The sequence below is a fragment of the Falco biarmicus genome, chromosome 10, assembly GCF_023638135.1.
Source record: "Falco biarmicus isolate bFalBia1 chromosome 10, bFalBia1.pri, whole genome shotgun sequence".
Classification (NCBI taxonomy): Eukaryota; Metazoa; Chordata; class Aves; order Falconiformes; family Falconidae; genus Falco; species Falco biarmicus.
This window is the reverse complement of record NC_079297.1, coordinates 14,290,384-14,419,341: the sequence shown is the minus strand read 5'-3', so window position 1 is coordinate 14,419,341 and position 128,958 is coordinate 14,290,384. Positions and strand designations below refer to the sequence as shown.

The 128,958-nt window shown below is 45.7% G+C and overlaps 2 protein-coding genes across 3 annotated transcripts; one reads left to right on the top strand and one right to left on the bottom strand.

Annotated features, from left to right (window-relative positions):
• Positions 1-43,457: 43,457 nt before the first annotated feature.
• On the top strand, positions 43,458-68,190 carry CHRNA4 (cholinergic receptor nicotinic alpha 4 subunit). 2 transcript variants are annotated; one of them, XM_056355103.1, is made up of 6 exons: positions 43,458-43,992; positions 45,252-45,403; positions 48,811-48,855; positions 48,947-49,056; positions 58,827-60,207; positions 66,023-68,190. In XM_056355103.1, exons 1-6 carry the CDS (start codon positions 43,932-43,934, stop codon positions 66,146-66,148), a joined length of 1,875 nt encoding a protein of 624 aa, XP_056211078.1. In that variant the 5' UTR covers positions 43,458-43,931; the 3' UTR covers positions 66,149-68,190. The 2 variants fall into 2 exon arrangements, with proteins under 2 accessions (XP_056211078.1, XP_056211080.1); XM_056355105.1 differs by lacking the exon at positions 66,023-68,190 and adding an exon at positions 61,794-63,376.
• Positions 68,191-74,145: 5,955 nt separating this feature from the next.
• On the bottom strand, positions 74,146-126,998 carry COL20A1 (collagen type XX alpha 1 chain). Its single transcript, XM_056355043.1, is given in 41 exon segments — positions 74,146-74,504; positions 75,003-75,158; positions 75,966-76,043; positions 77,390-77,578; positions 78,144-78,210; positions 79,530-79,565; positions 80,272-80,343; positions 81,814-81,867; positions 82,212-82,265; positions 82,612-82,665; positions 83,185-83,280; positions 84,260-84,313; positions 86,701-86,787; positions 87,499-87,576; positions 89,578-89,736; positions 90,502-90,611; positions 90,993-91,135; positions 92,855-92,993; positions 94,924-94,962; positions 97,787-97,843; positions 98,142-98,271; positions 98,903-98,977; positions 98,979-99,046; positions 105,291-105,423; positions 106,522-106,664; positions 107,189-107,318; positions 107,924-108,063; positions 108,542-108,665; positions 109,998-110,143; positions 110,645-110,774; positions 111,436-111,608; positions 112,959-113,123; positions 114,653-114,817; positions 114,977-115,096; positions 115,806-115,961; positions 117,199-117,396; positions 118,342-118,500; positions 118,731-118,874; positions 120,618-120,728; positions 123,231-123,315; positions 126,784-126,998. Coding segments are annotated over 40 exon segments (4,419 nt in total). The 5' UTR covers positions 123,304-123,315; positions 126,784-126,998; the 3' UTR covers positions 74,146-74,490.
• Between the last annotated feature and the right edge of the window lie 1,960 nt (positions 126,999-128,958).

Genomic DNA, 128,958 nt, shown 5'->3' with positions numbered 1-128,958 from the left:
GGCAGAATAAACAGTTTGCTTCAGGCACAGCAGCCAGCCCCCTGGTTGTACCAGATGACTTGGCTTGAAGCCTTCAGCAGCTCCTGCCCTCCCCAAAGCTGTTAGAGAAAGCCAGGTGTGAGCATTTCCCAATGGATACAGCACATTAAAGTGTACTTAAATAACATCGTTATATTTTATCTCATTATGTTTCACACCAGTGAGATAAGCAGATAAGCAGGAAAATTCTCCGCTTGCTAAATCACATCCCACTGTCATCCGAACAGGCTGGTGCGCTGGCGTGAGCTGCATCCAGACGCTGCCCTGCAGCTGCCCCCACCACCCAGGCAGGGATGCTGGTGGAGCCAGACGTGGTACCTGCCGGGCCAGGGCAGAGCCGAGCTGCCCAGCAGCCCTGCAGCCCTGGCTCCCACCCTCACCAAACCCGGGGGGGACACCAGGCGGGAGGAGGCATCGTTTGCCATGGCAGGTGGCCCCCAGTGTCCTGAGGGTCTGGCCCAGAGGACTCACCAGGAGGTGCCTTTTCCCGGCAGCGGTAATTGTGCCTTTTTGTGGAGCAGGAGTAAATGCTGGAGCCTTAGAAGAATTTCACATGAATACAAACCAAATTCCTTAGGATTGCAATTGCCCTGGCTATCGTAGGAACATAGCTACCAGGTCTTCTCACAGCTAAAGCTCCACAAGGGAAAAGGATTTTTATTCAAGTGCTTTGGGCAGGGATATTTTACCCTCGGTGCTTTTTACCACACGGGGTATCAGGATGCCAGCACCGGGTCCTGAGGCGGTGCAGTAACACCACGTCGTGGTAACCCAGGGATGCTTCCGTGCAAGTCTGCCGCCCGCTGACTCTGACTAGACAAAAGCAGCTGATTTAAGAATTTAAGTAAAAGTTGTTTTCCCAAACGAGCACGGTTATCTGGGATTATATGTGCGGTTACAGGCTATGAACTTCTGCAGGATGAACTCGCTGCCAGAAAGTCTGCCAAGTTCTGTTCCTAAGCAGCATCCCAGTCTGGGTATTTCTCTTCGCTAACTAATTAAACCATATACTATCCTTGAAAATTAAAGAAACATTTCTTCCTTATTCACTGGAGGGGTAAGCAGGAGTTGTTACATGAGGAAGACTCAGATTGTAAAATCTCAGTCCTGCTTTTGGACACCTACTCTTTAAGACACCCAGAGCTTCTCAGTCCAAGGTGAAAAAAAGCCACCTCCAGCGTTTGATCCCAATAACACCTGATTCCAGCATTTAGGTTTCCAGCCCTGGGTGGGCAGAAACCTTTTTCCTTTCCAAAACTCAGTGGCAGGACTGTGAATTAAATCTCTCTGATCTGTTTAACGCTACTCCAGCGCTGCTCTGGGGTGTAATTTACCCTTATTACATTCTTGGCAGGTCTCTCCTGTTTTCATCAGTAGTAATCTAATGGTGGGTTTGGACATCAAGCATCTTTCTGGAAAGAGAAACCTTTTTCAGCAAGGTGGTCACTCTCTTTTTATGTAAGGAAGTTAATAATACATAGCTAAACAGAAAGATGTGAAATGAAATGGAAGGAAGAGAAAAAGAGCATGGAACACACTTGAAAAGATTCTGTAATTTAGCATGGATAGGGAAATCGGTGAGTAACGGAACATGAGATTTTTCACACAAAATTCATGAGCAAATTTATTATCTCCTTGCCCTTGAAGGACTATTAACAGGAGGCAAATCAGTGATGGAGAGAGGAGATTTTGGTGTACAACTGAAAAGCCAGCAAGACGCCTCCTTAAACCGTTGAACTTGGTTGCTAAATAAAACAGACGTATGTCCCGAGCTCCTCTTTCCCCCTTGGCCTTCGGAGATTTCTCAGCTCCAGTTGCTCCAGGTGCTCCCCCACAACCGGACCCATCAATTACACATTTCTTGTGGATTCATTGAACAGATGTTTTAAATGCACCGACACAGTTCATCACTCTGACTTCCTAGTACCAAAAATGAGTCAAATCCTTGCTGTGTCTTTTTCTCCCTCTGCCACTGGTCAGCGCTGATGTGAGGGTTTTGTTGATCAGGCATTTCTTTAATTTTTGCAGCTTTCTGCTCAATTCGTGTTTAATCACACAGGCAGTGTGCAGGTTTGGGGCTGGTTCTCTGCACAAGGATACAAGTGTGAACTTGGTGTGTTTTCAGGTCCTGATCTCTTCTTTAGAAGGCAAATGCTAAAATGCAGTTTTCTTCTTTGCTTTCCCCTGACTCAGCTGAAGCTTTTGCTGAAATCAGAGCATGAGGGAGCCAGTGAATATAAATCAATTAAGACAGTTTTAATTAAGTGGTTAAACCGAATGGCAGAACACACTGAGACATGACAGATCAACTGGGAGAGCTGCGCAAACATTCGCTGGAGAAAACTCATAGAGGCATGGTGGAAAACACTTGAAAAAGTAAATAAAAAATTAATCACAGACACAATAGCTCCTGCTCAGTAGTGACATGACTGAAGGAGGTGGTGATACCTCCAGGTCTCCCTTTCCCAGCAATCCAGGCAGTGGCACTGCTTCAACACCACCTGCATTAACTCATCCCCAAGCAGCACGTCGGTGCACATCTGTATTGCATGCATTGCATGAACTCCCTCCAGAGGGGCTCAAAGCTGAAATTGCCTCTCCAGTCCACCCTGCAGAAAAGCCAGAGCTCCTCTTCGCTGGAGAGGAGGAGCCTGCCGCGGAGCCTGGACCCTAGATGGCAGAACGAACACGCTGCCCAGCACCACGCTGCAAACCAGAGCATCAATTAAATGGGAGCAGACTGACTTGCTCCCTTTTCCAGCTAAACTTCTGCATCCCTCTGAGTCTAGAAAGCCACCTACCTGCTTGGTAATTATAGTTAAGCACCAATAGGACAAACACAGTGGAGTTTCTGGGGACTCACAGGGAAGCAGCCCCTATGACCAGCTGGTTTTTCTGGGGAGAAGCAGGAGATTGCTCCCAGAACTGGGCACACGTACAGGCTGTACCCACATCCCCAGCAGCGTAAAGCATCTGGGTTTCATTCCTCCTAAAAAAGGGAAGAGCACAGGCAAATTGGGGGTCTTCCCCAGTTTTTGGAGGTCTTCCTTAGGATGTCTCATCCTTGCTGTTTGTAGAGTGGAAACAGCATTGTTGGTGAAAACAAAGGGGAGACAGGGTTCCTAAATGGGGCAAAACACGTGTTCTGGTAAGGAATGGGGTATTCTGTGAAGTGTGCAGAGGGGACAGGTGGGCAACAACCACAGACTCAAGTATTAATGTCCCCCGGCCTCTTGCCCTTCAAGCTGAGGGTGGTAGGAAAAGAAAAACATTTTGATTTTTTTCCATGATTTATTGATAGCATTGACTATATTATTCAAAGCTTCCTTCTCATCTGAGGTCTGCAGGCTTTCTAGTTTGGTGTGGGAGGAAAGGCTGGAGTGTGGGAGATCCTGCCTCATCACCCCAGCTGAGTCCCACACCTGGTTTTGCTGTGGGTGCCTTGATGCCCCTGGCTGTGCTGCGATTCCTGCAGGTCCATGGTGACCTGAGGGTGCACCAGCCCCAGGCAGGGGGACCAGGGCAGGGACTCAGCTCTGGGGTGTGCGACCCTGCAAGGACAGCTCAGCCACAACCCTGCGGGTATTTCCCTGGTAAAACAAGCACTTTTCGACTAATCTCCTACAAAAGGGCGTGCTGGGCCGTGCAGCCGTGACCCTCTCCCCAGCAGAGGGTGCAGGAGTTTTATTTCCAGAGTCAACAGTGCATCGCTTGCTTAATTTGGGATATTTATTAGTGCAGTGGCGGTAGCCTGGTCCTGCCTTCTCTCGCTTGCATTGTGTCTTCCAGATTACAGAGGTCATGTTTGTCTCATCTGTACCCAAAGACTTGGGACACTGTCCTGTGAAAAAGAAATGAAGCTCCCACATAGATTTAGTCGTATTTCAGATGGAGGAAAATGTGTGCTATTGTTCCCCATCTTGCATTATGGCTTGCTTTCCTGTTTTGAGCAGTGCTATTTAGCTAATGGACATACAGCTCTTTGAAGATGTATGGCACTTTGTTAAGTCTTGGTATGATTACTCAGCATTAGTCATAAAAAGCAATGGTGCAATTCATCTTCCACTACTGCGTGCAAGCCTTTGGGTGGAGGGGTGATTTACTTGGTCACTCCCTAATGGAGAGAGGGCTGGGAGGCTGAAGCTGGTCTTTGAAGGAGATGCTATGTGATGGATATCAATAAGGTGTTTGAGATAGAAATGGGATGTGGCTGGGAAAGGAATAAAGGTAGTTTTTTTGCAAATCCAATGTCTGCAGGTTTCTAGAGTACAAAGTGGGCAAGGTGGTTTTATCCAAAATGCAAGAGAAGCTGTTTTAATGGGGAGGAGATTTGCAAAGGTGGGAGTAAATACCACTGGTTCTGCAGAACTATGTGCTCTTCAGCAATCCCATTTCCCCACTGCATCTCAAACTGCCTCCTCCAATGGCAGAGCAACCTGTGTGCTCACACTGGGACACAGGGACACACAGGGACATGGGGAAGGCTCCTGCTGCTACCCAGCAGCTGAGGCTTATCTTGGAGAAGGGAGGGAAAAAACCCAAACACTGGATTGCTAACACAAAGTTCAGTAGCGACTGGGAATTTTATCTGCTGCATTATGTTTTTTCTTAAATAGGTTCTTCACCACATTGGGAATTTTGATCAAACTTGGCTGAATCTCAAAACTGCACCTTAATCATACCAGGTAGTGGGTGTGGAGGAGGGCAAGGAGGAAAAAAAACCCAAGAGCCTTCTTCATTCTTTTCATTTCCAAGATTTCCAGTAGCCAAAAACTGCCTGTTCCATCTGATGGGATGAAAGCTCAGTCTTGTGCTGTGGAAGCAGAAAATTCTTTTGAAATGTAGGGGAATGGATGTGCCAGGAATGCTAGGCTTTATTCACCACTCACCCTCTTGCTGTACTGGGAAGAAATGAGAGACACTGAAAGGAAGGAGCCAGCTGAAGAATGAAAGAGAAGCCAGCCTTGGTCTGCAATGATAAATCCTGCTCCTTAATAAAACACTGCTGGGGAGCATTACGTTCTTTCCCTGCTTCCAAGCAGATAAGGTTTGCTTCCCAAAGTCTCTTTGCTCCTTCTATCTTCACAGATATTGATCTGTATAAAAATGGATTTCAGAAAAAGGAGGGCAGAAAACAGCCCCATGACCTTCACATTTATTTAATGGTTAGAGTAGCTTGGAAAATATCTTGACTGTAGCCTGGCAATTTTCTCCAGCTGCTCCAGAGCAGAAAGGCAGGACAGCCGACGTAGGCAGGAGGGCAGCACAAGCAGCAGAACTTGCCTCTGTAATCTGAAGAAAGACTTAGTCCAGAGGGCATGCAGTGATCTCTTTGTCCCAGTCAGCACTTTGGACAAAGAGTTCATATCACTGATTTTGTCTGCATGTGGTTCTCCGCTGTCTGCTGGCCAATGGATGCACCTCTGTTGGAGCTGCTTACACTTTTAAGAAGGGATGAGGTCCCCCATTACCCTTGCCCAGCTGCATTCCTCTAATCCACATGACGTGGGATGCCCAGCATCCTTCTCAGGAGACACACACAGCTGGGCTTTGCCCAGGGACACTGTCTCCAGAGCCATTTGTGGAACAGCAACAGAGATGCTCCCCAGCATCACCCAACATCCCACTAAGTAAACCAGGTACATCCTTTGTAGGTAGCAGTACATGAAGGGCACCACAAAGCACATGCATGGACTGGTGATCTAGGGGCCATGACTGTAGAGAAATGAAGCTGGGTTAATTATCATTGGTAATATACAGCTGTGGGCTGGCTTCAGGGGTGGCGGGTTGGCTGATGTAGATAAGGTGCAGCTGTGGCTGTTCTGTTAAGTGGTTGGGCAGCCAAGGGGGAGAGAGAGGAGGAAGAAGCAGAGAGAGAACACATGCCCTGGATGAGGAGGGACCAGGAGAAGGCAGCAGAGGGACTGGCATGAAGAGTATGTTGGTATGAGGTGGTAAAAGACCTTGTTGCAGCTGGCTAGTTTGGGGAGTGCTGTCATACATGACTGAGCACAGACACCACTGTGGGTTCCTACAGTGAAGGCATCTGATACAGCCAGAGTCTACTGAAGGCGATGCAGGCTTTTGCTCAAGTGGTTTTGGAAAAAGTCTTGACAACTTTCTGGTTATGGAAGTATTAACGTGTAGTCAGAGAAATTTCCAGGCATCTCATAGAAGTGGTGGCTGATGAGATTGGTCCCTGATTTCTGGAAATTCTTGTTCCTGTGAGTCCTTGCACTCTAGTTTTCATGTTTGTGCAAGGCATTATTGGTGCTAAGAAAAAAAAGAAGAAAAAAAAAAAGTGCAGTCTCTACAAAGGAAAAAAAGAGGTTCTTTTCTCTTGTTTTTGGCTAAAGTATCTTTAGTGATGCTGGCAAAATAGAAGAAAAAAGTCCAAGCTTTGTTTTTCATGGACAGGTGGGCAGACAGCCGGAGGGTTTGTGAAGAAAGTGCCAAACTGACCCATGACCTCTCCCTGCTAGGCACAGAGATTTTCCCCTTGGCTGGGATCGTTACAAGAATCTGATTTCTTTGTAAGGGTGTTTAAAAGCATATAATGAGTTCCCTGTTCAGAAATCAGAAGCCAACAGAACAGCATTACAGCCTCATCTTCACCTCTGAAGGATACCATCTCCGGTGTAGCTCCCTGTCTAGAGCAGTAGAGGTGGGCATAGAAAGTAAATAAATATCCTAAACATCTGTTAGCCCCAGTACCCCCAGCCCCAGCTGCACACACAGCGCAGCAGGCATTCCTTGGGGTCTACACGGGGATGACCGCTGAAAGAAATGCTTTGCTGGAGATGCTCTCATTAATTCCCCGTGTAGACAAGACATACAGACATGATGTTTCTGAAAATGTGCTGCTTCAGATGTTGAGAGCTGCTGGTTTTTGCCCTCTGTAGAGCTGCAGATGCAGAGCCCTAGCCCATCTCTGTCGTGCTCCTAGTTGAATTAGAAGTCTGCGCTTATCATGGACACATAAAACAAGTGTTATCTCTGTAATTAGACTGTTAAACCACAGCACAAGCTACAATTCCTCATGATAATAAAATAGTGCATTAGCATAAGTCCATCAAGAGCAGATTTTTAAAATAATTGGTTTAGATTTTGAGCTAACATCTGCTTTGGTTATTAGCTCTCGGACACTTTGTTTTTAATTGGACAATTTAAAGAAAATGTAATCCAGTGCCTCCGGTCTTTCTTCAATAGAAAATTTCTTTTTAAAGGAGAGTTCTGTGAAAGTTTGCCTTTCTCTAAAGAAATGTGTGTGGGTAAAAATGTGTGCAATAACAACAGTTTGAGCTGTTATTAACTGTGACGGTGGCCAAGGTACAAAACTAAAAGAAACAGAAGTCAGGCAGCATTTTTCAAAGGTTTAAATCCCATCCTCCAGATCTGAGCACGGTACCTTGGAGGAACTGAGCATCTTGCATCTCATAGTTCCCTCGTGTGCTGGAGATGCTGTTCCACTTGGGGCTGTGTTTTCTAAAGGGGCACCCAGGGACCTCCTGCGGGGTCCCAGCCCACGTGCTCAGTGCAGCCGCTATGCAGCAGCCTACGCCACTGGCCTGTGCTGGCAGAAAACTGATTATCTCTGGCACAGCCAGGAAAAGGAGGGACAGAGCAATCGAGGAAGCTGCTAGAAATGGCCCGTGAAGTTTTCTGTTACAGAAAATGGATCACATGGACAGAACTTCAATTTAGAGAGCTGGAAATACACACCAGATGGAAGGGACCTGTTTGTGCCAGAGCAGAACTTGGCAAGTGATGGCTGAAATTGCTGAGGTAACATCAACTTCTGTTTCATTTGAAAGCTGTGTTTACTTTTTTTTTTTTTAACCTGAAATCCTGCTGCAAAAAAATGTGAGAGCAGACAAGATTTGACAGCACATGAGGGAGAAGTATCAGGTCACAAGCTGAGACAAGATCCTTGAATCTTCCTCTTCTGAAGCAAGGTGAATCCTGGCCCATCCCTGGTGCTTGTCCTGTTTTTCAAACCGCAGCCTTCCAGCATTGCCAGACATCTCTTCTGCTGCAGCTTTTCAGCAAGTCTGTAGCCAGCTCTCAAATCATCCTCTTACTGTCTCCATAATCTTGGACCATCTTCTGTCCCCTTCTGCTGTTGCAGTCCTTCTCTGTCCCCCCAGTCCTCCCAGGATCCCCACAGAAGTCTCCCGTGGGAGGCCAGCGCTCCCCAGGGCACTGCTCCCACGGAAATGATGACAGACCCTTCCCAGACAACTTTTCCCTTTCCAGCCCAGATTTCTGGAAATAGCAGCCTGCCCACATTTGGACACCTTGCCTGGAACGAGGCAGATGTAGCCTGTAAAACTCTTTCCCTGACATTCAGAGCTGCTAATTTTTAATGCAAACTGTTGCCTTGGTATTTGCATTTGAAATGAGTTTTCATTTCCTTAACTCCCTTGCCACCCCCTCTGCTGCTATATAGACTCTAATTTTACAGGAGCATTCCAGACACCAGGCTGTCCCTGGGAGCTTTACCCGTGTCCCCAAGATGTGCAGTTCTTGAAAAATCTCAGTAAAAGGATGATGCTGCCCTCCTGGGTGCTGCCAAGATTCATCCCAACAAGAAAAGCCCAGTCCTCATAAACCAGTGCCTGGGGAAAAGGACCATTTCTGGCACGCTCCGTATTCCGATATTTTTTTTTCTTCCTGGTTCTGTGGCTTGAGAGCTGTAACCAAAACATCGTGTTTTCTCAAAGGTTTGTGAAAATAACTGGTCATTCAGCATGAATTGGCTTCTACCAAGCATTATAACCTGCAGTAAGAATAAGATATAGTGCAGATGATCAAAAAGACACAGCCTCCTTTGCTTGAAAACAGAACACCATGAGAGTGAAGCAGAAATGAAAGATGATACACTGGGTCTTCTTCATACCAGGGTCTTGCAAGAGTTTCCAAAAAATTGGAATTCTAATCAAATTAATGATGTGTTAGGGAGGGTGGGTGCTACTACCGGCTAATATAAATGTATTTATGCCAACAACTCCGATCAGTTTTGGAAGGTAAAGTTAAATCTAGCCAAAAAAAATAGGGAGTCACACATAGTTCAGTGTGGGAGTATCCTGGAGTGTGAAGTTTTCAAAGGGACAGCATATCTCCAGATTTATATACACCAGCATTAGCTTAAAGCAGAACCCAGTTTATATGTGAAAATAAGGATTTGATCGCACTTATCCTACCATGTTTACTCATACCATGATGACAGATTTGCAAGATGCAAAGTTAAAGGGTATTTCGTCACACTTGTTTGTAAGGGTGTTTACTGCAGTAAGTCATTGTAGCTACCAGGTCCCTCTGTTACTACAAACCTGCACACAAACTCATGACAAAAAAAAAAAAAAAAGTTGGAAAAAGCCCCAACTTTTGCATGTGGGTGTTCAGTGCAGATTGAAAGAGAAGTGAGAGGGTTTAGTGCCAAGCCTGAGCACATTTCTTGTGAAAATGAATCAATTCCAATATACTCAGGGTGAGGAAGGAATTTCATGCTTTGTTAACTTTTCCTGGCATTGTAATTTATATGGGTCCTGTCTGGGTAACCACTGAAGTGCTGACATGAGTGTTTTTCCCGAGGAAAATGCCGCTCATTTTCCCCGTGTGACAACACGGAGGGTTGCTGAAGCTGCAGGAAACCTCTGGGTGCCTCCTGCTCCAACGTCCCTCCCCGAGCAGGGAGGACTAGGACGTTAGACCCAGCTTTGAAGTCAGACCAGGTTGATCAGGCCCTTTTGCAATCAGTTTTTGAATGTCTCCAGGGGTGGAGACCTCAGAGCCTCCCTGGGCAGCTGGAGGGCTCTGCAGGGGAACCCTGCAGCTGAACAGCAAACACAAAGGTGACTCTGCTGATGACCCATTGGTGGCTGTTCTTATCAAAATGGAGACAGCACTTGGTTGTCTAAACTGCATAGACCCATAGCAAGTGCTATGCTCTTCCTTTTCCATTTTTCTGCCAAATCACTTAAGCATCAAATGAAATCAAGTTATGGCTTGACAAGTTTAAGCTTGCCAGATGAGCAGAGTAGAAAACCTTACACGTGCTTTTATCCCTTTGGATGGTGAAATGTATTTGCTTAAGCTTATCCCATGAAGTCAATATAACATGATAAAATGAGCCGTCACCCTGGACCAGTCCACGCTGATGTGGAGGCTGGATTATGGAAACAAATCAGGGCTTTTCCCGAGGTCCATCGCTTTTCCTCCCTACACAACGTAGGATAAAGCAAATAATGCAAAAAATGAATGCAGTTTTGTCAGGTGTCAGGTCATGGGAAAAGCCAGTGCTATTCCCTTTGACAGGGTGATAAGCACGGGGTATGGCAGCAGGAGGTTGGCTGTGGGAAGTAAGTGGTGGTTTGGGAACTTTAAATTGGTGCTTTTTGCAACAGCATGGTCTGATCCAGTATGATAGCATCTGGACACAAATAATTCAGCCAGACAGCAAGGGAAGGAGATACTTTACTGTCCTGAGAACCACAATATGGTGTGATTTCAGACTATGATAATGAGCATACAGCTATTTTGTTACACCAAGAGCGATTGTGTTCAAGCCCTTTTGCAGCATCACAACTGACAGATCAGCTCGCAGTGGGAATCCCAAGGAACTGCGTCAAAAGCCAAAATTCATCCCCTGTGGGTAGAAGAGAAAAACTTTTGACAGACAAAAAAAAAATTACCTTGATAGTATCTAGCCCTAAAATATGCCAAAGTCATCAACGCACTGAAATTTCTGTTCTGCGTGTACTGGCTGCTAGGATTGACACAGCATGACGAGGCCGACCAAGAGTCTGAAAAGGTCTCCGGTGTCTTAATTCCTGGTTTCTCAGCCTAAAGTGCCATGTTGTGCCCTTTTCTGTTAACTCAGAATACTAGACTTAATTTTTAAATTTATAGAGGGGGCTGCCACATCTGGCTCCACCTGTGAGTGTGTCCCAGCGAGCTTTCTGGGGCACGCATCCCTTCCTCTGGGCTTCTCAGACAGGTGGCAGGCTGCAGGGTTGCCTTACAACAGATTAAACACCAAGGATTTTTCTTTTAATGCAATTCAGACATGAATCTCAGGAAACATGGCTTTATTCATCTAAATGCTGTTTAAAAACGAGGGAAATTTAGAGTGTGCTAACTTCATTAGTAATCACCAAATTACAGCAGTATTGGCTAGAAAGGGCTTCTGGAAGTCTCTAATCCAATCTCCAGCTTGAAGCAGGACTACGGCCAACACTTGATCAAGCCAGCCATGGCCTGAAATCCCTGCCCTTGTGGATTTTATCCCTGCCCTTCACATTGTCCTGTTTTCCCATATTTTTCTCACTTGGTCAGTGTTTGTACCATTCCACATGCCAGAACCCCTAACTGACATCATGCATCACTGTGCAAAAAGATGCACAGATACATAATAGATGTGATTTGTGTGAAAACTGTCTAAGTAGGCACGAAGCAGCACTATCTTTATTTTGCAGTTGGAGACACATGGAGGTACAGATCCATACATTATGTGCCTTAGGGCAGATGAAGGGCAGAAGGGACACAAGAAGGAAGACTGTGCCAAATGAGGGACTGAGCTTGCGTCTCAGGATACAGACACGGACACACTGGTGGGTGTGATGGATGGGGAGTGCACACAGCAAAGTGTCAAGACCTCGGTATCCTGATGGCTGGAACAAATTGTCTCATCAGAGTTTAGAATGATTGGTGCTGCCCAAGACTCACCTCTTGCTATCTTTTGTCTTCTAGACTCCGACTTTAATTCAAAGCAAGAAAATCCTCCTGGTTTCCTACCCATTTCCCACCAGAAGAACATCCTCAGCAGGGGCAGTTCTTCCTCATCTTCAAACTTCTGTCGTCCTGCAGTGGTTCATGAATTTCTGTAATGATTTACTCACCAAGAACACCTCAGAGACAGTGGTTGCAGGACCTGGCCTTGTAATCTATTCTGGGAAAGGAATCCATCTTCATTAACTCTATAAGCAGCCATGTGCATCCAAAGTCCTATGTTAATAATAACCGGTCCCACACTTGATTAAAATGGAGGCACAAGTCCAACACACATTAAATGCAAGGGCCCAAATCTGTAAATATTCCTGGTGCCTTAATTACTATAGAACAGAGAGTAGATAGCAGTTAGTTATGTACTCTTTGACAGACAGTTGCTCTGTATTACAGGGGCATAGGGAATACAGACCTTATTTGAATGCATCAAGAAACAGCAGCCCTCAGAAAAGCCTGAAGAAAATGTCTACCATATTTTAATGATTTTTTCCAGCTAATTTTCCACTTAAACAAGGGAGCAGTATCAGTTTACAATCAGCTGAGACTCCGACACAAGCTCCCAGTGGTTCCTTATCACATTTACAATAGTTCTTTCACACTGCTTGGTTGGAATTAGCATTCAGGACCAGCAGCGATGCAGGCTCCCAAGCCAAGCACCTGTATTTGATAGGAAATTAAAATCAGGAGCCAGAACTGAAAGCCACATCTTGCATACAAGCAACCCAAATCTCCAGAGATGTAGTATAGACTGGAGGATTTCATGCTGCATTGAGCATGAATGAAGCTTGATTTCTAGGTCCAAATCTGTTCTTATTAAAGGCATACAGAGCAAGAATAATCCCACAAGGTAGGATTTGGGTTTGGGGGCTCTGCTTTGCCACAGATCAATCTTGATCTATTGCTTTGCTGCTTTGTCCGTGAGTTCCCTGTAAAATGAAAACGTCGGGTTTTCTCCATCCACCCTTCAGGCTGCGGGATGCTGAGATCTTCTGGGTAGGAGAGGGCAGAGGAAATAGGCAGCAGAGTTGCTTGGATAAGCTGTCCAAATACAAAATGCTTATTTGAGTGGAAAATACAAAAATGCCACCAAAAAAATTGAAAAAAATAAGAAAGTAAAGAAAAAAAGCGCACCGATTCCGTCCTTCACCCATTAAAATGCAAGTTTATGGAAGAGAAAACCTGCCTGCATTAAGAGCTTGGAGAAAGTCACTAGCTGAGATTACTGCTTTCTCTGTTTCTGAATGTGCATTAAGTTACCTGAATACAAAGCCTCTATGCTTATCCTTTAAGCCTCGTCTGGTCACGCAGAGCAATCTCGCAGAACAGTTATCTGTTGCAGGCAGGCAGCTCACAACGGCTCCCAGGTCTTTGTGCCTGTTCCTCCCTTGATATGGAGGAACGACACTGATCTCCCTGATCAAGACTGTGCTCACCGAAGGCTCCCGTCAACAGCAGCCCCCCAAACGGGGCTCCACTGTCACTGAGCTCCAGCTGCAGTTGGTGCCTCTCCATCCCTCCCACCCCCAGTGCCTCACCTCAGACACCTGGCTGCTGCCACCACCTTGTGTGTCTTTCCTTAAGCACATGCTGAAAAAAAACCCCAAAGGCAGATGATTTTAGTTAACAGCCATTTTTACAGTGTCATAGACCATGAAAATGTAAAGATCATCTCCACCTCATAAACAGGTCCAAGGGAAGTGTACCTGCCTTGTTGCACTCTTGTCCTGACCCAGAGCAGCTTTCTCTCCCCTTAGAGGTAGGGACCACCTGGTCCCAGTGTTTCAGCTGGGGACATCCTTCTGGGAGAGGGGGAAGCTGCAGCTTTTCTCCCAAGAGGGCCAGATCACAGAGCTGTGGTTTGCTCTGTGCCCTGAGAGAGGAGATCACAGGACTTTGTACAGACAATGTAGAGGTTTGCTGTGGAATCCCAGGTCCTAGCCAGCAGAGCCTTGTTGAAGAGAGGTTACTTTGTGGATTTGGGCTGTACATCTGAGATGCCTGCTTCCACCACAGTCACTGCAAGTGACAGGGAAGAGGATGAGTTGTGCTTAGTGCATTCAAGTCATGGCACTTGGGTCCTGTCCATTCCTGTTGGCCCTAAGGAAACGTGTGATGAGATGGTGGAGGTCAGACTTTCAGATGCTCACAGGTTACAGTCACTCACTGAGTCAAGAAGTGTGTTGTAGCCCAAAGACCCAAACCCTGTCTTGGAAACCCATCTTAGAGCTGAAAGACAGATGTATTAATCTTCTTCTCACACCTTCCCAAGCAGAGTTGAAATGTTTGCCAATCCTTAGTTTATACGAGGTAGTTAAGAGTCTGGAAAAACAAGATTATGTTCACTGAACACTTCAAAGAGATGTGGCAGCAGTTTCATGCAGCAAAACCAGCTCTGCCTTCCCTGTGTGTGCAGCAGGAGCCCATCAGGAGAGGAAGTGAGATCTGCCTCACCCCAAAGCAGCCAAGGGACTGTCCCTGTCCTTGTCCCCATCCCTACCCCCCGGGACAGCCCGCCTGGCGTCCCTGCCATCGCACACCTAGCCACCTCCACCAGGCACACTGCAACCACGGCAGCAGCTCTCTCCTTCAGAAATACTAAATCCACATTTCATTTCTCCCTAGCATTTTCTTTTCATTCCAGATGGCATGTGATTAGAGTCCTAATCAGCTGTTAGCTTATCAACACCACCCTTAAGTGCTGACCAACCCATAATAAGGCAAAGCGGAAGGGAAGACAAAACCAGCCAGTGGATCGGCTCCTTTGGCTTGTAAAGGTTTGCATGAAACAATTAACTGGGATCCTCTCAACTGGTATTTTGTAGTGAGGGATGCCCCTGTTGAGACCTTGGAGGAGAAATCATTATGGGAAGGAGAGTTATAATGTGAGGGGAAAAAATGTTGAAAAGAATTTGGGTTCATTCTTTCATCTTAAGCAAAGAAAACAAAGAAAAAAAATAACGTTTATTGGTGCCCAACCACTATTCCCACCTCCACAGGCTCTGAGTCACGCTGACACACACAATCTAAGGTGTATCAAAACCTCATTTGGCTCCAGCAAGATCTTTCAGTCCTATCCACAGGTTGTCAAAAAGCAGCTAAATTTCATTGTTTTCACTGGAACGATGCTGACTTATATCCCTCGGATGATCTGGCCCTACCTAGGCCAGGTGTGACACAGAGAGGGGCTGGAGCAGTTGGGATGATCAAAATGGTGCTTCAAAACAATTAGAAGCCAGTTAAGACAGCAAAATACAATGAGAAGCTCATGAGGCATTTAGGGATGTGGAGAGGAGGGAGAGCATCCTATCCCGAAGGGGTGTGACAGAAGGACCTGAATGACACAGGCAGATATAAACCTGGTTTGGATGTGCCTCATTCAGCAAGAGGAAAAATCATCCCATTAAAATAAAATACAGAAACTTGCTCAATGTTTGGAGCAAGGAGAACCGCTGGATGCACAGCATCTGTCGCCATTAGGATAAGCAGGGCTCTTTCCCCCAAATGTTTCATTGAAGTTAAATTCAGGAGTTGTAGTGGAATGAAGCTGGGTTAATTAGCATTGATAATACACAACTGTGGGCTGGCTTCAGGGGCGGTGGGTTGGCTGATGTAGATAAGGTGCAGCTGTGGCTGTTCTGTTAAGTGGTTGAGAGCAAATGAAGAGAGAGCAGCCAAGGAAGAAGCAAGAGGAGAGAGAACATGTGCCCTGGATGAGGTGAGACAAGGAGAAGGCAGCAGAGGGACTGGTATGAAGAGTGTACGGGTATGAGGTGGTGAAAGACCTTGTTGCAGTTGATAGTTTGGAGAGTGCTATGACAATGAGTGAGCTCTAGAATCCTTCCAGAAATGGGAGCAACCTGCCTTGAGCTATATTTAGGTTGGGAAGTGAAATGAAGAAAGTATTCCTCTTTTTTTCATCATGGGTTTGCATCTTCTCCTCAACCCCACTGTAAAACTGGGTCAGTCTGCGTTTCCCAGATGTGCTGTGGACTTTTCCCAGGCACTGCTGCTCCACTGATGTGCACCAGCACAGCAGTGCTGTGTGTGGGAACACAAGGTTCTCCTTTCTGGAGGCAACTCTGCAAGGATAAACACTTCCCCTCGCCAATTATTTCCTCCTCATTATGGTTTAGAATTCTATTTATTGCCAAATTGTCCATCTTCAGCCAGGCTATATTTAGAATCACTCATTGCTGCCCTTTTCTAAATATAAAATCACTTCTGCTATAGTCAGAAATATATTTAATTTTCCTGTATTACAGGAAGTAATCTAAAATTCAGTACAATCTGAGGATTCTCCCTATCTCTCCTCTTGTTGGGTCTTGTTAAAATAAAAGAAGAAAGTCAGTCAAATCGCAGGCTACTTTTGAAAGAGCTGATTGATTCATGTATCCTAGGTCCTTTGAAGCACCAGTGGAAGCTCTTTATTATCCAGAGCTGACTGGTTTCTTGGTATGTCAGACAAATCAGATCAAGCTCTACAGGTAGAATGAATGTATTCATGTGATATTTTATTCATACACGGCTGCATGGATGCAGCACTGATAATATGGCATCGCTCAGCAGGCGCTGAAGGAGTGGGAGATGACACCACTCAGTTTAGGTCTCTCTGACAACATCCCAAGGGGGCTCAGACATTTGCACAGCCCCTTCGGGGCAGGCTCTGCCCTGACTTGGCAGATTTCACGTTTTATTTGCTACCAGAAAAGGCCTATGAATAGTACCATCGGCTAATCCTTCAGGTGGTCTCTTTTCCAGCCTCTGTAACAGCCTGAGCATCTCTAGATCAGGAATCGGTACTCGCCTGCCCCGGAGGATGTGGTTGGGCTGTCTTTGCCAGGATGGAAAACTTAAAGTTGGAGTTATGAGATCTTGCCCATTTTGGACAGCCTGGGAAACTAGTTTCCTCACTCTAATCTGCATATTACACGTGATTATATTTATAAGGCTGAATTACTTATAATTAAGAAGGGCAGTGAGATGGCAAAGTGGCTTCCCTGCCCCATTTTCCATGGCCTGTCCAAGGGACAACCTGACCAGGCTGCAGACCGAGCTTGCTGCCTCTATGGCTAGGCTATGGACCAAAAAACAGCTCTTTGGCATTTGAAGGGAAGAGATGCTCACGTCCTGTGAAAAGGGGGAGTCAGCTGAGGGACTGAGGAAGTTTAGCCAACTGAAAAACTTTTTTCTTTCCTGGAGACAGTGTTAAGACTTTGACACATGCTTAGAGTCACCCCTGGTCTTCCTCTGTTGAAATCAAGAGGAATTGTTAGCACTGAATGGGAACGTTTGCTGGGGAGGATCGCCTGCCTTCAAAAAAACCCATGCACTTTCTTTTTTTTTAAATTATTATTTTAAATAAAGGTAGTAAGAGATCCCAGTGAGAAGTATCTGGGCTGCTCAACAAGAACAACAGGACAAAGGAGAGCGTGTTCTGCACATGGGGTGGCTGTTTGTTTGTTTTTATTATTAAAACTCAGAGGAAGGTCCATGTTTCATGTTACCAAAACCTGGATTTTCCATCTTGCAGTAAACGCGTACCTAGTTTTGACTAAGTGGATGAAAACTTCACCCAGCCTCCCCCTTCTCTGACAGTAACTTCATGGTGAAATCCCACACTGAGCCAATTCCCAACTCAGCCTGCTCTTGGTATTTACAATACCCGTTAGCAAAAAAAGGAGGAGGAAAGGAGTAACCTGAACCGAAACACTTTTTATGAGTCTATTAATGTTTGATTTCTGGTGCCCAGAAAGGGGAATGTTAATAATGTATTATTGCTGAAGGCTCTACACAGCCTGGAGAGGAGGACATCAGTATGACAACTACAGCAGCGAGGCACAAGCGTGAGCACTGAAACCAGAGACATATGCCAGTACATTTCCATCCCACTGTTTACTTTTAAAACCAAAACAATGACAGAGACTGTGAGGATATGTAGTATAACTTAACTCAATGTAGATGTGATGACTTCTGTTATGTGCATTTTCTTTACGGAAGGTGATATCTCCAGGGGTATCAAGCAGTGCACTGCAATCCACCATGACTACATTTATGTGTCTAAGGCAAACATCACCTGCCAGAGAAGATGGCAAAAACCCCCACAAACTCTCCGAAAAAACCCTCACAAGCTGGTTGTGTTTGTGATACTTGTTAAACAAATATTAATGAGCAGGATGAGACAACCTAGCTCAGCCCACCTTGTAAATAAATCCACTCAACATGCTGATGTGACACCAGAAGGAAGTTTGGATGTAGTGTCCCTGCTCCTTTTTGAGGATGAAGTGCCTGATGTTTCTTAAAAATATTCAGTGTATTTAAGTGTGTTCAACAACTTGCCTGTGAAACCTAAAGTAAGAGATCACAAATCTTTCTCTTCCACTGCCTAGAAAGCTAACCAAAATATAAGATGAGATGCGTTATAGACTCTTAAATGAGAACCACCCGAGGAAAAGCACATGACCTTAAATTTAAAAGTATGTCTAATCAGTACTAGCTGCTAAGAAGGGCATTATCACACTCTGTGAGAAACTGCCAATATTGGTGCATTTTTCTCTTCTCCAGCCAGACTGACAGTGCCTCTGATCAATGCCATTAGGCTAAGGCTCCTGGAAGTCTTTGAAATGTTTTTCTTCCAGAATGAAAAGGAATGAGTCAGATCAAAGTTGAATAATGCAGGCTAAAAAGCCCCTCTTTTCCTCTTCCACTTCCTAATTAAGATTAGTGTGTAATCTCCATGAAGACAGAGGTTCAGCAAGACCAGGAAATGGGAGTGCTGCAAATACAGGGCCAGAACCTTTCTTCACTAATTGAAGCTTTTCATGTAGCCTCCACAAGCCATGAAGAGACAAATTACCCTCCGGGAACGGGTGAGTAGGAAGAGGAGGATTGCTAGAGACAAAAACAGGAGGAGGAGAAAGGGAAAAGAAAGTATTCTGATTCATATTTTTGATGGGATTTCCAATTCCCTTTATCAGCCTGCGCATACTTTCCAGATCTATGTGGCCCAAGCTTGGTGATATTCACCCTAATCATCATCTTGAACACCAAACCCAGCCATTTCCAGCAGCCTTTGAAGGAAATAACACTGACAGTTTGGGACAGTTTAGGGCTTTTGAGTACATCCCTCCAGAACAAACTCAGTGCTGTTAAAATTGAGCAGCTGAAGAAATAGAAGGTGGTGGTAGCTGCTGCTGTTTTTTGCACATGGAATTTAGGGAGCGGAGGCAATGGTGGGTGCTGTGGACCTGCCTGGATCTGGCCGAAGGTTTGCCTGCGGGTTTGCTCTCTGCTTGCTCAGCAGAACAACTTGTTGCAGCAAACCAGAGCATCCCAGCGGTGCTCCACGCTGTGCCAGGGTCAGCGTGGCCTCTGCCTGGCCCAGGGCACAGGCAAGCAAGAAAACTGTGTTTCGCAATAGCTCACCTAAGCAGGGATTTAGTCCTTTTGTCCTTCTGTCTCCAACGGTTTCTGCCATGCTATATTGCATCCCTCACACAAAAACTGACCCCGACTCCTCTGCTCCTAGCATCTGGCAGGTATTAAACGGTGGCCTTGTGGAAGAGAGGTGAGCCAAGCGGATAAATAATTCTCCTTTGGTGTGGTGAGATGGGCTGGGGGAAGGGAGGAAGAGATTAAAATAATCTTTTTGGAAAATGGATCAAAAAGCTCTAAGCGGAGATTATCCACAACCCAAGCCAGGCCCAACGCTATACCTTAAATAAATAAAAGAAGACACTACTAAAATGAAAAGTCAGAAGATTGACATAAACCTTGCTGAAAATCGTGGCTAGCTCACTCCCTGGCTGTTTAGACCTAACAGGAGCAGCAGAATGACAACAGGCAGATTAGACTCAGCAGGGTGCCTTTTGAATCTGTTCCACTAATCGCCTCCTCCCACGGGCTTGTTATTATCTTGTGTGGGTAAAATCAGCTTGTTCCCAGTATATCCCCATACAGGGCTACCAAGAAACTCTAATAAGGCTTTTCGCCTTCTCCCACTAGTGACAGATTAGGGTAATTCATCTTTAAAGGATGCCAAGAGCACAGAAGTTGCACAAAAGATAATGAGAAGATGGGTTTGTGATTTTTTCAAATTCACGACAACAGGGGGTTCTGCTACTACTTTTAGCATAAAAGAAGAATTCCACGGAGAAAGCGTGTGATTACCTGTCCTCAGAACGGGTGCTGGGGAATGCCAACAAGGCACGTGGGGACTCAGAGGTGGGCAGGGTGGATTTTTGGGGACCGGCAGAAGGTTGGAGGGCTTTTGTGTCACCAGGGGCATCATCAGGGGAGACTCCCAAGCCCTTGTCCCACAAAGAAATCCCAGTACCTGTAAAGTGAGGCTATACCTACCACTGCTGGTCATCAAGCAGCTCTCCCATCCCAATGAGAGTGAAGGGGGCAGTTCAAAGACTTGGGGGTGGAAGAGAGAGGCAAAAATGTTACATTTTGCCCTCAACGTCTAGTTTAAAAAAAAAAAAGGATAAATATTTCTGCCTCCTTTTGCTTAAAATAAAATGCTGTGAGTCAGAGAGAAATTGGCAGCCAGTTCAAGTGGGCCACATTGAAAGATGCAGCTGGTTGTCTTCCAGGTAAAATGCCATGGCATAAAGGGACCGATCAAGGATGCTGGAGTCAAGGTGCCAAGTGACCATTCAAGAACACTTGGCTGAAAGCTCAAAATGCCCCAATTTCTTTTTATAATGGGATTATGCTTCAAGTTACACAAAGGAAATGGGCCAACCCCTAGGAATTTCTTTGCATGGGTTTGGCGGGCAAGAGCAATAGAGGGACTGCTTGTTGTCTGGCCTCTGGTCCATCCAGGCAGAGGGAAACAAAGCTAAAAGTTACTTTTATGTTGTTAGGTCATTTCTGCTCCTTCTCATCTCCCTGCCTTGCTGTTGGTTTTGTTTGCTAGCATCAAATCATCTTCTAGAGACGGAGTCAGTCCAAAGCCTGGGCGGCTCATCTGCATCCCTCTTTCACTTCAGGAGTAAATACAGCAATTCTCCCCGGCAGTGCTGAGTCATTATTTTGGCATAAAGGACAGTCTGTTCTGCAAAAGGAAAACGGGTCTCAGAGGGGCATTTTTCTATGCTTTGTCAGACACAGAATTTGAATAGACATGCGTGTAAACAGAAAGTCAGAGTAGGTCCCAGCAGGGGTGAGGAGGGAGCAGAACAAAAGCTCAGACGTCAGAAAGGATTTAGAGTGATGGGGAAATGAAAGGAAGGACAATTTGAGATGGGGAGAGGGGAGGTGGGCGAGGGGGGCAAATGTCGGGAAAGACGGAAAAAAAGAAAGGGAAAGGAGGGGGGGGGGGGGGGCACAGCCAGGAGAAAGAAAATGAGATTGCAAAGTGATTAAGAGCAAACAGGCTAAAGGCTGTGTTGTGGGGGGTGACAGGACGCAGCATTTCAGCAGAGAGCCCAACAAGCACGGCCGGACGGGTCCAACCTCCCTTTGAGGCTCAGCCCAGCCTGGTCTGTAGGTAGGACCACAGTACCAACGTATTTTTAATGATCTGATGTTTCAGGGCCCTGCATTGGGATGCAGAGGCTAGGGTTTAATTCTCACCTTCTTCCAGAGCAGGGGTACAGCAGGGTGCCCCTCCTTCCTGGGGCTCACAGCAGGGCTGGAAGCGAGCCCTTTGGGGCAGCTGAGACCCCTTTGCCCTCACAGCTGACAGGAGGCTTATTTTACACAGAGGACATTTTCCCTACATTGCATTGCCTAGGACAGCAAAGCCCTGTCTTTCAGCTCCCGAGACATAAATAAATGAATAAAGGTGCTTCTCCCTCACCTGCAGGTTCCCAAGTACCCTGCAATCAACTTACCACTTGCCTCGGCCCCTGTTACATTATGCAGTAGCAGAAAACTGTTATTTTGTACTGAATTAAAATGAGGTTCCTGGATTATGTATGAAAAGATACCTTAAAGGTAAGAGCCTGGACGAAGGCTGGGGCAGCAGGGAAGGCTGTGTGCTGCTCACACGGCGAGGTGTTAGACTCAAGGTCAGTAAATCAATCACCGTCCAGGAGACAGGAAAGAAATTGGACAATGCAGAGTCTCTCTGACATGCAGATCCTAAACACAGTCTCTTGGCACAGCTCCAGCGACACAAATAAAGGGTTTCATTCCCTGCGGCACCCTGGATGTTTCTCCTTTCAGCACCTGGGCAATTCTTCTTCCCACAGCCAAGACAGCTTTCATAATCCATCATTACACTTACTTGAACTTCTTGCCCATCCATCACACACGGCAGCACTCGTGGTAACATGGACCTCACACTTCACATCCCTCAGATGTGCCCTTCCCCTCGCAGGGCTTCCTTGCCCTCAGGTTTCTGTCCAAGGCATGTCAGCACCATGCACTTTTATTGCTGAGGAAAAACTGGGGGCTGATGAGATAGCCCAGTAGCTCTCTCTTCCACTCTTTGCCTTCAGCACTGTACAACTCTAACTTTCATCTGACAACTAAAAAAAAAAATCATAATCTGCTCCCACCTTTTGTTTTTTGCCAAGACTAGAGTTGAAATATTTGATTGACATGAATTCTGACTAACATGTATTTATTTAAAATCCCAGCCTGCCTGCCCTTTGCTAAGAATAGCTCCCATTGACATCAGCCCCGCTAACTGTATGTGCAAATGAATCCAAATATCCCCCAAAAATATACAAAAATGAGCAGGTACAGTGTTTTCAGGGATCTGTAGAGCCAGCCAGGTAAAGTACATGGGGGATTTATTGTCCAAATCTATGTTATTACATAAAACTGGTGCAACTCCTTCACATCCCGTGGGAACATGATTCATAAGACCATATCACTGCACCAAGTCTCAAATGTGTCATACAATTAAATGTGATTAACCATCTTCCCCAAAACTGTTCAGTCATTTCAACTCATTTTAGCCATTTTTCAGTGTGGCTGTTGAAAAAAAGTTATTTTAAGGAATGGCTAACCATGGGGGAAGAAGAGGAAACATCTTAATTTGTTGTCAGAACAAATTTGCTGCCCGGTAGATGGCAAAGGCTCAACTGGGCATTGATGCTGTCTGACAGCCGCCATGAGGACACAGCCAACTCTCTGGCTGCTGTGACCAGGTGGATTTTTGCTGGTCACACAGCAGTGTTAGAGAAGGCGATGCTGACCCATGGCTTCAGACAAAGCCAAGGGGATCCTGCTCAGGCTGCTTCAGGGTTTGGTTACGTTTTACCCTCTCCACTTTTCCCGTTATATTGGTTTCTCTCTGTCCAAAAGAAGAGCAAACCTTGTTGTCCTACTGACAAGATGACAAGCGCAAAGCTTGTGCTGGTCCAGATGATATGAAAAGGCTGTCGTTCCAGCAAACCCCATGCTGCTACGCTGCCTCAGGGTGAGAGCCAGAGACTGGACCCCAAAAAAATGAAAACTGAAACTGCATTTCCAGCAAGAACAGCAGCTTGCTCTGCTTCCCTATTTTGCTTGCCCTTGATCAAAGTCAAGCTTTAGTTAAGAAAATATCTTGCCAACTGCTAAGACATGAGTATCTGAGAACTACCACAACCTTCATTTTCCAAGGTGAATAACAATAAGTGATGAATATTTGTCCAGGGGACAACTTACTTCAGAATAGCAATTTTTCTTAAGCTGTTAGTCAAAAAGTATATTTGCAATAGGCTTAACAGTGCCCTTGTCTGCAAATCCAGGAGGGAAACCCTAGACAAATTTTACTGTTGGGTCTAAAAAAATAACACAAGGGTGATATGAAAATAGGGATCCAGAAGCCCTCTGGGTGTGTGAGAAATCATAAGCATTGCTGTGCAGAAAAAGAGCTCTCTTCCCACTAAGAGGAGCTGCCTGTTCAGTGACATGTTCAGGAACATGAGGGAGATCAGGGACCTGCACATTGTAATGAAGAACAGATCTGGGGTTCCTTCCTCACTCCTCATGCACCTGCTTCACTTCTCCGTGCATCCCCAAGTGAATCCTTAAGACTGCAGTAACTTGCCGCTGCCCAAACACCATTAGAAAGGTGTTTTCTTTAATTTCTTTAAACCCACTGCACTCCCTCCTCCTCTTGTCCACTCCTGCACAACTTGAAAGACAACATGGCATAAATTGGCAGCAAAAGTGGCTTGGAGAGCATGCAAGCCACAGCTAATGACACCACTCAGCCCCTAAATGGCTGTCACTCCCGTTACAGAATTACTCCTGACAAGGAGTCATTCTCCCCGCAGTAAACACACAGGGAGCGTGCAGCAGGCTGTCGAAGCTGAGGGATGCTCCCAACTTTATTCCCTTGATGGTGCTGCTGAAAAGCAGGCTGGTGTTTGCCACCTTGGCGAGATGTAGCAAAAGCGATGGTAATTTTCCATTTGCGTTAGCAACCCCCCAATTCTAACTTCGTGCTGAGCCACAAGCACAGGGGTTCAGTCTGTTCTTTCCCGCTGTAAATTCACCCATTGCTCTGAAGTGTGACCTATCTTTTTTCATGCAGCCCATCCCCAGAAATTTAAGTGCTTTCACCTTGGTGTCTGTCCCTCCTCTGGGGCTTCAGGTGATACTGGCCCCACCAGAAAAGAGGCACCTGCAGCTCTGTGAATCAGCATCCTCCTTGTTTCATTTGTAACAAATAGAAAATATTTGGGAAGATGGGTTTTACGGAGAAAAGCTTGCAGAAAAGAAAAGGCAGAATCCTGCAACTACATACTATCAATGGAGGACTTAGAAGATCCACAGTGTTAGACATCATCTTTTCAGCTTTTTCCTGTCTTTACTTCATGCCCTCAAAGCTGTTGCTCCCCATTAAATTTCCATTCTCAAGTCTTATCCTTTCTCCTTTCTTTTTTTTTCCTTTTTTTTTTTTAACTGAAAAGTTAATAGAAAGGGAATAGAACTAGGTCTAATAGGAAGCTTGGCTTGATCTTCTGCCTGACTCCTAATATATTGAGTAAAAGAAAATGAATATATGCTAAGAAAAGACATTTTTCAGCCAACATTTGCCCTTGCTTATAAAGACAGCTTCATCCCAACAGCAGCTGTTCCCTTCCACAGTTACCTGGTTTATATTAACTTGTTAGGTGCCTTCCTGGAGGGGCTCAGCACCCAGAGTGCCTCTGCTCTTTTGCATGATGCAGGACAAGTTCACCTGGTCCTGGAGAGGTAACTGTTCTTTCCCTGGCTTTTCCTACTTGGTGAGTGACCAACACTTCAACTGTATTTTTTCTTCCTGATGAATAACAGAAATAATGAAGTAATTGCATTGCTTCTTTGTTCTGTCAGCTATTGAGGAATTAGCAGCCTGGATATTTCATGGATGTTCTCTGAAGCTGTATGGGTGCTGGGGAAACCTCTCGCTGCTGTAGGCGAGGCTTTCTCCTAGCCTGCAGGCTGTGTGTCATTGCAATTTGTCTGCCTCTCCTCTCCCTTTGTGCCCTATGCTCAGCATTGCTGAACGAAGCAGCAGTAAAACCCCACTGCAATGCCCTGGCAGGGCTGGAGGAGCACCCTCAGGATCTCAGCATGGCTACTGCTGACTGCTGTGTCTGTGACTAGATGTACATGTGTATGTACAGAGGGCTTACATCAAGCAAACCAAAATTCTAGTTAAATTTCAAGTGGCCTGCCAAACACACATGAAAAGACCAGTAAAGGCTTCAGTGCTTGCTTAGCATTGCTTTATACTGACGGTCATCCTGCAAGATTTCAGCTAACAGCATAGTCATGTGGATGGTAAGTAGTAGGTGCTGCAGCTGAACAGTCAATTTAAAGAATATATGGTCCACTTCCTGGGGCGATAGTTCCCAGTACTTTCTGGGAGGATGCTTCATCTCACAGCCTGAGCTGAAACTTCTTTTATGTGGTTAGAAGTGAGGCAATCCCTGGAATAAAAATACAGTATTTTAAAGTAGAGGAAAGGGTGGAAGCAACTCATTGCCATGCTCATGTTCCCTGTGAGAGAATGGCTGATGAACTATATAAAATGGCCCATTTCTGCAGGGGAAGGTCACCTCCCTGCTGCTCTGGCCCTCTGGCCTTGGCAAGGTCCTCTGCTGAAGACTGGGCCAAGACACCACTTAACTGGGACATCAGGGAATCCTCTTCCACTCAGCCTGAACAAACAGCTCAACTCTGAGTGTGGTCCTCCCTCTGAAATGCTCCAGGCTTTCCAAACAAATACTCACAATGTACAGAAATCACAGTTCTCTGCTGCAGGATAATCTCAACCAGCCAGGTGCTGGGTTTCATAACCCCGAAAATCTCATTCTCTCCATGCACATCTCTCTATAAGAGTATGAAGCTTTGTTAACCCTATTAACACAGACCTCAGAGTTTGCACAGATTCAATGAATTTGTTCTTGCTAAAGCCTTTCCAGTCTCCTCTTTCTTCTTCGAAGAGGGGGAGAGCTACACTCAAACTCCGCTCTGCAGCAGATCCTGTGCAGAGATGATCCTGTTACAAAGAAGGTCCCACATGTCTCAGGACTTGAAATCCACTTCAGACAAAGTGTGGAGAGGGGTTTGTTCAGGCAGAGGCTCTCAAGTATTTCTGCTCATTATTTTTATTCTTATTTGTTTAAGTGTTACATTTGAAATTTGCATTGCACTGCAAAAGTCGAGTAGGTTGGTCATATGGCTGTCAAGTGAGAAACCACCCCGTGCTGGACTCCATGTGCACATCCCACCGTCCCTGTCCTCTCTGAGTACTTCTAGCTCACAGCATGTTGTATTTAAAAATATCTAGATAAAAGATTTTTCTCTTCTGTATGGAGAGAGCAGATGACCTCAGTTGAAAGCTGAAAAACATTCTTTTTGGAGTCCGTTCTTGGTCACTTGCACTTTTAAATTTCATGAGGAAGGGAGCAGGTGAACCAGCTTCCATCAGTCACCTGCTGAGTTTCATGCTGAGCCTGTGGAATAGATCAACAGTCCACCAGAGCCAGCTGGAATCTTCTGCTGGTAACTGGTTGGAATTTAAGACTTGGGCTCCAACAAAGTGTGGGTTAAACTGTTAGATGTCCTGCAAATACCGTTTGTGCTGGAATGTCAAAGCAGATTAGCCACAAGTGTGGTTAGCCAGGACCTAGTTCTAGCTACTGCTGCCCAAGTCCTCTTACATATTCGGGCTGAGCTTTGAAGTTTTTTCCTTGCTAAATCACAGCAAACAGATAATGGAAGCATGATTTAAAGCCAAGACTTGAGCAAAAATAAAACCTAATGCTTCCTAGCAGGCATGAGGCTGATGAATGACACCTTGCGCTTCTATCGGTTTGTTCAATAACCTTTCCTAAGTGAGGGCTGTCACGGGTTACCTTATACAACTCTATCTAAAGAAATTGTTGATACTTCTGTTAGGGGAAAAAAAGAACAAAGCAGTGAGCTTATCTCTATTTTGCACCCATGCCAAATAAGCTGGGTGGATAAGCTGGGCTGCCAATGCCAATGCAAAAAGCAACCCTGAGAGGTCTTAGACAGATTTAACAATTTTCAAGAAATTAAGTGCCCTTAAAGCTATCAAAGCATCCCAGGCTTCTGAAAATAACTGAAACATTAACAGAACATGGCATAGGTCACTTTTCCTTGTCTTTCTTCCTCCAAAACTTGTGTTACATTGGGGTGCTTACCAAAGCATGTCTCAATACGGCCAGAAGTCAACCTGGGCTTTTATCATGACTTTGCCCTTTTGGTCTGCACAGTTTTGGGGCAAAGGGATCCGCTGGGGCAGTGGCTCATAGCTGGCTTAATCACCAAGGGGAGTAAGCATTTCTCCACCAAGATGCCATGATTTGCTAGCAAACGTTTATGCTTTTTTGTTGTTGTTGTTGAGTGTTAAGCTTGTATTTTCTCTCTGAGGTTCAATTAGTGTGCAATGATGTGTATTCACCACAGAGAAAGGCTAGGGATGATAGCAGGGGGTGTTCTCTCTTTTCCCTGTGATCAGGCTGAAATGGTGCTGCCTTGTATCTATCTAGTGGGATGTGAGATGGCTGGAAGGGATGGAGGAGCCTCCCCGTGGGGGAGAGGAGGTTGTGAGGACAGACGGAGTGGCTGGGTGGGAAGATGCTCAGGGAGGAGGGGCCTTATGTTGTCTGCATTGGAAAGAAAACATCTGGAAAACACCTGCTGTGTGGGCTGCAGTCCTGGAACAGAGAGAAGGACAGGAACTTCCAGACCCTGGAAGATTGCTTAGTCCACTCACCTGCCTTAAGTCCAGATCAGCTCTGCTGAAACCATCTGCTTATTGTCCTGCTCGTGCAGAGCTGGTAGGAGCCAGAGCTCCAGAGCAGATACATAAAAATACCCCAGTGTCCTGCTGAAAGCTAACTTGCTTCATTTTTCTTTTCATGCAGTAGTGGAGCCTGTGAGGGTCTTTATGGACAGAACCAGAAAAATCCCATATTTTCAGAACAGGCAAAATTAGTAAAATGCCTCTTCAAGCTCCTGGAGAATGGAGCAGAAGGGAAATGGCAAACCCCAACGTTCCCCATGGGATCCAGTAAATAATGCAACAAACTCTGGAAAGGGGAAAGGGGTGAGGTGAGGAGAGCTGGAGTTTGTGCAGCAAGGAGCATCTCCTGCTGGCACAGTTAGAGAGGGAACTTTGTCCGTGATAGTTATGGCTGTGGAAAAGACGGAGCGGCTAGGAGATGAACCAAAGTGGGGTGACAGATGTGATAAGACTCTTCTGATACAACCTGAGGCAGGTAGTAGCAGTAGTTTTGTTAGTTTTATCTGTATAGGACTTCTCACTTTGTAAAACTGAGAGGAGCAGGCTCTGCTCTCAGCTGTACCAGGAGGAATCAGCCAGGGAATCCCTGCCTGGCCAGATGGATGGTGCACAGCTGCAAACAGCGTTTGGTTTGGGAGGCTCCATCTCCGCTGGGTGCGGGCAGGCTGCAAGAAGAGAGAGGTTCTCACTGTGGGAAGAGTCACCAGGTGGTGCCCTCACCTGTGCTCATGGCAGGTCGTTGCCTGCAAATGCTGGGTGCCTAGTTCCAGCCGTCCTTGGAGCAAACTGCTGGGTGCTGCGGAAGACTCATCCCTAAGATGGGCAGACCGTCTGTAAGAAGGCTGCAAAGCAAATGGTGGTGCTGGATTAAAGGGAGAAGCTGTTTTATCTGACCAGATGCATGCTCACAGTCCACAGACAAGCTAATTATATGGAATAACGTATTTCACTGTGGGCTGTAGGCACACATAGCTATTTGCTGGCTTTCATTTGACTGGTGGCTTTTCAAACTGTAACAAACCATCACTTCTAATTGCCTGTTCATGTTTTTTATCTCCTAAGACAGTCTCTGGACACCAAATGTTCTCTTAGTACTGGCCAGCTCAGCTTCGCCATGGCTATTGTAGGAACACATAACCGGCACTAAATAGGACTCATTCATCTAGTGTACAAGAAACAAAGTTTTCACGCCTCTGGAAGAGCTCATGTCATTGACTTCTAACAGAAACCCTGTCTGGGATGGTCCAGCTCTGTCCCTGTCAGACTGGGCTTTGCAAGTACTTGCAAAGCTGATTCACACAGAGGAAAGCAGGAGTTGGGTTGTGTCCTTGAGCTCCTGAGAAACCTCTGGAAGAGGTGGGATGGACTTTGGAGCTTGGTTCCCCTTCGTTCGTCCCCTATCCCATTTGGTATCTTTTGAAGTTTCAGCTTGCTGATCCTCATTGCTCAGGCTCTGGTGTCCCTCTCAGTGAGTAACAAAACAAAACAAAAAAATATAAAAGTAGATGTGTGGAGTTTATATATAAAATATATTTTGTGTATATGTATCTATACACACACATACATATATATATATGGGGGTGTGTATATATAAAAATATATGAGGTTTTCAAGTGAGGCTTTAAAGAATTTCTATTGCCTGTTAAAAAAAATATTAGGGAAAATGCAAACCTATAATTTCTTATGACAGTAAAGTTATGTTTATTTAACCTCTTTCCTGTGCTGACTTTCAAGTCTTACCTTGGAAAAGATGTTATGCCAATGCATTATCATTTTTTCACAACTTGGACTTTAAAGAAAATGATCATCCATGAGCTATTTTTTTTTCCCAGATCTTCAGAAACTTTAAATAGCATTTTTCAGCCTTCATCACAAAACCAGTTAAGCACTAGCTGACTAAACGCATGAGCAGGAATATCTCATTTTGTTCAAGCTTTTAAACTCTCCTTGTCAACAAATGATTTGAGCATCTTTGCAAAGTGTACTGTCACTTTTCTGCCATCTGTCATATGTCACTCTTTCTCTCCTATTCCCCAAGGAGAAATGTCAATCGCTGATTTATATTTCATGTTTTCCTTAACAGGATTTTCTTTTGTAAGGATACAAATGAATCTTGTGGTTCTTACTCAGTTTCACAGAGGACATTAATTGTTCTCTTCCAGGCACTATGTAATTCCTTCCTACTAGCATATTCTGTTTCTCTCTTTTTCTTCCTTTTTTCTTTTTTTTTTTTTTCTTTTTAAAGAAGCCCTACCTTCTGTTCATTTTAAAGAAAAGCAAGTGTAAAGAAGTTTCAGCAAAAATACTAATTGCTTGTTGATACTGATGGGAAGATGCCACTGTGGAATCAAAGGACTCTGGATAAGATTAAATTAGAGGGGAGAAACATTATTATAATTATTCAAGTCTAGGACAGCCTCAGACTCACAAGGTTTGCTTTTAGAAAAAAAATATTAAAATCATCCATGGCAAACGCTTTCCAATTAGGTCTCACTTACTGGGGGGTAAGAGCTTGCATATGGGCAGACCAGAGCAGCTGACGTGTTCAGATGTTAGATCTAAGGAAAAAGGAAGGGAAGAGGTCTTTTTACTGCTGTGTATTTAAATTGGTCCATTTATGAAGCCACTGTTTATCCAGCTAAGAAGTTTGTCTGGCATAGAAGAATAACTAGTAAAATGCTCTTTTTCTAGCCATGGAAAATTATTGTTAATGTTGAACTAGAGGAGCTCCTGTTCAGCAGCTTTTGGCTCAAGAAGTGTGATGATGGTCTCTGACCTTCCCTTCTCCTTGGATGTTCCTGCTGAGCTTCCCATCATCTGGCTCAGAGCCTTGTGGGATGAGTAGTGACAGAGAAAGAGGCACCATGGTGCGCAAAGGGAAGCATCACAGTGGGCTGTATCGGAGACGCAGAAAGAGGCCAAATTTAGAGAAATGGTTAGAAACCTGTTTGAAACTTTCCGTGCTCTTATTGCCTTGTAAATGTGTGGGCAGTGGAGGAGCCTCCGATGGTGGCGATGCTTTTGCAGCCAGGGTAGCTGACTGCTTTAACCATGGAGGAGGAAAGCAGGGCTGGTGGTGGCCAGCAGTGCACCTTCCCTCTTTAAGGGTGGGGGGAAAAAGCTTGGGAACTTCCAGAAATTTTGGTCACAGTCAATACTTCACTCTGAAAGGAGGATTTATGCTTTTAAGAGAAGGCTTTGACACAGCAAGTAGAGAACCCAATTTGCAAATTTTAATAGTCACCATGTGTTTACTTCTTTTCCATGTGCATTTGATCGCTTCTGCTCTCAAGCTCTGGAGAGCCTTCAGCTGATGTCTAGTATTTTCACTTTAGCTTCGAAAAGATGATGGTTTCAAGGTTTAATTAAAAGTAATGCTCATGTTGATGTATGAAGTTTCCCTACAGCACACAGAAGGACCTGCAGCAAAGTGCCCACACAGAGCAAGCAGCACTGCTCCCTGGGCAAGAGCCTGGGCTGGGGCCAGCAGCTGTGGCTACCGGGTGAAATGTGCAGTCAGGTGAAATGTGAATTCCTTACAGCCCTTTTCCCTTGCCTCAGGTTTCTACCTTTTGTGGAAAACTCCAATGCATCTTCTGTTTAAAATGTCGTTTAAGAGAAGCTTGGTCTGTGGGGAAGCAAACCAGGAGCTCTGGTACCCTTCAGCTGGGTCCCCTGCTATGGCATTCCCTAGGAGGGGCACCCAGCGCCCTGGGCCCCTCTGATGCTCCTCCATAAGTATTTTGCTGCTAAATTGGGACTGATACTTGAAGTGAGTCGAGCAATAGCATTTTGGAGCTAAGCAGCTTCAGTAAAACCGGGTGCAACGTTAGGCTAAATAACAGATGAATAATTTTAACAGGAAAATGTACCACGATGTCTAGAGGAGCCCCGATGATGTCGTTACCTTATTTCCCCTATTCTTGTGATGATGTGCTGTTTCCAACAAGAGGTGAAAGACTACTCACCCCTCTGGATTCCTGTACATTACAAATTAGATCCAGATGAAGCTGACTTTGATTTAAACACCCTTGCGGTAGGAACATTGGCAAGCTAATTAAACTTACAGCAGTTCACCTTTGTGAGAGCTTAATTAGCTGAGAGACTGACTTCTCTATATTTATCTTGTGTGTCTTCCAGAGATGCATGTCGAAAGGAGGTTTGATTTGCAAGTTGTGTAACCACAAGTGTGCATAAGCTATTCTGCTCATCTCCCTGGAAGGACAGGTGCTGTGTAGGGGACAATGGCTAAGGTTTTTTTTACATGAGTTTGAATATTCAAGGTACCTGTATGTTTTCAGAGGCACAGGTCCTATACTTTTAACCAGAGTTGCATGGTGAGATGTGTCAAATGCTTTCACTGCTGAAATTGCGGAAGCAAAGCTATTGTGCGTGCAGCGCCTTGTATATCACCTCTGCTGGTATTTGGATCAGGATCATATTTGGTAAATGAGTTTGACTTCCAAAGCACATCCACCGTGTTTAAAATAAAGTGCAAAGCCCACTGAAATCCCACCTTGTCCCTCTGCACAGTACATGCCCTGCAGCAACATTCATTCTTGCCTGGATTTCTTGAGGTGTTAAACTTTTCCTTCCCAGCCTCTCCTCCCTGCCTGTGCTGGTTGTTCAGTCTTTCCAACGTGGGAATGTGGGTGCTGGTTCCCGATGCAGATGGGGCAGGTACTGCCTTTGCTGGTGGCAACGTGCAATGCTGGGTGGGTGGGAGAGGGATGAAATTCTTTTGTATAGCACCTTTTCACCAAACCCATGTGTCAGTTCCTCAAAACTCCTGAGAAAAGCTTAACACTGTTGGACTTGATGATCTTCAAGGTCTTTTCCAACCTAAACAAATCTAAGATGCTGTGAAAGTCGTGATGCTTTAAAGGTGATGCTGAGTTTTGTTTTCATGTTTGATTTGCGTGCAATTTCTTAACCTCTTTTTTTTTTTACTGCAAATGTTAGATTTACAAATTTGCATTAACAATATTTTTTAAAAATAATAATATAAAACATACAATGTTTTATGGCTCCACAACCTGTAATTTTAAAGGAAAGCATTTCACAACATGGCTCAAGTCTCCACCAAAGACAGCAATGGCATCTGAGGGGCAAGGAGAGCCTTGCAAGGGCTCTACAACTTGATGTGCTGTCCTGGTTTTGGCTGGGATAGCGTTAACTTTCTTCTCAGTAGCTGGTACTGTGCTGTGGGTTCAGTTTTGGAGTGAGAATAAGGCTGGTAACACACTGATGGTTTAGTTGTTGCTAAGTAGTGTCTAAGTCAAGGACTTTTCAGTTCCCAGGCTCTGCCAGCGAGGGGGTGCACAAGAAGCCAGGAGGGAGCAGAGCCAGGACGGCTGACCCAGATTAGCCACAGGGATATTCCATCCCCCAGAACATTGTGCGATGAACTGGTGGGGGCTGGCTGGGAGGGGCTGATCAGTGCTCGGGGACTGGCTGGGCATCGGTCAGCGGGGGGTGAGCATCACTTGTCTGCCTTGGGTTTTATTTCTTTCTCTCTCTTTTTGTCGTCTCCGTTTTCATTACAATTATATTATTAGTATTGCTTTGGTTTGTTATATTTTGGTTTTTTTATTTTATTTTATTTTATTTTATTTTATTTCAATTATTAAACTGTTTTGATCTCAACCCACAGGTTTTACTGTTTTTTCAATTCTCCTCCCCATCCCACCAGGGAGGTGGGGCTGAGAGCGGCTGCTTGGTCCTTGGCTGCTGGCTGGGGTTAAACCACAACGTGCATAAAGGAAAAGGATCTTCTGGCTCTGAGCTCCCATGTAGGGACCAACACTGCTGAGCCCCTCGTCTCTTCCCTAAACAGAGATCCTTGCAGGGAGCATTTCTGTAGGCATCTGCTTTCCCATTTAATCAATTTTCATGGGTGCCAGCTAGAATATTTGGGTAAAGAAATGTCTATCGTGGATAAACACCAAGAAGTTGAGGTGCTGATCTGGGGTGAACCATCCCCTCGAACGTCTGGGGAATTGCTTGGAATAAGTTGTTGCTATGGCTCTGGACAGATTTTCTTGTATCCTAGCAATGATTGTCTTTGACTGAAGCTTTGGTTGCTACAATTGGGATCCTAATGGAAATATTCAGACCATGAGCCCCTTGCCTGCTCTTGTGCCCATCTCCTGCCCCCCTCCACAAAGCTGATAGCTTGCCTCAGGCAACGTCATTCCTTGCAACCTAGCAATTTACACCTTGCCAAAATGATTGCGATATTAAAATAACATCACTTCTGCATGGGACCTGACTTGATTTTTAATAAACTACAGGGCTGGTGTGATCGGTACTTATGAGTCACTAGCTGTAGCAGAGCTGAGCTGCTCTCTGCCTTCAAAACCAGTTTCAGTGAATTCCCCCCTCAAAAGCCTCATTGATTTTTTGCCTGCGTAATTTATACATTTGTGTTTGCCTTCTATGAATAAAGGAGCAAACAATGGCTGGGTTTGCTCACAGAGGCAGTCCTTTAAAGCATATATCCCTCAACAAAACACTTTCATGAATTCCAAAGCTCCTTCACTCACGGGAGAAGAAAATAAAAAAAAATATTGCAAACCGCAGCAACAAAAAAAAGTTACTGTTATGTGGGGTTTTCAAATCTAGAAAGTTTTCCACAGTTCCAGCAAGCAATATTTTTGAGGGTAGAATGAGCCATGCTGAAATGTGGCCAGAATTTTGGCTTTTTGAGCTTACTTGTCCCCTGAAACAGTGCAGCAGCGGCGCTGGCAGAGGGGCTGAGAGCTGGGACTGCTGGGTGCCAGGGCTGCACTGCACATCTTGTGGTGCCTCATCAACAGCCTCAGCGCTGAAGTTAAATAAGCATCTAAGAACCTCTCTGTTTTCTCTTTCTTCTAGCTGTGAAAAGCCTTAGTCACGAGGTGAAGTGTATGGCCTCTGTTGGATGGGGCAAATAAGGATTCAAAAGAACCTCATAAACATTTTTAAATCTTATTTTTAAGAAAAACTGCTTCTTGGACTATGACTCATGTTAGTGGGCTCTGTTGTTTCTGTGTTAAGTGGTCAGCATTTTTTTCCTTGCACAAAGCAAAGCTCAGCTCAATGAGTTGAGTCTTCATTAAGGACAAAGATGAGAAATCTCTCACCGGCAGAAAGGATGCGCCACAGGAAACTCTTCTGCTGGAGATGTTTGAATACAGAGAGGAAAATGGCTTTTAGGTCCTGGCAGCGCATCCTTTTATATTTGCTATTATAGCTGATGATTGATTTTTTTTTACTCTGTGCTGTGTGGAGCCATCTGCCTGATTTCCATTTAAAAACTGTTGCTCGAGGAGTTTATTATGTGCATTATCTGTACCTAAGCCATAGGATCAAAGCCCATTGCTCCCACATGGGAACAGCTCTGCAGCCACCAAGATTTTTGCCCCACAAAATGGACGTAATGTGTGATTTCCATGTTACCCTCTTCCAAGAGGTTCCCCTGCCAGTAACAAGATCATGACTGAGAATATTTAAGGACTGCAAATATTCTATTATGAGCCCTTTCTGGACAGGCAACGGGGATAATTTGCCATGCCCGTCTTCTTCCTTTACACAAATTCTACTTCTTGCTGCAGCCCACAAATGAGTCAGCTCGTCTCTGACTGCACTAAAATGCTTTTATCAGGATTACAAGAAAAAATAATATTAGAACAAGCTTTGCTACGGGTTTGTTATTTGTTGCTCATTTATCTGTACCTATTTTTGTGTGAAATAGTCTAGGGAGTCCTTTTCCATTTCGTTCCTGCTCCATAATGCCAAAATTTGAAAGAATGGATGAACTTTTTCTCCAGATGATCTGGGTACTCTTGAGGACTTCAAGGAAGGTAAGTAGAGACATATCATTTGGTTTTGGAGATGGTATACAAAAAGAAATATGGCAGTGTCCACTCCTACAGATTTCTACACCCCCCCTCATTCTGAAGAGTTCTGTTGGATTTCCATCATCACAGATGAGAGGAAGTGCTAGGTCTTGTGTTCCTTGGGTGTGGGTATCCCATGTGAGCGTTTCAAACCTATGGAGCAGGAGATTATTCAGACCAAGAGTTTTGTCCTGTGAAGGAAGGAGCCATTTGATTTTTTAAGACTGGAGGCCAGAACTGGGAATGGATTTCTATTCCCCCAAGTTCCATTCAGAGCTGAATGACTGATCTGAAACCTGTTTCCAGTTGGAAATATGCTGCAGGAAATCAAAAGAGGAATGTTTTATCCCCTTAGAGACTAAACTTTTATGTATACTGCTCAGTGCAGAAAATCTCTTCTTCCCATTGAACAATGAAATGAAAAAGACATGACTATTTTCATTTGCCAAGAGCATTTCCAGCTTGAGCCAGCCCAAAGGCACAACTTGGTATTTTCAAGTGTCAATCAAAGATGCTTTCCCTTCAGCTGGTGCAGGGTCCAACAATGGGCCATATGGGACATTCGTCTATGCCAAATGAAGAAGAATTGAATCAGGAATAAAAGATGTCAAAGTGTCTTAATACTAATTCCAAGCTCTACAGTCATCATGATGGGAGGGGACTTGTAGTCATGCCAGCCTAATCATCTTCATTGGCAAAATAAGAGGCAGCACAGGTATAAATATCCCTGCACTTTTGGATATTTAGAGTGACAGGATGAGGCCTAAAGACATCACAATGAAGTATTTTTACAGAAAAGTGCAAAAAATAACCAAGTTCTTAAATAGCATGAGACTGCTGTGGTCTTCTGACGATGCAATGATGGGCATGGTCCAGATCTCCAAAGATTTTAAGGCACTTGAAATCAAGTGTTTGTCTTCCTCTACACAGACTGAGCAGTATGTAGTGCTGCAAATAACTGTTGTGCAAATACATGTGCTGTACATGAATCTGCACCCAAGTAAATGTCGGTGTGTTATTAATACTCAGGACTTCGGCTTTGCAGGCAGGCAAGCTGTAATTTTAAAGGAAGATAGTATAGGTTTTGGAAATCAGTGGGAAATGGGTGCCTTTTTGAAAAACTTCCTCCTTAATCAACGAAACCCTTGTGAACCAGAAAACTGTGGGAGTAACAGATGGCTGATGTTTCTTTTCATGTAGGCCAGTCAGCAAGAAAATAATAGAAGCATGTGTCTTAATGAGCAGAAAGAAGATGTGAGCCTGAAGGTACTAGTAATGTGGGAGACGGACGCAAACAAACCAGGTGCTACCTTCTTGTTATCAAAAGATTTTCTTAGCTGTTGCTCAAAAAGAGATTTGAAAGCAGAAAGGATCTTTGGCCCTAATTCAGACTGGCATCTTTTTCTGGAGCTTTCGGACTGCCCCCTCTCCAACTCCCTAGGTGCACATTGGAGAGATGGAGCACTCAGATCAGGTACCAGTATAATGAGTGTGGCCACAGCTTGTCTGGCAGCCATAAAAAGATGATGCTCTGAACCCTCCCTTTTTTTTTTTATTTTTTAACTTTGAACACAGACTTTATAGTAGGTACCAAAGGTCATCTCAACTGGCTTGATTATAGCCAGTCTACCAGACAGGATGGTAGCATCTCAACAGCTCCCAATTCCATAGATTTCCTAAAAAAATTTTTCCTCCTCTGTTTGCACAGTACTTCTGAAGGTTCACATCCTAAGACTGTCTGTCAGCTATGTAGGAATGAATCTAGCCATAATGAAGAGACTGATGGAAAAATAAGAAGCTGGAACAGAACTGTCACTACATCTACTGCAGGAAGCTTTTGAACAGAGCTTAAGGAAATGTATATATATATTTTGGGGGTGTTTGTTTGTTTCATCCGAGCTCTTCCAAACTTAAGGGCAAAATGCTGTTGAATTCTGGAAATCATCAGAATTTGGCATTTCAGGGTTGCTTCAGAAGCTGTGGGAAAGCTGCCCTTACCTCCCACACAAGCAAGGCAGGACCCCAGTGCCAATGAGTGTGAGCCAGTTACTACTCAAGTGCAATTGAGATTTAAGAGCTATCATTTCCTATTGGTTAACCAAGGAAATATTTATGGCCAAAGCTTGGTGCCAAGCACAATATTTATGACCAAGACTTAAGCACTGACTGCATTTTTTAATGCTGATTCTTGCACAGAGGACACAGATCACATTCATACTGATGTGAGCAGGAAACCGAAGCCTGAAGTCACCAAGACAGAGCTAGAAGCAGGGTCTCTGGCCCATCTCACCCTTGCCTTCACAGTAGCCTTGCTGAGAGCACCTGAAGTAGTCATCAGAGGGCCTGGACTGCTTTGCTCTGCTCTCCATGCCAGGCTAAAATGACCTCTGCTCAGGGTGCTAGTGCCTGGCATGGGTGCTGCTCTAGATCATGTTTATGCTCTGGGGTCAAGAGCTTCAAATCAGGGTGACACCTCCTGAGCTCCACCAATTCAGCCAGGGGGTGGCTCCTGCTGGATGGGAGCTCCCAGCTCCTGCTCTCCAGCTGGATGGATAGTGCATGCACCGCTGAGCCCCTGACCTTCATAGCCCAGGGTGTTCAACAGATGTATTACACTTCAAATTAATACATCAGGCCAGGAGCTCGGGGGAGGTTGTAACTGCTTCAGCCACATCATCTGGCTAATTACACTGTGGCTCTTATCAAGCCCTGCTTTGCTTGTAGCATGCAGTGCCCTCAGACAGGTTTGGGCTGGTTAGGAAGATGTGATCTGTAGCTGGCGCTGATTATGGAGAGAAAAGGGAAAGGATTTGATGATCAGTCAACTCCAGATCTCTTTAGCGAATAAATTGGGCAGCATTTGCCCTCTGGTGAGGAAGGACAAGAGCCTAATTTAGATCTACAAAGCTGCTCAGTGAAACCAAAGCTATCCTTGGAGAACAAACTTGTCTGGAGAGACATGCTTCTCTTCTCTAATTTAAAAATCCATCTCCTTGGATCCTGAGAGAAGCCAAAGCTGCCTCCTTGCTCTTTATGGGCTCTTTACAGTGAAGCCTGGCATTTACAAATAAGGTGTAGGGGTTCATCTGATTTATAACATGAGGTCCTTAATAGTTGTAGAGCTGGAAGCCTTAATGAGGCCATGACCTGCTGCATTGCTTCCCTTCTGTTTTCAATGGTTGGCTCACTTTGTTTGTTGCTTTGTTCTAGCATAGCAGGAGCCACAAATCCTCTTGTTGCTTTATTAATAATGAATCTTATTCAGAAATTCCCAGGATATGTCTGAGTGAGGAAGAGGAGAAATCCAAAGAAGAAGAAATGTCTAGATGAGGGCATTTTGTTGACACCATGAGTCAATGGTTGGAGTAAAAGATGGTCACCGTGTTACACAGCAGCGGAGGAGATGTGGGAACCAGACAGGAGACAAAGGTGGTGAGAGAATTCCCCCTGCTCTCCATCAGCACAGACTGTCCATAGGTAAATACAACTGGATGCTCCCCAAAGCTTCGTTGTGGAGCTAATCCTGTAAAGTGCTGAACTCTCTTAAATCCCAGCTCAGTAATGCATGAGAATTTCAAAGCATCACAATAGGTTAATGCATTAGGGCTCTTGTGCTTGGATTCAGATCTTAATCATCTCAGAGAAAGGAGGCAGAGATGTTGCATTAGCCATACTGTCCTGCTGTGAAGTGTATATATTATCTGCTTCATGCCCCATTGAGCATCTGTGCATGGCTGGAACCGTGGGAGCTGCCCCGAGTCAGGGCTGTATTGCCCTGGCTGGAGGACATGTGCCCACGGTGGCCCTGAGGACCTGGAGCCAGGCTGCCAGGCAAGAGGCTGCCAGTTTTGTCTGCTCACTGTGTGCGCTTTGTGATGGAAACTAGTCTAGAAAGGAACCACGTGGGTGATGCAGCTTTGGACCATCTCACAGCAGATGCATTGCTCATTGCCAATGGGAAGCTGTTTTCTCACTATGGATGCTGTAGCTGTGTAAAGCCATGGTGGTTCCTTTGTTCCTGGAGTCTGACCATTGCCATGAGGATGCTCCAGGAAATAATCAGAGGCTACAGAAGTGCTGCAGGGTTGGAAACCCACCCACTCCACAGCCAGCTTCCTAGAAGGGAAGAAGCCTTGGAGAAGCCTGAGCTTCATAACCATATCTACTGCTTTGGAAATAATTTCAACACTTGCTTTTTCTCTGTTGTTTTACTCCCATGCAAGCGTCTCATCTTCCCTGCATGGCCAGAAGTCTCTTCCATGGTAAAAATATTTGATGTAGTTAAAAATGTCTTTCAAAGTCTTCTGGCACTTCACTGACAATCTGAAATAAATATGAATAAATCAAAGTCATTCTTGTGAGGCCAGCAGTACCTTGCAGATTTCCCCAGAGGCAGATCGAGCTGCTCTTCTGAGAAACAGCTTTGCACGTCCCTCTGCTCTGCTCATTTCAGTGCACATCTCACTGAAAGGAGATCTCTTCCCCTTCAGTGTTGGTTTTCTTCCTCTGCTTTTGCTCCACCTGAAGTGTCTGTTGATGACAAAACAGGAATAGGAGAGAGAAATCTTCTTGATCGCAAGAATGGAGAAAAAACATCAGATCAGATTTGAATGTACAGTTGGTGTGTCTCAAGCATTCCATTAACTGACTTTGTCCCATGTCAAGCCCAAACAGGGAACGAGTAAGGAGATATTACCATTATTATGTCCCACTTCAAACATGCAGATGACATTTTACAAAGTAAACAGAGGCCAAGGGCTTGCCCTGGAGAGCTGACAGTGACATCCAGGACAAGATCGTGGAGAGAAAGGGCAAATTCAAAGGAAATGTGCAGTCCTGGGATTCCATGTCACTGCAGCGTGCCTCTGCCTCCTGGAGCAGCTGAATTTTTTCCATATTGAACTAGTTACAGCAAGAGAGAGGGCTCAGCCACAGCCTACATGCAAGGACCCAACTCTCAGGGACCTTCAAACCCCTTTTGTCAGTGACTTCTATAAGACAAAAGTTATTTGAGAAATGGATAAAATAAGAGAGATATGCAGGAGTGCAGAATGTGAGGCAGTGGATTCAAGAGTTACCAGATCCTTGTAAAAGTATGGAACTCTACAAAATGACCCAAACAAATTTAACTCAAGCTTATTACTGGCTTGCCCTTATTCCAAGGACAAGTCTGAGATCTCATGGAAAACCTTGTGGGAAACACTGCCTTAGTTCTGCTTAGTTCAGTCTGCAATCTTCAATAGCTTGGATGCTTGCATTCAGTTTTTGTGAACATCTGGATTACCCAAATTATCCACATCTTTTCCAGACAAAGGAAGATAATAATAATGAGGAGGCTCAGAGCTGGGTGTGAGAATCAAGCCAGAGTTGCAGCTTTCTCCCCCAGTAAAAAAATCGTCAAAACCTTTAAATGGCATCTTTTGTCCCTGTCAGAGTGAGTCCCTTGCACATGTACCAGTGGCAGGCATTGCCTTCCAAATACACACAGGAGCTGATGGAAATTTTGTTATGGCCCAATGATGCAGAAAGAAACTGGTAGTGAGATTTAACAAGGTCACTTTAAGGCACAGAAACCTCTGTAAAATATGCTCATTCCCCACATCGTATAAAAATAGGGCCAGGGAGGTGAGGGATAAACCTTTCACTTATAGGAACTGATGATTTACGATTAATTTCCAAAAGACAGAAATCCTTTTTTAATCAAAATTATTTATAGGGTTAATCCAAAGGCAGTATTTGCTCGCCAGCTCCCCTGCTTGCCAGCACAGAAACCAAGGCAAGGTAAAGATGGATGGGGTTTGTCCATGGGATTTGAATCAGCTCTGTGCAGGAGGGTCTGTAGTCAAGGATACCTGTGTTATTTATGGCCAAGGTTTTCAAAACGGAATAGCTGATCTTTGGTCCCTTGGGTCTGGTCGCCCAATGCGTGACCTGTGCAAAGCACCAGCCTCCTTGAAAAATGGCCTTTAGAAATCCTATTTCCCACCATGAGCCTTTGGGAATTTGTAGGATCTGCTGTATCTGATGCTCGTTGCTGGAACTGGGCAGGCTGTAACCCAGGACGCCCCTGTTTAATGCTGCTGGGTGCAAGCGGAGCGGTGCTGAACCTGGCGAGGAGCAGAGGGGTGCATGAACTGCGATGTCCCCCCTCCCTCCAGATTTCATAAAGCAAAGGAGTTTAAAGAAATGGGGGTTTCTGGTTGCTGCATGGATTTTGGCTGCTGTGTGTGACTGAGCGATGCCGGTTTTACCCTGATGAGGAATGATTGCCCTTCTGCTGCCCTATTGCTGGCTGTGTGATGGAGAGGTGCTCAGTGCTGCACAGGACCTGGCCCTCAGGTTGTAACCTGCACTTCAGCGTTAAGTTAATTTCATCTCACATCTGCTGTTTATTAAATTATTGCTGGATGGTTCCCTGGAATGAGCAGTACAGATTTATATAGCATGTCACAGGTGCTGCAATGAGGGTCAGGACACTGAAAGCAAGGCAGGCAAACCATACAGGAGTCCATACACCCAGTGGCAAATGTGGTGGGGTTTGTCATTCGAAAGGCTGACAACTGTTGAGGAAGAGATGAGACAAGAAAAGACAAGACGTCTTTGGTACTACACTGATGTTATTTATAATCTCACTACAGACCTAATTTTTCTTGTAGTTTTAATCCTCCCCATTTTCAGCCTGCAACCTATTATATCGGAAGATATTTGAGATGCTTTGGGAGTAGGGAAATTATTATCCATAAAATATGTAGCTAGTATTATTAGAATAGACTTTGATTAATTTTGTAGCTGGCAACATTACCCCTGCCTGAAAATGAGATCCATTTACTATCCATATGGAAGTAATTGTGTTAATATCAAAGCTAGTTTCAAAATGAAACAGAGAGGGCTCTACTCCATGTCTCCCGTGTGAAGATTCAGGGATGCAAGCTGATGCTAACACAGGGAATCATCCTGTCCTGTACAAAAACTCTTCGTGACTTCAACAGAGTTCTTGGTGGTGTATTTAAGGTACATTCAAGTATATAGATACATTCAAGTAACCTCTTGTTTCAGTCTCACCTCTGATTTGCGTATTGCCTGTGGACAGAGACTAATATTTGTATTTGTACTATGGGTTTGTGCAGCACCAAGCACAGCAGAGCCCTGTTCTCATGGGCAGGTTCATCAATCCAGTAACTATTGACAGCAAAGATACAAGCCCAGCCAGAAATCCCTTTCAGGCTAATTACCCTGTTTGTCTACAGGAGTGATTTTGAAAAGCACTTGGACAAGATTAAACAGACAGCTTTCGTTAATTGAGAACTGTTTGGGCTTCAGGTGCTATAAAGATCCCAGATGCCCCCACATCCACCATCTCTGGCTGCAGCTGGGATCTGCATCTCCCTCTTTATTCCTCATACTAAAAGTTTTCCTCCCTGCAGCCTGTTTGCTGGAGCGCATAGATTCTCTCCTCCTCCTAAGCAGGAGGTGGGCAGGTCTAACTACATTAAATATACAAACATTCAGTGCTCCCTCTCTGCTCCACCAAGGGCTGGCGTGGGCATCGGTGGCCCATCAGCAGCAAAAGCTGAGCAAAGGCTGCCCAAAGGGCTGGGGGAAGGGTGAAAACAGCAGCAGCAGCAGCAGCAGCAGCAGCAACAAATAAACCCAGCAGCCAAACCGCCCCGTAGGAAAGGGGAGAGGAGCAAGCAGGAGAGCCCAGGGAGCCTGTGCATTTTGTGTCTTTACAGGAGCTTTCTGCAGCCCTTACGCATCTCTTGCCAGTGTATGTGCATCAGTGTCCCGGGGAAGAGCATCCTTTTAGGAGGAAGAGCTGGAAATCAGTCAGAAGAGAAAAGAAAAAACAAACAAACAAACTCCCCACCAGCTATTACCCCTTCCCAGAGGAAGGTGAGAGGGAGAGAGAGAAAGGAATTTAAGGGAATGAAGCTGGAGGATCCAGAGGCTCAGAGAGGAAAAGTTGCCCTGACGGGAGACTCTGCGTACTAGAGCCTGAGCTCTGCTCCACAATGGGAATTCTCGTGTCTAAAGGAAACCTCCTCCTCCTGCTGTGTGCCAGCATCTTCCCCGGTAAGTTTGAGAAAGCTCTTCTACCCCTGCTCTGCTTTTTAGCTCTTTTCTCCCTTAACCACCTCAAAGGCATGCTGCAAAGACTGGTCCCTGTGAATAAGGAATTTCCCCCATTCCTGCATCTTCCTGCCCCATCATTGCAGGTCCCCTAAATACCAGCCTCTGCTGAGCAATGCTTTGCTTTTATTTTCTGCTCCTTGCCTGATTTGATGGGGAAAGGGTTAAAGCTGCGGTGGGGAAGGGGACAGGAGGGAGAATACAGGAGGGGTTCAGCATCCTGCTTCTTGCCTGGGTTTTTCTTCCCTGGGTAAAGTGTGTTAATGTGTCTCCGGGCTACAGCTCCGGCTGGGGAGAGCACAGCCAGCGCTCGGCTAATGCTTCCCTTTGTATAATCCAGGGCAGCTAAAGACTAAGTAGGAGCCATATTCCATGAGGGATGCGGGGAGAGCCCCCGGCTCCCTCTCCCCGCCATCCATGGTGAATGATGCATCTGTGTGCAGCTAGCACAGGAGTGCAGCCCTCCCCCCGGCAGCCCCCTGGAAGAAGGGTGGCCTTCATTTTTAATAACCAACAGGCACGCACAACAGTTCCTGTAGTATACGTGGAGGGTCAGGGCTGCTCCTTAGGGCTTCCAACTTTTAAAGTTATTGAGGAAAACCGTGGTCTTGTTATCTAATTTCTGCTCTCCCCCATCCTCTTCCTTCACCCATCATTTTTGTGAAAGACCAGCTATGAAGGTTAGTTTGAAGAGCTGAATTTCAGTCTGCCTTTTTTCCCTAATGCATTTGATGCCAGTTTTTGTGTGTAAATCTGATCCACCATCCCTAACTCCCAGCAGAAGTTTGCTTTTTCCTTTTTGGTTTGCTCTTCTAGCATCCCTCTTCCCTGCTTGCCGACTTCAGTGCTAGAAACTTGCCACAACGTGACCATAAAATTTAGACCAGATTCAAGGGAGAACAGCCCATGCAGTGTTTTTCAAATGGTATTACTGATGCCCCCACTTTCTTCAGATCAATCCTGCTTTGCAATAGAAACCCTACACTGGGAATTGGCCACTGTGGTTGGATAGGGTGAGAAATACGTGGCAATGCCTGGGGTAGAGGGGAGGCAAGTCACCAAGGGTGCATCGCCCTCCCATGTGTCCCTACTTGCCCACTGCTGGGGTTGGCCTGGGGCTGCTCCTCGGGGCAGGCTTCAGCTATGCCACCGCTTGGAGCTGCATGTGTTTCATGCCATTGTGCCTCGTGCCTTCCCCACAGCCTTCGGTCATGTGGAAACACGAGCCCACGCGGAAGAGCGTCTCCTGAAGAAACTCTTCTCTGGTTATAACAAGTGGTCCCGTCCCGTCGCCAACATTTCAGATGTCGTACTCGTCCGCTTCGGCTTGTCCATTGCCCAGCTCATCGATGTTGTAAGTGCAACAAGTGGCCAAGATTAACCGTGTTGGGGTGTGAGGAGAGGCTCCTGGTGCATGTGGGTTTTACTGGCTGATCCAGGGTTGGGGTGGGAAGACTTTGCTCTCAGCAGGGAAGAGTTGTCACGCAGAGAGCTCTGCTGGAATGAGGGATGAGTCATGTGTGTCGCTGGTCATCGAAGTGTATCATTTTTTCTTCATTTACTATAGGCAAAATCCCAAATGCCTTATCAAAACCTGTGGGGCTGATCAGAGTAGCGCAGTGGAGCAGCTGGTATAAATGCCAGAGAGTCCTGGCTAAGGGAAAAACCAAATAGCTGATTTGGAATTCAAGCTGTAATTATTAACACTAATTTACACAAGCTAAAAGGAAGAGTGGTTTAAGCATCTCTGGAAGATAGCTTGTCTGGAGAGCTTTCTGCAAATTAAAGTTTTGAGGGTTTTTAGCTAATCTGGCAGATGTTAACAAGAAAATTGTTTCAGAACGTTTGCTCAAATAGAAGTTACATGTGTACAAACTGCATAAGCTGTTTACAAAACGGAGTGGTTTACACTCCGGACTGATGAGCACTGAAATGTTATTTAAAGGATTACTGTATCACAGTGAGCTGGGGTCAAGTGTTGAATCCAAAGGAGATCCCTGCGGGGCTTGCAGATGTTAAGCATACACACAGGCTTTCCAGCTGGTGCAGATCTTGCTCCCGCATGCTCCTCTCTCCTGTCCCCGTCTGCACACAACTCTTCCCGGGACAGTGTGTTTGTGTCGGTACAAGTACCAGCATCACTCTCGGAGGCTCTGTGCTGCTTTTTACTGTCTTTGTGTGGCCCAGAAAAAAGTGTGATAATGGGAAGTGGAATGGAACTTAAAGACATTGCTGATGTGGAACAATCATAACAGATGACTGTCCACAATATTTTAGATTTTGAGATAAGAGTTTGGAGATGCAGAGGAAACAGAGCCAAGGTGGTGCAGGAGGTGGGAAATCAAAGAAACTAGTTGCTGGACAGTTGCATCTCCTTGTGCTCAGGCCATCGGCTTCCACCTCTGCAGCACAGACATGGTCTCCTGTTCCCCTCCTCTCTCTTACGTCAGCCTGAGGGATCCAGGGCTGTTTGCAGTTGCTAATGTTGAAGTTGTACGGTTCTCATCTGAATAATTGATAAGACTAAAGATGAGACATTAGTGACTGTGGAGGCATGAGAGAGACTTTCCATTATGCAGCTGCTGAATTGTGGAAGAGGGAGGATCGATACACCTGCTTCATAGTGCTTTTCTCAGTTTACTTAAGGAGAATTAATCTTCTTAAAATCATGTCAGTGGTTAGAAGTGCAACTAGCAGGCAGTTCCATGCTGGAGCCGGTGGGTACGGCTGGAGGAGAGCTCTCACGCCCTCCTGCCCCATTCCGTGTGGCTGGGGACTGATGACACCCCCTGCCAGCACTGCAGCACTTCAGCTGTCTCTCCTCCTTCCTGACAGTGACACTGTTTTGGTGCAAGCCCTGCTGCAATTGCTAGACCTGACATTCAGCTTCCAACGACAAGAAGTCTGAAAGAGAAATCAGAGCCGTATTCAACTCCCATCTCCTGCTGACAAAAGCTGGGGGTGGGGTAGGGGCGTGGGGATGGGACGACACACAAAAATCAATGTGGAACTTGACATCCCTGCATGTCCTTACCTCACCGTGGTGTGCTGAGGGTTTTCTGAGCCCAGAAAAAAGTGCTAAGGGATCAAGGATATGTCTAGGAGCAGCCACTGAGAAACACATCTGGCTTTCTCAGCCCGTGTCTCTGCAGGACCTCATGTGCTGCGTTCACCTTGAGAAGAGAGGCCAGGCAGGGCAACACCACCGTCTGCTGCAGCCTCTGGGCTGGCTCCGTGCGGGAGAACTCAGCCGTGCAGGCGCAGGAGACTCATCAGCACATCGCAAACCCCCTGTGAGATAAAGCCATGGACCAGAGTCCTGCTTCGCTCAAGTCGGGAGGGTGGTAGAGCCCTCGGCTGTACTGATGGGCAGGAGTTTCCACCAGGGGTATGCACCCAGCCAGGGAGGGAAATGCCAGTAAAGGGTAGCACCTGCAGGACTGGGATCCCCAGTGCAGGGACTGTGGTGGTGACCCTGAGATGCTTGAATTGCAAAGCTGTAAGAGAAGCAGATGCTCGAGGGTTGGTTCAGTCCAGGGCATGGCAGCCTCCTCCTGTGGCATTCCTCATCTCCCATCAGCACCCAAGAAGACAGCTGCATGATTTCCCTTTCTTTCTTTGTTTAACAACAAACAAAATTTGAATGTTTTTTTAATTTCTCCTTCCTCCGTGTGCTTCTGGTCCCTAACCCCGGACAAGGGTATCTCTGATCACGTTTTACACTTGGTGCCACAACAGCAGTGCAGATGCTCGGCGAGGGGAAGGCACAGCACCCACCCACCCCAGCCTGAATGTCCTGGGTTTAATGTTCAGAATTAATCCTGAACTGCCACAAGAGCAAGGTTAACAACAAACAGTTTGCTTTCAAATTGAGCCCTGTCAGTTCTGTAGCTGACCAGAGAGAGAGAGAAAAGAAACAACCACATGAAAAAGCTCCAGGCTCTGATGTGACACTTGAATCAGATGAGCACTAGGCTCTGCCCCGCATAATTGGTCTGAGTTATTTACACAGGGGTTGTAACAAGCATGCAAGGCAAGCAGCAAGCAGTAATTAGTCCTACTACAGTGCTGCCAGCATTATGCCTGCATTATATTATTTAAAAGTATTTATATAGTATAGTTTTACCTTTCCATACTTTCTGTACTTCAAGCTGGGAGAAAGTCTACCAACAGACAGCATGGGTATACCTATGAGTAAAACCATAAATAAGCCCCAGAGCAGCTTGGGTTTATTCAGAAAACCCAACCCATAGCGCTCTAAGTTCATGTAGTTGGTAGAAGGATGAACACTGCTGAGCTTCATGTTCCCAGAGCTGTATTCACGGATGATGTTTCACATCTAAACTAAACACTACTTGCAGATGATGCTGAGCACTCACAGGTGTGAGTAAGGAGATCTGTATCCCTCGTTCCCCTTCCCTCAGTGCTCAGGTCAAAGCCAAGCTGTGGAGCTCTTTCTTCTGCCTGGTCCCATCATTTTAGGCTGAATCCATCAGCAGTGAGAAAAATCCCAATAAATTCAAGTCTGTCTGCTCACAAGACCGCTTAGGTGCAGGCTCAGCTGTTCAGCGGTATCAGGCAGCTGTGCCCTGTCCCATGTTAAATGACAGAAACATCTGTTTTTTAATTCCAAGATGGAATTTACATTTATTGCAGAGGTGGTTTATAATTACAGAAATGAAGTGCAATTAAGATAAATTTAATGAGTTCCTTGGGCCGCTTCATCTGCTTCTGTAACCATTGTCTGACCTTGCATTTCAGGATGAGAAAAATCAAATGATGACCACGAACGTGTGGGTGAAACAGGTGGGTGCATTGAAATACATACTTTTCCAAGTTCCTTTTCAGTTTTACAATCTGAACTCTCCCAGCTTTGTAACTGCCTTGTTTTTGGCAGGAGTGGCATGACTACAAACTACGCTGGGACCCCCAAGAGTATGAAAATGTCACATCCATCCGCATCCCCTCGGAGCTCATCTGGAGGCCAGATATTGTCCTCTACAACAAGTGAGTGTGAGCACTGTGGCCAGAGGGCAAACCCATCCTTGCAAATGTTCTCTGCCCATGGTGTTAAGGTGTTTATTGCAATTATTCCTCCTTATTTTGTTCTCTGTGGTTGAATTCCATGTAGACTGTCATAATATCGGTCCCAGATGTGCCTTAAATGACATGACTAACATTCATCACAAGGGCTTTGTTCTCCTAATGATCCTTTCCCTGGGCAGCGAGCTTTGTTGGGGGATGCCAGGTATTTTTTCTTTTCACATGTCAGATACACAATTAAGCTGGATTTGAGCTTTCAGTCCTCTTCAATTTCATTTCACCAAGGAGCTCTCCCCTAATTCATCACCATCAACTGGAAAAGCCAGTTACTGAGGATAGGCTTAAATAAGGCAAATATGCTGAAACGTCAGACTTGTGTGTCTACAAATACAGGTTTCAGGTCAACCCAATACCATTCTAGAATTATTCTTAAATACGTATTTGTTCCTTACCCCGAATGCTCGAAATCCATCTCTTGCATGGGCACTTCCTAGGGAGCAGGTGGCTATTTTCTTTCTTTCCTTTGGAGGCTGTTGATATTCTTAGAAAGATTGTCCAAGTGCCAAGACTGTTTTCTCCTTGGCTTATCATACCAGAGCTCTCCAGTCTCCTAGGATGTAGGATATCCCAGTCTCTCTCCACAGCACAGGCTCTAGAGAAAAACACTTGCTGCAAGCATCAAACAAAAACATCTTTGCATGTGATATTTTCTGAGAGAAAACACTCAGAACAGAAGCCGGGCTCATTTTTAATAAAGAGTTGCCTGGTTCTAGTTTGATATGATTTTGCTTTTGTGTTTTGGTGTTTTCTTTTTAAAAAAAAAAAAAAATATATTTTTGCTGAAGGAGAAATCTGTCCAGGGAATTGTGAGCTTTGGAGACTGTGGACATTGTTATCTTTCCTATTAGCTTGTCTCTGATCCTCAGTGGTGTGGAGTGATTGCAAACCTCTTGAAAATCACTGCATCCTCACATAGCACCTTTCAGAGATTAGACCAATGGAAATAACTAATTCATGGGCACTTGGACCTTCCTATCCTACAGGGACACACTCCGAGCATTAACATTGTATTACAAGTGCCTCACATTGCAGCCAAGAAAGGTGTTCACAGCTTCCACTGGAAAAAATACATGTCCTCATCCTTCTCATTGCTTAATTAATGGAAATGGTAAGGATTATTATTTTTGGAGCTTCTGGTAGTTGTTGTGGTGGACCATATTGCCAAAGGAAATAGTGCTACATGAATCTCCATCACCTATGGGACATCTGTGCTTTAAACCATCTGTTTGCTGGAGCTACCGGTACACAAGAGCCAGCTGTGTCACCTCTGCACCTTGGCTCACCGTGCTCACCGTGGCTGATGGCACCATCCATGCAAGGAGGGCCCTAGCAGTGACAAGGAAGCCCTCAGTACCCTTTTGTGCCCTAGTTATTTTGGGACTTCATGCTAAAAGCAGCCCCCAGAGGTCAGTGGGCACCCAGACCTCTGAGCTGGGTAGCCTTTGGCTTCTGACCCTCTGCCCTGCTGTCCTAGTTTGCTGCTGCTCTCACTCCGGGGAGCAGCTGCCAATCTGCTGGCCGCAGCAGCTATTCCGGAATGTCTTTCTTCTCCTCATCTGGGGTGCGAGTCTTCCAGCATTGCCCACCTTATTGCTTGGCTTGGACTGACTTGCAGGGAGGTCTGGCAGACAGCATGTCTGGCTGTGCTGGTCACCTGCTGCCGCGCACGGAGATCTAGTGCCCCAGCTACCTAAATCTGAGCTACTTCTCTCCTTTTATCCATACTTACCATTAATAATCATGCATTCCTCTGTTGGTTGTCATGAGTCTATCATGCATTTTTAATTGGTTACTTTTCTCCATGAATTAAACATGGATGTAGGCGCCAAGCATTAACCAGTCTGTAATGGTTTTCCATTAATTCTATACCTCTTTGCAGATATATTTGCCCATGCTTTTTCACCCAATCTTATGTAAACTCTTTTCTGCCCTGGGATATACTTCTCTCTGCTACCTAACTTCCTATCGAACACATCTGAAGCTGCAGTCAATATCTTAGCTGCACTGCTCTAACAACCAGGTTTCATGGGGTTTAGGGGTTGCAGGGCAATGTGGTGCAAATGCGATGCCTGCAAGGCAAAACTGGTATCATGATGGGACACCAAGATGAGGCTCTTCTGCATGGCAGCTCACCGGCTGCATGACCAGTGTTTGTCCTTGTGGGCATCTCAGCTAGGAATGTTTCAGAAAGCAAGGTTTTGCAAAGACAGCGACTAGTTATGGGTGATGGTGACAAGGATTTCATCTCATATTTTACATATATATATTATATATATATAGTTCAGAGGGAATTTAAAGTAGATGCACAAAATTCTGGGTCCCTAAGAGCAAAAGAATGTGCACAGAGACTTCAGTAGAAGCCAGAGAATGGCCACACTGGCCTTTTACACCCTTCAGGCTTTTTCATGTGAGCTATTTATTGCTCATCACATGCTCTGGCAGAAGCATGGCATTTCTGTTTGGGATGGTATCCTTTGGAAAGGAGACTTTCTGGACAGGAGATTATACAAATGCCCTTCTGTTTTCACCTTGGGGTATATATAGAAATGGCGAAATTTAAATTGATGTGAGATTTACATCTTTAAGGAAACCTAACCCCTTGTTGTGAGGTTATTCCCATATCTAAGCTCATTATTGTCAAAAACTTCCATTTATCCACTCTAGAGGCCCAAATTAAATCAGTAAACTCAGCTGGTTTGGCCTAGAGAGTATCTGTAGTTGTCAACATTCATAAGGAATCTAAAACCAAATTAATATCCGACAGGGAAATTAATATGCTGTTGAATTTTCAGGCTTGATGAGATAAGTTCCAAGGCTATGTAAACAGTTTCTACTAAATGTGACAAAACTTATGTATAACAGAGGAATATGAGTTAATAGTGAAGCAACAAAGCCTCTTCTTTGCCAAGGGCAGCTGTCCCTCAGATGAGGCTGTAAATGCTCTGCAAACACTTCCAAATAATTTATAAATGAATTATCTAATCTGCGTTGACTTATTTTCCCATTCATGAATGGATTCAAAGCACATTTTAGTTTTCCTTTGTATATTTAAAGTATATTAAAAAAAATCAACAAAAAACCACACCCAAACCCCACATTGTTGTCTAATCAGGGAATAAGCTATTGGGGCTGCATTTTGATTTTCTTTTCACTTCTCCACTGCTCTGTTGAACTGTTTGGACCCCATGCAACACAGAAATGCCAGAGGAGAAAACTCTGTAACTGCGGGCAGGTGCTCCAGCTGCTCAGAGTTGCCTGGCAGAATACAGGACCATGTTCTTGAGCAAATTGGATGGGCAGGGAACTTGACATGTGATCTTCACTGCCTAGTTTTCAACGTGGATATCCATGATAGCATCATGACATTTGCCTTCTCTAGCCTGATGATTGTAAAACCTGGGAGGAAGCTACTGGGAACATTCAGACTTTGAAATTGTCTTCTTTTTCAATATTTTCTGGTGTTAGCTGTTCCAAAAATTAATCCCTGCCTTAGACTCCATAGTCATAAAATAAACTAAAAAACCCAAACAAACCACAAAAAAAAAAAACCAACCCAAAACCCCAAGATCATACATGAAGGGTGTTCAAATACAACTTTCTGTAATTAGGAGTAGGAACTATCTTGAGGAACTCACCCAGTGATAATATGGTCACAAAGGACTACGGGACTGGGTTAGGAGATGATCTGGCAGGCAGCATTTGAAAACGATGAAAAGGCAGAGTTCTTTTGAACTACACTATAGCAGCTTGTTCTTTTGAACTATACTATGATATCTGCAACCAGCGAGACTTCTGGAGTAACACTGGTTTCCTGACTCATCCCAAAGCTGTTTGGAGGAGAAATACCAGAAAATGCCCTGGACTAACCTTTGAAATATTGGAAACATTCTTGACATTTTTATTTGTGCGTATGTGTGCACTTGCATGGATCTTGTCATTTTGCACCAGTTTGTTCCTATAACAGGCCCATAATCACTACTTCACACTTAAGTTTTCCTGATTCTTCTGGGAGGAATTTAAATGATTTCTGGAGAGGCATTGTATCTCTAGATGCTTTTGAAGTTTGCTGCCAAGCTCTGCCCAGTGCTACAGGAACTGATAGAAAGAAATCTGTGAGAGGGATCTCTCTGGTGGGCTGTTGCTGTGTTAGCATTCAAGGACTTCTCCTACCCTTATGCTAAGGACAGAGCTAGAGTTCTGCCTCCAAACTGCTGACAAGGGTTCTTGGCAAAGGGAAGAATTGAAGCAAAACACATGAATTCAGCGGTGTTAGAGCCTTCTGAGAAACTTGTGCTCATTTCTTTGGTGTAGCACAGCCATTTCTGAGGCAGGTGCCTATTTTAATGAGGAACAACCAAAACATCACTGATTTCTAAACATCTGAAGGAAGGAAAACCTGGGAAGCGACCTGAAGAAATCCCATCAGTGCACAGACACCTCCATCTACATACCCAAGATGTTTTGTACCCCAGTTGCCAAGACCTTGGAGATATTTAAAACCCAACTGGGCAAGGTCCTGATCCTCTTGTAGCTGACCCTGCTTTGAGCAGGGTCTAGCTTTGGACTAGGCAATCTCCAGAGGTTCCTTCCAACCTGTGCATTTGTAGTTATCAAGGTTCCTTCCAGCCTGTGCGTTTGTAGTTATCATTTTGGAAGCACAAAACAATCGTTAAGCAAAATATTCTCTGGTTTGCCTTTAGAGAGTATTTTAATCTGAACATTACAGAAGCACATCTTTAATGTATACCAAAGGGTGCAGGGCATGGTCTTTAAAGGGGTCTTGAAACTGCAGTTTTTCTCATTTACTGCTGTTTCATGAAAAATGCTTTAAATGAGGTCATTCTAGCTTTATCCATATGTGTATGTAGCTAATTTTCAGGGTTTTAAAGCTCCGTTTGGATTTAAATTGTATCATCAGAAATTAAAATAAATGTGTGCCTCATTTACATGCATTCTGAAAACATTTAATTTTGTGAGGTGATGTATCTCCCAACTGCAGGGAAAATAGAAATGGGGAAAAAAAAGAAAAAAGATTCTCCATCAGCAGAGCTTTTTAATGAAATATGGTTGATGACTGCCAGTAAAACAATGTCATTCTTGAACCCTCATAAACTTAGAAGGTTTTAGAGGAACAGCCTTTATTCTCGAAATGAGAAATCAGCGGCTGCAGAACACAGCATCGCTATTTCCTTGGCAAAAAAATAAGCAACTGTCTTCTCTCTTTAAAGATTGCTGTGCACTGTTGTATTTGACATGAAAATATAAGAGCTCCAGTACTTTATTACTGACAGATTTTTAGAGCTGTCAGGTCAGAGTAATCAGGAGAGCCTGACTATCTTAATTCCCATGTTCTTGTGATGTTTACCTTGCACTTGCTTGTTCTTCCAAACGGTTTCTCATGACAACTGTCGCAACGCAGTGGTGTGGACTGAATGAGCCGAAAATGCACTACCACTGTAAAGGAACACCTGCAGATTTTCTCTGTCCCACTGTATCACATCTCCCACCTTCCTGTGTAAGGGAATATTCATGTTATGCAGTCAGGGTTGTTGGTACAACTTGGCCAGGATTGGGTTTTCACGCAGCAAAGCTTTCCACGAGAAAACAGGAATTCCCCAGTCTCCTAACTGCAGGCTTCATTTGCAGTTGGCTGTCTCACTGTCATCCCTCAGAGGAGGCTGGGGAAAGGCTTTGGAAGACCGTCAAGAGCCAGGTGATCTTTTTGCTCCCTCTCTCATGTCAAAAGGACCAGGATGAAAGCCTCACCCAGGATCAAAGCATCCCTCTAGGTGCACCCCACATCGGCAGGGCACCAGCAAGCATAGCTTCCAATCCAGTAAGCATATGCTTGAAGGTCCGGTGTGGGTGGTAAGCTTTGGGAAGGCAAAAATACATGTATGCATGAAGGCTTAGGAAAACTGCGAACACCTGTGCACGTTAATAGCTGGCTTGGGTACAGCCTGTGTACAGCAGCTTGGCTAATGTGCCCTGCTTACAAACTGCTGAAGTATCTCTACGTTGAACTGCAACGAGAAGTTCAAACATGCCCAGTAAAGTCAGGAATTACTTCACAGCCCTGTTAGGCTGGTGAGGGAGAAGCAGGAGCATCCCAGGGTATTTTATGGCTCCTCAGAGTCATTATTTGACTCTCAAATGCATGGAGCCGTTCTGTTGCTGGTTTCACACCTGCCATGGCACTGTAGTCAAAATCCACCTTGGAAGGCAGTACCAGTGTTATTTGTAATAATGTGTGAGCCAAAGAGGACCCACAACAATGCTGTTTAGGCAATAAATTAAAAAATAATTTCCTCATCAAAGAAGCAGGTCAATCATGGAAATAATTGACACGAGATCTGCAGCATCCCACTTGGTTACATCAGTGCTTGCAAAAGAGAGGCGTGTGGCTAGTCACGCAAGGACTGCAAAACTGCCAGACGTTTCTGGAGATGAAACACAATTACATGAATTATTATTGTTCCTGGATGAATTTTTAGCAAGAGTTTCATGCCCTTTCCCAACACCTTCCAAAAGGAGAAACACACGTCTGTGTTGTTTACCCAGCCACTTACACATTGCTCTACCTAAGAAGGAAAACACTAGTGGATGCTCGTTATCCCTTTTCTGTAATGTATAATCACATTGTTTCATTAATGAATGATTTAATCATGCCTCTGAGATCTCATTAAATGCAGAATTAGATTCCAAATTCCTATTGAGATTTAGAAAGAAAACCACCGAGAACAGCAAACACTGGACTGTCACTTGCTGTGCATGTTTCATGTCTCAATCTGGCTTTATAGTGCAGGCAAAACCCAGGAGGAAAAAATAAATATGGTTTTCATTCAAAGCAAGTGGTCCTGGAGTATAAATTAGACTTAAGAAAGAACAGGTAAGAAAGAAGTTGCATGGATGGTACAATGGCATTGCTCAGTTTTACTTGCATTGGAGTAAAACACAGGGGTGGTTTTGCCTTGATCCTTTTGAGACAGCAATCTGGGTTTGTACATATTTTTAGCTTTCTTGTCTTAAAATTAAAAAAAAAAAAACAACAAACCAACACCACATTTTAAAGCTTTAGAAAAAGTTCACTTCAGAGGTCAAAAAGCACTGGGTCCTTCTGTGTTCTTTTTATTTTCAAAAATCTGCCACCAAGAGCAAAGGCTTTCCATTATAGAAACAAAGAAGAGTTTAGTAAAAACATGATGCCCCACCACACAGTAATTCTGATTTATTTTTCCATTAATTCATCTAACCTGGAAAACAGTCCTAAAAGACAAAGATCTGGGCTGTGACCCTGGGGGCTGGGGACATGTGCCATGTCTGCCCAGGTATTGTGTTAGTCAGAACAGCTCACTGAGGGCCGGATCCTGCCACTGTTCCCCAAAATAAGCAATACTTACACCAGCCTCACTGCAAGCCAGTGTGGTCATGGGCTGACAAAGATGCTTCACAGGGCAAGAAGAGATATCAGAAAGTCTGTTTTTTTCCCTTTTTGCATATGAATTAATGGGTGGTCTCCTAAAGAAATAAATTTAGGGAAGTTCCTCTGCCTTCTGCAGCTTGAGGGACCCACCACAACATCCCTGTGTTGTTTATCTTACTGCTGGTGAGGAAGAGGAGAGCTGTGACCCCCGCGCACCCCGTCACCGTGCGGCTGCTGTCAGGGCACATCTGAGCGCTGAAGCAGCAGAGCGGGGCCAAGGGGGGTTGCCAATTGCTGGGAACGCGGCTGCAGGCTGGATGGGCTCCAGCCGGGAGGGCTGGGCAGGAGCAGAGAGCTTTCTATCTATATCAGCCTGAATAATTCATCTCAAGTTTTTAGCAGAAGCTCTCCCTCCCCTGCTCAGCTTCCCCTTTGTTTAGCAGCGTTGCTCTTTGCAACTCAGCATCACACAACATGCTTCTTCCTCTGTATCCCCTAGCTCTGCAGCGGCGCAAGCTGGGTATATAAGACGGTCCCCAATTCCCTCCCTGCTTTTTGGATGCTCTTTTCTTTTGGATTCTCTTTTCTCTGTTCCTGTGGCTAGATATGAGGGCATTGCTCTACAAATAGATCCCACCTGCTTTTTTCAGTTGCGATTTCAAACTTTCAGACATTTGCTCATGATAAAAACCACTTCAGCTCTATCCAAAGCTCACTCATATTTTAAAACCTCTTTAACCAGGGTGTTTTATCCAGGTTGTGACTGTCTATGGATCCCCAAATCCTCTGTCTGCAAGTAGAAATCAAGGGAGAGCGAGCAGGTTTGAAGTTTCAGCCAGTCACTGCACAAAGGGGCTGCAGATGTCGGGGCTTGGCTCGTTTTCAGGTGAAGGTGTAATTTTGTGGTTTAAACATCCCGTCTCCAACCACAATGACTATTTGAACATGAACATATGTCACTTGTGCAGCTCTGAGCACTTCAGTCCTGGCTCTTTGTGTAAGCTTAAGCAGGCTGCAGACACTGCAGACACTGCCTGGGGGAAGGACACTGCTGTAGAGAAGGTGCCCATGGACTTGGCCCCAGATGTGGAGTTTACAAGTCACAGTCCATGTCCTCCCTGCGGAGAGCAGGGGAGGAACAGCGCTTCTTCATAGTCATGCAGGGCATTAATTACCTGCTGTGCTAACTGAATCTATTAATGAGCTAATTTCTTTCCGTGGCGTCCACACACCAGGGCAAGCAGTAGGTTCAACATTTGATGTGTAGTAGCAGAGCTGCGGGTGTGAGGAAGGTGTGGAGCTGTGGCTGGTGATGCTAAGGCAGGTGGAGGACAGGGCTGTCTCCAGGGCTGGGATCCCATTCCTGAAGTTTCTTGGCCTCCCTCCTCTCTCCCACACTGTTACAGCTTGAGTATGGCATTCCTTGGTGGTCTTTCTTCCCCCGAATCCCCAGTGCACTTGCGTTTCCTGTTGCCTTATTTGATTTCCCTCACCCATATCCCAGTCCCCCCGATGGGCTGGAAGCAGCTGGTGTCATGGGTGTGTGGCACGCTGCTGTGGGAATTCAGTGCGCTGATCAGCTGAGAAAAGCAGATCCAAACTGAAAAAATGCTGTTTTATGCAATAGCTTTTTCACTGGCTGGAAAATGGCTTTCTGATATAAAATTCTGGCTTGTTATCTATTTGTCTTATGCCAGCACACAGACCCCAACTGAGAGTCCCTGTAAGAAGACACCGTAAAAGACAGCTCCCTTCCTGACTGGGAAATCAAGAGATTAACTTTCATTATTCCTATTAATAGGATGTTCTTGCTGTTTTACATGTAAGAGGCTGAATGATTACCCAACACTGTTTCATTTATAGCAGCTGTCACAATTAATTCTGCAGAGCCCACGGCCACGCTACCTGATAGTGGTTCCTCCCACCTCCCTAAAGCAAACTCAAACCTTTCCAGGGAGTTTGGGGGACACCTTAGAGGAAAACTTGCGTACATTCATCTCAAGGACATGACTTATGCAAGGTGAGGGCTGACTTTTGCATGTGAATCCAGTGCCTGCATAAGCCAACAGAGTTTGAAATCCACTGGGTAGAGTGGATGGATCCAGAGTTTGCAGACAATGTGCCTCTTGCATCTCTCAGGTGCTCCGAGTGCATTTTTGGAAGCCAAACACTAAATATCCTATTTCTTTAACAGAGCTGAGATGTACCAGAGAAGCCTTATCCTTTTTTTTTATCTCCTATCTCTCCCCAGTGCTGACGGTGACTTTGCAGTTACCCACCTGACCAAGGCTCACCTCTTCTATGATGGGAGAATTAAATGGATGCCACCTGCAATCTATAAAAGCTCCTGCAGCATCGATGTTACCTTCTTCCCCTTTGACCAACAAAACTGCACAATGAAGTTTGGCTCCTGGACCTATGATAAAGCCAAGATAGACTTGGTGAGCATGCACAGTCATGTGGACCAGCTGGACTACTGGGAGAGCGGGGAATGGGTCATCATCAATGCTGTGGGCAATTACAACAGCAAGAAATATGAATGCTGCACAGAGATCTACCCCGATATAACTTACTCCTTCATTATCCGGAGGCTGCCACTGTTCTACACAATCAATCTGATCATCCCTTGCCTGCTGATCTCCTGCCTGACTGTCCTGGTCTTCTACCTGCCCTCTGAGTGTGGAGAGAAGATAACCTTGTGCATCTCCGTGCTGCTGTCCCTCACTGTGTTCCTGCTGCTCATCACAGAGATCATCCCATCTACCTCCTTGGTCATCCCTCTGATTGGAGAGTATCTTCTCTTCACCATGATATTTGTTACCTTGTCTATCATTATCACTGTCTTTGTCCTCAATGTGCACCATCGTTCTCCACGTACCCACACGATGCCTGACTGGGTGAGAAGGATCTTCCTTGACATAGTCCCACGCCTCCTCTTCATGAAACGTCCCTCCGCAGTGAAAGACAATTGCAAGAAGCTCATTGAATCCATGCACAAAGTAACCAATACGCCAAGGCTTTGGTCCGAGATTGATGTGGAACCCAACTTCGCTACCTCATCTTCCTCCAGCCCCCAGAGTAATGAGCCATCACCCACGTCTTCCTTCTGTGCCCACCTCGAGGAGCCAGCCAAGCCTCAGCCTATCTGCAAGTCCCCTTCTGGGCAGTACTCTGTGCTGCACCCAGAGCCCGTGCAGGTGACCTGCTCCTCTCCACAAGCCTCATGCCGCCCTCTGGGTGACACCCAGACCACCTCCATCTTGAAAGGCAGATCACTAAGTGTGCAGCAGATGTACAGCCCCAATAAGGCAGAGGAAGGGAGCATCCGCTGTAGGTCCCGGAGCATCCAGTATTGCTACCTGCAAGAGGACTCTTCCCAGACCAACGGCCAATCCACTGGTTCTCCAGCATCCCAGCGGTACCACCTAAATGAAGAGCAGCCCCAGCACAAGCCCCCTCAGTGCAAGTGTAAATGCAAAAAGAATGAGGCAGCTGGCACACCAGCCCAAGGAAGCAAGACTCACAGCGCCAAAGAGCAACACCTTGTGTTGATGTCCCCAGCCCTGAAGTTGGCAGTGGAAGGGGTTCATTACATCGCAGACCACCTGCGAGCAGAAGACGCGGATTTCTCAGTAAGTATGATAACTCGGCCTGCTTTCCTTGGGTAAGTCAAAAATTATCTGCTAAGGCAGCCCCCACAAACCTGGGGCTATACAGAGAATATCCTGGCTGACACGGGCTCAGCCCTCCCTGATTGTGTGGCTTTGGAACACGTTGGCCACTATAGGCACAGGTAAAGACTTTGTCCCTGGGGGCCTTGGCAGGCATGTAAACCAAGAGGGTAGCACAATCAGACTACACTCAGGGCTGCTTTAGAGCAACAGGATTCTCCAGCAGAAAATAGGAGTAAATTTGCTGTTAGGTAGGAAGAAAGCAGCTAAGATGGTGAGAGAGACCCAAAAAGCAGTCATCTGGTGGGAACACAGCAGACATCCTTTATAGAGAAACCTCTGACAGATGGGGAATTCACACTCTCAGTTTTTTATTAAGCATTAGCTCTGGCTACTGAGCCTAGGAAAGCAAATTCCCAAAATAGGTTGTGGATGTGGGAAGCATGTAGTAGCGTGGGGACATCACAGGGTATGTTTAGCTCCGCGTGATGCGATTCCTCATTAGTGGACTTCCACTGGAGCAGTTGGCTCTGTGCAGGAAGGTGGGTGGACAGACAAATTTCACACTTACTGTGAAGGGGTAAATATGGCTACAAACGGAGATGGAAAGAATTTTTTTTAATGAAGATGGTGATGCATGTACAAACACCACATCCCTTCACACCTCTTGTAGCTCTTCCCCTGCAATACTATGGATACGGTGTGCTAGCTGATTATTACAAAAAGAAGGAAGCCACAAAATAACTGAAGTTAGTGTTTGTACTAAAGTTTTATTTGGCTTTTCCTAGAGGGATTGTTCAGCAAAAGGTACTTTTTCAGCTGTGCTTACAGTTTGATTTTCTCAAGATTTAGAGTCAGTGCAAGTGCTTTTATGCAAGACTTGCTGGGCATGAAGAGTGTCTTTATATTTGCATTTTGCACAGCACTGAGCACTTAGCAGCAGCAGCAAAAGATTAAGTGCTACTGTCCATTTATATACTCTTCGGCAGCACAGTTTGAGAGGTCTCTGTTCTTTAATGTATTTCACTTTACAATATCCCTTTGAGGAAGTAACTGTTTATTCCTCATGTTGAGGAGTGACAGCCAAAATACAGAGATGGGGTGACCTACCCAAGGTCACAGAACAAATCTGTGGCAGAGAGGGGCTGTGCATCCCCACCTTCATTAGTCAGCAGCTCGGAACTTTTGCCAGGCTAAAGCACTTCACAAGTACATTAGGACCACGGGAATTAAACTCTGCTCTCTCCTCCTGGCAATAATCACAACTAAACCCATGGAAGTCAGTTGATTTTAACTCACTTGTTTCCCCATTGTGCAAAGGAAAGAGTATTACACCAATGATACCCCTCATTTCAACTGATTCTCTTTCTACTAAGCTTGTTGGTATCATCAGGAGCTGAGTCAATTAATATCTTGGGTTCTTTGCTTTTAATCCATGTTTACAACTGTCTTTAAAATTAAAACGGTCTTCAGAAGCTACAATTTTTCATCATATACCTTCTTCTACCACTCCTGCTTGAAATGGAGCAAATATCCTGAGGAGGAAGCTATTTACAGCACCAAACATCAAAAGCAGAAGAAAAGGAGCAGTTTTGAGGGCTCTGACCAGACTTGCTGCCAGCTCAGCCTGCGAGCAAAGGCACCAGCAAAACACCCAGTGATGAGCAGGGAAGGGTTGCCCCCCAGACCACCAAGCACCGGGCTCCCTGGGAAGAGCCTGCAAACCTGTCCACAGTTTTCTGCTCTTTCCCAGCAGTTGTGGCTGGCACGTTAGGCAGAGGTTGGCTTTTCAGGTTTGGGGAAATAATTGCTGATGCCACTTTGAGGCTGTACTGTTTTCTTTTTCTGGATCCAAGTAATGTTAAGTGGGAAAGCATTTTTTCTCCAGGTGGAAATGACAAAGAAGAAGGAAACGTGACCTTCTGGAATTGAAATTTACTGCAAAGAGCAGAACTGATCTAATAAAATGAGCATTTATTGTGGAAAAAATCAGTACTCAGGAATTTGCTTTCATCTCAAAATCAAATTGTGGCATTTCTTCATGGAAGTCTTCAAGAAATCTATCAGCAGGCACCTCTGATGCAGCTGCAGCCCCTGAGACACAGCTCGCTCTCTCTCGGGTAATATTTCCAGACACATGCACCTTCCCAGAATGAGAACAGAGCTTCTTTTGAAGTTCCTGTCTTTTTTTCTAAAGCACCATTGCCACAGGGGCAGTGCTTCTAAATTAAAAGTAAATAGCTCGTTTAATTAAGTGCTTCAGCAAAGAGAAAATGGGAAATGCAAGAGGCAGTTGTTTGTTACAAAAAGACGTCTGCAAACAATACAAGCACAATGGTACACTGGGGAAAACGCAAGACCGAGTTGTCCCAGCATATGATAGAAATGCCATTAGAAATTAATTACAGACTGAGAAGTAAAACAAGTCGCATGTCACACACGAGCCAAAATAACGAGAAACCAGTAGCACCGTCTGGAAAGCCTTGTTGTCCTTACGCTGTGTGCATCTCTAGACTACTCTGATAAGAAGACTTTGAAGACAGTTTAAAAATAAAATGGGAGAGAATGTAACTGAGGGGGAGGAAACACAGGATAATCTCACCGGTTTATTTTTAACAAAGTACAATAAAACCACCCGGGAATGCTCTAATCTGTGTTGCCAGCTCTGGGTCCTGGGGATCAGATGTCACCAAGGCACTCAACCCTCCACGCAAATCCCGGGGCAGGATGCCCTGTTCCTGCTCCTCAGACCTGCAAGGAGCTAGACCAGGGAAGAGCTGCAGATTCCCTCACTTTTCAGGAATTTGCGGGTGGGGGAGTCTGCTGGTTCCTGCCCGTGATCCTTTCCTGAAAACAGTTTTGAGCGAGCTTCTTAAAAACTAATCAAAATACAGCTCAGGAGTTGGGTTGGCAGATGTTGACAGCTGCATAGATATTGTCAGAGAGACCTCTGCAGATCATGCTCCACGTCAGGAGCTGGACCACAGGGAAATGCTACAGCGCTGTCAGGAAACAAAACAAAACAAAAAACCCAGATAATTTTCTTTTCCTTCTCCTCCTTTTTTCTTTTCATTGTCTCTCCATAATTTCCAATTTCACCCTTCTGTGCTCTTGATCTAAAGCTGGATATTCATTTTGCAAACATCTGACGCACTCCCAGCCATCATTTTCAAGATGGGCTGAGTATTTATGCATATACCATTACATTCGAAAGCAAATTTCTGTTGAGCTTTTCAAGTTGTTCCTCTTCTCCCATTTCCCCCTTCTTTTCTCAAAGAGAAAGTAATTTAATTTCCTTCCTTCGCATGATCTAGCTCTTACTTTTAGGAGCATAAATACTCAAAAAAGCTTCTTTTACCAGAATGGGGCACTATTTACTCAATCCAGCTTTCCAGCGGGACATCAGATGGTAAATTTCAGATTTTCTTTACACATTGGTTGCATCATGAGACATTAATCCCATAAATACAATAATCCAGAGCTTGCTTAGCTACCCTTCTCATGAGGAATTTTAAGCATCAGAGTCTTTATTTAATTTAATTTAATTTTTTATTTTTTAAATTTAGGATTTTTAAGCACTCTCAGCAAGTGACAAATAGATCAGAAAACATGTACAGGAAAGGGGACTTATCCATGGAGATCTTATCCTTGGGATGAGAGAATTCCTTTTGATTTCAAGGGTCACTATTTCTTCTACTCACTCTAATTAATGATGGGTATGCTAAGGGTTGTACAATCATAAACCAACATGGTTTCCCCCAAGAAGGTAACACGCTTCAGGATGAACCTCTGATTACCTCTGCCTATTGAATACTAAAGACTTGCTTAACTTGGTGCTATTTTTAAAGGGAATAAAACTATCCATTGCATGAATTTTTTTAATCAATTCTTCCAGGTATTCCTGAAATTTAAGATGCTTTGTTCAGAGAACAAATTATGGGAAAACATAATATGCTCTTCAGTGTGTGCCTCATTTCCCAGTGTTCAAAGCTGCTTACTGAGCCAAGTTGATGAGCGATGCCGGATGATTTAAAGCTCTAAGGAGCAGTCGGCATGGCAAATAATGAGGTGTAGTTAAAGTTAAAGCACTGGTTTTGCTGGTGTTGCTTCTGCTGAACGTTGCCTGCATTGAGGCACAGGGTGATGACAGGTGCTTTGCAAATACATTGAAAGAGCCATGATCAGTTTATGAATGGTTCAGCACACCAAAATGAGCTAAATCCACATACTTTATCTGAGAGGAGTAATATTCTTAGATCAATGAAATGTCACAACATTGGTCATAGAAGCCAGGGTGGTATATTCCCTCCCTCTGACACATCACAGTTTCTCTGTACCATCCACAAGGTATAAGATAAAATTTAGTGGGACATCCGTGACTGATGAAGAAAGAGAAAACTCAAGGTGAGTTTACAGTCACCGTATTGTGCTCAGAGCTTGTTTGTTTGGTGCCAGATGGGTCATAATATTTTAGGACCTGAAGTTGCCACTATGCCTGTGAAAACATCACCTGCTACAAATGACTATTTCACTGATGTTTGGAATGCTTCCCCTTACCAAAGTGAATTTTCAGCATACTCAGCAAATCCTTAAAGAACCAGAAATCAGGCCAGGTCTCCTACAAATTGTGTTTTACCTCACACCTCCTGTTCTGGGCTACTCCCTTATTATTATCTGTTTAAAGCAAACTTAGGATCTGTGGATGAAAAGGCCTGTACCGTCAGTGTTACATTACTATTGTAGTGTGTTTTTCACTCATGCTACAGCCCAATGGCCGTGGCAGCTTTGTGCACAGTGACACCACTCTTTGCTCAGGTCACAAACTGGGGGTGCAGTGAAGCAGCCCTGGCAAAGCACAGCCTTGGCTTTGGTGTCTCCTCCTTACACCACACTCCTGACTTGCTGCAACCGTGGCCACTGAAAAAGCTGGAACTAGCTCCTGCTGAGATGTTTTCCCTAAAGAGTAAGGCAGCAAGCCAGATTTCAGCCCTCGGATCTATTAATCACCAAGTGGTATGTTGTAGGAAATTATAATGGGTAAAGCCGTATCAAATAAAACGTTGCCATCTGATCAGTCCTCTTCCTCAGAAAGAAATTAATAATAATAATGTAATAAAAGAGGTTTTCATATGTATGCGGTTTCTTACTTAATGAAATAGCCATTTGCAATTCCTGCCTGATGGTATTAATAAGTACTAGACCTCCCCAGAGAGGAACTGCTGGAAATCCTCCCACAGCAAGGCAAAAGTGGAGAAAAAGCAGGGTGAGGGAGATCACCTCGCTTATTTGCTGGTTCGTTTGCACTGCTTACTCACCCGAAGCTGCAAGTCCCTTCACAGAAAGAGTCTTGCTTCGTTAATCTGTAAGCAAATATGTTTACGAGCATGGGGAAACAAGTAATTCCCCCCACCCCCCCCAACTAGAATAGCAGCATCACTTACACACCCAATTACAGCCGTTGCTCATGGAAAATGGGATAGTGAGTGTGCAGACGAGCTTAATTATCCACAGGCGTATGTCATCCCCAGGGAGCTGTGAACAGGGTTGGCAATTGCACACGCACACCCACACAGTCTGGGAATCTGGCTCCCACATCAGGAATTGATAGAATAAATCTGTGCCATCATATAGGGCCACTAAATGTAAGCAATACTTTCTCCTCCTGTCTCTGGCTTGAAATGAAAATACCCTGTTTTGGAATAAGGCACTAATAGTCATCACAAGTTTTAACCTCAAAGAAACGTTAATAATTGGCCTTTCATCTCTGTGTTCCCAGGTGAAAGAAGACTGGAAGTACGTTGCGATGGTCATTGACAGGATCTTCCTCTGGATGTTCATCATTGTGTGTTTGCTGGGAACTGTTGGTCTCTTCCTCCCACCGTGGCTGGCTGGAATGATCTAAATATAGCCCCAGAGGGAAGAAAGTATATCCCAGTCTATGGATTTTAGTTTACCTGGAAGGAGAGGAGCAGAGAAATGAAGGCAGCCCTTTGAATAATTCACTGCGTGTCCGCGCTTGAGTTGCTCCAGAGCTCTCTGGGAATACTTTCCGAGGTTGCATTGTTTTGCCAAGCCATTTTCATTTCCTTCATCTAATTTAGGGGAAAAGTTCTTATTAAAGTCTGTACATAGCATGGTGGCATTCATTGCCATATACTCAGCAATGTAAGAACACGAGCTTCTTCCCTCGAGCAGCGCATAAAGAGGCTTCGCATCAACCCAGCCCCTGGCAAATTCGCTCCAGTTGTCTTCAGAGGTCTCAGTGTGCCCTGCCTAGTAAGTAACCTTGCCCTGCCAAGCTGAAGTGATTCAGGACTGTGTGTCCCTGTATGAGTCATTTTATAAATAAAATTCCAGATCTGGGATACCTGTGCAGGATGTGGTCTGTGGTCAGCTGGTAAAGACAAGACAGACTGGAAAGGCTAAAAGAACTGCTCAGAGCAGCTCAGCCCCATCGGTACCAACCGTGACCATTAGCACAGCAGCTGCAGTCTTTATATTGACAGATTTTACTTTGGCCAATGCCTTGCAGAGGCCATGGGGACCACAGCTGAGTGAGGTCCATGCAAATGAGAGAAGTATTTGGGAGTAAGATTCAGACCATGTTGGTAGCCCTTCAGTGTTCTTTCAGAGGAAATCTCCTGGATGCAAGTTACGGCTGCAGCAAAATAGCAGAGGATCACGCTGAGCTGTAAAACCCTTGCTGTAGGTGGGGAAGGTGCTTAGATGTGGGGAAGCCACAACAGAAATGGAGGATGGTGTGTTAGCATAGTAAGGAAAAATGCCGTTATATGGGGAAACCTGAGCAGGACACCCAGCCACACTTGGGAATTCAGAATGCCGCTTTGCAGAAATTACAGGTATGATGGCCTTAAATTTGGCCAGTTGTGTCAGCAGCTGTGCTCTTCCCAGCTCTAGCCAAACTAAACCAACCTTTTTGCACATGCTTGCTGCGAGACCTGCGGCAAGGAGGCAGGGACAGGCACCACCGGCCAGACAGAGCGGGGCATGCTGCAGCCTTGTCTTACCGCAGGGAGACATTAGAGCATGACGGCACAGCTGAGCCAGATGTGGGGGGGAAAGGCTGGAAGAAAGTGTGGGCGTCATCTGTCTTCTGCCTCTTCCATGTATGTATTTGCAAGTGCAGGAGGGTGACCACACTGGAACAGACCGTAACTCCCCCCAGCTCAGCATCCTCTCTGTTCAGCAATTACAAACCCACCGTCCCCCTCCTTGCTGACTGCTGCGTGCCAGGTGGGAACAGCACAGCAGCACCCAGCCCAGTGTCTCCTGCTCATTTCAGAGGTCTCTTAGGCAGAAGGGCTTATAAACATTTAACCACAGTGTGCAAGGAAAGGCAGACAGACATGGTCTAAAAATACAGGTTTCCCCCGGGACCTGCTGTAACTGCATGAGTCAAAGCCCAGGATGGCAGCTGAGGGGCTCTGGTCTTCACCCAGCATCTCCTCCACAGCCCGCAGCTGGATCAGCATGCACAAGGCTGTCTGGCCACTGTGAAAGTTTGCTGCCAGGCAGCTCTGGCTGGCCCAGAGCTTCAGAGAACACACACCAGGAGAGGCAGGCAGCTGCCTGGAGGCCAGCACAGAAGGTCCTGGTAGAAGCCAGAGCCTGGGCACAATGAGAGCCCAGGTGGGACGTGTGGCATTCCTATGCTGTAGCCTGGCATATAAAGCTTGCTTGTGCCACATGGCTCGGTGAGGAGCACAGAGCTGCACAGGCTTGTGACAGTAATGCTGGAACTGAAACAATATGGTTTAAAGAGACTTCTTTGAAATACAAGTTACTGCATTCAGTCCAAACAGTACAGGATAAAATCAATGCAGTGATCAGCCTGTTTGGCCTCATTTAAGAAGCTACAACTGACCTCTGTGTTCACAGACTCAGCCAAGTGCTTAAAATCTGTACAGCTTATAAAAACCTGGAGTAACCATGGTTTGGGCCAGATCCATGAAGAGCTGTGCTGGCACAGCACGGGGAGGGAGGATGAGGGAGCCAGAGCTGCTGCTCTTCTTTGCTTGTTTTCAGAATAAAGAGAGACTCAGTCTTTGGAGATGCTAATTTATCCCTTTTCACAGTCAGTGAGTTTGCTTATGGCAATGAAAGGAAAACAAACAGTCATACATCTTCAAGGTCTAGTGCATAAATGTACCAACGCAGCTGCAGTCTGCATCGCAGGGCTGCATGCCACGGGGGTTGGGGGGGGATGGCGGCAGGGCTGGCTTACGGTCCGTGCTGCAGGCAGGCTGGGCTCACGGAGGTGGCCTGAACTCTCTCCAGCGCCTTTTTGAATTTTGAGTGCACCAATAAAATAATCATGAAAGTGCGAAGATTCCTGACCCTGGGCATTTCTGGGTCAGGGGCATCACATCACCAGACCACAGCCATGACCACCGATGGCTGTTCAGAGCTCCCACTGCAACCTCCTCCTTCTCCCGAACCCACAAACACGGATAGCAATGGAGCAGGTGGGAGGCTTGGCTATGCATGCACATTTTTAGCAATAAAACTGTAGACACTTTCCAAGCTAGGCTGGAGAGCCAGCAGCTGCTCGAGTCTCTGCTCACATCTCCCAGCAAATGTGGGCTTGGGCAGCAGCCCACAGCAGAGCAGGGGTGGGGACATGCAGTGCCCCCACCTGGCAGAAATAAATTATTTGGGGGTAGCAGGAGAACTGATAAGTGTTTAAGGACATGTCTATGAGTCAAATGTTTAAGGTGGCATATTGGGAAATACAGCAGGCACAGGCTGTGCTTTATTCACAGCAAAGGGCCCGTCTCAGATCTCCACGTTTTCTGCAAAAAGTTATTGCCAGTGCACACAGCATGAACTGTAGCATCTCAGGGGAAGCGTGGCACTGAGACAGCAACAGAGCAGGACCACCTGGCAAGGACATGAAACTGCAGTGCAGCCCCTGGCACAACTGCCCTGCCATGCAGGAGGAGGAAAGAGCCACATGCATCTGCTCCATTAGCACATAAAAGATATCAGGTGTGATTAGGAGTGCTAAGGATGTGGCTGTGTCCCTGAGGAGCCAGCATCACTGTGGGATCACAGGGTTTGGCAGGACAAGCTGAGAAGTGGCAGCTGAAACCAGTTACAAAGATGTCACGGGCATTTGGGGAGAAGCTGCTCTGAAGCAGGTCACTGGCACCCTCTGTTTTGCTAACATCGTAACATTCTTCATACGGTGGCAACTTCATTTCTTCTCACGTGGCATTAATAGTTCCACAGTTTAAAGTTCAAATAAGGTCTGGCCTGCTTCTGATGTGCCTCCTTGTAAAATCTAAGGGGAGAAAATAGGAATCAACACCTACTGCTCATTCTTAGACAGGTTATTCCATCTTGGAGGTGGTTAAGGAGGATGCTATCCCTCCATAGGATTCAATGATTAGAAACTGGAATAAAAATGAGACATGAACCAGAATATAACCGTAGAATAATGAATAATTCTGCTATTCCAAACCCATGAAACACAAAGAGAGGGGTTTAGCATATGAAAGACTCCAGAAGAATGTATGCAGCCAGGCTGTTAACATTTGCGATGTTCCCAGCTCAGAACTGATTCCCAGGACTTGACTGAACAAGCTGACATCAGAAGAAGAGTGAGGAAGCAAGGCTGGGATACAGCAGGAACTCTAAAACTGCCTTGGAAGAGACCCAGAGCAAAGTAACTGGTTTGCAAGATCTGGGAGTACAAAACTAAGCCCAAAGACCCTAAAGACAGAAAGCAGACACAGATGCTGATCTTTTCTGTTTTAATTGTAGAGATTGTATCCTCACCACAGTGTTTCATGCTTTCCCTCCAGTACAGCTCTATTGGCCATGAATGGAAGAGCAAAGGCATAGAAACCTGACTGTAACAACCTCGATTCCTATAGAGGAGTTATAAAGGACTGTATGAAAAGTTTATTTGTAAAAAGGTTGTAATGATTGTTAAAAATATAAGGCATGAAATGTAAAAAAAAAAAAAAAATAAAGGAAAGAAGAAAAAGGGGGTAATTGTAGAGGGATGAATCTGGGTTAATTAACATTGATAATATACAACTGTGGGCTGGCTTCAGGGGCAGAGGGGTGGGGGGTGGCTGATGTAGATAAGGTGCAGCTGTGGCTGTTCTGTTAAGAGGTTGGGCAGCCAAGGAACAGAGAGCAGCAGAGGAAGAGAGGAGGAAGGAGAAGAGAGAACAGAGAATGAGTGCCCAGGATGAGGAGAGACCAGGAGAAGGCAGCAGAGGGACTGGCACGAAGAGTATGTTGGTATGAGATGGTAAAAGACCTTGTTACAGCTGGCTAGTTTGGGGAGTGCTGTGGCAAATTCTGACCATTTCTCTGTTTTTCTCTCCACCGTTCTGGTTCCCTAATGCTCACTTTGGGTCATCTTTCCAGCCATAGGGCATGCAGGGTATTTTAGCTGCAGCTGGCTGCTGGGGTGATCTATACAATCCCCGTTCCCCCAGCATTTTCAGGGCTCTCTTCCACCATATCATCTCATTCTCCAATGAGCTAATCTGCATAGTTTGTATCACCTCCCTTTTGGATAAGTGTCTCTCTGGACCTTTATCAACAAACTGAACTTGAGGAAATCCACTTGTGCAGAGGCAGGCAGGCAGAAAGCTGCACGTGTGAGATGTAAGGTTCACATGCAGCGCTAAGGAAAATCCCCCTACAACAGCCCCACCTGCCTTGATAGCCCCTATGGGCTCACCCCCCCACACCCCGCAGCAATGTCCATTTATGAGACCTTCCATCCCCACCCAGGAATCCCCCCCTTGTTTCCAGCCCTCTAAATCTGGTCAAGCTAAGCTGTAGAGCCCTGGAGAAAGCCTTGTCAGAACTGCTTGTTAGCAGTGTTGATGATTAGTCCCCTGTGCTTCTTGTATCTTACTCCCGAGATCAATGTAATGCCTTAAAGTGGTGCTTGTAGCAAAAATATAATCTGTCTCTGAAAGGCCCTCAGCCTCTGCCAAAATCCAGCTGCACCACACCGGTTGGACTTTGCAGGGGTACAAAAACCCAGTTATCCCAATTTAAGGACTGGAGGATAGAAATTTTAAGGAAACTGAAGAGGTGATGTCATATGAGACACTGTGGAAAAGAAAGTCTCTATGACACAGATCACTTAAGGGCAGTAATAAGAACGAGCAAATCAGGACAAGGAACTTGCATAAGGACAGAAAAGGCATTAGCCTGCAAAGGGGAAGAAATTATAGGAACGTGAGGGATTTCACAAGGACATGTTAAATTTATGCACTGTGGTTAATTCACATTTATCAAGAAAACAGGTTTAAATCCAGAAAAAAGAATATCCAAACTTTCATTGTAGCAATTAAAGCTTTGAGAACAAGGTCCCTACTAAGGAAAGCTGCAAGAAAAATTTTCAAATGACATTGCTATTGAATGACACTGTTCTTAACCACAGTTTGCACTAAAAGTGCTGAATGGGGCCAGAAAAGCACAAAGCATGCTAAAAAACAGCACAAGAGGGAAACCAACAGGTTGTGTTCAGCAAAGAGTTTGGGATAATCCTATCCACAAATGGCTGGATTCGGTACTCACTGGCAGAGGAGGGAACGGCAGTGTTGGCTGGGCAGGGTCTCCCTGCACCTCCACCTTTATGGCTGCTGTGTTTTTCCAGCTTCTAAAATCTTTTCTTTTTTGCTGTTCCATAGCATGCAGCATTCCCTGCTGGGTTAGGACACTCTCAGCACCTGAAATCTCTCAGCAGAAACTCTCCTTGGCTTCAAGTAATAGGTTACGAACCGCTTGCACGTGTGCGGTGTGATTCTAGGTGGACTAAATATCCATGATTTCAAAGAAACAAAACCACTCATGGACAAAGTTTAGGAACATAAATGGACAAGTTGTTTGTTCAGGTTGTCTGTCTCTTAATCAATAAGCCTTTCTGGCACCCAATTTTGTTCAAGTCCAACCCTTCATGTTGTAACTGAAATAATCAGACAAAAGCAAATGTCATGTGAAAATCTACCAGGTTAAATCCCAAGGCAGGCAGTGAGGTGGTATTGGCAACTTTCAAAAACAGTTGATAAAGAAAAATAAAGGAGCTGTATCTCAAATCACCTGCAGTTACTTTTAAAGGTTTGAACCGGCAGAACAGCAAGTTCAGGACTGGGAATTTGGCTGCAATGATTTAAATCAGAAAGGAAGCAGAATTACCTGGGAAATGCAGATGTTCCACCTCAAACTGCTTATCTTCCCGGTCCCTGAGCGCTTCATGGGAGCAGGTGTAGGTTCTGCGGTGGGGGTACTCCTGCCTGCTCACCTTCCCTGCCCGCTGCCTTGCACCTGCCAGGTATCTCAGCCACCGCCTTTCATCCAGTGCTTAAGGCAGAACCATTCTGAATGCAACTTAATGCAGGTTTGGTAGGTTTCTTTTCAGAATGTTTTCATTTTTTTTAGAGAACAGGAAAAACACGGATCAAAAGCTCTTTGACTTGTATAAATGGAAACACCCCCAACTCCATAACACGTGTGCAGGGTGTGAGCACATCCCTTCTGAGCAGCGTGCTCCCAGCGGGCTGTATGCTTCAGCTCCTCTGACCTGTCCTTCTTCTGGCTGGAGCTTTGTCTGCAGCAGCACTTCATCTAAGCTAGAAAGATTTCTATTTTATATGTCAAGGCAACTCCAAATTGAACAGAAATGTTATTTTTATTAGGGTGGTATTTCTATGCATTTTCCTATCTTTTCCAAAGGGAATGTATGTCATACTGAAAACATTCATTCTTGGGAGTTTCTAGAGAATGAATGTACGTTAAGCCAAAGATTACTTTAAATACTTATGGGAAGCAGTAATCATGTTTTTATGTGACTTATTGTAGGATGACTCCCATACAAGCCTGATGTGTTCAAATATTCCTTTAGCAAAATTTCTTAATTCTATAGGATTTTTCCATAATGACAAGAAGAAATAATATTTGGTTTCCTTGTCTAAACAACCTAATTTTCTTAAGGTAGACCTCTTTCTTTTTGGTATTTATATGACAATCTACTTTATAAATGTGGATGTATTTGCTGTTAAGCTTTCAAAGGTTGGCTATAGCCGTATGAATACTGAGCTACCTGTCTGCATGTAGCTGCAGAAATTGCACTTCCGAGCTAAGTGCACTAGAATATACATGATGCTCCATTTTTTGCCTCTTACCATCTTTGAAAAATCTGTACTGAAACTTTTTGCTTCATTCTGCTTTTGAAAAAAAATGAACTTTTTTTTTTTTTGCTCCCAGTTTAAATGACAGTTCACAAACAATTCTTTTGGAAGCAGGGACAGTTTACAAGCAGTGTAACCTGAAGCAGGGGTTGCAAAAGAGGAAGTACATTTTTATCAGTATCTGTACGGTTTTTTGTGGGTACATATTAGACTATGGCTTATGCAAGGAATGAGCTGTAACAACACAATTACCTCCATGTCATACAGTTAAAAGTCAGGCTCAGAGCTATTCAGTATTCTACCTGCTAAAACGTAAAGTAGCTACTCAGACTGCAGGAGGAAGAGATGGACAAGGTGGGCAGGTTAATCTCCAGCTCCTCTCAGTACACAAGTGTGCTCTGTCTGATCTAAGGCTTTGCTTGACAGCTACCGAGCCCCAGAGAGCAAGGCTAAATGGTGGGGTTTGTCACATTATGGGAAGGTTATCACGCTGTCTGCGGTGCATGTGTACATAATACCCCTCAAGGGAGCCATCAGCGTTTTGCCAAAAGCAGAAACAGTCAGAAAGGTGCTAGACTTTGTTACCTTGGCAGCCAACAGAAAAATGCAGTTTTGCTCCAGTAGATTTGCATCTTTGGCCATGAGGTGCTGTTTTTCTCTGTGTTGGGGACCCAGAATAACAAGCGACAAAAAATAAACAACAAGCAGACAAATGGACAAAAATTATCTGTTATTTTCTGAGCATTTCAATACATTCTTTTTCTTACAAGTCTGTCAACCTGCACCTCTGACTGTCTTTGTCTTGCTGTGGGACACGCAATGTGAGTTTGAACACTGCAGATGTCCAGGGCTGAAAAACAGACAGATGAGTCATCTGAACACTGGCTGGGTCGGTGCCTTCGGTGTTTGAATGACTCGTCCGTAATGAAATGATGGGGCATTAAAAAAACACAGACAACACATTTGGTGTTCAGGTTGCTGCTTCTCTTGGAGTGCATGGAGCTTCCACCCAGAGATTTCCAGAGCAAAGCAATGTCTTCAGCTGCCTCCGCACCAGCCATCAGGGGATGAAATCTGTGTGTGGAAAGGAGATGAGGCCATTGAGCAAATGAATAAATCAGTGTCGAGTACTGAGAAGGAATGGCACAGAATTAACGCTTTCCCTTGTAAGTATTTTATTCAGCGCCAGTGATTTTCTTCATCGCCCAGGACTTCGTACAACTGAGCCTCCATGGAATGTGTGTGTATTAACTGAGATATTGCTCCTCTCTGTCCACCATGGCAATATGGCTGGGGACATTAAGAACTGAAGATGGCCCCACGATCACCCCACCTGATCGACAGCTGCTGCAGTTATGTGTTAATCTATAGAGGGCAGCTAAAGAGCAGTCGATTGAACTGGCATTTATCCATATGAATTGCACATGAATCATCCTGATTGCTTTGCAAAAGGGGCTCTTGCAGGACTGACAGTGCCTGAAGGATGAGCGAAGGTCTCTGCCTGGCTTAAGAGAAGTAACCAGAAATGAGCTGCAAAATCATCACTTTTATACTGAGATAGCTGGGACTTACCTCTTCTGCCTGCCCCATAACATCCAGAGATATCACAGCCTCCTGGATATCCAGACTGCCCAGGCTGTCCTCTGACACCAGGAAAACCTTGAGGACCAGCATTCCCAGGGTAACCCTTCGGACCTGGTTTCCCCAGCACAACTTCTCCTGGTGGGCCTGAAGAAGAAGCACTGTAAGCTGTAGCACATCTAGTTTAGCTGCTGCAGTGTAATACTTCATGTATATTTTTTCCATCCTACATGGTGGTTAATTTTCTGAGTATTTTTTCCTCATTTTGGTAAAAAATAGGGTGTGCCAGCTGGAAAACCTTTTCTGAATCCCAGTAACTAGAAGGCTTATTCTTGACCTTAAGGGTGCCCAGCTTGGCTAAAAATGGAGCCTGGTTATGAGAATCCGAAGTCCACCTACACGTCAGTGCAGAAAATCACCCTAACCCCAAGATCCATCCCAGAGTCATTGTTGTTGTTTTTTTTTGTCTTTACATCCCAACTATAAAAAATTAAATATAGAAGAATATGTTTGACCTCACTCTTTTGATAGTGCCTGCTTACGTCAGTGGCAAACCTCCCACTGATTCCAAGTAACAGGGATCAGGATGGAGGAATACACCAAATCCTAACATTACTCAAAAACCCTTGTGTGTCATGAGCTGAATTTTCAGAGCTTCTATCCCCTGAGCATCTGGTCTTGCACGCAAAAAGGCAGCAAAACTAAAACTCCCTGGATATGCTGCAGGTCATTAAAATACATCATTACCTGGGATTGGGTACCAGAGGGAAGAAACTGCCTGGAGCAGTCTCTTACATCTTTGCAGAGAGGAACCATCCAGGATGCTGCCATCAGTGGGAAGGTCAGTCTGCCCTACCACAGTGGTCCTCAGGCTGAATGATACTTTGAATCTGACAGCTGGTGAGCACCGCGTGGCACCGCTGGGGTAATGTGAAGAGGTTATATTCACTCTACCTGTTCTGCCTCTGGGTCCTTGGATCCCTTCCTCACTGGCTCCAGACATCCCTTTTTCTCCTTTGGGCCCTGGGGCACCTGGTGACAGAAAAGAGAGGTGTCACTTCATGGCATTTTGCATTTCACCCTGAATTAATGCTCCTGCAGCCTCCCCAACAGGCTCTTAGATGTTGGAGTCAAAGCCCTTGGCCGTGCAGAGAAATATCTATTTCCTTTAACTCTGTCTGGGCACCTACTCTCTTTTCCAGGGTAGTGATTTGCCCATGATCAACAGGGCTCCAACTAGCATTGATCTGCAGCCTGATATGGGTGAAAACAGTTTTTTTGCAGAGAAATTCATAGTGCTGGTGTCAGTGCTTTGGCCTGGGTGCGAGGTCCACCCCTACGCCCTTCACCTGGATCAGACAAGTCACAAAGCTGAGCCATCTCTTTGACTGGTGCTGGTATATCAGGATTGCTGGTTTTGTATGAAATTGTTCACAAAGCCAGTGTGTCTCAGAGCAACAGGTGCTTTTTGAGAAAATACCATTTTTCGTATTTTTGAGATTAAAGTATTTCAATCAGCCATGTCCTTAAGTTTGTTTTTCAGTGAGACTTGTCTTCTCCCATCTCCTTACTGGACAGACTGGAAACATCTGCAGGTTGTTCCTTCCGTTTTCTCTTAAAGGTGACATTTTGATAAGCTTTGCAGATACCAGCTATGACTGAACAGTGCCAGACTAGGATGTTAAACAGAAGGTCTCTAGTCACTTAGAGGTGTTAGGACACTGCTGAAACCAATGTTTTTCATTTTATTTTGACAGACAATTACTTGAGCCACTGAGAAATGTCTGCAAAACCAAGCAAAACATATTCCCACCATTCACTCATTCATGTGCAATGACTGATGCCGCTTTCTGAGATTACATTAATCTATTTCTTTAGTCATGTGTGAGGCTTTTGTTGTTCAAACTACTGCTCCAGAAACCTACTTCCACTTTCAATAATGCTTCAGCTGCCTCATGCCTTCCCTTCAGTGTTTTCCAAGACTCGTCATTTCTGCCCAGAGGTGATCTGTTCCACCACCATGCCTTCATCCTGTGAAAATGGCTGTTTCTTTTGCCTTTCCATAGGGAAAACCTCCTGCCCTGTAAAATTAAACTCTCTGTTCCCCAAAACCTACACATCCTAGCAAACTGGCCTTCCTCTCAAAGCAGAGCTTACAACAGAAGACAGAAGAAGACAGAGCTGCTTCTGTCTTCTCCCTTCTCTTTGAGCTGTTTGACTTGCGTTTCTCTTCCTAGAAGACAGAAGTCCAAAAGGAAATAACAATGAAATGAGATAATATCATGGGTTATCTTTACAGTACTGCTTGAGGCACTACAATGTTTAGTTAAAGTATCAAGGTTATAGTAAAAAATGCTTATGAACGCTTCTGCCCATACCTCTTTCTCCAGGATATCCATCTTTGCCTGGCTGCCCAGGAATGCCATTTTCTCCTCTTTCTCCATTGCTTCCAGGGGGACCTGGAGGACCTGGTGGTCCTGGTTCTCCAGGTTTTAACCTTTCTTCCCAAACAGGAACTGGCTTCCTGGCATGTTCATGAATGAATGAGTCAAATTTCAACACATGAGCTAGGAAGGCAAGACAGAAAAGAATGGTTCCTTGGTTGGGAGCTTCAGAAAAGAGACAAAATCAAAGGATGTTGTTTGAAAAGGTATTTAGAATGATCAGCTAGTGCTAAAAAGCTGTCAATCCAAACTGAGAAACCCAGAGGCTGAAGAAGAAGATGGGCAGCTGAGTCATGACTTTGCTGCCTGACCCTGGGCGAAACGCCACTTCTCTTCGTGCATCACAGCACAGGGCTTTCCCAAAAGCACCCTGCCTCAGGAGGAATCGGCACAAATCACCAAAAGAATAATTTCTTTCAAATTAGTTTCAAACTTTTCCATTTAAGAAATAAAGGCATCTTTGCAATGTGCAAGAGGGTTTCCTAGGTCTCTGTGCTGATGCCACCCAATAAAACCAGCATCGCCCTGACAGCCTGTGATGGGACATCTGCTCTGCGTGGTGCTCCGCACGGCACAGGGCGGAGAAGCTCCCTGGGTCACCACAGCTTCATACTGTCTCCCCTCCTGTGTTGTTCACCACTGCTGGGGGGGTGTGAGCCCCCTCGGGAGCTGGGCTGCTTATACTCACTTTGGATCATACGCTCACAAGCCTGGCTAACAAGCTGGTAAATTGTGGCCAAGGACTGTGGTTCCCCCTAAAGTGAAACAGTTTTTTAAATTAAAAAAAAAAAAAAAAGAAAAAGGAAGTATTAATACATTTTAGAAAGGATCGATAACATAATACATGATAGCTTTCTACCCATTCTTTTCCTCAGCTTGAGTTTCAGAGACATTAATAACTGTGAAATGCAACTTTATTTATTTATCACAAAGCTCTGAAGCCATAAAATTGAAATTGGGAAACATCAATAATTGCTTTTCTCCTGCACATCAAAAAGCCCAGATTGAATCTCAATAATTACCAAAGCTACCAAGAAAGGGAGAGTAAATTTCACTCTCAAATTTTATCAAAAAGGATGCTAAGTCTGTAGCTCAGTGTTCTGTGATATGTAAAATATCTAATATGATCAGATACTACAACATCCTATCTTTGTTTAAATCTTTTATGAATATTGATTCTTACCATTACAATATTCTGAATAAATCATATATTAGTGGTCCTTTAAAAAGTTTTAGTGAAGTATGGAAAAGTGATAAAAATGCAAAAAGCTGCTTAGAAATAAACATCGACTGTAGCTGTGAAATTTCCTAACTAACACACTGCACCCTTCCAAAAATGTTTATAAAATATACATTTCTGGCTGGATCACTGTGCAGATTACCCAGACTTAAAAAAAAAAAAGCTTAGCACAACACTCAAGACAGGGGAAAAATTAAAGTTCCACTGCAAAAAAAAAAAAAAAAAAGTATAGAAAAAGAAATGGAGGGAGAATGTTGTTAATAATTATAAACCAAGGCATTAACTTGAGACAGAAGCACCTCACCCCTGGCTGAAGCCTAATTCACATAAATTAATCTTGGCAAAGCACTCGGACACCTGGAAAGACACGGGGTTTGTTTTTAACCAAAAGACAGGATGAGAACAACTTCTCACAACAAAATAACCTTCACAGGCAGCGTGGTTCTCCTGCCTTCAAAGGCTCTGTGCTGGGCCATACCAGGGGACCGTTACCAACGAGTCTCCCCTCATGCACTACATTAAAAAAAGAACAACTCTGTGAAGCCAAGTCTCAGCAAAGAATGGATTTTCAGCTGGTATTTCTTCTTCATTGCTACAATTGATACTAAGGAGCTCCTGACTGCTGCAGCCTTCTTTACATCCCACCGGTGTAGCCAGTGCTGGTGAGTGGAAAGGCAACAAGTTACAGGTACACGAAGTTACTCAACACTAGAAAGGTCCGGTTTGTATTTGTAAGCGTAACTTGCAAGCAGATTACCACATCCATTTTTTGGTTTTGTTTTTTTTTAGTGTGGGATACTGTGAAACTGTTGGTTAGTACCAGAAAAAACTTACTTTCTCTCCTCTTTCTCCTTTTGGACCTGGCAACCCCTATAAGGAAATAAAAGAGAAAAAAAAAGAAAAGACTAGGGAAAGGAAAAGGAGAGAAAAAAAAATAATCCATGGGGATGTGGGTGACATTAGTGGGACATGGAGCACGAAGTTTGTTTCCCAAACTGATCGTTTCCTTGACCTCATGACAGTGACTAGAAGAGCTTCAAGCTGATAGGAATCTTTTGGTCTCTTTTGTAAGAAAAAATAATAATAAAGCAGCTTCTGGAACAGTGGCATAAAGCACTATCAATGGGGATGCAGAAATTCCTCAACTGCAATCTTAGAACAGATTTCCCAACATAGCAGGTGGCTTTTAACATCTGAGAAGAAGAAAAAACTGTGACATCTAGACCTGCAGCTGCCCCTAGGAGCCCAGTGCTCAGGACTCCAGCTCAGAATGGACTCTCTTGCTTTACTCTAGAATCTTACACTAGAACTTTGTTGGCATGTTGGGTTTTGTGTAGCTTGTGAATCTACAGAGAGCAAGGGGAGGTGGGATTTGTTGAATGCTTTATCATCAGCTAAGTGGCCTGGGCTTTGCATATCCAGACATCTCCTTAAGAAGGATGATTGTGAATAAAATTTTCTGAGGGAGAAAAATAGTGAAAAAAAGTTCTGAGGGAGAACTGCTGTGGGAACAGCTTGTTTCCACTGCATTATTTCACATCTTGACCTTCTTTGAGGCCCGAAAGCAGAAACTTACTGTTGGCCCAACGTCACCTGGAGGTCCCTTCTCTCCGCTGCTGCCTCGGGAGCCTGTCACTCCTTGGAAACCCTGCAGACAGTAATTACAAGACACAGATAAAACTCCAGTAACTTCCTAACTTTCTTCTTTTTCTGTTCAAGGCTGACATCTCCCTTCAGCTCCAGGGGCACCAGCAGCTTTTGTTTAGAGGACTCTAGGAAGGGCATTGGAGCCTTAAGGTTTGTGTCAGTACCTCGTCCAGCCATGAGTCCAATGTTAAGAGTATATCATGTATGAGTCATGTTCACATCATTTCCTATTACTGTCTTAATTATAGTCAAGACAGAAAAGCTGAGTTTTCCCAACAAACTGCAATGTGATTTTTACCCTACAGGCTTTAAAACCTTCATTACATATTCAGATTTAGACATAGCTTAGAGCATCACCCTTTTCTTCAGCCTCCTAATACCATGCTTTTTCATTTAAGACCTGTGTTTTCCTCTAATACTTCACAACAACAGCTTAGAGAATGGGAAGTGCCTTCTTTGGTCAGCTCCTCTTTGTGACGTTTCTGTGTCCTTTGGAGCCATGAAGGGAAGAAAAAATAAGCCAAAAACCACCAGTAGAAATGCTTTTTTATAACTTTCCAGCTATTATGTTTAAGTTCAATGGAGATTAGCAACTCTTCTGATCAGCAAAAATGAAGGAAATCTTCAAGGCAGCACCAGTGCAGCTTTCAAAGCCTGCTCTGAAGGCTACAGTGATTTCCTCACGTTTAGAAAGCTGAGGTTCATCCCTGGCAGCTCCACATCTTCCCAGGATGAGCAAGTCAAAGTGACAAGCCGAACTCAACCTCAGCTGCCATAAATACCTAACTTCAGCCCAACTACCGTGGGGTCTAATGCAAAGACAGCAGTGAGCAATCTCCATCTTACACTATTCAGGATTGCCAAATTCCCTATAGTTCAGCAGCAAGCATCAGTAACTACCAGATCCACCACCCAACACCTCAAAGCAAATTTGTTTCATCTTCCCACGTGAAGCTCATGTTTCACAGAGCTTGGAAGGGGCTGTGATGCATTTGGATTAGCAGATGGATGTAAATCAACAAATGTTAAGGTTCTGCCTTCCTGGGCACAACAGAGTGCAAATACATTTATCTACATAGAGCCCTGGCTGCAAATCCTGAAAATGGTGTGGGGAGAAACCTTTCACACTTGCCTGCATCCTGCAGCTCCTGCTGATCTCAGTCCAACAAGCCCAGATACCTCAAATTCAACCAACAGATGATAAACAGTAGCACCAGAAAAGCAAAAATAGAAGAACAAGCAACCTCTTGCTGGGTCAAAGCTTCCCCAGAAATTGCCAGAAGCAGCCAAGCTTTTTCTTCTTGCCCTGACAGTGGCAGGGAAAGGGGACATCTGGACAATGTGCCAGGAATTCCCTGTGATGCCTCAAGAAGGGGTTTTGCCCTCGCCCCTCTGGGTGACAGCTAGTTAGCAGAAACCACAAGCCCCTGCTGAGGAAGAGATTTCGATACACAGCACAGCGAGTACTCACCCTTGGTCCAGGAGGTCCTGGAGGCCCAGCTGTGCCTTCTAGTCCCCTCACCCCCTGCAAAGCCAAATCCAGTCATTTATTAACGAGAGGATTCAAAGGGACCTAGTAAGCAGTAAGGTGTTTTTTCCATGTGCTGCTGTTAACAGAAGCCTGCTAGGAATGGGTAAAAAAATGCATCTGCCAAGCAGGCAAGGAGGGTGGCACCTGGTCAAATCTGGCCAAACCTAAGATGGCCACATTAATATTTTTTTCCCCCTAATCCCACTGACTTTGTGAAAAGACTATTCATTTATGCACTGAGTGCATTAGGAGAACTGAATGTTTCAGGTCTCTGCTGGTATGATCACAGCAGGATTTTAGGCACCCATGCATGAAAACTCAGAGGAAAGGTACTTTACCTTTGCACCTTGAAGACCATCCTTGCCCGGAGCTCCCTGCGCACCAGGAATGCCCTGTAAATCAGAATTGCTGGGTGAAGTTGGTATCTGATTGTCATTGCCCTAATTCATCTTGTAACGGGGGACTTCAGAAAAAGATGGAAGAGGAAACAGTTATTCGTTAAACAGAGCAATCGCTGTTATCCCACTTTTAATTCCATTATATCTAGCTTCCAGATAGGTCTTTCTTGCACCAACTGACTCAGTTTCCCTGGGGAAAGTGAGGACACTCCAAAACAGAAGGCAGTTTCCAAGTAGGCAACAGTAATAACTCTATGGCTTTTCAGTCTCACTCAAAGCAGTTACTGGGAAAAATGGGCAAGTATCTTCAACAACTAGAAGGAACGGTGTCTACCAGTACCTGCATGCCAGGACTTCCAGTGTCTCCTTTCTCTCCTTTAATTCCCGGTGGTCCCTTGGATTAGAACAGAAGCACAGTTAGGCACACCGCAGCACCCTTTAAGGCAAACAACATCCTCCTGCTCCACATCCACGTCCTAGGTTGTTGCTGCTCTCTGCAGTGCTACAAGGTAATTTACAGCCATGTACAGCATGTGCATGGGGATTCTGCCATCCCAGGCGTGCACGCAGCAGCCTCCACCTCTGCTCCTTGCCAAGCAATGACGATCATTGCAAAGAAAAATGCTTGAATACTCCACTGGGCTGTTTTCATTAAAGGCTCATTAGGGAGAGTCTGGACAAAAGCAGTCTTTTGCCAGAATGACTAAATGCATGGGTTTGTCAGCATGAAGGAAAAAAAAAAAAAAAAAAAAGACCATCTCTCCCTAGTGCAGCTGTCCAGCTGTTAGCAAGGATGATGTAAACACATAGATACGTTTTGGGGGCTTTATTGAGACACTCACTTCTGAGACATGTTCTAACTGCAAAGAGCAAGTGACAGAAAAAAAAAAAGGCAGTGGAAGAGATCACATACCACAGGACCCTGAACCGTGATTCCTTGGGAACCTGGAGAGCCTTGCTGGCCACTAGGACCCTCTGGCCCTACTTGTCCAGGTGGGCCTGGTTCACCCTAAAGCCAAAGACAAGAAATCAAACATAAGGAAAGAAAGCAATTAGCCCCTGCTCTCCACATGGGCTGCACTGCATGACCCGGGTCAGCACGAACCATCTGCAGGATTCAGGATGACATCATCCAGGGCAGTGAGGGGGTCTTTAGTAACCTCAGCTGCCTTTGCCTTTTAGGTCTGTTTTGGTGCATCTTGTACAGGAGAAGACAGCAAAGCTGCAGAAGGTGCTTTGCAAAGCACAATTCACCTTCCCAAGCAGCAGGGCATTCCCATTATTCAAGGTGGCCAGAGAGCAAAAGGGAATGTTCCTTTTAACCCACAGCTGAGATCTGCGTCCATTCTCATTCCTTCCCTAGCATCTTCCCCCTGTAACCATGCTGCTTTCCCAGATGTTATCCCAAAGAAGGGGACCAATGGGCTGGTCTGGCTCTGCCCTGTGTTGATCAGACGCTTGCACCAGGGCTTGCTACAGACCAGGGTTTGGGGATCCATACCCGGCCATTCCTCATGCTCACCTCAGGACTGCTCCTGAAGGTTTTGCGTGGTTCTTGCTCTGCTTCACTCCTCACTCTGCTCTGCCCCAGAGCAGCACCAATCTGTCTGGTTTGGAGGCTTGGCAGCCACAATCACAGAACAGCACAAAGACTGACCATTTTCCAGCAAGGCTGCTTTCAGAGAACATTGCTGACCACGTACATGGCATTAATTCAGTGTAATCAGGCTCATCATCTCAATTTCCAAAGCCCAACTGAGCATTTAATTAATGATAAGTGAACCCATCCTCCTCAATGCATCAGTCCTTAAAGCTCTGTTCGGGCTCTGCTTGGCACAGTGAGACAGTCCCCAGCCTAAGGAGTCCAGCCCAGACCAGGAATGAACACATCCAGCTGCGCTAGCAGAGGAGTCTGCACTCCTGCATCGTAACTCTGGCGCAGCTTGAAGCAAACAAAGCCAGAGGTAGTGCTGAGTGTCAGGACTCACCTTGGGTCCTGGCTCCCCCTGCTCCCCTTGTGGTCCTCTTCTCCCAGGGCTGCCCTGCCAGTAGGACACAAAGCTGCCATTAGGAATGTTGTCACCTTTATTGCAGTGTAACCAGGAGCCTAGGAGACAGAAGCTGGTGCACTTGGCTATGCACAGGGAATCACAGAACCATGGAATGGTTTGGGTTGGAAGGGACCTTAGAAATCATCATGCTCCACAGGCAGGGACCCCTCCCACCAGCCCAGGTTGTCCCCAGCCCCATCCAGCCTGGCCCTGAACCCTGCCAGGGACGGGGCACCCCCAGCTGCTCTGGGCAGCCTGTGCCAGCACCTCGCTGCCCTCACCACCAGTGAAGAAGTGACACACGTTTCCTGTGCCAGAGAGCTCGCAGCAAATGGAGACAAGAAGAAAATGAATCAAGTCACCCAGCAAATGTAGAAAAGAGAAGGGAGGAACAGCACAGCCCCTCCGTGACGGGCAGTGGGTGCACTGCACTCGCCCCCAGCAGGGAAAGCTGCAGTTTCAACCTCCTCCCTCCAACTCCCGCAGAGAATCCATGCCGAGACACATCACGTGTGAGCCTGGGAAGACATTTGAGAAGAAAAAGGAGTGGTGCTCCCATCCACAGCCCTTTGGGACTACGCTGGCTTTTATGCTCTTGTCCCAAGAGAACAAACCCGTGCTGAGGTGGGGGACAGCCACCAGCTCTGGGGACACCTGGCTTAGCTCTGCGTCTGCAGAACTGCTGGGTGGAGAGAAGAAACCAGTCTTCTGGCATGAACCAATATCATGTGATCTTAATCTGGAAGCTGCTATTTTTGAATCTAAAAAACACGATGGGTTTGAATTAAAAGGCACAGGAAGGCAGCTTGGGGAAAGGTGCATTCAGAAATGCCCAGAAGCTCATTTCAGAAGTCAGCTGGACCTGGTAAAAAACACTCATTAAGGGCAGTGATAAATACAAGGTGGGACGTAGCCCTGCTAACTGGAGTTTTAAAAATAGCAATGAGTGCTCCTGTGACTGCAGCAAATTATCAAGGGTTTAGTGGCATGAGGGTAAGGTTATGTGTCAAAACCGTAATTTCTCTAATGCGTAAGAGAGTCCTGCTTTTTTTAAAGACTTATACTGCAGCGATGTTTAAACCACGGGGCAATGCAAGCTGGTAATTATGCACTTAGGATATTGAAGCAAACCGTGATAGCGGAGTGTGCTGTTAATTAAACTTCCACCAGAATGAGCACATAATTACTCGGCAATGAAGCACTGTTCCTTGCAAAGCGTGGAACTGAATTCACGGTTAAACCACAGTAATGCAAGAGGTGATCTGAAACCTGTGCACTTGAGAAAGGAGGCCAATGTTTACTAAATGGTTATTTTCCAGGAGAAAAGCTCCCGGAGTTGTTGAAATGGAGTGCTCTGGACACGCTGTCAGGCTTCAGCTGCCTTGTGCAAATAAAATGTTTTTCCCCAAAACTTTCAAAAAGCAAACTTTTTTGATAACTGCTTCCTAGTGTTTGATTGGAATATTTTCTCCTGCAATTTAAGCCCACGGTGACTCTCCTGTGTCCATGATGGATAGCGCAAAATATTGCATTTGCCTTTTATCCCTGAGCATGTTACATACTTAATGACTGTTATCACTTGCCCCTCTTTTTCTTCAGGGTTTTCTTGCAGGGCACATTCACTGTAAAGGGAGAAAGCTTTGTGGACAGACAGGATTGCAGTGTCTCCCCTTTCTCTTTTCACTGCCATCTCCCCACCCCCCTTCCAACAGTTAGAAGGCTCCTACCTAACACAGAAACCAGATAGGAAGGTTTTGTGGTGGGTTGGTTTTGGTGGTTTTTGTTGTTGTTTTTTTTTCATTTACAAAGAATTTCAGAGCCTCCAATCCATGAAATCTCTGCAGGCACCAAGGGTGACCTGTCCTCCTCTCCTAAGAGGATTAATGTGGCACCAGGAACTGCTCAGCCTGTTCCCAGCTGCAGCTGTTGCGTTGCCACCTCGCCATCTCCCCATTTCATCAGCATCTGAAATCTGAAGGGCACCTCTCAGCCTCGCCCTGCGCGAGGAGGCATCTAGGACAAGAGCAAACGGCCTCCAGTTGCGCCAGGGGAGGTTTAGGTCAGATATTAGGGAAAATTCCTTCCCCAGAGGGTGGCCCAGCACTGGGACAGGCTGCCCAGGGAGAGGTGGAGTCACCAGCCCTGGGGGGGTTAAAGGACACGTAGATGTGGCGCTCAGGGACGTGGGTTAGTGGTGGGCTTGGCGGCACTGGGTTAACGGTTGGGCTCGGTGATCTTAAGGGTCTTTTCCAGCCTAAATGGTTCTCTGATTCTAAAATTTTGTGGAACCCCAGGAGCATTATCCTCATGCCTACCATGCCCAAACAACATGAATCAACACCCGTGCATGCAACATGCTGCGTGGAAGGTGAACTCACAGGGGGCCCTGGAGGTCCTGGCAAGCCCGGGCGGCCAGACGTACAAGAGCAGGCGGGAGCTAAGCTAGGGCAGGTGTCCTCATCCCTCTGAAACAAAAACAAGCCCAAGTGGCATGAGCAGCTGCGTAGCAAGAACAGGATGGATCAGAGGTAACATTTTCAGTGTTTCAAAATTCAGCCTTTCAGTTGGAGAAAAGCAGAATTTTTCTCTACTCCACTGAGAGAATTTTGTGAGCAATTCTTTTATTTTTCTGTTTAATATACAATTAATAAATTATATATATATTATTATACCTAAATATATAATGAGTACACATATATAAATATAGATATATAAATATAAATAAAATATAATTAATAAATAACGAGTTTAGACAAAAAATATATGAACCAGTCCTGCCTAAAATTTATATAACACATACTGGAGGATAATTTTCTCCTTGTTAAGTATTTGTACACCTCACAAAGCAAGTTTCTGTGTTGAGAAGAAAAGGAAAGGAAGAGCAGGGGGATGTTGTGACTCAGCACAGGGCTGAGGTGGCAGCAAAGCCGTAGGACTGTCAGAGCTGCTGTTACAGATGAGAATATACACTGCACCGGGGTTTGGAGTTCTGTTTTCTTTTGAAGCAAACACAGTTTTGTTCACTTCACCAAGAAACACACAGATGTTAATCCCAAGAGAAAAGAAAAAAAGAATGGTTTCCCTCTTGAGTCTTTGCAGTGTCATGTCAGTGCCATGGACTTGTTCCATCACCCCCAAATTCATGTCAGTTAGCAGAGTGGTCCCTCGTGTCTTACCAGTGCAGGGAGATCACAGCATCTGTCTTCCTCTGCCCCCACGCTGCTGCAAGTGATCTGCAAAGACTGCAGCTGGAACTGGGTGAAAAAGAGAGTTTGACAAGAAAGTAGCAGCGGCATGCACAGTCCATCACCAAATCTCAGGACATTCAAGTGCTAAAAATAATCTTCAGTGATAATTTAACAGGACTCTTCCATGTGATCCCAGCTATAAGTGTGCCCAAAAAAGCCACAATATGAAAGGTACCCCTGGCTACAGGGTGTTTTACAAGCCCTCAGGTCTCTGTGTCTCGCTAAGCAAGTCAGCCAGCAGCTTCACAGTAGCAAAAGCCAAGTCTGTGGTGCACTCACAATCCTGCAGCAGCAGGCAGGTTCTCAAGTAACGGGGCTCCAGCATCACCAAAATGTGAAAGCAAACTTTGCTTTGCTGCCCTTAGGGGCATGGACACAACAGTAAATGTGCCAGCAGCATTTCCCAGGACAGATGTGATCCCCTCCCAAGAAACCCCAACCTGTCTCTCACCACATCCCTCAACTGCCACATGCGCCCATTCTGATTGACAAAGGAGCACACGCTGCACAAAGCCAAACCAAAATTATGAGGCAGATTTTTTTTTTATTTCTTTGACACCATTTCTCATCTTTTTTCCTTCCTCTCCATGCATTTAACAACAAGCAAGCTGTACGGTCCAGGCAGTGTGGCAAGCAGCATACAGGTATAGATGAGCCCCATAGATCAAGCGGCATTTAAAGATATCTTAAATTAAATAAGGTTCCATCATAACCAGTACTGAGACACTCTGCCTTCTCAAGGGCAGCAGAGCCATGGAAGACATGAAACTTTTCTGGGCTTGAAAGGCAGTGGGAGCAGGGATGGCGCAAAGCTGTTCATTATTTAGCTCGCTCTGTCTAGCTAAGCTGCTAGCAGGGAGGGTTTGGGGGGGACAAGGAAAGCACAGATTCCTGCCTTGTTGCCCCAGGCTTGCGATCAAATTAACACAGAATTTATTCAGGAAATAAGTGAATACTGCTCGAATACCACTGTCTCCTGGTTTGCTACACAGCTGACCTCATATCTTACAGACAATTCCAGTGTTCACTTTTTTCCCAGTATATCTCAGATCTCTGCTTCTCTCTTTGCAGCTGGGAAGGCATATGGGACAAACTGTTTTTACTGTGCTGCTTTGAGGCAAGGGAAGTCATAAATCAACTGATGCACTGCTTTCCCCTGGGCTTCTTGATCTAAAAGCAAAGCCAAGGAGTAAAAGCTTCACATAAGTCGTGAAGGATTTTCTACAGTCCCACTGGCACATTGCGAGTAATGAACTTACCCCTTATTCTGCAGGTATTTAACACTTGTTTTAGGGACTAAGTACAGCAACAGAATGCCAGGCAATGCCATACTTGGGTGGCTTTGCCCTTTGGACCATGCACCGGGCTGTCACAGGGCATGACACCAAGCCCATGCTTCCCCTTACTCCTCTTTTTGCAGGGAGTGGGCTCCTGTGATGCACTAATACCCCCAGGCTGGCACCGAGTGTTTGGGTTCCTTGGGTTTTTTTCAAGTAGCAGCTGATGAAGAGCCTCTATAGTAAAGATTATTTCCCTGTCATTTGCATGCAGATAGGCAATCCCAAACAGGCTGGAGATGGAGGCGCATCCAGCTCTGCTTTCAGTCTCTGGCATTTCCCGATATCACTGGGTGGGGGCTGCTGTGCACAACCTTCCCTTGCAGAAGCAAGGAACCCTTCTGTCTGCTTCAGCATCTTAGCGCAGGATCTGTGCTCCCCTGGTCCCCAGACGATGCAGCCAGCTGAAGGCACCTCCAGAACATGCTCACGCTGCTGCCTCTGATCACAGACCTCAAACAGAGGTAGGAAGCGAGGGGGAGAAACAGCATGCTAGGAAAGCTCATTAAAATCATGGAGATCAGTGGAATCAGGGCACGGTTGTGCGTCACAGCAGCATTTGGAGGAATTCAGAGTCAGAAGGGTGTGAGATGGCACTCCTCTCCATCTGCCCACCCAAGCCAGCTCCAAATTTAAGCCCCCCTCCACTCCCCAGCCACTGGGGACTCACCGATGCAGACCCGCTCCTGGGTCCTCTGGTCCTCGTCACCTTTCCCAGCATGATGAAGCCAGCGGTAGAGATGCTGCCGACAGTGTTGATAGGTTTCTCTGCTATTTTCTTACAGTCCAGATAGAGTTTGATCTTGAAGTGGCTCACAGCCACGTGCACCTGGGCGGCAGGTGGAAAGAGGTGGGTTGGAGCTCCGCGACGAGATGAGGGAGTCTTTTAAAGACAGTAATGCCTTCTGCCCAATTCCCAGACTGCTGGTGTTACTGGCGGGGTGTTTTTAGGGAGCAAATGGATCAAGGGGGGCTCAGGAATAAGTTTCAGTATGTGCTGTGTCTGCTGTGCAACACTGCACTTTTCCCTGATGTTGCCCTCACCTCTCCTTGGGAGAAGCCTTTCTGGAGTTGTAGTATTTAATAATTCAGTTTTCAGATCTAGCTAAATAATGAAACTGCCTGCAGATGCCTGATGCTCATTTGGGTGGGATATCTTTGCTCTGAGGACATAGGTGGCCAAAACCCCACCCTGTTATGAGCAATAAGGTGGCTTTCTCACAAGGCTAGATTTTATTATTCCTTCTTTCCAGCACTAACTGGTCACCAAAATCCCAAATTCTAAAAAAAAAAAATGTTTAATTTTTCAGGTTTTCCTGGTTATCAAGACCTAAAAAAACCCCTCAGTTTTGGAGTTTTGGGAGGGAAAGGGAAGCAATCAACATACGGAAATCATATTCTGAACATGGGATGAACCTTAATTCTTCACAATTATAAACTTCAGCATATCAAATAGGTTTGCCAGTTTCCTAGCAATCTGGATGCAAAGCATTTGTATAATTACTCCTCACTCTGAGCAAAACACATCAATGGCATAATATTCTCAGACTGGAGTGAGATAGTGAGCCATGTTTCTCCCTCTCTTGATAAGGACCTTATGGAAGCTCCCATAGAATATCTTCTTCACTTCCTGCTGGTCAAAGAAGACTTCCTGCAAATCAGCCTTGTAGTCATGATTGAAATAGGTCAAGGATTTCTTACTGGCTACAGGGAAAATAGGACAAATAACAGCTTAGAATTAAAAGAGGAATTGATTTCACCCACGTATGAACAATAGTAAATAAATAGGTTTAAACATGGTGAAAGACTTTATATGTTATAATGAAATCCTTCTAAAGAATGGGAACGAAAAAGAATATGTAAAAGTACTGAATATGTTACAAATAGAGTAAAAATAAAAGTACCCCTTTTAATTGCACCAGACGGTATTTAAAATGCAAGGTTGGCAGCAAAACAAAGCTTCCCGAAAAACTGCTGCTGTGTAACAAAAACATTAGAACTTGCCAAGTGAATGCCGAAAGGAGTTCTGCTGCTCACACAAACATGAAAATATGTTAATACAATGTCTTCAACAAGAAACCTTACGGTCAAGGTTAACGCCAAGGAGAGGCTGGAAGTCCTCATCTGTTATTTGCCACACAGCGAAGGGCTCCTTGGGGGTCTCGGGCAGGAGGCGCAGGAGGATGCTGATGGTGTGTTCAGGTGGGATTGCAAAGAGGTGGACGTCACTGCAATGAGATAAGCCAAGCAAGGGTCAGAAGCTTAAAGCAGCGAGAGCCAGCAAGCAAAATCCTACAGAGAGGGCTCATCCATCTTGTTTCTTGGGCAGGGTGGCCTGGAAAAGCTTCACCCCCAGGAGCTGAACAGGATATGCCAGGAGACAGCCTGACCCCTATTCTGTGCACCCACCTCAGGCTGTTGAAGCCTGTGCTGAGTGACGAGCCCTCAAGGGCCTTGCCCTCATGCTGGGGGGGATACCCAGGTGGAGCAGCTGGTGTCAGTCCATCACTGCCAGAGCTGCCTTGGGGAAAGCCAAGACACAGTGGGTGCAGCCTCGATGCTTTTCAAAACAGCCCAGTGTAGCTTACAAAACATCCCTGCCAGGCTCCAAAACACTGCCCCAGGTCTCCTCTTCAAGAAGGAGGAATAATTCTCCTGTATTCATGGGGTAAATCTTTAAGCCTTGGCAGACATCAGTGTACGTGCCCTTCAGGAATAAGCTCAGAGCCCACAGAAAGCCCCCTCTGGGTCCCTGCATCCCAGCTGCAAAACCTGGGCTGAGCGCTGGAACTCGTGACTGTGCAGCGATGCCGGTCAGCAGCTGCTGGCACAACCCTGCTCCCTCCGCAGCCGCTGCCAGACCCATCAAAGCACCCTGGGTAGGAGCAGCAGCGAGAGGAGACAAGGCAATGAGGAAGGTCAAATTGGTTATGCCTGAAATACATTTGTAATCTGAAACAGGACACATTTGCATGGGCGTATACACAACTCATCAAGCGTCTTTTCAGGACTGATTCATAAATAATGCCAGGTTCTTCTTTCTCTCTCTGTTTCTGAAGGAGTAATGTCCTTGGAAAGGCATATATAGAAGCTGAACAAAAGGATTTGCCCATAATTTTCTGAGTATTTAGACCAAAGGGTTCTCTGAATCTCTCCCACTCTGTTTACTCTTAAGAAGATTTGCTTCTTTAACTAAGATTAAACTGAGCCAGTGCCTCAGTAATTAGGCTTTAAACAAAGTAGCACTGAATGTCAGGAGTCAGATCATTCCTGATTTATCATTGTAAAAAATGAATGAGGTCATGGGAGCTGCCTGGCCCGCCTGGGACCCTGCTGAGAAGCTTCGTGTTCAGTGAAACAGGGTCAAGTCACAGCCCAGAGCTACTGGTTATGCCCTCTCATCAATACAGACCAAGCTGCAGAGAGCAGGTCTGTCTCCACACCAGAGATGTTGGGAGAAGGGATTGAGGATGAAAATATGACCTCAAACTGCCATCACTGAAGTGTATGTGGTTGTGGATGGAATGCCTAAAGAATGGTGCAGCGTCTATACCTGACATGATCCTTATGCCCATCACAGCAACTAAAACTGCTGGAAAAAGTGACTTGGTAAAAAGGAAAAACCTCGCTGTGAAAATGTGGGGCTGTGCAAAAGATATAATGAATAACCCTACTGTGTCGCCTTAACTTCTGTGTGGCACGTTACAATTCCTCTTGAGGAAAGTCAGAGGTTCATTTCTTAATATATTAAGGAAAAACTCTCTGGCGTTCTTTTCAGTCTAGTACGGTCTGATTTAGCTCATCAACTTTATCATTTCATTTTGAAGTTGCCAGTGGGGCTGCACCATTCATCCACAGATCAGTGATACTCCTCTGCTGTGAGCATAGCTAATGTGTGCACATGAGACGGACCATGGAGATGACACCGGTCACAGCTCCACTCCCACCTAGTCCTCTGGGTGAGCTGAGTGTCTCGGAACAGGGTGAAGGTACGGGAACCACTGAATATGAAGGGCTCCATGGCTACGCCTTTAATGGAGGCATATTCCTTCTCTACCAAGCCAAAAATCTCCATCATATCAAATCCTGGAGCAGACAAAGAAAAAGAGAAAAATAAGTGTTTAGAAATGAGAAGTGTGATTGAAGAACAGGTAGAATTAGCCTCTAGCTAGCATGGAGAAGGCAATAGGAGAAAGCGCCAGAGCAACACGGCACCATCAAGGCTGTGCAAACCCACTAGAAACCTGGAGTGTGCTCCACAAGTGGCAGCCAAGGAAAACAGTTCATGCCTGCACCCTGCATACACCTTCGCTGTAATCCTCTCCTCTTGGAGAAGAACAGACTAAAGATGGAGACTTTCACAACTGTGTTTTCAAACGTTCAGAATGAAAAAACAAATGTGAAAGAAGTTACTCCAATAATTTCGCCTTTTCAACCAGATGCAAATCTTCACAAGACATGGAGCCAGTCCAGTAATTACTAGGAGGGAGAAAAAATTACTTCTGCTCTGAAATGCCTTATATGTAAGAGTCAGAAAAATTAGGAAAGAACTTTAAAATATAAGCATTTCTATTTCTCTCTGTTTTCACAAGACACCCAGGGGTCACCTGCCTTATGCGGTCTGCAGAGATTCTCCCCTGACATCTCTGACATCGCCTGCTTGGTTCATGCAGCTTCATCTCACTCTCCCCGCTCACCATTAAAGCTCCAAGTCATTTTCTCATTTCATTTTTCTGTTCAGTATGACAAGATCTTGCAACTAGGATTCTTTTTTTAGTTAATCTGAATTTGCAGCAGGCTGGGATGAAGGCAATAGCTCATTTTTTAGCAGATGGAAAGGCTACAATTTTATTTCAACAGGGTGCTTTCAGTCTGGATTCCCTCACCTATTCACCATTTACAATTTTCTGCAGTTTCTTGGCTTGAGTTTTTATTTTGCCTGGGGGTTGATCTGGGGTGTTAGGGTTTTTTGTTGGGGTTTTTTTTTTTTTCCCCAGTTTCAACAGTACTAGGGAGTTTGCCAAAAGAAATGACCTATTTGAGAACCATTTATCTGTTGTGGAGCTTCTGGCACTGGAACTTTCTTTAGAACATGCAGGAAATATTGTATCGTAAAGACTGAGAATAAAGCTTGAGTCACAGTTATAACTATATTGTAATATAATTGTATTATTACCAGATTGGGCATCTGCCTTGTAAGGGTTTCAGTGAACTGCTAAGGCAATGGGCTACTCCTGCCACCTTTGTCAAGGAGAAGGAGAGGTCAGCATTTGTTGTGGCTGTATGATTTGATTGCTTTAGCTTCTGCATCCATGGACAGGGCAACGGCACAGAGAGCCAGGGGGATGCACATCCCACAGGCTGCGAGGTCTGGGGTGGGAGCTGAGGAAAGATGAAGTGACCAAACCATGGAGGAACGGCAGAGCTGAGAACTGAAGCCAGTTTCTCATTCTCACCCATATCACAGCGCTCTTTGGGAAGGAGATGGTAGCACTTTATAAGCAGAACTAATGGCTTTCAAAGTAACCCTAACAGCGTGAGCAGCTGTTAGGGCAGAGGCAAGAGAAACGGTAACCTGCTACCTTCTCAAAGCCCACACTGCGGGGAGCACCTTGGGTATCTGCACCTCCTCTAGAGGATGCTAAGGTGATCCTGGGGACAGACGGAGTTTTTCTTAAGGAGCCTATATGAGGTAGGAATTGAAATCCTCTTGAAATTCCACAGCTGTTTGAAGACAGCTTCCTTAAGACTGGTGAAAATCCCAGCGTTAAGCACTAACAGCTCAGAGCATGAGCTGGTGTGACAGCAGGGGCATACTGATTTGGTTAGTGCAGAATATCCTTCTGCTTGATAAAGGCTGTTTTCCTATTTCAGTTCTCAGACTTCTCCTCTTTCCCTTAAGACAGGAAAACCATTTCCCTCCTGCTCAGATCCTGCATATTTCTCAAAAGCCAAGACCAGGTAGTGTTTTCCCATTCACAGCTCAGCACCATGAGGGCTGGATACGGTACCATACCTCGTACGGAGCCTTTGGTAGAGCTGATGGTGGGGCAGGCTGTGAGAAGAAAATAAAAAACTGTTAGGGAAGAAAAGACAGTAGGGGATTATGGAAGCAAAATTAACAGAGCTCCTCTAAGCAGAGCAATGGAAAAACACAGCAAAACTTAAGAATATTCTACAGCTTAATTCATACCCTGGACTTTAACCTTGTTTTTATATATATGGAGAGAGAAAGAGAATTTATGTTCATGCAGACATAAAGGTTGTTTTTCAGCTTGCCCATTGCAAAACAAAAAATACCCTCTTTCATCATCAAGCATCTTCATGATCGCTTTCTTTTAACTAACTCACCTGGCACCTTACACTATGAAAATACAAAGGAGCGTCATGTTCTGCAAGTTTCTCTTTAAAAATGGACATCAAAACACAATTTTTTTTAAAAAAAAAAAACCAGTGCTTTTACTGCAACATGCACCTTAATGGTGTTGTAATTAAAGATAGATATCTGCAGTTCTGAATTTTGTACCTGAAACTCAAAGTGCACACAGCAAAAATATATATCTCAACCTGAGAGTCTGGCTTTTGAATTCTTTTGAACAAAAAGAGTTTTGGCAAAGTTTTGCAGTTTGCCTTTCAGAAATTCCCTTGATGAATCCTCTGAGATGCCACAGGGCAGAAAGAAAAACCAGAGGAGGAAAGGCTGGGATGTGAAGCTGGAACACAAGGCGCCATGGCTATAAGCACTCTCCATTTAAAAGGCTCAGGTAAGGGGGGTTTTAGAAAACAGCGCACAAACATCACTTTCAATTATCTGCTGCCATGTGTATCCCAGGCCATGGGTGCCAGATGGAGCCGGGACAAAGGGAATGCTTGACGCAAAATGAGAAACGTCCCTGAAAATCAAGGACACTTGACAAGATGGGCTATTTCATAAATGGTTTTCTAGGTCATCAGTATAATAGAATCTAGCAGATCATTATACGAAGGCTTTGTTACAGCCTTGCTAGTGCTATCCTTGCATCAGTGCCGTTTTGTATCTCATCAGAAAAGAAGGGTTTCCAATTTTCCATACTAACTTCTGTAAAATGTGTACAAAATTTAAAGGGGGTGACCTACCCTCCCCAAAGCACCTGAGATTCCTAAGTCCTTAGGAGTTTCAATGTCATTCTTCATGATCAAGACAAAGAAAGGGCACCCGGACCTATGACTTTGATGGACACAGGACTGCTGAAGCCAGGAGTTAAACTACGAAGACCTACAAGTTGCCACGACCTCCATCATTCCATTATTCAACCTGATGCATAGCTTTATACATACATACCATAATTCCGGTAGAACTGGATATAAAACTATTGAAGGGATCTATGGAAATCAGTGAAGAAATCAGTTACGGAAGCTTCAGTCTCAAACCCATCTCTTTGAGCTTGACCAGCCTCTGGCTGTGGAGCAGTGTCCTGCACCCAAGATGAGCTGACTCATGTCCCCAAGCTGTACACTGCTCTTTCCCTTCCCCTTCCAGAAACCAAACAGCTTTCCAAAGGTGAGGCATTGCTCAGAATTGAATCATGATGTAGAAAATAAAAATAAATCCCCCCACAGTCATATAAGCAAACTATAAACCTTCCCCTTTACCAGATACCTGACTCTCACTGCAGTCAGGGAGCTCCTTCTGACCCTTGCCTAGACCCCAGGGTCCCTCTTGCCAACATCCTTGGCAATTCTCACCTCCGTCCCAGGCTGGAGGCACTGGGATTGCTCACAGCTCTTTGATCTGGCAATGCTCAGCTTAGATGAAGCATATCAGAATCAGGGTAAGAATCCCTGACACTGGCAGTTTGCAGTTCTGCTTTGAAGATTTTTTCCTAGACTTTCCAGCCTAGGACTCTTGCTGCCTTGTGCCTTGTTGTTCTTTTTTTTTTTTTCCTCTGTGTGTGTGTGTGTGTGTGTGTGTTTATCTCCCCAAATCCCAGCAAAATACAGCTATTCACTGTACAATAAATGTTCACTCCTGCAACATCAAACCATTTCTCTCAATAATTTAGGTACATGTCAATGCTGGAGTCTTCTACTGCACATTCAACAGGTCTCCCAACATTATTACGTATCGTCTCCACTTCTTCTTCAAAAAAAGTTACTTTATAGAACATACAGAATTCAATATTTCTTCTATTATCTTTTCAGCTATCATAGCCAAACAGCTATATTGAATTCTGCAAGGTGACTCATCAGCCTTACGGGAGGATCATTTTCTGCTTGAAAGTTCGCGGGACTTCTCCACTGTGGTCTGAACACCTGTAGATTTCCTCAAGAGCACACTTGAAAACTTAGTCTGATATGTTCTGTGTTGTGTATAAACTAAAAATTTCTCATCTAATCTGTTTCATTTTTCCTTCTTGGCTTCCCTCAATATATTTTAAAACTGGAGGTTTGTTTAGAATAATTTAAAATAGGAAAAGCTAACACTGCCACAATATCTGTATTCTAATGTTTACTTCTTAATAATTTTTTATAACCCTATTAATTCAACATTTCTCACTAATCCATTTCATAGTATGCTTTATATCAGTTATAAGAACATACGCTCATTAAATTTAATAAGGGACTTTACAGAGAACTTTAATTTAAAACATGTAATCATTCCCTTTGCTCCATTTTGGTTCAAGTTGTGCAGAAATCCTCTAAAAATACTACCACTCTGTTTACTAAGTGAGTCTGGACTTAAGAAGTTATGTAGTTTCTGGCTGTCCTTGGACAGTCCCCAGAGGCATCTGTCAAGGAATGACATACCCACCCCTGCCGGCTCTGCAGAGCCCACACTGTGCAATTTGTTAGTGAAAAGAAGAAAAATAAAAAGCAAGACTTTATAGGAAGTAATTTACCCTCTGTTTTAGATGGAACGAATCCTCGTATTGAAGGTAATTTAGACAACACAGGAGCTGAAAAAGAAAGCAATGCATGTGTGAGCTCTGTTCTTCAGGACCGTGACACCTTCCTTGAGACCCAGATGGTCACCAGCCCTTCCCAGTCATCCTGGAATTGCCAACAATGCACAGGAGTGGAGAAATTGGGAAAGGATTCTCCCTTTTCAAGGCTAGTAGCCTACCACACTGAGCAAAACCCTGGCTTTGCCCACAGCCCAGTGCAAGCGAGGACATTGCTGTCTGATAGACATTGTCTCAAGACTGATAGATGGAAGATTATGAAGAACATGCACACTCTGACTGATACACTTACTCGTCCGTCCCGTTGTGGATGTGGTCTCACTCTCTCCTGTGTAGTGGATGGCAGAAACAATCACCTTGTAGGCTCGATCAGGCAGCAGCGACTGCAGGGTCACGCTGCTGCTTTTGCCAGAAGCCATGATCTATAGCAGGGTGGAAAAAGAGCCCGGCATTTGGGCAGGCTTCCCGTTATAGCTCTTACTCACAGCCCAGAGTTACGTGGAGGGGTTCTAGTGGCACGTGCTGGGACAGCAGGGCTCAGGGCAGCATCCCTCCCTGGTTCAGGCAGCAGCAAGAGCAAGCCGAGGAAGCCTGGCTGTGCATTGCCAGCAGAGCAGCCGTGTTCAGGGGAAGAGCATTTTCTTATGTAAAGACCCCAATATTCCCCACGCAAATGCAGAAGTGCATTATAACACTCTGTGTTTGAGTATAAAATCTAAGGTTTAAAAGGTTAATATTTAACCTCCATAAGTCAGAGGGGCAGTGGGTTTATCCTCTATCCCTCTGCCTCCAAGAATTCCCCGTGGCAGTTCAAGGAGGGCAGAAAGCTGCATTAGCAGCTTTGATGGACACAAATATCTTAATCACAAAGAAGCCTGGAGGTCCTCTTCACAAAGTAACTCATCAGCAAGTCAGGGAAGAGATTTGCTTTTGTAGTCCTGTGAACCAGTATCCTTATGGTAACTGCTACTGGAGTGCGTGGAGTGGGCATAAAATTGTCCCCATGTCCTTCTGGTCCAGTACCTGTCACCTACAAAGGAGCCCGAGACTTACTGTTTGCTGAGCACCAGCATCCGAAACAGGGCTGTAAGTGATTTTGTAGTGCTGTATGCGGCCGTCGGGGGGGGGTCCAGTGGACCTGGAGGCTGGTGGGGGTCTCAGAGTCGATGAAGAGGTTGGTGGGTGGGCTCCGGGAATCTGCAACGGGGATTAAAGGTGAACAGCATAAAAGACAGGCAGTAATGCTTGTCGATGGGCCACGTGCTTTCCAGCCCATCTCTGAACGCTTCAGTGCTCGGCTGTGCTGTGCTAAGAGCAGAGGCAGTCATCTTGGGCACCAGGCAAGAGGGAAAACAGATTCTGGAGGGATGAGGATTCCCCAAGTACAACACAGTACAACTCAAGCATTCAGCAATTTGAATCCTTGGACATGGAAAAAAAATTTGGAAGGGGAGAAGAGTCCTGGAAGCACAAAGGAAAGAGATATACATGACCGACAAACACCAAAGCATGCCCTTCACACAGACCCAAACTGCAATTGAATTTTATCAAGGAACTGGAAAAACAGCTTTATTGCCAATTAAACCTGGATCACACATCAAAGTTAATCCATCATAATTGCTAATATTTTCCAGCTTTTTCTTTCTATTGTAAAATTATTCTTAAAACCCCCAGAGCAGCCAGCCCACGACAGTTTTGTCTAGCAGTTCTCACACCACCACCCACAGCCTCAGGGAGGGGATCACATACGCTACCTGAGCTACACTCCCTGTGCTGGTCCTGCACGGTGATGTATGGATGTATCCCAGGCAGGTGATGGTCTGAGCCATGGGCAGTCAGGAGAGGGTTTGCCAGAGACCAAAGCTGAGCAATTTTTAATTATACAAATGCGTTTCTTTCCCTGGGGTCCCACTGTGTAGCAAACACAACTTGGTGACAGAGGCTGGAGTGATTTCTTTGAGCAGGGGCTGGGAGTTAGTATGAGAAAGGCAAAAGTGGGCCAAATCCATCCGCTGTTTGAGCAAGGGGCTCAGGACCATGGGCTCATCCATTCCCGGAGCTTGTTTCCAAGCAGTGTCTTGCTCTGCATAAATGCATGTGTCTGGCCTTGAACCCATGCTGCTGTGAATGCACAGAAGTCTTGGACAGAGAAAAGGAAGCATTTATTCAGAAGAAACTAAAAATTATGGGCGAGCCCTGAAGATAGTCAAGGGCACACTCCAGGCTAGGAGATTTCTGTTCTGCAGTTTTACCTGTAAAGCTCTTCTGCCCACCCAGCAAAGTCTAGGGTGACCTTAGAGCACAGGCTCCATGAAGATCATTTGCATCTTCATTGATCCTCCTTCTCTTTTCTGTATAAAATAAGCTTACTTTTCCTGAGGCTGAACCAAGATTGCTAGCAGCTGAATCAGGCTGGAGGCTCTTCCTGTGCATCATCACAAGGTAAAGTGGAAAAGAAAATAAGTGTGGGAGGTAAAGTCACTTCAACAGCACTATTATTAGTGCTGTGCTATACATCTGCATCTTTGCTGGCTGCCCTAGCTATTTCCTTGAGCAGAGGCAAGTGGAGACACTGCTTAAGTGAACTTTAAAGGGAAAGTTAGGGAAAGTCTTCTGAGTTGGTTTTATTCTGGAAAGCCCGCAGGCTTGGCAGAATTTGATGGCGTGGATCTGACAGCCAGGGGAAAGGTCACCTCTTGAAGCTGCCCAGGAGGATGGAAGCATCTCTGACACAGAGGACACCATCTGTGTCTTCAATTACCTCTTGAACCTCTGCTTCTCCATAGGAGGAATCCCAGCCTGCTCGTTCTTGGGTCTAACCAGCATCACAGGCACATTTTCAAATAAGAGTAAAACCCTAGAGTTCACCCCATCAAAATACTCATCTGCAATGATTATATAGGTAATTTTTTTCCCCCTCGCTGCCATGGGTTGAAGCTTCTCCCTCACATTTCGATCCCTTTTATTTGCAATGTATGCTCTGCTAGGAAGAGCTCATTGATGAAGAGCTTGAAGGCAGTTACCAGCCCCAGACTGGAGATGCTGCTGGCACAGCTTAGCTAGAGGAACGGCACCTTCTGCTCCACTTCAGTGCAAAGTCAGCCAGGGTGGCTCAGCCCAGCTGAGATGAGACACGTTTGCGTTCTCTGGCCTGGTAACAAAAACTTCCAAGAGACACTTTCTGAGCAGATAGAAAAGATGGGGAGGGGTAACATTGCCAAATTTGTGAAGATGATCTTCCCAAGTCTATATTTACTATTTTTTATCTCATCATGCCTAAGCTGAGGGACTTCTTCCATGGCCCCACCTCTGTGGTTCTTATTCTGATGGACCAACAGACTGTGTGGGCTGTCCTACTGCAGTCTGGTCCATTTGTGCCTCTGCCTGGAAAAGCCCCTGTCAGCAGAAGATTGAGATTCAGAAACACAGTTGGGATATGGTGGCTGAACATGTCACCATTCCCACACTGAACCTGGGACACAACACGACCTCACTTTAAATTCCTGGGTAAGATTTGAGTTAAACTGGGCAAGGATGGTAAGCAATACCTAAGCATTTATGGTGACAGCATATCTTAGCTGACAGCTTGAATAAGTTGTTAAACCGCTGAAATTCTTTTACATATAAAATCCACCTTGAAGTGCTGCCCTTGCATCCAGGTTCCCAAGTCATGTCACAGCCCTTTTACTGTGGGGAGAGTCCCTGTGTCACCATGGGCGGCTAACAGGTCCTGCAATGCTCATTCACATCACTGCTGCCTCAGAGCCTCAGTCCTGAAACACTGTGGCAGAGAGACACCCCCAATATCCTTGTCCTTCAGAACAAAGAGGTGACTGCTTTGTAAGATAACAAAGCTCCTTTTCCTCAGCCTGGGTGAAAGAACTTCCCCTCAGTACAAAAGAGATCAGCAGGATAAAAAGCCACCCCTTCCAGCATCTTCCAAGGCCACCCCCTTCCAGCATCTTCCAAGGCCACCCCTTCCAGCATCTTCCAAGGCCACTCCTTCCAGTATCTTCCAAGGCCACCCCTTCAGCATCTTCTAAGGCCACCCCTTCAGCATCTTCCAAGGCCACCCCTCCCAGCATTTTCCAAGATCTGCTCAGCAACACCTCTGTGACCCAGAAGCTTCCTCTTCCAAAAAGCATCTTCTGCACTCCCACTGGCTTGCGTGAAAGGCTTGTACCATTTGAAGTACCACTAAGGTTATTTATTAATATGACAAATGATCGCTGCGTAGAGCCTTTGGTAAAGGATAAGGGCTTTGTTACACTTGACAATTTATAGTAATGTACTGAAATGAGAGCTCTTAACCCAAATGAGACTTTAGTCTAATTATAACAGAGAGACAAGAAGAAACATCAGAACCATGGATAAGCACATGGTAACAATTTCGTTATCCGTGGGAAAGACATCAGTGTGCTTTTGTTTCTGCTCTGCCTCTTGGTGAGTCTGCAGAGAAAGGTTTGCTTAACTGGGTTACTGAAAAATAAACCTAAACTTTTTTTTTTTTTTTTCACCCTAGTCAAGACTAAGAATTGAAAACATTCCAGTTGCTCCACACATTTTGCAACAGCTAAAGCACTCCCTTTTGCACAAGATTTTGCTTGGATTTTGGACTCATGTAAAACTAAGGCAGTGGCAGGGAAGGACTGGACTCGTGGAAGGAGAGAGGCAGCTGCCAGCCCTCCCTCACTAGCACAGCAGCAGGGAGGGGTGCCCTTCTCCTAGAAGGACGCCCAGAGCACCTGGCACTAGTGGTGGGAATGAAATTAAGTTGTCTATCTTGATTGTGTTGCCACAATCTCACTCCACATAAATAGTTAAATAATCAAATATTTAAAAAAAAAAGACTGAGGACTTGAGTTTTTCCAGCTGCACATCTTAACCTCAAAATTAATTTTTACTTCCTCTTCCTCTCTCTGAATACGTAAGTACACCATTACTTATACACCAAGTGCTGAGCTAGATAAGCAGATAAGATGGGACCTGGACCATAACCACTGTCTCCAACTTCTGTTCCTTTTCCAGCTAAAGCTGTTCAGCTCTTTTGAGTTCATAAAGTCTTCGGGGATAAATCTCATCCATAACTTTGAAAGAAAATTTTCTTCCTACCAGGAAGAGGAGAAACCTCATCCCAAGCCCAAATGACACATCACAGTGACAAATGGTTTTGGGTTTTATAAGAGGATGATGTTTCCGATGACCTGTTGTCTGTGAGGGCCTGGTGTCTGCAGGGTCAATGGGTGTTTCAGGTGGGGCGAGAAGGATCAGTGGTCCTGAATAAAATGAACCCGTTGTTCTCGCCTTGCCCCAGGGAGGAGCATGGTTCCATTTCACAAAAACAGCGTGCAAAGACCATTGCTCTGACCTGGCATTTTTTTCCCTTAACCTTCAAAGAAGAAAGTATTCCAAGGAGGACGAAGGACAGGGACAGAAGCTTGTGTTACCAGTGCTTCCTGCTGACTTTCACTTCAGCCGCTGCCCTTAAACTTCAGTGATTCTTGCAAATTCTACTGAGATGTTTTTAAGAAAACTTACATGTCTTGACCTATTCCTATGTAAGGGGATGTTGCCAGGAAAGAAAAAGGGAAAACCAGTGATGAAAAGAAAAGCCGTTCTCAACCTCCTCTAACACATACTTTTGTTTTTGTTCAGCACAGCCTTATTGCTGCTATTCTCCAGGTTGCAACCCGGAGTCTACCGACCTGAGGAGAACCAGGTAGCTTTCATTGGTGTTTCAGCCCCCAGAATTTCATTTTATAATGAAAATTAGAGTGAAGCAGGCTCAAAAAATCAAACCAAGGGTCTGAAGATTGCCAGATAATATAAGAGATTGTTCTGCTCTAGCTGGAGGAGTTACCATTCACCAGCTCTGACACATAGATTGACCTTGTTGGACACCCTAACAATGCATCATTACACAGTACAAGATGGTAGCTTTTGCTTGAAACAATAAAGGCTTGAAGTATAACCACATCTCAGAATTTCTCAGAGTCCTGCCTAGTGCCACATCTTCCCATACATCCATTGTACAAGCCTTATTCCATTTCCTGGAGTCTACAAGTTTCCTCTGAACTGTCTGGTATCAGCACCGCCTCCTGGAAACCACCACCTATCCTTTCTCCTGCGCCACGTCTCACTTTAAACATTAAAAAGAGAGAATCACCATCAAAGACATCGATTGCACATGCAAATATTGGCCCTGAGGAGTGTGTGGCACTGTCCTGACTGCTCATGCAAACCCACCAGCAGCACCCAGGCACTGAGGCTCCGGTTTGGCTGCCCAGCTGCACACTCGACTTCTTTGAGTGCTTTGCTTTCTTCATGCAGTAAGGAAAAGTCTGACATCCCTCAGGCATCCTTGTTCCTTTGACAAGGACAGCAGCTGACAAGCAGAAGTCAAATTGCCTTCCATGTCCCAGCGGGGTGCCAACACCAGCAAGGACCGGCTTGTCCAAATATGCCTAAGAAGGTCGTTCACGGGGGGTGAGGAGCTCCTCTGACATTTTGTAATTCATGGCCTAAAACAGCCATTGATTTTCTGAAGCCTCTAAACAGCTCTAATTGTCCTTTTATCATTATATACCTGTAGGATGCCCCCCCCCCCTGCTTTTTTTTTTTGGTCAGTATGAGGCTTCTGGTACTTGCCAAAAGTAGCTCTCTATAAACAAATGCTATTATTAGTCATTATTAATAAAACCTGAGCTTCTTATTCCAACATCACCATTTACTCTGAGCTTCATCAGCTCAACACCAGCCTAAACGAGATTATTCTGTGAAGCAGGCTGAGAGATAGAGGAGGACTCCGCTGTTGAATGAATTGTGTTCCACTCACTGCCAACAAAGCCATTATACAGGGAATACTAATTAAGAGGACCTCTGGGAGTGCCACATTTTAACCTTATACCCTGCCTATAGAAAGCAAGATTTAAATAATGCTTCCAAGGCAGAGGCTGCCTGCAGGATTTTCTCTCATTTTTGTAAGTGTCCCTCAGATGAAGCACAGCTCAGCAATGATGTAGCTGAAGTAATCCTCACCCTCATTAAAAACAATATTTCACTAACAAGAAACATTTGTTAGGCTGCACAGTGTCACGTTCAGCTGAACACCCAACAGAAAGCCAATTCATTTGCATCAATCCATTGCACAGAAGCAGGGGAGGAGAAATTAATGTATTCTGCATGAAGCATGTTGCAAGGGTATCAGATACCTATAAGATGCACCAGCCTGCTTGTGTTTGCCCAAGCTGTTTTTCTCTGGACAAATTCAGAACACTTTAAGAAGGTGGCTAAATATCTCTAACTCCTGTCAGACATTCAGATTTGGGATTTCAGAGCTGGAGATAACCAGATCTGAGCTGCTGGTCTGTGATGGCGTCTGAGGCATCCTGTGCCTTGTTTATTATCCCTAGGCTGTAGACAGTGAGCACTGATCACTTACTGGTCCGGTGTTGAACAGAAACCGTGTCACTTCGAGCACCATCTTTGTAATAGGCCCAGATGGATATTTTATAGTCAGTGTTCTTCTGCAAGCCTGGCAGGACAGCAGTTGCCACATTTCCAGCGATGGAGAGCTGCAGAAGGGAAGAAATGAGTCAGTCGAGTTCCCAGGCATCCCTAAGCTATCTCATGCCATCCAAGCATCTGGCTCACAGATCGCCTGTAGGCACAAATGAGTTAGCACTGGGCTTTGGGGACAAAATCTACTGTTGTGGGTTGCACACATCTAAGCAAAGGCAAAATTCCAGCCCTGGTTAATGCAGACTAGATGCCCGTGCATTACAACCCAGTTATATTCAGCAGCTACTTCAGTCCCCCAGTGCAGTGCCCTGACACAGGGCAGCCCACCTGCCTGGGGCATGAAATCCCTTTGCCCAGTTTCCAGCTTTTAGGTGTGCTGAGGTTGGAAGCCCCAGTGCACCCCTATTCCAGCCCAGGTGTGAAGTACTGCAGGACAGACTCGTTTATTTAAACCACTGTATAAACAGCTGTTTGCATTTGTACTGAAAATAGGGGCTTGCAAAGGCAGAGGTCCACCCCTGCCCCTCCAGCACCAGCTCTGCCTCTGGTCATTCTCCTCCCTGTGTTCATCATTGACCTCATTGATGAGCAGTATCCCAAAAGTAGTCAGTGCTCACCGGCACGGAGGAAAGCAGAAGTTGTTTCACCTGTCTTGGAGGTTCAATGCCTCTGGCTATAAATACTTGAGTGTTATCTTTGTCTTTTTTCACAACAACTTGACATTGTGGGCTGGTGATTCTCTGCAACCCCAGATCTTTTTCTACCGAATTGCTTCTTAGCTATTTGTTCTACATCCTGTATACCTGTAGTTAATTATTCCTGCCTAAGCTTAATACTTTCTGCTTGTCCCTATTGAATTTCATCCTTGAGATTTTCCAGAACACTTCTGCAATCTTCCTAGAGCCTGTAGGACTCTGGCTTGCTGTCCCTCCTGCTTCCAGCACTCAAGGTGACTGCTCCACTGAACAGAGCCAGACCCAGGACAGACCTTGTCTTATTCTACAGGCTCCTTCAGCTGGGTGCCGAACTGCTTAATTGCTCGAGGGCATTAACCTGAATAGCTTTACACCGACCTATGCCACTGAGTTCAGAGCCATCATGTAGGCACGAGGCCAGGCCAGCCTCCCCCAGAGCCGCGTGTGGGTCCGTACCTCCTGAGGCTTCTCTCCACTGACTGTGCTCCATCTGATCTGATAGACAACCACATCGGAGGCAGCAACAGCTTCCCACTGCAGGCGAAGGCTGTTCCCAGAGAGCTCGGTAACTTTCAGTGCACGCGGCGGGGGGACCTTTACTGAGGGAGGCAGAAGGAGAAGGAGCTGAAGCGAGGGCATTGACAGCGCCTTGTCAGAACCAAGGTGGGGAGCAGATGGTCAGGGAGCAAAACATCGACCAGGCAGATGTCTGAGACCAGCCAGTCTTTCACTTCTTCAGACCCATATGCCAACAGCCATCAGGACAGAGACAGGTAAATTATTTTTAAAACCCTAATTAAGAAAGATTATCTCATTTGGGGAGAGGACATGTATCACACGGGTATTGTAAAGGGGAGAAGGCTAGGAGGGCTCTCAAGGACACAGAGGTTGGTGATACATCATGCTTTTTCTTCATTTGCTTCCTTTCTTTATTCCTTCCACCTCATTTTCAACAGAACACAGTTGAACGTACTCCACACACACAAAACAATAGTCATTCAGGTTTTATGCAAGGGCTTGGGTTGTGAGCTGTTGGGACCAGTCCTCAAAACATCCCAGTTCAGACACACATCAATTTTGTCACCTTGTACTGGGACCAAAAGCATTTTCATTCCCTACTTACAGGTGGTAACGTTGCCGGTAATTGGAAAGGAGTCCCCTTCATCATACGTAGATCTGACACTGATGAAGTATTGGGTGAGGGAAGACAAAGGTCTCAGGACAGTGGATGTTGCAGTGCCAGGAACCTCCACCTGCAGTGGAGGAGTTGTGTGAGTGTTGTCAGAAGGGCTGAGAGAGTTGGGGTTGTTCAGCCTGGAGAAGAGAAGGCTCCAGGGAGACCTTACTGCAGCCTTTCGATACTTACATGGGGTTTCTAGGAAAGATGGGGACACACTTTTTACAAGGGCCTGTAGCTATAGGACAAGGGGTATGTTTTTAAACTAAAAGAGGCTTGATTCAGACTAGTTATAAGGAAGAAATTTTTTACAATAAGGGTGGTGAGACACTGGCACAGGGTGCCCAGAGAGGTGGTCAATGTCCCATTCCTGGAAACATCAGGTCAGGTGGGACGGGTCTCTGAGCAACCTGATCTAGTTGAAGATGTCCCTGCTCATTGCAGGGGAGCTGGACTAGATGACCTTTAAAGGTCCCTTCCAACCCAAACTATGCTATGGTTTGAAGAGAAGCATGGGTACAGCTGCAGAGGGTTTAGCACATTGGGTAGCAACTGCATCAAAAGCAGAGCTAAAACAATACCAGCGGATAAGGTCTCCCTAAACCGTGCAGCTGAAGGAAAACAAGGCAGTGCCTGACCTTCCAAGTTTCTTTTCCTTCCACCAATCCCTTGAGGACTCACCTCCCCAGTGTTGCTGCCCCTGCTAGAAACGTAGGTGAGGTGGTGAGCTTTCACGGCTGAAGACGCAGCTTCCCAGCTGACTCGAACAGATGCATGGCTGAGCTCGGAGAAGCTCAGGTATCTGGGAGGACTCAAGGCCACTGCAACAACAGTTTAGTGACAGCACTCCAAGCTTTCACAGGCTGCACAATGGCAATGCCACCATTTGCCTCCTGCTGCTCTTAGATGACCCCCACCTTGAACCCAGAGACTCATTCACCATGCTGGGAAGATACTCTCTTTGTACCACTACCATACTTGCCTCTAGGAGGTCATCAAAGCCTACCTGGGCTTTGGGTGAAGAAATAGCCAAGTAATTCCCCTTTTTATCCCCTGACAACAAAGGTCTGAGGGAACAACTCTTTCAGAAGTCCTTTTTTACCAGGGGAAAATCACTCCTTTTTCACAGCTCACCACATAATTAGAGATCCCCTCAGGGACAAATATTCGCTTAAGATCAGGCAGGGAAGAGACAGGGTGTTTACAAGCTACACGCACAATATGGGAAGCACCTCACTGAACAAGTCTCTCCTGCCTTAAGTGTTTAGTAACAACTCAGTAAGCAGCAGCAGCACTTACGGGTGGTTTCCTGGATGCTGGCTGGATCACTCGCATCTTCCCCGTACATCGCGTACACTGCGACAGAGTAGTCTGTGCTGGGTGACAGCCCATCCAGCAGGACCTCAGGCTGGACCACCTTCACCTGTCAACAGAGAGATAGTTTGGGGTAGCCTTCAGCTCCAGGGTACCTGCCAGTGCACTCAACGGGACAAGACTGTACAGAGACACAGGCCAAGGACCCTTTGGTTACGCTAAGGGGACTTGTCTCCTTTGGGATGTCACCACTTGGGTAGGTGCTCTGCAGCGGTCAGTGCTCTTCCTTTCTTCTCAGGGGACAGCCAGGTACTCATCACCTTCTGCTACCCTGGTCTGCAGAGGTGTAAGTCTCTTATACAGAAACGCTGCTGCTGTTCTGGGTTGGATCAGGGGGCACGCGAGGTGTGACCCCACTTTGCTCGGACACATGGAAAGCTCCCGCAGAAGAGCTGCCTGCCCATCGCAGCCGGCTTGCTGCCACCTGCCCCTAATGCAGCACAGCCACAGCTCTCCTCCTTCAGTCTGCTCGCTGCAGAAACACCCAGAGACTTTCAGGAGTCTGCACGCAATGGACCACAGTTGTATAAAAGCCTGGGAACATTTTAATGCCGGTTTTGTGGATATCCTGTAGCCCTGGAGCATTGCACTCTTACAGTGGGTAGGTCAGGTAACTGCCGAAATGTTTTAATATGCTAAAATACAACTTTGTATGTTGGTCTCTCTTCAAATGTTCTGAATCTTAAAAAAACCCACACAATTATGCACTGAAAGCAGAGTATAAACATGAATTGCCCTGTTTTAAGAATGATCCTGCAATTGCTGCTGTTGCTGTGCATTCAGGGGGGGAATCTGAGACACAGAGGCAATACATGTTCCCACCCACCCCCCCGCCTCTGCCTTTTTTTTCTTTTTAATTAATTTCCTCAGCCTACAAGTACTCCAGATAACTCATTAAAATGCACACATGAAAAAAAGGTTCTTCGGTGTTTTTAAGGATTTTCCATTCATCAAACATTGTTTCATTCTTATGCGGTGTCGTCAGTTTGTTTTTCGAGGTCAACAAAAACAGCCCTAACAAAGGTTCCATTAACAGTTTAAGATGAACACAGTGAAGACATTTATGTACAGCCTCAAGGATACAGCAATTACACCTGGGGCTGCAAAGATATGAGTTCAGTGCCTGGATTTCCAGGGCCCCATGAAGCAATGAGTTTTCTCCCTACTCCTTAATTGCCCACGTGAAACCTTCACGGTTATAAATCGCTTTGAGATATGGTATAAAAAAAATAATTTTCCATGAAAGATGTCACTGGCAATAATGTTGACACTTTTTTTTTTTTTTCAAACACACGATACCAATTCACAAAGGTTAGAGCTAGAACTAAACTCAGCCCACACAGAGAAAAAATTATATTATCATTATTCCCATGAACTTTACCTCTGTTGTATAGTCCTCTGCTCCATTGGGTGCTGCGGAGCAGAGCACCAGGTACTGCGTGGCTCCCTGGGCTGCCTTCCAGCTCAGCCTGATACTGTTGTGGCTCAGCTCAGAGACGCGCAGGGACCGAGGGGAAGACAAAGGCACTGAAAGGAAAAACAAGGCAGAAAGATCTCTTCAGCATATGATGTCTGCAACAGCTCAAACCCCAGAGAACACCTGGCTTTGCATCAGCTACTGCAAGCTGGTGGGCATCTAGCCCACATCTAACACTGTGGAGCCACCACTTCACAGAGAATAGGTTTAACTCCTTTGGAGCCCAAGGATAAAAAAACAGCAAAGAGCTGTAAGATATTTCTAGCATGGTGTGTTAATGGCATGTCAGTGGTCTACTTTGCAGAATTACATAGGTGGAAAGGGACCCTGAAGGTCTCTGTTCAACCTGCAGCTCAAAGAGCAGGTTGCTCAGGGTCTTGTCTGGTCAAGTTCTGAACATCTTCACAGATGGAGATAGCTGTAAACAGACTGAACTTGAGGAAGGGTGAAAAATACAATGTCAGGCTCCAGTCTGAGATGGTTGCAAAGAACAAAATTAGTTTACCTATTATAACCATGCATCGGCATAATTCTCTCTACTCACGACTTACATGTGGAGGTGACGCCTCTCAGCCCATCCCCAACAGCTGTGTCATAAATAGGAAACACCGAGACCAGATACTCCGTGTGCGAGGTCAAATTGGAGAGCTGCAGAGAGGAGACTGCTCCATCTAAAACCACCTGAAAGCACAAAAAGGGCTGTCAAGGCAGAGAGATGCTAGCCAGCCTTCAGCAATGGAATGGCTGAACTGCCCTTCCCTAGCAACCATGGCTTCTTTGTGGCAGATCTGTGCCCAGAAACACGAAGTCCAGTTGTCCTCTGCATTTTGTGCAAGCTAGCATCTCCCCAAAATAGAGAGGTAAGAGGCAATAAGCATTTCTGTTCTCCTCTAAGGCTGGGGTCTGTGCAAATACCAAGCACAAGACCCTAATCATGCTCTCACTGAAATCAGTGGAAATCCATCAAGAATCTGGATTTGCTTTTCTAAGTCATATCCATCCCAGATGAGCATCCTTGGACAGCTCTGTGTACCTGAGCATCCTTTTTGAGTCAAAACAGATGCTTTAGGGAGGGAATAGCACTGCAAAAGCAAAAAACTGATGCAGCATGGCTTCCAGTGTTTCTGGCAAGCTGATGTTTATCCCATTTCTTCTTCTGTCTTTTCATCCTATCAGCTGATCACATTTACACTTGTGCATTTAATTTCATCCCTGGCTTTAGCTGATATCCCACAAGAACTGTACCTCTACCTCATCTTTTTCTCTCCTCAAGCCTACTTAAATTCCCAGCCACCACCTGGAAGATGCTGCAGCCCCAGACGACCAGGGAAAGGTCTCTCACCTCTTTGGGGACACCACCCTTCGATGGATAATACACAATGCGGTATTTCTTTGGTGGTCTCACAGGAGGACTCCAGGTCAAGTGCATGCTCTTAGAGGTCACAGCTGATATTTTAAGGTCAGTTGGGCTCAGCTGGGGACCTGTGTTCGCAGGGATATCTGTCACAGCGCTGCCTAGGAATTAAAAACACAGTTACTTTCCTACATTCAAACTTCTCACACCAAATGTACTTTCCAGCTCATAAATATGAGTGACATTTTTCAAATGAAGTTACAATCTCCTTCCCTATAGAGTACAGAAACTGTCCAAACTACTCTGAAACAAATATTTTAGAACTGGGCATACAGAGAACATAAATACTCCATAGAGAACAGGCTGTATATTTTGCAGGGTGCTGGGAATATTTTTTCAACACAAATCTGCATTTTTGCATGTATCCAAAAGATGACCTAGCTTCACTCAGTCACAAAAATCTGTCAAAATGAACAAGCAGAAGTTATTTTGGTTTCTTTTCTGAGCAGCTCATCTTTCTTCAGCCTAATCTGCACCTTTGAAAAATGTCTAATTATATCGAACAAGTACAAATTAATAAGGAGTAATCAATTTATTTATATGAATTGTTCTCCACAGCATTAAAATAAAAGTATGCTTGAAAGTTGGATTTTCCCATTCTCCTTAGGCCAATCTTTGAGCAGAGAGAGACGGAAATATGTTGGAAATATGTGCACGATATTTCTCCTGAGGATCTAAGCTAACATCTGGAGTGGTTCTTTACTCTTTTGTTCATCATACAAGCTGCACTCCAGCAAAGGAAAGAAATAGGCTGTTTGGTTTTAACTTGAAAGTGTCTTGGAGATCCATCATTTAAAGTAAAGTGTGGAGAAAAATAATGTGCTTAGGCATTTTATCATCTCCTCTTCCTACCTCCAATGTTTCTTCTGTACACTCTCCCTAATGCATTCTCAAATTAGCTCTTTTTCTGCGTCCTTTTGGTCGGAAGAAACTCAGAAAAGACAGTTACAATGCATTTATCATATATATCTATATGATAATGGAAGAGGGGAAAGACATCCCCTCTTCCTTGCTATGGTAGTTATTGTCATTAGGTGATGATGTCCATTAAGAGTTATCCAGACCCCTGGTAGGAAGGGCTGCTGCCTGTATTGGCTCACAGGCTGGAAGCAAGTAACTAAACCAAGAGCATCAGAATGCAAACATCTACAGGTAACATCTCTCTGTGACTTGTTAGAGACAGCAGGGAGTCTGCAGCGGAGTGAGAGCAGAACTGCATCCAGAGGGTCTTGTAGAAGACAATGATGACAGGAGAAACCGGCCAACTTGTTGACAGGGCAAGGACCATTGTCAGGCAGAAAGAGGGCTGAGCAAGTAGGTCAGCACTGGAGGAGGAAAGTGAGGTGGTGGAGCGCATAGAAGGAAAGGTATGAGAAAGGGTCAGTCCTGATGGCAAGGAAAGTGCATGGCTAGCAGAAGGAAGCTCAGCCCTCCCTGAGGTTTCACTTCACCTGTGTTTTCCTTGTTGCTCTTCTCTTTGATCCTGGTGCACAGGACCTGGGTGAGCCTGCCAACCAGAGAGCTCAGCAGTGGGAAATCCAGCACGTTATACACAGTGAGCTCCAGCGGCTCCGAGGCCACCTGCTTCAGCTCTGCCTCATCCGCGTTCTTCACCCCTGCAACCACAGCAGAGAATGAGAGTGAGAAACATCCCAGGGAGAGCAGCTCCTGCCTCCTGCCTCTGTGGTGTTGGTTTATGGGCAGGATGGGTCCATCGTCATCCTGCTCTCCAGGCAGAGCCTCCCAGTCGTTCCAGTAGGGGGCTGGTGTCTGAGAATGACCTTGGACTTTCCTGCAGCCACAGCCTTAGTCCAGCCTGGGAAGGGCTTTCAACTTCGTGGGCTAAGAATGTCTTTAGTGGCCTGGAGACAGTCCAGTGAGTCCTCGTTCTGTTTCTCTGCCTCCTCATGCTCGCAGGCTTTGCTACCAGGAAGGCAAATAATTTTCACCCTAAGAGGCAGTTGCATAAATTGGGGAAGGAAGGAATGAATAAACAACAATTTTGCATTTATGAGGTGCCAGCACTCCCCACAGAGAGTCTATTATTCATCAGAACATCACATTGCATTTCAGGAGAGTCAGGGATGAGCAAGAAGCAGACCGTTTATTTAGCAGAACTTCACCATCACAGAGCATCCTCCATCCCCTCGTTAACCCTCTGCAGAGCAAGCTCTACAGCACACAACCTATTTTGCTTCCCAGTGCTAGGCTCAGGGCTGCCCTAACATTGCCCAAGCAGCACCATCGCCAGGCAGGGATCCCACCTGGTTGCTCAAGTCCAAGACCACTACCCCAACAGCTTTGCGAGCCTCCCTTCCTCTTGCTCTGCAGGGAGAGCCAAGGTGCTATTGAGATTAACACTCAGGCCCTGATGTCTAAAGACCAAACAGGATGATCTTTCTCTAACCAGAGAGGAAAGGCAAAGACCCCAGCCAGGATCAGCTCTCCCAGCGATTTCAGGCACACAGCTGTCAGCCTGTTGTGCTGCACAGCACACGTCCATGGGAGGAATCACAGTGCCAGCCACTTAGCTACATAACCCTACACAATAAAACCTTGCTCATGTGTTCCCAACATAAATTAGCACTTAAAGTTTTGGGGACCGCAATGTTAGGAGAGTTTTCTATGCAACTTTTATTGCTCGTGTATTAGTCTCTAGCAGAGCCGTGTAGTTATCAAGGACATTGCTGCTCAAGGCCATTTTGTGTTTCATTATTGCCACTGGATAGTGAAGAACAGGCAATGTTATTATTCAGAGAAATGGAAAGTTGTGAGAGGCAGTAATTACAAAGAAGGTCTCCTGCCCTCCCCAATACAATATTCTCTTGCCTAATTCCACAGCTGAGAATATTGTTCTGATGGCACAGGTCTCTGAGGCTCACAAATGTCTTATAGATGGAAGGTGTGAAATCTCTCGTGTGAATGAATGTTTTTGCTAAAGAAACAAAATACCCTTTTAAGACACTGCCTGTGCTGAATAAAAAGTTAATTTCCATCCTAGTCACAAAGCAATGAGGTCTTACCCACTACCTCAGTTTTGCAGCTTCAAGATGCTTCTATGAAAGTTGAGGAAACATAACCTTCAATGTGAAGATCAAAAGTAGGTTGGCTTTGTCCTACAGCTTGTCAATGGCTGTGATCTTACCAATGGCAAATATCTCTATGCCCAGGTTTTTCAAGGTCTGAGCAGCCAGGTTGGCATCATCCTGGGATTTTCCATCAGTCAGGAGTATTACCAACTTCTCAGCCTCCAGCCGGGCACCAGCAGCCGGTTTCAGATTCTGCTCCAGGACGTGGGTGAGAGCCAGACCTGGAGAGGAGCAGAGACGGGGGCTGTGCTACAGCCTCGCAGACAACCCCACCGCCTTTACTCTTGTCTCTGCCCCCACAGAGACGTCATCCCATGGGAACAGCTTCCCCTGCTGCAGCCAAACAGGTATTTTAACAGACACCTGCAAGATGGAGTTACCTGTAAAGGTGTTGCCGCCCTTGTACCTCAAACTCCTCACGGCTTCCAGCACCTGGTCCCTCGTAGAGTAAGCACTCAGATCCCACTCCGTGCGGGGATCACTGCTGTACTGGGACAGCCCTGGGGAAGACAAGAGCGATCAGCATCATGCAAGCCAAGGTAAGCTGCAAGGGCAGAAACCCTTTGGGGAGGCAGTGTCAGGCTTGCCATGGGAGGATGGCACAAAATAATGAAAGGGAGAGGAGGTGAGCAGATTTGGCTTCTAAGTCCACTTCTCTGCATGGTCCTTGTCATGCAGGCAGCAAGATGATGCCCCAGACCCCACTGGTACAGTGGTACTTACCCTGTGATGATGCTCTGAACTATTTGATAAGGTCTCAATGTTAATTGGGGTCAGACCGGTTGGCTACAAGGAGGTGGAAGGATTTACACTGTCCTTTTTCACGTACAGCCTGGCCAGTATCAGCACCACTCAGAACCGGCAGCAGCACCATTCTGAGCTAAGCTCAGAGCAGCTCCAGTGCAGCTTTGCCACTGCATCTGCCTGCACCTGCTGCGGAGGCCGAGCATCTCCTCAGAGGCAGGCAGCAGATCCCAAATATCTCGGCGTCGACAGAAGCCATCGCCGCTGTTGACTGTGCAGCTGTTGCTTACAGCCACTAGAGGCCAGAGCTTGCTACCAGACGGGCAAAGCTGTCACGAACAGCAAGCACGGACCGCACTCTAAAGGAATAAAAGCTCCTCAGAGGAGCACATAACCACAGGAAGAGAGACCATGACCCCTTGAAACACGGGCTTCCCAAGGTCAGGAAACAGCAAAGTGTCCTACCTACTCTTATCTTGTCTTGGTCAATACTGAATGGGGAAATCAAATTGCTCAGGAACTCCTTAATCAGCTTGAAATTGCTGCGTCCGATGCTCCAGGATCCATCCACAAGCAGGACAATATCAATCATCGCAGATGTGTCACACTGGAACTGGGAACCTGGAGGGGAGAAAGATCTCATATTGAGAAAACCAATTGTAAAGGAGGACAAACTGCTTCGGTTTTAAGACAAGAAGCAAATCTGCAGTGTAAGGACTTGTCTGGATGGTAAATTGGACCATCTGCCAGCCTGATGCATCCCAGCACCTTGGGAAAACCACATGGCTAAGGATAACCCCTCTCAGTACCAAGAAACTGAGTGGTGCACAGCTGCATTTCTGCAAAGAACGGGTTAAAGCTGTCAGGAGGCTGTACCTAACCCAAGCACCACTCTCTGCAAGCTGTCAGCTCCATTACATCTCAGCCCCAGCCCAGAGCTTCCCTTGTATTTAGCCTATGTCTCCAAGAATTGCAGGTGATTGCTTAATTCCGTTCCATCACGAGATCCCCTGTGGGCTCTAATTATTTCATGGCTTTATATTAAATCCAATCTCTCTGTAAAAACCTGCTGGCATCACAGATACTCAAGCCCTGCCTTTCTCCCCACCCCAGGCCTGCAGCTTAACAGAGGATAAGATGGGACATGTTGCTCACTGAATGCATCTTCCTTGAATATTTTTCAGATGGGGGATTTTCCATCTTTGGTGGAAGGAAATAGGTATCCCATCAAGATTCAGTGGACTCAGAGAAGTTACTACCCTATCTCTTTTCACAGTCACAGATTCCTGCTGGCCTCAAGGGACCAAAAGAGGATGCTCTTGCCAATCTCATTCCCGCCATTTCAACAGTTCTGAGAGCCACCTGCCCTGCCATAGTCTCAACTGACGAATCCGAAGGACCATGGTGGATCAGTTATCTATGAAACATGAAGAACAAGTCCAGAAGGTGGAGCAGGTTGAATAATGAACATCACTGATGCTCTCCTCCCTTTCCGAAGGCTTGGAAAGGCCCATGGGTGGAAGGGGTCTGTTCAAGAATACAAACTCTTACATGGATCTGTCTGAAGCAGGAGGGGGTGGCAACATGAAGAGAGAGAATAGTGGGAATGTGATAAGTTACATCATCTGGAAGGAATTTTTAGCCTAGCTTCAGTTTGCCTTAAAATCAGTGATGTTCTACAGAACTCCCAGTGATCCTTGACAGTTCCCCAAAGCGCAGCCTAGCAATGGAAGGCACTATCAGCAGTGCTGTACTCCTGAAAATCTTGGTGACAGGTGGGATGGAAAGCTTGTATTCAACAAGTGTTAGGGAAAACAGTAGGGAAGAAGCAGCAAGACATGTCTGAAAGCCCTCTCACCTCGCCTCAGTGAATCCTTTGTCGCTTTTTCTTTTCCTAGAGATTGTCGCTCTGAATTTCCAGGAGTGCGCTGGGACGATTTCGTGGTTGTTGGTGTTGCTTCTGTCACACTGGCCTCCACACCGGGCTGGTTTCTTGTTTCTCCTGAGGCCTTTGGCTGGTTGCCCTTCTGCCTTTTTGTTTCAGCTCTGTCCTTTGCTGTGCTCCAAAGAGAAAAATCCCCTTGTCCCTAGCTGTGTCATCCCATGCAACCTGCTCTGCTCGTCAACTGATTTAAGCCACATTTGACAGAAGTACAGGGGGCTCAGGGAGGATAAAAGTCCTACAAGCTTTATGCAAAGCAGTAGTTAGATGAAGGAGACAATCTTCATTCATGCTTCTCTGAGAGGGCTGCATGCGGGCTCATGAGTTAATAATAATGTTAGTAGTGGATCACATCAAAAATTTGTCCTTCCCATTATCTTTAATGATGAAATATAATGAATGTTTATAAAATACAAATCTGGGAACACATACCGTGACACCTGTTACCCACTGTACTCTCCAGACCTCAGCAATCTGTGACTCGGAAACACCCTGAGCTAGTGCAAGCCTTTTTGCAATATGGCCCTGATGGATCTTTCTTCCATCAGCACACGTAACTGCCTTTTGAACTCATGCAAACCTTTTTGCCAGATACTTGAGAATCTATGCAGTTATATACAGTCCTCAGCCACAGGGGAGGGCTCACACCTTCTGGCAGACTCTCTGCAGCCAGCCTTGGCACACCAAGCCGAGGAGGTCAAGCACCATTAACCCCAGTGCTCAGCTGGTTCTCGAAGGATTGGCTCTCAGTTGACTCTACCTGCTGAATCTGAATACCTGTTAGCCCTGGGAATGCACAGATGTGCTATTTCAGGTTGACTGGCAGGAGGGGCAAGTATTTTTAGGTTGCTCACTGTGTTTTTGTAGTCAAGAACTGCATGCAAGCACTAAGACTGGGCTAGCATGCCTCACTGAGGGAACGGCCCTGATGAAGGGAGCAGGGAGAGGGTGGGAGTCGTTTTAGGGACAGCTGTGCTTAATGCTCCAACCACGGGAGCATGGAAGAGACCACAGCTCAAAATCAACCCAACATGACTCCAGGGCAGTCACTGCACCCACCTGGCTGTGTCAAGAGGGCGTTCAGGGGTGGTGGGGTGGCCTCTGCCACCCCACTGTGCTCAGCTGTTGAGTTCCCCCAAGAGGTGAGATTCTTTCCTGATGCAGCTCCTGAGTTTCTTCGATTATTTCTAGTCTGGGATGCATTTTTTAGTTCCTCTACTGTAGGAAGACCAAAAACAGAGAAAGTCATCTAGACAGGTCTGTGAGTCACAGTCCACCCTTCCTCCCCTGGCTCTTCACCATCACCCTTTCTAACCTTCCAATGAAAATAGTAGCAGGCTCTGTGATTGCCGCAGAGCCTGCAGGGCATATGCCAGAACTCCGAGGAGCCACATCTCCAAGAGCCTTAGGAGGTCTCTGAATAGTAAAACGTAACACACACTACTTACTCACAAATTTCCTCTTGGCAAACAGGGCTTCCTGGGAACCGTTGAGCACGTAGACCTGCAGTGTATATTCCTTGGTAGGGCTCAGCCCCCCCACTGTGGCTTTGGGAGTCTTGGTTTTCAGCATGACTTCTTGCTCTGAGTCCCCTGAGGTGGGATGAAGCCACAGTTCAGAGCCTGTTAGAGCTTAAATTTAAGCTGACAGTAGCAAAAGCACCGCTGAAATGCCGGGAATGTCTGCCTAGGGACCTCAGTCAACTCTTACTTCTTTTTTTAAATTTTGTGGATCTCTGATTTTCGCTTTTTTTCCTGATCCAACGTTGAGAACGTTTAGGATATTTTTTTTTTAAAATCCCTGATGCATGCCCAAAATGGAAAACCAGTTTGCGCCCAGCATTAGTGCAGCTCTCACCAACTTCTCAAGGAGTTGCTGAGTGGAAAGTCAGTCAGTCTTCAGAGGATAAAGACTTGGCAATTGTTAGTAAATACTGCTTATAAAAACATCCAACCAACTGATGTGCTTGAGGTCGTACGTGACAAAATGAGGCAGTGGCTTGGTGTCTCTGGGATCATCACTGGCACGCGGGACTCATCCCAGCCACTCTTGCTGTGCTGTCTCTGCAAGCCCTGTCTCTCTCCAGGGGCAGCTGCTCTCTGGGAAGAGACAGCTCATTTCTGGGGTCAGCACTGCCTCCAGACCCCTCCAGCCATGTCCCACGGTGTTGGGACCTGCCCTGGGTCTGTGATGCCTTGACCAGCCAAGAACTGGGTGATTTCTGCACTGGCACTGCAGTGAGCAGGTGGAGCGAGGCAGCTCTGCAAAGCAGCAGCCAGTTGCTGCACTGTGCTCTCTGCACTGCACAGAACGGAGAGAGGCAAACCAGCTCCTAAACCCCTCTGATTATGAAAGGTCTACAGGCTTGAAATTATGGAGACGGATGTGTTTCTGACCCCGGCATCCCTAAGCTCATGCCTAGGGCTGGAGATGGAGCTCCCAGCCTGCTAAGAGGGAAAGCCTCAGGCACGTGCAGGGCGTGCTGGCGGGGATTCCCTGCATTCCCGGGATGCTCATGGCTCTACTGAGCTGAGACCAGGGGAGGAGCAGGGCAGGGAAGGAATGAGAAACCTCCTGCTCCAGCTCGGGAAACAGGTGGGGGCTAAGCTAAAAGCGGGTGGACGATCACAAGAGCTGTGCCGCATGCACTCTTGCCTGGCAGCTCCCTTCTCCGGCTTGCTGGGAGAGCAGCAGAGACTGAAACCCAAATGCCAGCCAGGGCTAAGGTTGCCTCCAACCATCGCTCCCCACCAAGGGACATCATGTCCTTCCAACACCACCAGGTTCGTTGTCAAAAGTCAGGGAAGCTGTAGCTGGGCTGGGGTAGGGAGCTAAGGGGGCTGAGCTCTGCCACACATGGGGTCAAGGAATTCCACTCCCATGTTCCTGCTGGTGGGGGAAGAGCTGGGAGCTCCCACAGAAGAACCAGACAATGAACCTTTCCTCATCTTTTTTCTCACGCAATTCCAAAGAGCAACATTCTCTGGCTAAGCCTTTCCCGTAGGATAATGAGAGCTGGATTCCATCTCTCTCTTGTGAGCGAGTGACAGGGGGACTGTGCCTGCAGCGATGTGGCACTACAGACTGCTCTCCTGGTGACCTGAAAGACTTCTTGTCTGCACTGTGTGTACAGCTCGATGGAAAGTTTTGACCTAGGTAATCACTTGCAAGCAGAACAACCAGAGGATAATTTTCTCTGCCTTATCCCTGTCACCTTAAGTTCTAAGTAATGCTCTCACCAAAGTCCTGTTGTCCACCAGTCACAACGTGGAGCTCAGTCCTTCACTCATACGTAAACCTCTGCTGGTTCTGTTGTCCAGCGCACCAGCACATACCTGCCATGGGCTTCACCCGAACTTTGTAGCCATTGATGTTCCCTTCTGTCTCTTTCCATTTCATTTGGAGCCTGTCTTCTGAAAGGACAGTGAGTTTAAGCCGGCCTGACCCTGGGGAGGAGAAGATGATCCGTGCTGTTATGGATGCAGTTCTTCCCTCCATACATGCACCCACCAGACACCACAGATGCCACCTCCTCTACAGACACGGGAATGGTTGCAGTGTAGAGGAAACCTTCACCATCTCATGCAAGTCCTCAGCAGCCCCTGACGCTGCACAGCAGCTCCTGCAATCCCCCAGCACCTCTGCCAGGAAACCCTCCACAGGTCACTGCAAACCTGTAGCCTCCACCCTACATGAACAGGAGTTTCTCAGGTGCTCAAATGAGACCTCCATATACATTGCTGCAAACAGGGAAAACAGCCTGCCCGTATTGGTGAAGGCTTTCTCTGCACCCCTCGCATCTTGGAGGACTCTCCTGGAAGATGTCGTGCAGACTGTTCTGTTTCAGCAAGTGTGTTTAGTGCCAACATCTGAAACGGGAGGGCAGAAAACAGCCCAAAGGGCTCAGTGAAGCTCCTCAGTGGACTTGGGCTGCTGAGAAATAGACATTCCCCAGCTGATGGATCCCATACTTCTGCAGAAAGGCCATTTCAGAGGCAGCTCCAAGGACCAGCTGGGTTTAGAATGAAAAAAAAAATTAAAAAAAAAAATTAAAAAAAGAATAAAAAGAAAGAAAACCTGATAAAGTGTAAATAACTGTTCCTGGCAGCACTGTAACTCATGGGTACCAGCTTGTATCAGTTTGCTGCAGGGAGCAGAAACCTAAATGACAGATCCTGAGGAAAAAAATAGTATCAGACAAGGAAGTAAAAAGAAGAAAGAGCACATTCTCTTATCATCTCCAGATTTCACAGATATCTTTTAAACCCCAGCTAGATGTCTGAACTCATGTGTCACTATTTGAATCAATGATTCCTTGGTAAAACATAGCCGTACTGTCGTGCAGATGTCACCATATGATACTTTTTCACTTGACTGGATATAGGATGGCAACTCAGCAGATTTATTTCCCCTCCTTCCTGACACTGCACCTATAGCTGCCTTTCCAGCAGGCTGCCCTAATTTGCAATGAGTGAGTGCGTTCTTCGCCTGTGCACTAGAAGCATCTGCACTCAAATGCCCCCGTCATTTGTAGTTGCTACCAATCTCTTTCCCTTTACCATTACTCACAAAAAAAGCTTAGGGTGACCTGGAGTGTCTGGCTAAGTGCTGGCAAACTGTGTTGCTCAGGACTCCTCAGGTCCCTAATCTGTTTTCACATGATGTCCAGACATCTCCTGACATCTTTGCCCTGAAGTCACAGCCCAGGAAAGCAGTGAGAGCTGGCAGTGAGGACTTGCTAATCTCAGCCCAACATCTGTGCCTTAACCTTTCCTTGCAGAAACTTCCTGCAGGCTGCCCAACAAGCAGATAACTATTTTGGGGAAACAAAGCTGAGATTCACATCTAACCCCTGGCAAATCTGAAGGGGAAGAAAGAAAACGTGGGGAAGAAGGGTGAGGGGCAAAATCAAATCCCAGAATCATGCCTAAAAGAAATGGTAAAAGATCATTGAACAATAAGGGGAATTCATACTTAGATTAAACATGAAGCTGTCTTCTTTTGGCCGAGTGTGGTCCAGCTCCTCAAGAAATCACTCTAGGAGCCCAGAAGCTAAAAAGGCAAGAATGTCCCCAGACAGATGAGGACAGCATCCTCTAAAGCACCATTATGTGCTGGATGCAAATGAACCCCGGTACCATGAAAGCTCCACTGTTCCCCTGCCCTGTGTTGGATGTGCACTGTTTGATGCTGTGACCTTGCTTTCCAGCTGATAGGGAGTTAAGCCCAGATTTAGCTGCAGAGGCTGGTCTGGAAGATACACAGCATGGAGACACGTTTGTCCAAACTCTGAAGTGCCATCACCACTCTAGAAACATTTGTGCTGACCGCTTCCACAGAAGGCTCAAATGGAATACAAATGCAATCCAACACCAGAAAGGCTATGGTGAGGTGCTGTCGGTATTTTCTGCTCATTTATGGCACTATGGGCATGCTATAGGTTACAGGAGGAATGCACCTTATGTGCTTTTTTCTCCAGATGTCGCACCACAGATCATCGATACATCCAAAGTTTCAAGGCACAGGACAAAGGCAGTGACTAACAGAAGCAACGCCCTTTTGCTTCCTGATTTCAAGCTCCATTTGCAGATCACACAAACACCCTTCATTGCTGACACAGGCTGAAATGCAGCCCCGGTGCGAGGGAGCGGCACGCTGAGCTGCTGCCAGTGATGAGCACAGGCTTGGCAGGGTGGGGAGGGATCGAGCTTCTCCCCCCACATGGGTCCCCTGACCTCCCATCGCTCTTCGTGTGTGCGAACAGGCTGTCTGGAGCTTCACCAACAGACACCAGCGCACAGCATCCCCCTGAAATCCTGCGTGTGAGCAGGAATGTCCCTCCCATGCGGTGCCACTGCTGCAGGAAGGGCTCTGGCATGGGCTGGGTGAACCCAGGTGACAGCCGAGCCACCGGGAATGGCCCAGAGCAAGGCAGGCGGGCTCCTTACCTTGGCCCACTCGTCCCCAGACATGGCTCGCCACAGGCAGGCAGGCAAAAAAGAAACAAGTGTGGATCAGCATAGTGACCAGGACCTACAAGAGGGCAAACATCAGGAAGGAGAAGTAAATGTTACATTTCATCATGTCAAAACCCAGATTTTTGCACTCTTAGTTCAGGGACCACAAGCTGAGATCTATAGCTCTATGCCACACCGACAGCACTGGAAGGATGGATGGAGAAGCACATATGAATTTTCCTACAATTCCTAGATATTCTTTTATATTCTTGGTCTCTCCAATACAGCTGTTCAATGCCTTGGACTAGTACTAAACTGTGTTTAGAAACCTGACGGGGAGTAGGCTTTGTTTGCTTTCAGCGTGCTTGGTCCTGGGGATGGGCACTGCTCCCTCGGTAGGATGGGCTCAACAGTGGTACAACAGCTGCTGGGCTCTGCTCTGACCGTGGAAACAGGCAACACTGGCCGAATCACTGGCTAGACATAGATTCCAGAACAACTTCTCATTTAAAGCATACAAGTAATGAATTCCAATTATCATGACCAAAATCAACATAGGTATACAAACGCACAGCACCTTTCTCATGTCCCCGCAAGGCACACACTGATCATGAGGGGGAAAGCATTCAGAGGAGCATTCTTTGGCAGACAGACTCCTTACACCGCAGATGTAATGACCCTGTAGTCGCTGTGATAAAGCAGTTATGCTGCAGGAGGGGTAGGTCAGTTTATATGTCAGCCGTTCAGAACCGAGGGGTTTATTTCTTATTTCACGGTGGAGTTCCCGAGAAGCTGCATTCAGGACTTGCTGGGATAGTCCTGTTTGAACTTGTTCACCTGAACAGACTGTAAACAGATGCAGCTACAGACTTAATCATGGCAGAGGGTCAGTTTGGCTTAGAAGTAACTTCTGCAGCGTTGACAAAACCGGCTGGCTACAGCCAGCCAGCCTACAGCCCACGGACCTCCAGTACCTTCAGCTATCTCTGCTGGCCTGGCTTTCAGTTTTGTTGAGTTTGGGTTGGAAATGTCAGCTCAGCATAGAACCCCCCTGATGGAAACAGTGCCTCTCCCTCGTCTCAGTCTCAAGACACCAGGTTTTAAACATACACTGTTGGCCTTCTGCAACGCATCATTGGCATCTGTCATTTTTGTGCTACGTATTTCAGCCTTATTGCTTTTGGCAGAACCAGACCATACACAGGTTTCCTCCACTGCTGTCTGCAGTGACATTTCACTTCTATTCATTGTGATGGACAGGTATTTAGAAGCTCCTGGCAAATGCCTATTTCCCTTCAAATACGTCAGCTTTTTAGCAATTTCAAGGAAAAATAAATATGCACATGAGTGACCCAGCCATGATCTCCTGGGGTTTAAATCAGTTCTAAATGCTGTAAGAACGAATGGAAAAATATGCAAGTTATAACAGGGAGATGTTAACTCAGTCTGTGATTTATTTATCTTTTTGATTGAAGATCAGGTTATACAGAACAACTGCAGTGTAACTAAAGCCCTTAGCCATGGGAAACACTTGTGCTTTTTTTCCAGCTAATAAAATGAAGTCATTGCTTATAAAAAAGAGCAAACATTTTACAGGTGGGTTTTCAGAATCTGACTGCCACCTCCAGAAAAGCCAAGCCTGCCCTGGCTGCAGAGGTACGTCTACCAAACAACAGCAAAAAGTCTGCATTTTTGAAAAATTCCCCAAACCAAAAGTTCATCTGTGGCATTTTGCAATGCCACCCAAACTGCTCTTGATTTCCTTGCAGCTTCCCCGTGGCTCTGCTGGCCAACAGGATGTCAAACTCTGGCAAAACCACTGGATTGTGTATGATCTTTTTATGTTAACCAGGGTTATATGGGATGCAAAGCCCAGTGAAAGGAATGCACGGGCTTCTCCAGCCTGCACTGAACTAGGGTCTGATTCAGCCGAGAGCTCCCACCCCTATGTGCCAGTAAGGACGAGTTCAGTGTTAAACTTTCATTTATAATTAAATATATATATATATATATATATATAAAAATTCAGTAAGTCCCCAGGGTGTGGATCTTTACTGCGACTAAAACAAGGAACAGGGACTTCAGCTCTTCTTCCAAGCTCAAGAGGCAAACCCATCGCTATTTTGCCTCTTCTCCAACTGTCATTTTCCTAGCGGTAAAGCAGGAGTAACAAATGCACCTGTTTGAAGTGGTGGAAGATACACGGCTGGAGGAGCTCTCTTTCCCCCACCTTGCCGAGCTCCTTCTCTACAGGTTGCCTGCTGGACCCCAAGCCCTCACCCTGGGCCTCTGTGGTCCCTTCCCACCCATTTCTGCCCTCACTGGTGCCACCAGCCAGACAGGCTGAGCTGTGGACCCTGGGACTGAGGGGACCACAGTGACATCAGCCTGCTGGCGGGCAGGGAGCCTCCGGCACGCCGATCTCTCTCTCCCATTACTCATCCAAGGAAGGAATTTGGAGCCAGCAACACATGCAGCATGTGGTGAGTATTTCCAGGGCCTGGAAAAAGGGTCGGGGGGGATGACACACTACTTCCCGCTTGCCCCAGCTGCATGTTCAGAGGGGATTTGGAGGTTAAGGCAGTCAGGGATCCCCTTATTTGTACAGGAAATTTTAAAACGCTTTAATTATAGAAAAAAATATATATTAAAAAAAATCAAAAACTGCCGCATAGTTACATCAGCGTAACTAAAAGTGGGGGTTCGGGGGCACTGTGAATTATTGCCACAGTTCAGGGAGATTTGCTCATCCCAGAGGTCATCCCCGCCTCCATGCAGGAGGGCTGGCAGGAGCAATGTCACCGCACAGCCGGGACAGCCCTGTGGCAGGAACCAGCCACCTGCCCGCGGCAGCCAGTGCAGGGAGCAGATCTGCCCCATGCTCCGAGTACTTTGCTAGCTAAAGCACCTAAAACAGACTAAAAAAAAACCCACTTCATCAGCTGTTTTCTATTTTCTCCTGGAAATCTGTGTTTCAGTGCCACTACTGAACAAAAACTCACAGTTATTCCAGCAGCAGCTTCAAAAAAGTAAGGCACAAGTTTCACTTCTAGGCTGAGCCTTTGCAGCTCCCCACAGCTGGTGGTACAGCCCCACTCCACACCTCCAGGTGGGAAAAACCCACCCAGACAGCTGCCACGGCAAACAAACCCCTCCAAGTACTGTCCTCTCTAGTAACAATTTCCAGCAACTTGTGTACTGTTAACCACAAAACAGAGGAATGAAAAACCAAACCATCAAACAAATTGCATTTCTCACAGCCATCACTCCAAAAGAATTGCTAAATCAGTCCCAGCAATATTTAGACCCAACCTGCAGTGAACGCAAGTCTTGAAGCTACTTCACCATAAGAGGATGAGACCTGCCAGCCCTGTGCAGCATCGGCAGTGCTGCCCAGGCTGAGCTGCACTAGCTCCAAGTTTCCCAGAGAGCAAAACCCTGCAGAAGTTCACAGCTCTTCCAATACCCACGCGTGCCCCAAAACCACACAGCCCCTCCTCGGCATCCCCGCAAACCGAGCCCTGAAAAGGAATGAACCACAGACCTCTGCAGAGCGGCACGGTTTTCCCTGGAGTCAGCCTGGGAGGTGCGATGAATCCAGCTACATTCTTAAATTGGGGGAGAAGCAGCCCTGGCGCCTCATCTGTTCCTCAGCGTGATCAGAGATTTCAATTCCCAGACGTCAGGAGGGATAAAGAAGGGGAGGGAGAGCAGGGGGAGAGGGACAGCGGCTCCCCCACCTCCCTCTCACCATGCAGCAGAGAGCACTGCTTGGCTCCTACGTGCAGCTAAATAAAGCATGCACAAAAAGCAAGAGACTCCTTCTATGAAAAACAGTAAATAGGGTTTTTTTAGTGGTTTTGCTAACTAAATACTAAATATATGTCTAGGAAGCTGCACACTGATTTCCTAGAGCGCAGCAACAAGTTGTGGCTCCCGCCCACTGTCAGACTCCCAGGGATGAAGTCAGTCCAGCCCCATTCACATCCCATTAAATATTTTTGAGAGCCCGGCGTTTGCACTGAAAGCAAATTGCATTGCATTTGTTTAAGGAAATTAAGCACATCTGTAAGTTTTGCAAGGCCAGAGGCTGAATCATGAACTGGAGCTCAATGGTGCTGCAGACTTCCCAGCTGTGGGACACAGCCCTGACCTCCACCGGTATGTGGTCCCTGGCCCTGGGAGCGCCTGGAAGAGCCATCCAGCTTCACGCCAGAACCTTTCCTGGAAGATTTTGTCCTCACTGCCAGGATGGAACAACTGACAGCGGCATTTCTCATTGCGAATGGAGGGCAAATTTTCAGCTGCATCTCCAGGGATCGTCAACATCAGTCCCCACTGCAACAGGATGAGCTGCAAGAAACTTGCAATTGCCATTTGATGGGAAACACAGAGACATTTGAAAGTTAGATGAAAAAAAACCCCACATAATCATAGTTTTCAAATATTTTGCACAATAAACAAACATTTGGTAGTTCACTGCAGGTTTGTTTTGTAATCTAGTAAGTATTTAAAAGCATCACTATATACAGCACAAAGGATAACACCCAAATGAAGCACTTAAATCTCATTAAAGCAAAACATGGAGCATTTGGTACCCTGTGGAGAGGAGGTTGTCGCTGCCCTGTATGTAAACACCACAAATTACCTCTCCTGTAATTCCTACCGGATTTCAGTAGTTGCTCAGATTTGCTACAATTTGAAGCTCAGAGAAGGTGAGAAAGGGAAGAGCACAGATCTCCTGTATTTCACTTGCAGGGAATTCAGATCCAGAGCTAAAATTCATGCCCTGTTTACCTCAGAAAACTCTGGAGCTGTTTCCAGTGCTTATGTTCAGGCTGTTGCTTTCTGGCCCACCTTTCCCAAGGTGCCCACACAAGGCTGCAGTCTCCTGGCTTGGACTTCAGTTCAAGCCCAGGGCTCTGGGTTGAACCCTGGAGCCAGCACAGGCACCCAAGCCCTCCCCGAACAGCCACACAAAACAGAATTTAAAAAGCAAAAAGGCAGATGGGTGCTGCTTCGCTTGTGCACTGGATAGCTGGCAATAACAACTGTAAGCATATTGACAAACAGCTTAAAAACCTGTCTGGTTTCACTTAGGGGCTGGGAGGACCCCGGTGGATTATCAATGCAAACATCTTGTTTGGACCATGTCCCAGGAACGCTGTGCTCCAAGTAGTCTGATCACCTCTGCACCAGTGCTGGGGGAGCACACATCCCTTTCTACCCAGGGAAAAAAAGAGACAGACAGCAGTAATGCAATACCTAATATACAGCTGACACCAGATTTTCCAAGAAATTCAGCTCCCACTTTAACACAAATCAAAATTACTTTTTGTTGTTGTTTGGTATGGGTTTTTTGGGTTTTTTTTTTTAAAGACTTGGTGGGTGGCCAAAAGAGCTGCACTGAGGGACCTGCCCTAAGCAAGAGTGCTGGAAATCACCCTCCTGTATGCACAGCATTGCAGGTGGATCACACGCAGGATGCTCTGTGAACTGGAAAGCAAGAAAACTCCCCACTTTCTTGTTGTTACCTGTTATTCTAAATTTAATTCACTTTCGGAGTAGTCTGAGTATGAATATTCTGCATTGCCTGCAAACGCAATCACCCTGGGAGCAGCAGGGTCCGGGGGCTGGATGCTGGTGGATCTCGCCCATTTCTCGTCCCTCCCAGAGCCACGCTCAGGCTGGGACACGTTTCCTTTTGGACAGACACTGC

Excerpts from the sequence above, each read along its gene's own strand:
- CHRNA4 (XM_056355103.1), top strand. The coding sequence starts at position 43,932 with ATGGGAATTCTCGTGTCTAAAGGAAACCTCCTCCTCCTGCTGTGTGCC. Across the intron at positions 48,856-48,946 it reads CGAACGTGTGGGTGAAACAG|GAGTGGCATGACTACAAACT; the intron begins GTGGGTGCATTG and ends TGTTTTTGGCAG. Across the intron at positions 60,208-66,022 it reads CAGAAGACGCGGATTTCTCA|GTGAAAGAAGACTGGAAGTA; the intron begins GTAAGTATGATA and ends CTGTGTTCCCAG.